The sequence below is a fragment of the Diabrotica virgifera genome, chromosome 7 (genome assembly GCF_917563875.1).
Source record: "Diabrotica virgifera virgifera chromosome 7, PGI_DIABVI_V3a".
Taxonomy (NCBI): Eukaryota; Metazoa; Arthropoda; class Insecta; order Coleoptera; family Chrysomelidae; genus Diabrotica; species Diabrotica virgifera.
The window spans coordinates 166223174-166367352 of NC_065449.1; the positions used below are offsets into that span (position 1 = coordinate 166223174).

A 144179-nucleotide genomic window follows, 5' to 3' on the forward strand; every position below is an offset into this window, starting at 1 on the left:
ACCATTTTAAAGATAATTCACTTTTCTTCCTATTAAATGTAACAATTTATATACCTAAAGCTGCGTAGAAAAAAGTTACAGAACAATGTTGGTGAAGTAACAAGGAAAATGGCCCAAAATCGCTGTGAGTGGCGAAGTTTGAAAAATCATGTTTTGAAAACTATAAACGACAGAGACTTTTACTAGACGTCATTTTAAATAGAAATGATGGAAGTTTTTTTCCGCTAAAGCAATGCCTATACCTATATCCCCGTGGAAAGAAGTTATGGGGCAAAAAACAAAATTGATATTTTTCGTGTTTTTATCTTGCTTTTCTTTTGAATATAATTTTGTTAAAAGAAAATATTTTTTACTTTGAATGTGATTTTTCGAGATTAAATTTAACCTGGAACAATTTTCCTGTAGACGTGTTTGTACCAAAAGTGCAGAGAACTCACCCTAATTCACCCTGTGCCTAGGGACTAATTCACCCCTTTCTCAAAAACGCATCCCTTTAAATGGTAGCACTTCGCGGTTTTTTCATATCTAGAGGTTTATTGAATATATGAAATAATAAAACCCCGTTAACGTTGTAGTTCCTTTCTAAAATACACAATCAATAGCATACAGGGTGAGTCATGAGGAACTGTACATACTCCTACCTCGTATAGAGGCCCCTATGGGGAATAACAAATGTCCATTAAAAAGTGTCTGCTCCCATTGTTTAATAATATACAGGGCGAGTTTCGCATTTTGACAGAAAATTTTATTCGTCATAATTTTTGAACGGTCAGATCGATGTGTCTCTTATTTGGATCAATCGTTACACTATTGCCACCTAATCAACTGATTTATTCAAACTAGAAAAAATCAGGTCCGGCTTTAAAAAAATTAGTTCGTTTTGGTCTTAGAAAAAATTTCACCCTGTATAAGCTTTTTGAAAACTCTAATATGAATTTTACAAATTAGACAAATAGGCAATTAAAATAACATATTTATTTTTTTCCGCACACGATTGCTTAATTTTTTATAAAAAAATTTAATTTGATTATGAATTAAAAGTTTGGTAAAGTGAACCATAGATTTAACAAAATTAACTTTTATTACCAAAGTTAATTTTTTTTGAACAAATATTTAATTTATGTTATCACCAATCAACTGATTTATTCAAACAAGAAAAAAATCAGGCCCGGATTTAAAAAAAAGTTCGTTTTGGTCTTAGAAAAAATTTCACCCTGTATACGCTTTTTGAAAACTCTAATATGATTTTTACAAATTAGACAAATAGGCAATGAAAACGGCATATTTATTTTTTTCCCTACACGATTACTTAATTTTTTATAAAAATAAATCAAATTTGACTAAAGTTTGATAAAGTGAACCATATATTAAAATAAAAACAACTTTTATTACAAAAATGAATTTTGTTTGAACAAATATTTAAATTATGTTATCACCCAATCAACTGATTTATTCAAACTAGAAAAAAATCAGGCCCGGATTTAAAAAATTAGTGTGTTTGGGTCTTAGGAAAAATTTCACCTTGTATACGTTTTTTGAAAACTCTAATATGAATTTTACAAATAAGACAAATAGGCAATTAAAATGGCATATTTATTTTTTCCCCACACGATTACTTATTTTTTTATTAAAAAATCAAATTTGACTATGCATAAAAAGTTTGGCAAAGTTTTTGCATAGATTTAAAAAAATTAACTTTTTTTACAAAAATTAATTTACAAAAACAACGTTTTCCTTAAAATTAAAAGTTTTACCATTTTTTTTTTCTATAACACGTCTACATCTAAAACTTCCCATAACGCTTCTTTTGGACTCTATAGTTTAACATAGACGTGATCAAATTGATAAATTTTAAATTTTTCCACCTAATTTTTGCGATTTACAAGTTTGCAACTTTTACAAGAAGACTGAAAGTCTACTTACAACAATTTTCATAGTCTTCACAATGGTAAGAGGTATGTGCTGTAAAAATTTCAGAAAAAAAAATATTAAAATGGAACAGAGTCGTAGCGAGTTAAACCGTGAGTTCATTTTTTTTTCATTTTTAGGTTAAAATTACGATTTTGACAAATTTATTTTTTAATAAAAAATTAAGTAATCGTGTGGGGAAAAAATAAATATGCCATTTTAATTGCCTATTTGTCTTATTTGTAAAATTCATATTAGAGTTTTCAAAAAGCGTATACAGGGTGAAATTTTTTTTAAGACCATGTAACGTTACAAACGTCACATCTTTGATATTTCATTTTTAAATAATTATTTTACCTTATTTTCTTTAATATTTCATTAATAATTATCTTCTTCTATTTGGTTTACCCATTTCCCCCTTTAAAAATTGGTTGGCGCTCTTTTATTAACCTCTTTTATTATCCTCTTTGATTATCATTTTATTATCCTTTTTTATTATCTTTTATTTACTATATCTCTTTTCATTTAAATCAACATACTGAACGTACCCTGTATACATTCTTACTCCGTAAGTATCTGTCTCAATTCGGAACATGCCCGCCACCTATATCGCACTGTCATGAAAGTGTCACTTCATACTTCATCCCCACAGCAGAACCCCACATAGCAATGTAACAGGTATATTCAAGGTCAACGCACGTTTGCTAGTTCGCTCCCTGTCACGGGATGGCGATACTAGTCTCATTTCTGCAGATTTCTGCACGTTGTTCGTTCGCTCGTTCTGTCACCACTGTCACTTTCGTTTCGTTGTGTTTTCATTTCCTTGAGAAAAATACGACGCCATATTTATTTGTTTTATTTTTTAATAAATAGCGTTTAAATAGTGCATCCAACAACAAAAAGTGTAGTGAATTACATCAGTTGTGTTTTATTCCAAATGTATACCATTTTGGTGTGGTTTAAACTGATGAATAAATAATATTGTGTAAATATATATTATGTGTAATAAGGTAGTTTTGTTTTAAGTTTTTACATTGATAATTGATAACAAACATATTTTATGAACATACCTACATATAAACATTTTTATAAATAAAGATTGTATTCTATGTTGTATTCTTTAATTTTTTAACCACTTTGGCATTTTAATGTAATGGAAAATAAATGTAACCTCAAAATAACACAAGAAAATCCAAATAGTATACGAATTATAAACGGTGATTGATACATACAGGTATATTTTTATCAATCAACGATATAAATATTATCGTATAGGATAAGGATTTTGTTTTCTTTTGTTATTTTAAGGTTATATTGATTATCCTTTACATTAAAATGAGTTCTCAATCCCAGTTAATTTTACAGGTCTTTTGAATATACCGCCATATGGCATATAGTTACGCTCCCGACCACTGCCTGATGCGACAATCGTCGTTTCACTCATTAACACGGAACTTGCATTGCTATGTGGAGGGTGTGCTCTGTTCTCTGTTCATCCCTACCAGAAGACACAAACTGGAAGGGAAAAATTAATCCTTAAAAAGGCATGTAATTCCAAAATTAAATCATTTTCGTTTCATCAAATCATCTCTTGGGGTAAGAATAACATTATATTATAATTATATTTCTCCATCTAACAGTTTTTATATTGTTTTTTTTATCTAACCTTCAAATGTTCAACAATGTGTTTAATTTCTATATTTCTTTTCATCTATTAATATGCACGTTTAGTAATCAAAATTTTAACTATTCTCCTCATCTTAATTCTATGTAATTTAACCTTGCCAATTACTATTTCTGAATACTATTTGGCAAAGGTACAATTTGGTTTTCTTCTTGATTGTTGATATGTGTTTTACTGTTACAGTTTTTGGAATAAAATCTACTTTCTCCTTTCGGGAGCATGAAGCCCATCGCCGGCGATGCATCAGATGGCTGACAACCTAACATCTTTAGACAGACAACAGCACCCAACATCATAGACATCACCAAGCCCCTAGCTGCAGCGACCTAGGGCCATAACACCTGCCCAGGTCTACAAGTCGACAGCAGTACCATACGACATCAAGAAGATACCATCAGCTACCAAAAGCCATAAGTATAATCCAGAATTGTTAGTTTTTGGCAAGAATTTGAATACATTTGTTAATGCAATTTACTAAGTCATTTTATTTATTATATCTTTATGAACAATAAACATGATTGGTTAAAATATATTGTTTTGTTTGCTACCATTCTAAATTTTCAGAGTTCATATCTAAGGTTAGGACAAGACGAACACACACCTGAGTGACTGAGCTAAGCTGAGGGTGTAACGATGGCTATCTTAGTTGATTGGGGTAATATTTTCGAATATTGTTTCAATTAGCTGGGTAGTTCATCGCTTACTCGTTTCAACCAAAACGAACTAATTTTTTAAATCCGGACCTGATTTTTCTCTAGTTTGAATAAAGCAGTTGATTGGATGGTAACATAAATAGCTTATTTGTGCAAAAACAATTAATTTTTGTAATAAAAGTTATTTTTTTTTAAATACATGGTTCACTTTACCAAACTTTTAATTCATAGTGAAATTTGATTTTTTTATAAAAAATTAAGTAATCGTGTGCGGAAAAAAATAAATATGCCAGTTTAATTACCTATTTGTCTAATTTGTAAAATTCATATTAGAGTTTTCAAAAAGCGTATACAGGGTGAAATTTTTTCTAAGGCCCAAAACGAACTAATTTTTTTAAAGCCGGACCTGCTTTTTTTCTAGTTTGAATAAATTAGTTGATTAGGTGGTAATAGTGTAACGATTGGCCAAAATAAGAGACACATCGATCTGACCGTTCAAAAATTATGACGAATACAAATTTCTGTCAAAATGCGAAACTCGCCCTGTATATTATTAAACAATGGGAGCAGACACTTTTTAATGGTCATTTCTTATTCCCCATAGGATCCTCTATACGAGGTAGGAGTATGTACAGTTCCTCATGACTCACCCTGTATAATTCAAAATACAATTTACTACTCTTAGAACTCAGAAAAACATGTTTATTTCACAAATGAACACAAGATATACCTCTAATATAAGTATAACTCTAGCTCTGAATTATAAGAAAGTTTATCTCGTAATAATTAAAGTATGATTCTGAAACCGTTTTCGGAGTTAACAATTTTTACACCATCGTCATGGATATATTAATCTATAAAAGTCCATTCTACAGTGATGATCAATATAATGAATACTTTTATTAGTATGTCGCGGAAAGATACCAACAGTTTGTTATTACTTAATAAATTTAAAGCATTGTGCTTAAACATTTAACAGACTGTAAAATACATTATATAAATTTCTTTAAAATAATTCCTGCCATATTGAGAACAAAAATTCATACACACTGAATGACTGACTAAAAAAAATTACTCTATAATAAGTCTTCTCATAGGAGAAAGCCTCTTCCATATTTATAAACTTCATCGTAAAATGGTGTAAGGTTTATTTCCATTTTATAGATAATAGAAAATTAAACTTACAGAGACTTGATACATGATCAATTTAGTTACAAAGTTAGGTACTTTATTATACCTTAGTAATACCTTACAAACTTTTCTAATAAAGAAACTATACGTATGCATTAAAGCAAGTTGGGTTTAAAGTAGCTTATCAGTATATGGAAGAAGAAAAAGTATCGAAAAGCTAATAAAAGAGCTTTTGCGATTAAGACCCTGGGAAACGTTAAAGAAATTGATTCTTGGTGCAGGGAGAAGTGGACCACAATGGGACTAAGTTGCTCAATAATACGAGAAAATTGTTCCTTTCTTACAAAAATGATGTCAATGTTGTAAACCGGTTTTACTAGAGTGAGAATATTCTGACAATAACTACAATAATTTTATTCTCTCAGAAGACGTGTATTGCCATTAATGAAAAATAAACATGTCAATTAATTAATTAAGATTAACGTTTTAATTAATTATAACTAATACACGTTAATTACAAATATCCAGAATCAAACAGATTAAATCCACGCTAATTAATTGAAATTATATTGCTTACCTCAGAAATCAGTAAACATTATAATAAATAATAAGATCCCTACTAAATCTCTATAGGCCTGGATCCCGCATACCAAAAAAAAGTTGATTAATAGCAAGCTTAAAATTTGTGAACAGCTTAACGGTGTCTAGTCGGACAAACTTTGATGCACGGGAATACTCCAAAAGGGAAATTTTACCTATGAAACAGGTTACAGGTTTTGAACGTCAAACTACGCAAACGTCCCATGTATTTTGTCGGACAGAACATCATCATTCTCTTTGCCTTATCCCTATGCGGGGTAGGCTTCCCAAATTGCATTTATCCACACAATTCTGTCTTGGGTCATATCAACGTTAATCCCCTTTACCAACATGTCCTGCCTGATCGTCTCCCCCAGGTCTTCTTTGCTCTTCCTCCCCTACTCCTTCCAGGAATCTGCACTTCAGCTATTCTTCGTATTGGGTGATTAACCTCTCGACGTTGAACATGACCAAACCATCTTAACCTATGCTCTCTCATTTTGGCATCAATTGGTGCCACACCTAGACTTCCCCTAATATACTCATTTCTAATTTTATCCTTCTTTGTCACTCCACTCATCCATCTAAGCATTCTCATTTCCGCCACATGCATTCGTTGTTCCTCTTTCTTTTTCACTGCCCAACATTCAGTTCCGTACATCATAGCCGGTCTTATGGCTGTTTTATAGAATTTTCCCTTCAGCTTCATTGGAATTTTTCTGTCACACAACACACCACTCGCTTCTTTCCACTTCATCCATCCAGCCCTAATTCTACTGCATGCATCTTTATCTATTTCTCCATTACTCTGTAATACCGAACCTAGGTACTTAAAACTATTGCTTTCCATAATAATTTCACCATCCAAAAATACCATTTTATTTGTAGTAACTCCATCTTTAAATGAACATTCCAAATACTCTGTTTTTGTCTTAATAAGTTTTAAACCTTTTTCCTCCAGAGCTTGTCTCCACTGTTCCAGTCTTTGCTCTAAGTCTCTTTCACTATTTCCTACTAACACGACATCATCAGCATACATTAAGCACCATGGAATGTTACCCTGTAGTTTCGCTGTTATATGGTCCAAAACTAATGAGAATAAATACGGACTAAGCACTAAGACAGAACACTTTGGACTAAGCACTTTGTCGGACAGAACATCCAATTGATTTGTTACCCTTTCATTAAACTCTCATGCAAAAATCAGACTGCTATTACTAACTAACATGATTACTGTCATTTGACATGGTCTTCGTGTTGCACTCATTAAAATGCCCAGTTATTGATAAACACCAGCCTTATTTTTGCATGAGTGTTTAATGAAATGGTAACAAATCAATTGGAAGTTCTGTCCGACAAAATACATGAAACGTTTTTGTAGTCTGACGTTCCAAATTTTTAACGTGTTCCACAATTAAAACTTCCCCTGTTCCAGTTTTCCCCTACATCAAAGTTTGTTCGACTAGACACCGTTAAGCTATTAACAAATTTTCAGCTTGCTATTAATCAACTTTTTTTGTACGCGGGATCCAGGTCTACTAGTGTATGCGCCAAATAGAAGTCACCGTGGTCTATTCAATTCTAATGGGTAAACTATACCATTTATTATGGATTTTTGGCTGTTGATTACGAATTTCGAGCATCCGAGTGACCAAAAAATTGGTATAACCAATTTAATTGTTTATAAATTGTTTATAAGGCTCTGGCTCATAAACTAAAAGAGATACAAAAAAAATGTCTTATAAAATTTGTTCCTTAATATAATGTACTATTAGACTTTAGAATAAGCATTTTTCCAAGATTTTTTTTTCTCAGAACCTTTATTAAAAATTAACATAAAACTTTTAACATATTAATATCTATCTCTTAGAGAACACAAAAAAATATATCTTTTTTCATTTGTGCATGTACACTTATATTGAAGAGGGCGCCAAAGTCCAGGTCTCGAAAAAAAGTAGTTCCGATGGCGGACAGTTAATCTCAGGATTGGGATCTATGAAGCAAAAGAATCGTACGTCATTTGAATAAGGAAGGCATCTTGCGTGACAATTTACCACCGTTAGTGAAAAATTCCTCAAAAAAATTTGATTTTATGGAAATTTGAAAAAATTTTGTGAAAAAATCGCCCGTTTTCCTTCAGTTTTTTATGGTTAAAATTATTTATTTTTTATTTTTTGGTCAAATTGTGGTAAATTGTCACGATTATTTTTTTCACCGGTCAAATTCTGACGTTTTTGCTTTTTCAGCCAATCACCACGCGTCGTTCTAGCCAATAATTGAGTGTAATACTGATAAAACAGCCTCTTCCTTGATAAAACAGTCTCTTCCCTGATAAAACTTAAGGTACCCTAAATTTCACATAATACGTACATACCTGTGTTTACTAACTTAATTTATGAACAGCCCTGGTACATAGATATTTTAAAAACACTAACCACGATATACTCAGATTTTCTACATAAAATAAATAAATAAATAAATACATAAACAGTTTTTTATATATTAACAATATAATAAATAAATTGGTTCATTTTTAAATCATAAAATAATTTATCTATAACCTACTTAAGACATTGATCCTAGTTGTCTTAGAAATATTTCACAGATGCCCGTATTTACTAATAATACATATTGGTTCACAAAATAATCTTTTCAAATACCACTCGTCCTCTAAATTTTGGTTGATAAATTTTTTCGTTTTCATACTTAAACTTCTTTATTTAGGGTAAAATCACTCAAACAAACTGAAATGGATAAAATCACTCGTCCTTCGGACTCGTGATTTTATCATTCGGTTTGTTTTCGTAATTTTACCAAATAATGAAGTTTTCGTGATAACAAAAAAATTTATCGATAAAAGTTAGGGGACTCGTGGTATTACCTTTGATAAAACCTTCCTTTTTCAAATGCTGTATGATTTTTTTGTTTCAGATATCCCAATCCTGAGATTAACTGTCCGCCATCGTTTTTCGACGCCCCGAGGTTTGCGCCCTCTACAATATTAGTGTGCGTGCATAAATGAAGAAAAATATATTTTTTTGTACTCTCTAAGAGTTATATATTAATATGTAAAAAGTTTCATGTCCATTTTAATAAAGGTTCTAAGAAAAAAATTTTTGAAATCATTATTTTTGGTCTTCTAAAGTGTACTAGTACCTTAATAAAAAACAAAGAAGATAGCGTTTACTATACTTAAATCCAACGCTTATAACTCAAGATATTGTAAAATTAGTGCATAGTGCATATTGCAAATTGAAAAATAAGTATTTTTGAAACGTTTCGATCGCAACTCGGCTTCTACGCAAGAAAATCAGCTATGCAAGGTCTTTTTTTAAAGCTAAATTTAGGGACTTCCACACAAAGTTCGTTAGTGGACTATATCTTTCTTTGTGGTTAAGTTATACCCGTTTGAAGTTATAATTTTCTTAAAAAAATGTACGTTAATTGGTTTATAAAGGTTTTAAGCAAATTTAAACAATAAACATTTATACTTTAATTAATATTAATGATAGAAAACCTCAAAGAGAACATATTGAGCTTAGTTAAATATTGCAAAAGGTTTATTTTTGGCCACGATATCGATATTATAATAGCACGCTCTGAGGCGCAAGATCGGGTCATAGCGTAGAGGTTCACGTGCTAACCTCTCGATACAAAGAATCCTAATATTTAGTATATATATAAGTTATCTTCATTTTTCATTTCTGAAGATCCTAATACAGTTTTTTTCCTATAATTCTCATTAACTAAATCATCATGCAGTACATCGTATCGCCTTTCATTTTATTTACTTTTTCGTCGATTTTTTGTACTAAATGAAAAAAAAACACATGAAAAACTAACATTTCAGGAATATGATTAAAAGAAAGTTGATCTTATTTATAAATGCTATTTTTACTAATATTTTCTTTTATGCATGTGCATCGAGGTGTACAGGGAATCTCAGCTTTTTTACATATCCATAAGATTTTAGAGCAATTTTTACAGTTATATTGTGGTACTAAGTTTGTTCCTGTGAAGGCATTAAAATTAAAACTTTTGGGGCTTCAAAGTCTCATTATCTATATTATGATATCCATATATAAGTGGATCGAGTGATTTTGCAGCATCATTATTGCATATAAAACGAGCATTTTATGTGGCGGCGTACACGGAATTGACGTGCCTTGATAATGCTGATGCCCCAAAAAGTTTTAATTTTAATGCTTCCAAGAACCGACTTAGTACAACCATGTAACTGTAAAAATTTCTCTAAAATATTGTGTACATAGATGTCAATTAGCTGATATTTCCTATATATATCGATGCAGATGCATGAAAGAAAAAGTATATAAAAATAATACCAATAAATAAGAACAACTTCCTTTTTACTTATATTTCTGAAATCTTAGTTTTACATGTTTTTTACAAGAAAGTAAAGAAAGAAAGATAATAGAATGAACGATGATACGAGGTCCTGTATGATGATTTAAATAAAAGAACTATATGATGAAATTGTATTAGAATCTTCAAAAATAAAGAATAAAGATAAGGTATACATAATATATTATAAATAATTATAATTTGTATCGAGAGGCTAGCGCGAGAATATTTTCCCTGTAAGCCGATTTAGCTCCTCAGAGCGCGCTCTTAAAATATCGATATCTTGGTCAAAAATAAACCTACCAACATTTTTTTAAGCTCCCAATATTCTCTTTGAGCTATTCTATCATTAATGTTAATTAAAGTATAAATGTTGAATGCCTAAATTTGCTATAAATGCTTATAAACAAATTAATGTACATTTTTTTAAGAAAATTATAATATCAAACAGGTATATAAAATAATTTTTCTACAACCGTGTTAAAAATGCATTATTGGAGTGCTACTTAACTCCATACGAGCGTTAAAAATGCTACTTTAAGGCACTAGCGCTTTAAAATTTTTAAGGCACTGCAGTTCGTATTAACCGTATAGGCAATTTTGATGTAATGTCAAAAAAATATAAAAATGGGATGTCAGTCAAGTTCAAGTAAAAGTTTTTGTAGATATTGTCCTGTAATTACGTTTGTAGAAAAAATATTGTATGATATGCGTGTTGAAAAGTACAATTTTAAGGCACTCATGTGAATTGCAGAACTCGCTTCGCTCATTCTGCAAACTTTCACATGCGTGCCTTAAACGTGTACTTTTAACACTTGTATCATAAATAACTATTAACAAAATTTATTTGAATCTCTGTGAATTAGGCTTTAAAACAAGGTATCGCATGCTCATTCGCATGCGTCGAGTGACGATCGAAAAAACTTCGAATAATACTTATTTTGCAATTTGCAATTTACACTATGAATTAATTTCACAATATCTTGAGTTTTATTCGTTGGATTCAAATATATTAAACGGTATTTTCCTTATTTTTTATAAAGTAAAAAAAATTATTAAAAAAATTTTTGTTATCTCTTTTAGTTTATGAGCCAGAGCCTTCTAAACAATTTACAAGGTAAATAAACAATTTTAATTGTATAAACAATTTAATTTAATTGTATAAACAATTAAATTGTTTATAACAATTTTTTTACCAATTGGATCGAAATCTACCCTCGAGATTAGTAATTAGCAGCCAACAATTCATAAGAAATCGTTGAGTTTGCCCATCAGAATTAAAAAGACCCGGTGACCTAACTGGCCTAATGGACCTAATGGACCTAATGGACCTAACTGACCTAATGATCGGTCATATTACCCGTATGCGCGCCAATGGTGAATATAAAATTGGTATGATAGGGGTACATTTACAGGGTACAAGGTTTCTCCCCATGTGATTTTCTGACGCGCTCGTGTAACCCGCAAAATTTCTGCGTGGGTGTCTCTACCATAACGGAATATTCATTGCTGTTGCTGTTACCTAATAAACTACTTTTAGGCTTAATAATGGGCCCTCGCAATGAGTGCTTGTTTATTGAGAACGCAGCTTATTAATTAAAAATACAAACTTAATTCACAATGAACAAACAGATATTGGAAGGCCTCCATTATTAAGCCTAATGGTAATTTAGTAGGTGAGAGCGACAACAATAAATATTCCCCTTGGAGATAGTTGTAAATTATTTGCACAAGTAAATATGTAGTTTGTTTATTGCTTGTCTGTGGGGAAACTGTTATACAGAAAAACACATCAAGTTGACGATATTCTGTGAAACTTAAAAAAACAGTATTGTGTTTTTTGACTTGTTTTAATAATAATTGTTAAATACGTCAAAATAATTGTCAAAGTTAATTTAAATTTGGAAATCTCTCCGAAAAATATTAATTTTTGGCGGATTATTTGATTTATACCGTTCTAATTTAGTTTGTTTAGTTTTGTTAAACTTTTCCTTATTTAGTTTACATTTTGAAAGTGTTCATAAGTTAAACGTTACTTGAAAACTCCTCTATGGAGTCATCTAGTGGAGGCGAACCGCCTGATATTGAGAATTCGATGGATAGTAGCTGTGATTTACAAGATTTAAATGGATTTCTACCCAACCAGCCTCAAAATAAGATAAGTAGTAGTATTAATCTTAACAATATTAATGAAAAACAAAATACTTTAGTAAACTCAGATCAACCAGAAAAAACCAGGCCTGTTTATTTATACGAAAAAATTGATTTAGGACCTTTTTACATTTTCATTGAAAACTCCAGTTTAAATTTTACAGGAAAATTAAACGCTGTTAAAATAGGCGAGATCCTATTTACGTTACATCCAGAAATTGACAATTATATAAAAAAAATTGACTCAATCGGACGCAACCGAGTTAGGGTCTCATTTAAAAATTATAGTAGCGCAAATGCTTTAGTTACTTCCAAATTCCTTATTCAAAAAAATCTGACCGCATACATTCCAAAATTTCAATTGTTTAAACTAGGTGTAGTAAGGGATATAGATTCAGATATATCGGAAGAATATCTTAAAAATAGAATAAAGGAATTTGATCACCATTGCAAATTCTCGGTTGAGTATGTGAAACGAATAACAAGAAAAATAGTAGCAGATGACAAAGTATTATTTAATCCAACAAAATCAGTTATTGTGTCTTTTAAATGCCAGAATATACCAAAGTATGTAGTAATTAATCATGTCTTACACACTGTTGAAAAATACCAGCAAAAGGTAATTATCTGTTACCACTGCTATAGGTATGGGCACATGAGTAAGCAGTGTAAAAGTAATCCTCGCTGTTTTAAGTGTCATGAATCTCACCTTTCCGATTCTTGTTCTTTATCATCGTTTAACAAAAAATGTCTATCCTGTGAAGGTGAACACTTCACTAATGAATGGGAGATATGCCCAGAATTTGATCGCCAAAAGAAAATAAAACATTATATGTCTGAAAACAGCTTATCTTTTAAGGAAACAATTAAACTCTTTCCTAAGATAACTTATGCATCTATAGCAGCCAATAATTCCTCAATAAATTCTCATCAAACTCCAAATATGAATGCACCATCCTCTTCATATTCCTTTACTCAATTGTCCACGTCTCAAACATCTTCCAATCAGTTCGCTCTACCTTCAGTTTCAAATAGATATACAATAATAAAACCACCAAAATACAAACGACCTATCTCTTCCTCACCAGACCAAGTAACAATGGAACATCAAAAAATAATAAAGTTAAACCCCATGTCCAACAGACCTGGTGGTATTATCACCTCTTCTTCGTATCAATCTACATTTAATCCAGAACAAGGATCTAAAATACATGAACCATCAAAAGAATTAACAGAATTAATATCAAATATAGTTACAAGTATTATCTCTAATATAAATCACAAAAATTTTGAAATTCCAGAAAAATCAGTTCTAGTAAATTCAATTCAATCAGTTTTAAGTTCTCTCTTATATAATAATGAATAGATTGGTAATTTGTCAATGGAATTGTAGATCGGCTAACTCTAATAGAGAAAACCTTATCCACCTATTAGAAGACCAGAAAGTTGATATCGCATTATTATCAGAAACTAGATTTAAACCAGAAAAGTATTATAACTTTCACGGGTACAATATTGTCAGAGACGACCGCTTTTCAGTAACTGTTGGCGGTGGCTCAGCAATTTTAATAAATTCAAACCTATATTACGAGGAAGTCACCATGAAAGTAGATTTAATAAACGTCAATAAAGTAGCAATAAAAATAAAGTTTAAGTCATATACTGTCACATTTATATCTATGTATGTTCCCCCAGGAACCAAGTTATTGTTACAACAATGGAACAATTTCATAACATCTATAGAAAGACCATTTATAATAGGAGGTGACCTTAATGCTCACCACATTGCCTGGGGCCTAGACAACCAAACAGATATGAAAGGTAAAATCTTGATGGACTGTATAGACGATAATAATTTAATATTCAAAAATGATGGCTCTCCTACTTTCTTTAGGAACTTCTCGAAATCGGCAATAGACCTGACCATTTGTACTCCTGACTTAAACCACCTGATCACTTGGAAAACACTTCAAGACCTATTTGGTTCAGACCATACACCTATAAGAGTAGAGTTAGAGGATCAACCAACTCATACATATAATCCATATTCACAAAAGTGGAATTTAAAGAATGTCGACTGGAAATTATATGAACAGTATTCGGAAGATGTATTCTCTCAATTTAAAGATATAAATTCTTATGAACAAATTTTGCACAATATAAATACAACTGCATCCTACTGCATCCCCAAATTTAAAATAAAAAAACCGACTTCCAGAGGAAAATACTGGTGGGATTTAGAATGTGAAGAAGCAGTCAGAAGAAGACAGGAAAGTTTTTGTATATTCAAAGAAAATCCAAACCATGAAAACCTACTTAAGTATAAAAAAGATGATGCACATGTCAAGAAGATCACTAAACAAACTAAAAGAAATAGCTGGAGAGATTATGTCGGATCCCTAAATAGGTCAGTCCCTATTAAAGATGTATGGTCAAAAGTTAACCGAATAAAAAATAGAAAAACAAAGAACAAAGTCCCTGTTATTCTGTCGGAAGCTTCGTGGATAGAAGAGTTCCATCAAAATATCACACCGCCGTCTGCAGAATTAGTAATTCCTGATTTACAACTAAATGCTCTGTACGACTATCCAGAACCAATCCGTTTCCTAGTCAAACCATTTTCTGCCACTGAACTAAACTTTGCGTTGAAGAAAAACTCAAATTCAGCACCAGGTGCCGATAATATCCATTACTCGATGCTATCAAATCTTTCAAGAATTGGTAAGGCTGCACTACTAAATATATATAATGAAATTTGGATGCGCCGCATAAAGATTCCTGACGATTGGCACGTTTACACTATTATCCCGGTTTTAAAACCAGGAAAATCATCAAAGAATTGGGATTCTTACCGTCCAATCGGTCTGGCTTCCTGTATACTAAAAACATATGAGAGACTTATTAAAAACCGTCTGGAATTTTGGCTAGAAAAGAACGACCTATTACCAAGAAGTCAGTTTGGTTTTAGAAAAGGTAAATCCACACAAGATAGCCTCTGCCACTTTTTAATAGACATTTATAGTTCCTTTACTTATAAGAAAGCAGTTAGTGCTTTGTTCTTAGATATAAAAGGGGCTTACGACAACGTTAATCTTCACATACTATACGCGAAAATGTTGGAAATAGGAATACCCGAGATAGTAACATGGAACATCATTAACTTATACATTAATCGAGCAGTTCACGTTAGATTAAATGGAGATCAATCTAACTCCCGATACACATCTTTGGGACTACCTCAGGGTAGCATCCTAAGTCCTATATTATATATACTGTATACTGCTGACTTAGAAACTAAACTTCCTCAACACATAAAAATCCTACAGTACGCTGATGATGTTGCGATATATGCAGAAAATAAGTCAATAGATAGATGTAATAACTACCTTAAATCGACATTGAATATTATAAAAAAATGGGCTACCGATAATAACTTAACAATATCAGAGAGTAAATCAACCATTGTTACCTTCACTAAAAAACGATATGTTCCTCAAAGCCATCTACAATTTGATAATACCTTATAAAACTTCAATAAAATTTCTTGGCGTATTTTTAGACTCCAAATTAAATTGGAAAGAACACACAAATTACATATTACGAAGAATGGAAAATGCAATGAATATCATGAAGACTGTAAGTGTCAGTAACTGGGGAGCTGATCCAAACATATCAATATTACTATACAGAAATTTGATAAGATCAATCTTAGACTATGGATCTATTTTTTATGGCTCAGCATCAAACTCTATACTCCAAAAAATCGAGAGGATCAAAAATAAGGCACTTAGGTTATGCACTGGTTATCTTCGTAGCACACCTATATTGGTCATGGAATGTGAGCTTAATGAACCTCCACTTTCATTACGCAGGGAATACCTAAGTGAGAAATTTATAGTTAAAACAGCGGTTAACGATAAACTGCTATTAAATAAAATTGTTCATTTAACCACCTCATACCTAACTCATTATTACTGGGAAAAAAAGAAACTGCTTTTAGTTGTGGAAAGCTTCCTCAACGTTTCTAATTCCATTGGCGACATACACCAAATTGAACAAAGCTCGTCTCGAAAGCTAAATTATGAAGATTATTTATCTCCAGTTAACTGTCATTTAAGTAATATTCGTGCGACAGACTTCCTTACTAAAATAGACCACCTTCAGTGTGTACAAAAAAACTGGGGGAGTTATCAGAAATTATATACGGATGGTTCAAAAATGGAAGGAAAAGTTGGATATGCTATATATTACCCACAAAAAAGTATAAAAATAAACAACAGATTACCTGATAAAATGACAATTTTCACAGCTGAACTCATTGCAATCAAAGAAGCATACAAAATATGTATTAATCAAAAAGAACTCAATTATGTTATATTTACAGACTGCCAAAGCATTGTAAAGACATTGAAATACAATGTACATAATTTTGCAGAAAATTATATCATCAGTGACATCATAGCAATGAACAGTGAAGCTTTGAAATCGGGCAAAAATATAATATTGTGTTGGATAAAAGCACACATTGGTATAAAAAACAACGAAATAGTAGATGATCTGGCTAAAAAAGCAACAACGAAGGAATCCACTCTGCATACTTATCAACTTCCTATGGGAGACATAATTTCTATTATGAGATCTATCAAACGGACGAAATGGCAGGAACAATACAATAATTCAGACAAAGGAAATTATTACAAAAAAATCCAGCCTACACTTCCCATCAAGACATGGTTTAATCAAGTTTCCAACAAAGGCTTTATCAAAACTATTTGTCGAATAAGAAGTAATCACTGTCTGACTCCAGTCTACAAAAGAGAAATAGGACTTGTAGATAATGATGAATGTTTATGTGGAGAGCTAGCTGATCTACAACATATGCTATTAGAATGTCCTTTACATTTTATTGAAATATCAAACTTTTTTGCCAATCTAGTTCAAATTAATGTACAATTTCCTTTTAATCTTATATACCTTTTACAATCAAACAATCTAGATGTTTATAAAATTTTGTACAACCATGTTAATTGTTTAAAATTAAAGCTCTGAGAAAAAAAGAAAAAAAAATAAAAAAAAAAAAAAAAATAATTAAATAAAATAAAAAGTTACTAAGATCTAAACCTCCGCGAGGTTGAATCGGGTTTAGGTCTTAGCGCGATAAAAAAATATACAAAAAAAAAAAAAAAAACTAAAAAAAAAAAAACTAAAAAAAAAAATAAAAAAAAAAAAAAAAAAAAAAAAAAAAAAATAAAAAATGTAATAAAAAAAATGTTAAAAAATATAATAAAAAAAATAATAAAAAAAAACAGAGTAAAAAAAAACAGTAGTACTAATAGTTTTAAATTTAGATACTAAGCATATATTTTGTAAAAGAGAGAATTCAAAACACATTGACTGGCCAGTTGGTTGCTTAAACCAGTGCCAATAAAACATAAACACACACACAATAATAATTGTTAAGTAGCAAAGGACGGTTATTATTACGGGTGAATAGTCAGGTGATAAAAAGTAGTCAGTTGATAAAGATGTAAAATGCGAAGCAAATGAAAATAATATTTCACTGATTTACAGAAATCATTAAAATACAGAAGAGGTAAAAAGTACCTATAGTAATATCATCTGACACAGAAATTATATTACTTAGTTCTTTGAAAAATGGTTCATATAATAAGCTCTTTGAAATAAATACAGACTTTATTCGCTCAGATTAGGGATGATGAAACTATTCGCCCCTTCACTATAAAGGGAATAAGAAAGATGTCTTCAACTGCAGATGAATTATGACTTATTATGACTTAAACATATATCGTGGAAAGCGATTTCGTCTCTACTACTACTAGGCTCTAGATTATGTTCAAAATAAGAGACCTAAAAGCAACTACAACGTTAACGGGGTTTTATTGTTTCAAATTATGGTCAATGGACCCCTATATATGAAAAAACCGGGGACTGCTACCATTTAAAGGGGTGCGTTTTTGAGCAAGGGATAAATTAGTCCATGGGCACAGGGTGCGGTGGGGTGAGTTCTATGCACTTTTGGAACATACACGTCTCCAGAAAAATTGTTCCAGGTTAAATTTACCATAGAAATATCACCTTCTACAGTCAAAAATATTTTTTTTACAAAAGTATATTAAAAAAAAAATAAACAAAAAACACGAAAGAAAGCAATTTTGATTTTGGCCCCATAACTTTTTTCCACGGGGATATAGGTATACGCATTGCTTCACAGAAAAAAACTTCTATCCTTTCTTTTTAAAACGACGTTCGGTAGAAGAATTTAGAATTTATAATTTACGATTTTTTCGAAATGATTTCGATTTTCGATATGATTTTTCAAATTTCGTCATTCACAGCATTTTTACGTCATTTTGCCAATTACTTCGCAATCATTGTTCGGTAACATTTTTCTACGCGGGTTTGGGTATATGCAATGCTACATTTAGTAGGAAGAGATGTGAATTTCTTTTAAAATGGTCCATTATAGAAGGCTGTATGACAATTTTTAAGTAAGATATGGTTTTTCAAATTTTATACTTTTAATGATTTTTGATTTGTTTTACGATTATTTTGTAATTTCTCATTATATTTTTTTTCTTCTACATACCAGATATGCTTTTTTAGTGTGACATATACACATACAATCTGTATCACCCAGTTGCAACCATATGGAAAACTGTTTTATTATTAACTTTATGAAAAAAATTATTCTTCATAAAATGCTCTGCATAGCCTAAAACCTAATATGCAATCATCAGATATCAAATTTAATCAATAGTATACGAGAGATGTTAAAAAATATGAATTTCGCTCAAGATTAAAGTACCTTTATAATAAATATATTTCACAATATGGAAAAGTGTGCTTAAGAAAATATGTTCTAATATGCAATTATATTGTTCTCGTTAAAAAAAAATTCAAAATTTTTCTCAAATTACGGATACCTTTGGATATCCTACGTATATCTTGTTTAAAATAGTCCTAGAATTCTTGACAATAGGTACACCATTTTAAAGTAAAGGAAATATACTCTGGGCTAATTAGCAAAATACAAGGAAAAGTTATTTACCAGCAATTTTATTGCTGGAATCGAATCTTATTATTGTATGTATTAATAATATAGATATGCAAAGTCCGCAGATAATGTGCTACTTTTTTTATAAACAAAATGGCGCCCGACAATCGTGTTTTTTCAATTGTTGCTTTATAACTCCAAAGATTTTAACTTTAGACCATAAACACCCAAATAAAAATTCACCGCAATTAAATTCTGCATAGAGACGTGTTTTTTCCGATTTACTTCGACGAAAACTTTCCCCGGAAAAAGCGGGTTTTATCAACAAATTCTTTAATTTTCAACTAAACTTTTAGATAAGTAGTTAATCAATAATTAAATAAATTGGTAACTTAAAAGCCCTTTCCGTATATATTATAATTTCAGGAGTCTATGGAAATTGAATGAACAGTTTAGCAACAATTAAAATGTTAATTAAAAATTTACGGTCGCTATAATAACGACAATAATTATGATGTATAAGAATAACTATGATTTTTTCATAAAAAGACACTATACCTATCTAATATACTTTACCGAATTGAAATTGGACTATTTAAGCGGCCTCAGGAATATTTTAAAATTATAAACAATTTTTTGGTTTATAAACAAATAGAATATCTCGGGAAATATTAAACTAAATTAAATTGTGAAAACGGTATTCGAAAGGCAGAGGCAGGACGCTTCTTTTAAAAGGAAAAACGTTTAATTATGACGAGCGGTTCCTGAGATACAACTGGTCAAAGTTGACCGGAATTTACGGCAAAGATATAAATAACAGGATCAAAATTTTCAAACCATCACCTTGTTATTTTTGTCCTCTTTCTCCACACTAAATTTCATATCTTTAAAATCCTCATAACTATAATATTATAATAAAAACTATCGATAATACGTGTGAAAATTGCCAAAAATAGCAAAATTCCAATCAAAAATTAGGTTGGAGAAAATGTAACCCTCAAAGTTCAAAATCGGTATACGTTAACAAAATGCATTTTCTCGGCTTCCCATGGAGCAATTTCCTTCATTCTTTTTTTGTTCCCTAATAACTCGAGTAGAGCCATCGAACTACAGCATTATTAAATGTCAGACTTGCTTTTGTTTTGTTATAATAGATTAATTTATTTATAAGAACAGAAAATTACATATTTTTTCCAGTTGTAGGCTTTTTTTTAGATAAACTTACTACAAGTGTACCTTTTAAAGTTAAAAACATAAATATTCTTATTTGAAAGCTGTATAATTATTTAAACAATTTTTATTTAAACAAATTAAAATATTGTGTTATAATAAATAAATTTATTTATTATAACAAAACAAAAGCAAGTTTGACATTTAATAATGCGTTAGTTCGATGGCTCTACTCGAGTTACTTGGGAACAAAAAAAGACTGAAGGAAATTGCTCCATGGGAAGCCGAGGAAATGCATTTATTTTTAACGTATACCGATTTTGAACTTTGAGGGTTACATTTTCTCCAATCTAATTTTTGATTGGAATTTTGCTATTTTTGGCAATTTTCACACGTATTATCGATAGTTTTTATTATAAAAATATATGTTATGAGGATTTTAAAGATATGAAAATTGGTGTGGAGAAGGAGAACAAAAATAAAAAGGTGATGGTTTGAAAATTATGATCCTATTGTTTATATCTTTGCCGTAAATTTCGATCAAATTTGACCGGTTGTGTCTCAGGAATCACTCGTTATAATTAAACATTTTTTCTTTTAAAAGAAGCGTCCTGCCGCTGTTTTTCGAATACCGTTTTCAGAATTTAATTTAGTTTAATATTTCCACAGATATTCTATTTTTTTATAAGACAAAAAATTGTTTATAATTTTAAAATATTCCTGAGGCCGCTTAAATAGTCCAATTTCAATTCTGTAAAGTACACTAGATAGGTATAGTGTCTCTTTTTATGAAAAAATCATAGTTATTCTTATGCATCATAATTATTGTCGTTATTATAGCGACCGTAAATTTTTAATTAACATTTCAATTGTTGCTAAACTGTTTATTCAATTTCTATCGGCTTCTGGAATTATAATACATACGGAAAGGGCTTTTACATTACCAAGTTATTTAATTATTGATTAACAACTACTTATCTAAAAGTTTAGTTGAAAATTAAAGATTTTGTTGGAAAAACCCGCTTTTTCCGGGGAAAGTTTTCGTCGAAGTAAATCGGAAAAAACACATCTCTATGCAGAATTTAATTGCGGTGAATTTCTATTTGAGTGTTTTTGGTCTAAAGTTAAAATATTTGGAGCTATAGAGCAAAAATTGAAAAAAACACGATTTTCGGGCACCATTTTGTTTATAAAAAAAGTAGCACACTATCTGCGGACTTTGCATATCTATATTATTAATATATACAACCATAAGATTCGATTCCAGCAATAAAATTGCTGGTAAATAGCTTTTCCCAAAAATATCCTATTCTCCGATAATCAGCCCGGACTAATAAGCTTTCGTTTTTATGCGACAATTAAACAACCTAAATGTACAAAAAAAGTTATAATGAGAAATTTAAAAAATAATCGTAAAAAAATCAAAAATCGTTAAAAGTATAAAATTTTGAAAAACCGTAACTTGCTTAAAATGTTTGCGAAATAATGGGGAAATGGCCCAAAAATGCTGTGAGCGGCGAAATTTGAAAAATCATATTTCGGAAACTATAAACAATAGAGATTTCTACCAAACGTTATTTTAAAGAGGAAGGATTTAAGTTATTTTTCCGTATAACAGTATCTATACCCATGGTCCCGTAAAAAAGTTATGGGGTAAAAACCAAAATTGCTTTCTTTCGTGTTTTTTTTTTGTTTTTTTCTGAATATAATTTTGTAAAAAATACACTTTTGATTTTAAAAGGTAATACTTCGATAGAATTTAATCTAGAACAATTTTTCTGTAGACATTTTTTTTACCAAAAGTGCATTGAACTCACCCTAATGCACCCTGTGAATAGTGACTAATTCATCCCTTTTTTAAAAACGTACCCCTTTAAATGGGTACTCCGCGGTTTTTTCATATCTAGGGGTTCATTGACCATATGAAACAATAAAACCCCGTTAACGTTGTAGTTCCTTTCTAAAGTACATAATCAATAACCTATGCGCCCTTTCAGTAGGAAATCAATAATGACTACCATTGAGGATTTCGGGTAAAGCGATCTACCAATGATCACCTACTCATGCTGACGAAAGTATTAGAAAATAGATACAAATACAACATAGACATAAACAGTCTATTTATTGATTTCAAACAAGCCTTCCATACTATAAACAGGAAAAAAGTGTATGAAAGGATGATATTTACGGGTATAAAAAAAAAGAGTCAGATTGGTACAGTATGCTCTCACTAACACGAAAGCAGTTGTTGTACAAAATAGTACAAGTAATACAAAATATGAAAACTGACCACTTTGAAATCAGTAACGGCAAGGGGAAGTTCTCTCAGCGCCATTGCTTTTTCTATTGCTGCTGCAGAAATATCCAAAAGTTGACATCTTCGGAAACTTATAACCAAGACGCAAACAAAGAGCAGCTACGCGAGATGTAGGTTTCAGGATTAATCAAAATAAAACGAAATACATGAATAGCTTAAGAACAAGATGAAACAATTCCGAACAGTTCTCTGTGTTGAAAATAAAGCAGACAATAAGTTCACAAGGATACCTAGTAATCGAAAGTAATGATGTGGGTGCAGAAGTAAAGCAGAGGATAAGCTAAGGAAATAGGGCGTAATACGCAAATAAAAACTGGTAAACTCCTCTAAAATATTAAAGCAAAATTAGAAAATACTCTTGTAATAAAGACCCATTGTGACCTATGTTTGTAAAACATGGACCCTGTTCAAGAAAGTTTTGAAAGGTCAGTGATCGGGAAGATTTTTGGGTATATCCGGAAGAAGTATGAGGGCTACAGAATCCCCATGACCTTTGAACCTGACGAGTTAATTAAATATATAATAAAGTACGTTAAATCTTATAGAATTCGTTTATTGTATATAGGGTGAGGCAGATAACTGGCCTATTAGAAATATTTAGAGAACTAAAGACAACAGAATCATGAAAATTGAAATGATATAGTTTTGAAGGGTGATCTATTTAATGAAAATATTTTCATCAATTTGCCACTTCCAGTTATACAGGAAGTTGCTTAAAACTTCGTTTTTTTTTAAATGGAATACCCTGTATATTTTTATATTTTTAGATTCCACTCCATGTCATCTTTCTTAAAATATGCGGTTGAGTAATGTTATACAGGGTAGTTTAAAAGCTAACTACGTTTTTTTATTAATTTCGTAGCAATTTGCTACGAAATTAAGAATTGCTGTAGAATTGTAGTAGTTGGATATTAAAAATTCTATTTATGTTAAAATGATTTTTGTGTTATATTATTATAAATTATCAGTACAGCTAAATGTGAAATTTTAGTATACAGGGTTGGTCGAAACTCGGAATGAGAATTTTCTGAATTTTCTTAAATGGAATACCCTATATTTTAGTATTGCAATGAAAAGACATTTTATGGTACTTTTTTATTTCTTAAGCATTCCCTATACCTAAATGCTTTAATTTGTGCTTAATTGTTAATCGTGCCAAGAATGTTAACTACCTACGTAAGTATTTTGATAGCTCAACCATTATTGGCAATTTTAAAGGTCAGTCAAAATTAATATGTATTTATTTCCGAAAAATTATTTGTGATTGAATATTTTCACGGCCAACCTAATAAAATTTCACGTATCTTTTGTTGAAATTAATGTTTGGTTTGAATCACCAATAACTCACAAATTAAAGCAGTTAGGTATAGGAAATGCTTAAGAAATAAAAAAGTAGCATAAAATATCATTTCATTACGATAATAAAATATAGGGTGCTCCATTTAAGAAAACTAAGAAAATACTCTTTCCGAGTTTCGACCAACCCTGTATAGTACAATTCAATATTTAGCTATACTAACAATTTTTAACAATAGTAGACTATATTAAAAATCATTTGAACGTAAATAGAGTTTTTGATGTCAAATTACTACAATTCTACAGGGTATGAATATTGCTAGGAAATTAAGAAAAAAAACGTAATTATCTTTTAAGCTACCCTGTATAACATTGCAAAACCTCATATTTTAAGAAAGAACACATCCAGGAGAATCCAAAAATATAAAAATATACAGGATGTTCCTTTTAAAAAAACGAAGTTATAAACCACTTCCCGTATAAACGGAAGTAGCAAATCGATGAAAATATTTTCATTAAAGAGATCACTCTTCAAAACACCTTCATACCAATTTTCATGATTCTGGTTCCTTTAGTTCTCGAGATATTTCTAATAGGACTTTTATCTGCCTCACCCTGTATACTTGTTACTTGGTACCTACTTGTGGGCTGAACTTGCAGTTGGACGTTTCTTTCCTCGATTTGAACTCAAGGTAATTTTTATTTTATGGTTTCTACCGCGATTGTAGAACTTGACAGACTTGTTCTTATTTTTAGGAAATACAAAATACTTTTGTTTGTAATTTTCTTTTAGTAGAAAAAAAGAAATAAAGTATCTGAAATACACTCACTCATAACTCAACAGAATACTTGCATATTGCCGAGTTTTAATACTAAGCATATTATGAGAAACCGTGTCATTGTTATTGACTACAATGTTTTATGCTGTCATATTCTGAAATATAAAGCACTGACGGATCACTATATTAAAAACTGCGCCATTTATAGAAATATAACTGGTGTGCCATTTTTATAAAAATATAATTTCACTTGCTGATTTAATTGTGGCAGAACCTAAGGATCTTTCATTCTTCTTCAAGTACCATCTCCGTTAAGGGTGTTGTACAAGTAAATCATCACAGCCACTCTAAAATTTTCAGAACATTGTTTTGAGCTGCTACTGGTCTCTTTTTTTAGATTTTCTAGTTAAAATATTCATCTTCATAGCATACTCTATCTTTCTTGCAAGTGTGGATACTGATTTAAATAACCAAAAATATTTCTTCTTCTTCAAGTGCCGTCTCCTAGTCGGAGGTTGGATATCATCATCACTATCTTTACTCTATCCATCGCTGCTCTAAAGAGTTCTATAGAACTGCATCTAAACCAGTCCCTTAAATTCTTTAACCATGACACTCTCCTTCTTCCTATACTCCTTCCGCCTCTTATCTTTCCCTGTATTATCAGTCTTAGCATTTCATATCGCGGTCCCCTCATTATGTGTCCCAGATATTGTAACTTTCTTATTTTTATTGTGTTTATTATTTCGCATTCTTTACCCATTTCTCGCAGTACTTCCGTGTTCGTTTTCCTCTGTGTCCATGCTATTCTAAGCATTCTTCTGTAACACCACATTTCAAATGACTGTAGCTTATTTATGTGTTCTTGCTTTAATGTCCAGCTTTTAAGTCCATATTGTAGTATCGAGAACACGTAGCATCTCAAAGCTCTTGCTCTCAGTTCTAAGCTAAGGTCTTTGTTGCAGAGAACTGTTTTTATTTTTACAAACGCATTTCTTGCTATTTCTATCCTGGTCCTTATTTCTGTTGTTTGATCATTTTTCTCTGAAATCCACGTTCCTAGGTATTTGTATTTATCAACCCTTTCTATCGGCACATTTCCCAAATGTATGCTTGTTTGTATGTTTGTTTTCTTAGTTATTATCATGTATTTGGTCTTTTTTATATTCATTTTTAGTCCATATTCTTTACAGAAATTGTTTGTTTTGTTCAGTAGTAGTTGGAGTTGTTCAGCAGAGCTTGCTATAATCAGGGTGTCATCTGCATATCTTATGTTGTTAATAGATCTTCCGTTAATTATTATTCCTTCACTTTGAGATAGCAATGCTTCTTCAATATTTCAATATTTCAATATTTTGCTTCTTCAAAAATATTTACCTAATGCTTAAATTGATTCAAAAATATACACAGAACTACAAAATATTGTTCACGAAACGAAGAAGAGATACATTTTGACCAAGCTTTACTTCATTAAAACCCTGTTCTATAAATTTTATAGAATACATTTGGTTTTTTTTAGACCATATTATAATATTATGTTATCGTGAATTCATTTCTTTTGCTTATTTATCCTGTTCACTTTCTCACAAATCTGATATCCTGTAAGTGATATCAGATGAAAGGGACTTAATTCTCAAAAAAAAAAACAACACATAAAAATAAAAATACTAAGATGGTAGAACTTCTAGCAACATTAAAAGGAACAAGCCTATTAGACGAATCCTGATATCATAGCACAGGAGAATTGGAGATAGGGGTAGACAAAAATTTAGATGTAATTAACGCATTGGTGGGAATAACAGGGGAGTTAATATAATAATGTGGCAACTTTTGTCACCTTATAAGATAGGAAATATATTAGAATATAACGACTCTCATTGCCTCAAATAATAATTTGTAAAACACAAAATATGTTTATATACCTAGGGAGAGAAAGCTAAAATCTGAGACTAAATACTATGCTAAAGAAATTCTCGGACTATGCTTCGTCCCTTTTTAACACATTCCCTGCCAACCATATTTTCATATATGTGTCTCAACGCGCCACCATATACGTAGTTTTTTGTATAACAACAGGGTTATTTCGTCAAAATTAATGTATATTTAAGAAACCATACTTCATATAATATATCTTCTAGGCCATGCTGTTCTCTTAGTGTGCATTTAGAAATTCCATAAATTAACAAAAAAGTGTTGGTCCCATGGGAGGTATGAGGTCCCAGATATAGAGGTACCACTGTAATTTAAAAAAGTTCCTTCAACTGTGCCAAATGCAAGTTCCAAACTTTTTCAAGAAATTTTATAAAAGGTGAATAAACAATTGAAAATTGAGGACAAAAACAAAATTAAAAATCCGTCGTATGTGGATTTTTTACGCGTAATAAGAAATCTACAGCAAAAGAAACCAGCAGGCCCAGACGAAATCCCAAACAAGCTAATAAAACTAGCCGGAGAAGAACTGCAAAGGAAAATTTACGACCTAATAATAAGGATTTGGGAAGAAGAAATAATACCGGAGGAATGGAAACAGGGTAGTTATTTCAAAATCTAAAGAAAGGTGACACCACACAATGAGAAAACTACAGTGGAGTAACAGTTTTATATGGAGGCTACAAAATATTAACATCATTAATCAGACAAAATCAATGTAAGACACAAAAAACCCTGCTGAAACAAAATTCTTATAAATTGGAGACGGCGGGAATATAAACGAAGCAGAGAAGAGCCCCAAAGGAGATGTGCAGATGATATAAAGAAGCACGTAGGCTCTATGTAGGTGGATGACTGTAGCGACAGACAGAGAAGACTGGAAAATGATTGGGAAGGCCTATGGCCAAAGGTGGACCGAAGAAGACTAATTAGACAGAATCAGAGAAAGACTCTCAAAATACATTGAAACTAAAATAGGAGACTACCAGCAGGGGCTTAGGGAGGAAGGAGCAACAATAGACTCAATACACATAGAGAGAGGGAAGGTCAACAATACACTCAATACACATAGAGAGAGGGAAGGTCAAAAATAGACTCCATGCACCTAGTGACGCAGTTAATTAAGAAGTGTTACAAAAATAGTATCGACTTACACATCATTTTCATAGCTTTCAAGCGCGAATTTAACAGCTTAATAAGACCCGACCTAATAGAAGACATCAAAAACCTAGATATCCCAATGAAACTCATAAAGCTTACGAAAATACTATGGAAGGAAGGATTGACGGGCAGCAATCAGATGAAGGCACCTCCAAAAATATAGAAATATAAACTCGAGTACGACAGGGTGACTCTCTATCAACTTAACTATTTTTTAATGTCAATATAGAAGGAATAGTATGAGCTTGCGAAATAAAAGGTACAATTATAACATCGCCGTCTCATCTTGTGGCATACGCTGATGATATAGCATGGATTAGCAGAAATCGAAATAGTTTAACCTTTAACTACACCCGCTGGCATATTTTGTACACCAGATTTAAGAATTCTACTGCAAATATATTTAAAAATTTAATTTTTGACCTTGTTTACCTCTCTAACCTATCACTGGAATGTACTTTACAATTTGGTTTTAGTTTCGTTATAATCGGCTTTCTGGGAAGATCGTAATTTACAATTTATTATTTGTTGTTTCCGGTGGTGGATAATATACGCCACGATTATATTAGTATAAGTCGTAATATAAGTACATATTTCAATTGTTTTTCATTGTATTTTCATTATGGCACAAAATATATTTTGCTTTATAAACATACTTTTTCTCCTGTAAAAAATCACATTTTAAAAAATTTTTTATTAGTAATTTTATTTATCATGGAATCCAGTTATTCCATGATTCCAGTTATAAATCCCAATTGGTTTACTGAGAAGGAACTTCAAGTATTCACTGATGCCGAATAATGTTTATAACAAACAACTAAGTGTATTTTTTCAAAAAAAAAATAAACAAATCCGCTGTTTTTAAGTGTATTTTCTTGTGGCGTATAAAGTACGCCACGCGTGAAGTTATGTTATAACTTGGTGCGCGGGTAGTTAAAGGTTAAAGGAAGAATTTGAGAAGTTGTACAAGGAAGCATGCAGGAGGTGTTTGGCAATGAATCAAAATAAAACTAAAAGTACCAAATATGCTCAAGAAAAAAAAACAGTTAATGTGACAAGGTTAAATATTGGCCATTATGAGTTTGAAAAAGTAGAGCACTTTAAATATCTTGGGGTCTCAGTTAATGGAGCTAATGATAAAAGCATAGTAATCAATGAAAGGAGCCTGGCAGGAAACAGAACCTAGTGGAAATACAACAACTTCCTCAGAGATAAAAAGCTTACTCAGAATACTAAACTGAAAATTTACAAAGCAGCAATTAGACCATATGGTGCTAAATAAAATGTGCTTGACATGGAAAAATGAAGAAAGATTGAGGATCCTTAGGCTATTGATTATGTTGAACATAAGAGCTTAAAGGAACTACAACGTTAACGGTATTGTATTGTCTTATATGATCAATGGACCTCTAAGTTTAAAAAAGCCGCCGAGTGCTACCATTTAAATGGGTGCGTTTTTGAGCAAGATGTGAACTAGTCCCTAGGCACAGGGTGAATTAGGTTGAGTTCTATGAACTTTTGGTACAAAAACGTCTACAGGATAATTCAAGTATACTCAAATGGGAAATAAGCCACAATTTTACCTAAATATGATTTTATTGACGTTTCGACGCCCAAGTCGGGTGTCGTTATCAAAATACAAAATAATATTAAATAAACAAAAATGTTGTTGCTTAGTAAAAAATTCTTCTAATAATTTATTTAATCTGACTCATTTATATCGGCAATTCAGACACGTATTATACATTTTAAAGTAGACGACTGTAAAAATGATATTGCCAATATTAATGAGTTGCGTTCCTGGGACGACTTTACTAAAAGATAGTTCATTCGATTACATGAAATCAATCCCAACTCAAGAATAGCCGCCACAAAAAATCATAGCATGTGATCTGTCTTTAAAAAGACAACCAAATGCAACGGTGGTACTGAAATTCTCGCGTTAGAGATTTCATAGTAAATCACGAGGGAAAACCAGGAAAAACCTCGTGATACTATCCCGACATCGCAAGTATTTGGGTTTACATTTAGTTTACTCTCAAAACTAATACCAAATTCTGACTTGATATTTTAAATTTTAAATAATACTAAAATACTAAATATGTACTAACTCGATATGTTACTGATTTACTAATTGTGGTATTTTCTTTCTATTGACTTCCTCCTTTAGTATGGGTAACCATATCCTACTGCATTCTACCGAGGAATTTGCGACACAATTGGTTTCATTTAGCATAATTAGAGCCGCTTCTTTGATTTTTCTCTTTTTACTATCTGCTTCTTTTAGGACTATACTTGAATCTCTCCACTGAACTCTATGTTCATTATCCCATGCGTGTTGACTTATTTGAGATCTATCAAATTCTCTATTTTTTATATAAGACTGATGTTCATTTACTCTAACGTCTAATGGTCTTGACGTTTCACCTATATAAAATTGTTCGCATTCACAAGGTATTTTATAAATACAATTCTTTGTTCTTTCTTGTTCACTGTTAGGTTTAGTTTTAGATATAATAGATCTCAATGTGTTTGTTGTTTTGAATGTTGTTGATATGTTGAATTTATTTCCTATTGTTTTAAGTTTCTCGGATAGTCCTTTTACATATGGTATTGATATTTTCCTCGTATTATTTCTTGTGAATGTTGTAGGATCCCGTTCTAAGTTGTTCTGTTCCATTTGATCCAATCTTGACAACTCCTTATTTATAAACGATATGGGATAATCATTTTTTAATAAAACAGATGTTAACAATTGTTTTTCTTCTAAAAATGAATTTTCGTTAGAACAAGTAATTTTGGCTCTATCATATAAGAATTTAATGATTCCCTTTTTAACTTTGATGTTATGATTTGATTTGTAATTGAGATATCTGTTGGTGTGTGTTGGTTTTCTATACACTTGAGTCTCATATCCAGTATCCTTCTTTGAGACCAAAACATCGAGGAAAGGTAGGGTGTTATTGTATTCCTTTTCCATTGTAAACTTTATTGTCTCTTCTTGATCAAATAAAAGGAATAAATAACAAATAAAAGGAATAAATAAAAAATAAAAGGAATACAATAACACCCTACCTTTCCTCGATGTTTTGGTCTCAAAGAAGGATACTGGATATGAGACTCAAGTGTATAGAAAACCAACACACACCAACAGATATCTCAATTACAAATCAAATCATAACATCAAAGTTAAAAAGGGAATCATTAAATCCTTATATGATAGAGCCAAAATTACTTGTTCTAACGAAAATTCATTTTTAGAAGAAAAACAATTGTTAACATCTGTTTTATTAAAAAAATGATTATCCTATATCGTTTATAAATAAGGAATTGTCAAGATTGGATCGAATGGAACAGAACAACTTAGAACGGGATCCTACAACATTCACAAGAAATAATACGAGGAAAATATCAATACCATATGTAAAAGGACTATCCGAGAAACTTAAAACAATAGGAAATAAATTCAACATATCAACAACATTCAAAACAACAAACACATTGAGATCTATTCTATCTAAAACTAAACCTAACAGTGAACAAGAAAGAACAAAGAATTGTATTTATAAAATACCTTGTGAATGCGAACAATTTTATATAGGTGAAACGTCAAGACCATTAGACGTTAGAGTAAATGAACATCAGTCTTATATAAAAAATAGAGAATTTGATAGATCTCAAATATGTCAACACGCATGGGATAATAAACATAGAGTTCAGTGGAGAGATTCAAGTATAGTCCTAAAAGAAGCAGATAGTAAAAAGAGAAAAATCAAAGAAGCGGCTCTAATTATGCTAAATGAAACCAATTGTGTCGCAAATTCCTCGGTAGAATGCAGTAGGATATGGTTACCCATACTAAAGGAGGAAGTCAATAGAAAGAAAATACCACAATTAGTAAATCAGTAACATATCGAGTTAGTACATATTTAGTATTTTAGTATTATTTAAAATTTAAAATATCAAGTCAGAATTTGGTATTAGTTTTGAGAGTAAACTAAATGTAAACCCAAATACTTGCGATGTCGGGATTGTGTCACGAGGTTTTTCCTGGTTTTCCCTCGTGATTTACTATGAAATCTCTAACGCGAGAATTTCAGTACCACCGTTGCATTTGGTTGTCTTTTTAAAGACAGATCACATGCTATGATTTTTTGTGGCGGCTATTCTTGAGTTGGGATTGATTTCATGTAATCAAATGAACTATCTTTTAGTAAAGTCGTCCCAGGAACGCAACTCATTAATATTGGCAATATCATTTTTAAAGTCGTCTACTTTAAAATGTATAATACGTGTCTGAATTGCCGATATAAATGAGTCAGATTAAATAAATTATTAGAAGAATTTTTTACTAAGCAACAACATTTTTGTTTATTTAATATTATTTTGTATTTTAATAACGACACCCGACTTGGGCGTCGAAACGTTAATAAAATCATATTTAGGTAAAATTGTGGCTTATTTCCCATTTGAATATACTTGATTATAAAAATGCCACAAGAAAATAGCTTCAGAACAACATACAGGAGTATTGTTCCAGGTTAAATTTAGTATCGAAATATCACATTTTATAGCCAAAAATATTTTTTTTTTACAATAACATATTCAAAAGAAAAGCAAGAAAAAACACGAAAGAAAGCCACTTTAATTTTTGCCCCATAACTTTTTTTCGCAGGGATATAGGTATAGGCATTGCTTTAGCGAAAAATGATTTCCACTCTTCCTTTTTAAAATGACGTTTAGTAGAAGTCTCCCTGGGTTTACAGTTTCTGCAACAGTATTTTTCAAAGTTCGTCGCTCACAGCATTTTTGGGCAATTTTCCTCATTATTTCGCAAACATTGTTCTGTAACTTTTTTCTACACATTTCTAGTTATAGTAACCACATCTTGCTTAAAAAATAGTCATACAGCCTCCTGTAATAGACCATTTTAAAGGTAATTGATTTTTTTATATGAGGGGTCTAGATGCAAAACCGGACATTTCCATTTCTTGGTCAAAATTAGTTGAATACACCTCTGTATTCTGTGATTAAAGATCCATATATTAACAATTTAATAAAGAGCAAAATTGAACAGTTCCTAGTAGTAATTCAGTGTGAAAGAATTGGTTCAGATGCAAAAGTGGACTTTTCCTCCAATTTGAGATAGGAAAAAGTAAAGTTGTAAATTGGTTTTTTTTAGTTTACTCAGAATGACATAAAGTGGAAATGTCCGGTTTTGAATCTAGACCCCTCATATTAAATGTGACATTACATATTATACCTAACGCTGCGTAGAAAAGTTACAGAATAATGTTTGCGAAGTAACAAGGAAAATGGCCCAAAATCGCTGCTAGTGCCTAATTTTAAAAAATCATATTTTGGAAGCTATAAATCATCGAGACTTCTACTGAACGTCATTTTAAGACGAACGATAGAAGTTTTTTCCCTGTAAAGCAATGCCTATACCTATATTCCAGTGGAAACAAGTTATGGGGCAAAAAACAAAATTGCTCTTTTTCGTGGTTTTTTCTTGCTTTTCTTTTAAATATATTTATGTAAAAGAAAATATTTTTGACTTTAAAATGTGATATTTCGATAGTAAATTTAACTTAGAACTTAGAACTTAACGATAGAAGTTTTTTTCCTGTAGAGCAATGCCTATACCTATATTCCGGTGGAAACAAGTTATGGGGCAAAAAACAAAATTGCTCTTTTTCGGGTTTTTTCTTGCTTTTCTTTTAAATATATTTATGTTAAAGAAAATATTTTTGACTTTAAAATGTGATATTTCGATAGTAAATTTAACTTGGAACAATTTTCCTGTAGATATGTTTGTACCAAAAGTGCTTACAACTCACCCTAATTCGTCCTGTGCCTAGGGACTAATTCACCCCTTTCTCAAAAACGCACCCATTTAAATGGTAGCACTCCGAGGTTTTTTTATATTTAGACGTCCATTGACTATATGAAACAATAAAACCCCGTTAACGTTGTAGTTCCCTCCTAAAATATATAATCAATAGCCTACCTAGAGAGAAAAATTATTCGGAGAATAGCAGGCTTTTTAAATTTAGGTAATAATGAATTTAGAAAACTGATCAGCGACGAAGTAAGAGAGCTTTTGGAAAACTTTTAAAAGAAGAAGACATCGTCAGATTTATCAAGACACAGAGACTCAGATATATGGGACACACATAACGGAGAAAACCAACAGCAGTTATTAAGAAAATCACCGAATGGAGACCTGTATCAGGCAGACCACGAGGAAGACCAAAAATAAGATGGGAGAACCAGATAATTACGGACCTTAAGGAAATAGGAGTTAGAGAATAGACAAAAACTACCAAAAACAGGAACAAATGGAGAATAATTGTAGAAGACGCCAAGTCACACAACTAATTATTGTAAAAACAAAATGTTTATGCAGACTTCGATTCGTTTGACAAACGAATCGAAAAAACCCATAGTTGGCGCCAATCTTTCAGCTAGTAGTGAAGATGCCATGATGATGATGCTTATGATGATCAAAATATAAAAACTGCATACCTGGACTATTGAGAGGAAAAAGATCCCTCAACTAAATATTGAGATCAAAAGAGGAGTAAGTCGCAAACAAATGTCGAGGCGACGGAACATAAAGAACTGGACCGTGGACAGGCATAAATAACACTAACGAGCTCTGCCATGCCGCATAGGATAAACTCTTAAGATAATTCGCCAATACACTTTAATTATGTATCATTATCACGTAGAGCTACAACCCTGGGTGGGTTCTGGCTGACTGTACAACTTTCTTCCAATTTCTTCGGTCTTCCATCAACCTAGGGTCAAATGGAATGTTAATTTTTTGGAGATCTGATTAGATGTTATCTCTCCATCGCATTCTGGGACGTCCGAGTGGTCTTTTGCCTGTAGAAATCTTCTCCCTTACCAGTTTTACAAGTCTCTCGTTATGAAGTCTGTGCTCGTTGCCTGCCCATCTTAGTCGCTGTGATTTAATTTCTTGGACAAAATCGGTGTCATTGTAGAGTGCTTTTAATTCGATGTTGGTTCTGATCCTATATATTTTTCGTTCAAAACGTCTGAGCTTTCCTGGTTTGATTTGGTCATGGTCCACCTTTCGCATCCATACGTTAGTACAGGTGTGACGATGGATTTATAGATTTTGATCTTGGAACTTCTTGTAAGATTTTTTGATTTTATAAGCTGATCCAGTGCGAATAGACAGCGATTTGCTGATTGGATTCGGTGTTTTATTTCTTCAGTAACAGCGTCGTCACCTGTGATTACGGCCCCCAGATACTTAAAACGTTGTACTCTTTCGAAATTGAAGGTGTTAACCGTCACATTGTGTCCTATCCTGTCTCTTCGTGTCGTTCTATTTATACACATATATTTTGTCTTCTCTTCATTAATCCTCAGCCCTACTTCGCTTGTTGCTCCTTCTACGTTGTTGAACATGGCCTTTGTGGATAGGATGGAGTCTCCAACGAGATCAATGTCATCTGCGTAAGCTAGTAATAACTTGGGAACTTGAACCGGGATAGCAGTTCTGTTTTTATTTCGGACGACCTCATGGCTTTCTCTAATACAAGGTTAAAAAGTAATGGAGATAATGCATCACCCTGTTTGAGTCCACTGTTGATTTTAAAGCTGTCAAACAGTTTCTTATTTACACGTACTTTTAATATTCCACCCTCCATGCAGACTTTAGTTATCCGAATGAGTTTCTTTGGTATTGAGAACTCCGCCATGGCATTCCATACTTGGCTTCTTTCTACGCTATCATATGCCTGTCGAAAGTCTATCAAGACATTGTGTCTGGGTCTGTTATATTCCCATCCCTTTTCTAGATGCTGTCTCAGCGTGAATAGTTAATCTATTGTGCATCTGTTTCCCCTAAAACCGGCTTGATATTCTCCTAGGACATTTTCAGCATATGTAGAAATAAGAAGACTCAAGTAAGGTGTAGGTAATATCTACGTAGATTTCTATATCTTAAAAACAGTACTATAATAATACTGATACTGTATTTATAGTGAGTAACTGCATAATATGTAAAACTTGGACGACGACGAAAAGACCCAGATGCAAACTGGTTTACTGTAGGTTTACTGTAATAAAACAATTAAAATAATTGAAATAAAACATTACAAAATATATTAACTCCAAGATTTTTCGTCGAAAGAAACTGCTTTCTGGTTATATCCTGGATCCCCGGCTTTGAAGCACGGAGACGACGAATATAGAAGAAAGTAGAAAGGACAATGGTCACGTATCTACTCCCTTTTCGTCTAGGAAAAAGTGCCAAAAGACAATTTCAAGTACTCAAAAATCTGAGTAAAGAAGAACACGGGGGAAAGGCAGTTTTGTTTTAATTTGATTCAGAGTTGGACCACCATCTACAGATAGCTATTTCTGCATCTTATGCTTCATCAGTGTAGCTATGCTTTGTTTCAGAGTTGGGACTGCATAGCTACACTGATGAAGCATAATATGCAGAAATAGCTATCTGTAGATGGTGGTCCAACTCTGAATCAAATTAAAACAAAACTGCTTTTGTTTACGCAACGCGTTTGGTGTCTGTTATGATCCGCAGTTTAACAAAACAGTGGTAATGTGCGGAACATATTGTATGCACATATGGGAGTACTACTGTAATTTAAAATAGTTCCTTCAACTACGCCAAATGCAGTTTCCACACCTTTTCAAGAAATTTTTTGCAAGGTGAATAAACAATATGAATTTAATGACTGTAATATTGAGAACATTTTTTGTCTTTCGTTGGTGTGATTTGTGTTTAGAAACAGAAAGGCAATAAATTGTTTTAGCTGAGCGCCGCACGTTAGCAGAAAACAACAACAAAAACGAACGGCAACAAACAACACACATTCAACTTCGAAGTGTAGCAAAAAGCAATTAAAATATCAAAGGCCGCTGCAATGTAAACTGAGAGACGGACAATTCAAACCTTTAAACAAGAATTGTATTATGCTCGCTGTGGACAGAATAACGATTTTCACATAGAAGCCATGATGTGAGATTGAAAACCGAATGTTAACTTTAATTTCAGAAACAATATTTGTGATGATTCGAAATAAAAATGAAAGAATAATAATTATGTTTTTCAAATATACTACATAACAGAAATACTCGTACGAGGTTTGTGTTTGAAATGTAAAAGGAAAACTTCATAATATTAAATTACCAGGAGTAAGTTATAAATAAACAAATTCATAGCATCGGTAATAGAGTATATTTTAGAAATATAATAATTGAAGTATCAACATTTTCTTTACCATTTCGCATCTATATTTGTTGTGTTTATAAGATAGGGTAAGATAGATTGTTAAATAAAAGCATACATAAACAGCAAGGCGGCTGTGGTAAGAACAACCGGTATGAATATAAAAAAACACGAAACTAGAGCAAATTCAGAAGGAACTGCTATCCCGGTGAGAACACTAATAAATCATACATTAAAACATACGCCAGCACTAAACACTATGGAAGCAACAACAATAAAAGTCCAGATGAGACAAGGTGAAATAAGGATCACTTCAGCATGTGTAAGGCCAACAGATCCTTTAAATGATGACTACCTGAATGCGTTCCTGAACATCGAAGAACCGTCTATAATAATAATAGGAGACCTAAACGTCCGATCCACTGATTGGAACGATAGAGCTACAAACGGAAGCGTAAGAATAAAAATATCTCGTGAACAACGAAGACACCGTAGCAATTGGGCCCATCAAACCAACCTACTTTCCAAGAAATGATCTAACAATTCATTTGGACATAGTAATGGCAAAAACATAGGACTACAAACCGACATTCGAATCTCAAACGAAGGATCAGGAGACCACAATTCCATTGTCATAGAAATAGGTATATGGGAAGAAGAAAACAAAACAGCAAATCAAATAAAGAAAACAAAATGGTCTAACTGTAAACAACTAGTGAGCGTAGGAATTGGGCACGGTCCTACAATCCACAATCCACAAGAAATAGAGAAAAAGTCTAGAGCTCAAGAACATCATAAAATAGGCACTAAGAAATAGCACTACTGAAGAAGAATATTAAATTCACATGGGAATATTTAGAGACACAAATCAGCAAATACAAGAAATTATAAGACAAAATAACAGAGCCAAAAAGAGAGCCAGAAGAACAAGAAACCAGGAAGACAAAAATAGAAAAAACTGACTGAATCGACAAGTCAAATAGACAATAGTTATTATTAGACCATAGACCATAGACGACAAAAGTGGGACAATTGCTTAAAAGAAGTAGAGGAAAGGAGCCAAAATATGCAAAAAATATGAAGGCTCCAAAGAACGTTAAGACACGATAGAAAACCTATTCCCCCACTACACGGAGAAAACGAAATCGTCTACACAGAAACCGGGGTGATGAGAAGGACCCCTGAAAGAGAGAGCACAGTGAATTATCACCAAGATGAAGACATAGACTTTGTCGAAGAAGTCGGACGCATAAATAGAAACGCCCGAAGAACAAGAAGAAATAATAAATTCAACATAACCAAGAGAAATAAGTAAACTGGTCCGAAAAAATTTACCAAACAAAGCGCCTGACCCAGGAGAAATCACTAACAGAGCTCTGAAGTATCTTTGTTAGAAAGTAGTTGTGTATTTCACAAACATAACAAACGCAAGACTAAGATACAGGCTCTTCCCAAACCGATGAAAGGAAGCCCATGTAATCATGCTTCCATGATACCCAAGCCAGGAAAGAAGCACATATTTCCGCAAAATTACAAACCGATTAGCCTACTTCCAGCAGTCAGAAGATAGTAAAGTGAGTCACCCAAACCAAGAGACTCCAATCAGAGAAAGACAGGAGCAATCCCAGAAGCACAATAATTTAGATTCAGAGCTCAACATTCCAGCGAACTTCAACTATTTGGACGTACAGAATACATAGCAGGTGGATTCAACGACCAACAATACACAGAAGTCGCCTTTCTAGATGTAAGCAAAGCATTTGATAGAGTGTGGCATAAATGACTGACATACAAAATGAGAGATTATGGATACAGCGGGGCCGTGACGAAACTCAGCTCCTCGTACCTAAGCGACTGGAGGTCCAGGATCCGGATTGGACCAGTTATATCTGAACACGGAATTACGGAAGCTGGAGTACCACAAAGGACAGGCTTATCATTTCTTCTGTACAGCATATGCTGTATAGATGTATTATAAAGAAGACGTTCCATGAACACCCGGTAGGGATGGGAAAAACCTACCGGTTTAAACCTAAAACCGGTTTCTTTACTTCGCAGTAACCGGTTTTACCGGTTGTTTTTTGTCCCGGTTATAACCGGTTTTTTCTTTTTAAAGTAAAAACCGGTTATTAGGTTTTTACGGTGATTAGGATTAGGTTAGGTATTATTTTGGGTCCCAATCATAATTATTATTCTCAAGTAATTATTCCAAACAAAACCATAATTCAAATTTTATTTTATTTTATAAAATACAGAAGCAAACTGAAAGCGTAATCTCACATCAGCCAGAAACAATTATTGTTTTATTATAATATTTCCTTGAAAAGGTATTTGTAATGATAATATTTACATAAGAAGTGATCTGGTTGAATTAGACGCAAACATCATCTATTTTTCACACTTAACTCTTGACATTGAAAGTTGATGAATGACTTTTTCTAATTACCAAAAATAATGCTCTGACTATGAATATCGAATTACTGATTACGAATACGAATCTCCAAGGATTTCGCTACGTTTTCAAAACGATACACTCATACAGGAAGTATTAAATGAGTTAAAATGCACCTATTCTACAAATATACAAACGTGTTAAAAGTAATATATGTTCTTTCGATAGTAAACACTAATTTTGATCATATTGATATCGAGTCGAATGGAGTATCGCAAACTAAAGTGTATTGTAAATGTAACTTTGTAACCTATTGGATTAAAAAAACCGAAAACCGGTTTTTCCAAAAACCGTTTTTTTTTGGCCGGTTATAACCGCCAGGTTAAACCGTAAGCAAAAAAACCGGTATAACCGAAAACCGGTGTTTTGTCAAAAACCGCCATCCCTAACACCCGGAACATTAATCAGCCTTTATACAGACGACAGTGCAATTGCGATAAAACAGGAACCTGGATATAGCCGCAAGAAATTTATAGGCAGCACTGGATATGATAGAAAAATACAGTATTCAATGCAGAGTAGCAATAAACGTAGAAAAGATCCAAGCGGTTATCTTCAAAAAGAGAATAGATAACCCAGAAGAACAGCTAACAGTGCAAGACAGGCACATCAAATGGCAAAACGAAACTAAATATCTAGGACTCACAATGGACCAAGGTATAACATTCACACTACATGTTAACTCAACAGTACAGAAAACAGCAGTGGCCAGAGTCGCAATAAGAGGATTCATAGGAAGAAGAAAAGGAAGATAGAGGACAAGAGAGGTCTAGAAAAAAGAAGTAGGTAAAAAGAAGTCCTAGCTGAGTACTACGCTACAACTCACAGGAATCCACAACTATGAAATGATTTTCAATGTTGTTAGAAAGGTAATAGTTTAATCTTGACTATCTAACATCTCATCTGACAAGACAATATACGGTGGACCCCTACGCAGAAATTCACGGCACCTTCAGAAGAAGTACAATAGCACAATAGTAAAAAATAATACAGGTACAAATTACAAAAACTGTTAGCAATTAGAAACAGGTTAAAAGCAGCACAGAGTGAAGTACGGATAATGTGGAAATACTATGGTGGATTTAGGTCAGGAAGAAGAACAATTGATCAAATAGAATTTTAAATATTTACAAAAAAAAGGTAAATATATTACTTGGTGTAAAGGCCTATCACAGAACATGCATGATGACATAAGATCTACTTCTTCTTTTTTAGATACCGTCTTCTCTAAGGAAGTTGGTAATCATCACAGCTATTTTCACCTTTGAGATTGCAACTCTGAGTGCAGTCGATGGAACTGCAATTATACCACTTTCTAAGATTGTTAAGCCAGGAGATGCGTCTTCTTCCAGTACTTCGTTTTCCCTGTATATTCCTGCACTATGTTTTGTTGCAACATAAGATCTTACAGAAGATTAAACAGGGTGATTCCTATTTTCCACAGACTTATTTACTCGAGTACTAAAAAAAAATAATTGTAGATACCGAAACTGAAATTTATGGAATTATTTTAAACAATATAGAACAATGGAAAACCTCCCACGTCATGTAATGTTTTGAAAATGATGTTGTATTATAAAGAAGACGTTCCATGAACACCCGGCCGGAACATTAATCAGCCTTTATGCAGACGACAGTGCAATTGCGATAAAACAGGAACCTGGATATAGCCGCAAGAAATCTACAGGCAGCACTGGATATGATAGAAAAATACAGTATTCAATGCAGAGTAGCAATAAACGTAGAAAAGATCCAAGCGGTTATCTTCAAAAAGAGAATAGATAACCCAGAAGAACAGCTAACAGTGCAAGACAGGCACATCAAATGGCAAAACGAAACTAAATATCTAGGACTCACAATGGACCAAGGTATAACATTCACACTACATGTTAACTCAACAGTACAGAAAACAGCAGTGGCCAGAGTCGCAATAAGAGGATTCATAGGAAGAAGAAAAGGAAGATAGAGGACAAGAGAGGTCTAGAAAAAAGAAGTAGGTAAAAAGAAGTCCTAGCTGAGTACTACGCTACAACTCACAGGAATCCACAACTATGAAATGATTTTCAATGTTGTTAGAAAGGTAATAGTTTAATCTTGACTATCTAACATCTCATCTGACAAGACAATATACGGTGGACCCCTACGCAGAAATTCACGGCACCTTCAGAAGAAGTACAATAGCACAATAGTAATAAATAATACAGGTACAAATTACAAAAACTGTTAGCAATTAGAAACAGGTTAAAAGCAGCACAGAGTGAAGTACGGATAATGTGGAAATACTATGGTGGATTTAGGTCAGGAAGAAGAACAATTGATCAAATAGAATTTTAAATATTTACAAAAAAAAGGTAAATATATTACTTGGTGTAAAGGCCTATCACAGAACATGCATGATGACATAAGATCTACTTCTTCTTCTTTAGATACCGTCTTCTCTAAGGAAGTTGGTAATCATCACAGCTATTTTCACCTTTGAGATTGCAACTCTGAGTGCAGTCGATGGAACTGCAATTATACCACTTTCTAAGATTGTTAAGCCAGGAGATGCGTCTTCTTCCAGTACTTCGTTTTCCCTGTATATTCCTGCACTATGTTTTGTTGCAACATAAGATCTTACAGAAGATTAAACAGGGTGATTCCTATTTTCCACAGACTTATTTACTCGAGTACTAGAAAAAAATAATTGTAGATACCGAAATTGAAATTTATGGAATTATTTTAAACAATATAGAACAATGGAAAACCTCCCACGTCATGTAATGTTTTGAAAATGATCAATAATATGATCAAGATTATTTGACTTTTCAACAAGACGTTGTATGCTAATAAACGAAGGAAATATTCCCATACGTGGGGTTGGTTCATGGCAATACACTGGTTAATAATATAAATAAAAAGGCTCCTGAGAGCAGATTAAATATAGAAAATATGGAAAATAGACACCGAACTTTAACAAGAGCTGGAGTACCTTATGCTCAAGTAACACAACCAGAAACAGAAAATAATACAGACACAGTAACTGAAATGCTGCAAAAAATAATGGAGAAAATGAGCAAACAAGAAGAATTTAACAAAATGTACTTGAAAGGCTGGACTGACTTAAAAATGTCAGAAGCCGATCATAATCAGACTTAAATGTCCCTGGACCTTAGGATACTCCAATGGAATACAAATGGACTCTTACAGCACCAGAAAGAGTTATTAGTAACCCTACAAACACAAAAAATAGACATAATATACCTAATTGCAGAAACACATCTAACTAGACAATCATTTATTAAGCTGCAAGGTTATCAAATCTATCATGCCCTACATCCACAAAATTCAGCCAGAGGCGGAGCTGCTGTCGCTGTTAAAAATAGTATTCTCCACTCGGAACGTGAAAAAATTGAAACTGAAGAAATACAATGTGCCTTTATCAGTGTTAAAACTAAGAAATACACACCTAACATTGCAGCTGCATATTTCCCTCCTAGATATAACCTCAAAAGAGAAGACTATGCTAACTTCTTGTCAACCTTGGGTGAAAAATACATAATTGGCGCAGATTTTAATGCAAAAAATACCTGTTGGGGCACCAGACTCTCAACATCTAGAGGTAAAGAATTGCAGCATGTTGTGACTGGACACAATTGTAGATGGCACTCTACTGGGAAACCCACTTACTGGCCAAGTGATGCAAACATAATCCCGGACCTCCTAGATTTTTTCATATCCAGAGGTGTAGCAACAAATTTTTTAAAAGTAGGGGATGTAGAGGAGCTTATATCTGACCACTCTCCAATTCTACTAACAATTAGTAAGCAAATTGTTACCACTGAAATGAAACCCGCGTCGACCAAAAAGTTTACAGACTGAGTAAACTTCCAATCAGAAATGAATGAGAAAATTAAGTTCAGTGGATTTATTCAAACGATAGAACAATTGGAACAAGAAACCGAGCTATTTATGATAAACATCCAGCAGGCAGCGTGGAACAACACATCTATAATCCAAAGAAAAACAGTAGGAAACAATTACCCCAAAGAAATTAGAGACTTGATACAGGAAAAAAGAAAGGCTTGGAAGGTATGGCAAAGAACTCGAATTACAGAAAATAAAACTAAGCTAAATAGGCTCACACAACAGCTGCAAAGAGAAATCTCGAAAATTAAAAACGAATCAATCAATAATAGCCCAGTAAATGAACGGGAAATTCGGCGATACCGTGTAATTTCCAGGGGCAACTCCGAATTGCATGAAAATTTGGATTTAGGCTCTACGTACCCTCCACTTCAAAGTTGAAATTGTGCCGTTGGTTGCTTTTACTTGGGGGGTGACAGTCACCCCTTCTCGGGGGTGAAAAAACATACGTTCAAGATAAGACCGGAAATGCATAAATTGACTGATTTTAAGCAACTTTTGTTCTAAAAAGTTTTTTACGTAAGTCAATACTTTTCGAGTTATCTGCCATTGAAAATGTTGATTTTTCGACAAAAAAACTACGTTTTCAGACGATTTTTCGCAAATAACTCAAAAAGTAAATATTTTTTGAAAAAATATTCTTAGCAAAAGTGTAGCTTATAAAAAACCCATAAAATGGTGTATCAGTAAAGTCTATCAATCAAATAAAAACAAAGTTGTAGCTCATGAAAAATACGTTCTTATTCGTCTAATTCCAAATCGAATATTTCAAGGTGAAATCACCTAAAAATTCAGCACTTTTCGGGAAAAACCCATTTAAACTTTTTAAAGTGTTTATAAAAGCTTTGTTTTGCTTTGCAGAACAAAGTACTAATTTACCAACAGATATTGAAACCGGTGTGGCCCTATGGCCTAAAATTATGGGGCTGTACCAAAAAAGCAATTACCGAAATTTAAAAACGCTCCAGAACCGAATATTAAGGAATATTGTATGTGCTCCTTGTTATGTTCGGAATGACGATTTGCGTAAAGATCTTAAAATCGAATCTATTCCAAATGAAATTAAGAAAGTTGCCACGAGACATGAAGAGAGGCTCAAGAGGACTAAACCGTTAGAGCTCGTGTAATGTGTGAAGTTGTGCCGGGCAAAGTTAGTGTTGTGCATTGTATTGTAGCCACAACAAAGAGGTGAGCAATTAGTGAAAAGCAAAGTCAGTGCTGTGCTGTGTAGCCACAACAAAGAAGTGGGCATTTCATGTAAAAAAAGCTAGGATGGACCAGGTGACATCTAGTTTAAAAACATGTTTAGGGAAATTAGGTTAAAGAAAAAATACTGATTAATCTTGCAGATTAGGTGTATTTATATTGTTTAAATAAAAAAAACTTCTGAAACGTAAGTAGTCGCACGATAGAGAAAAAATCGCATAATATTTTATAATATATTTATCAAATATCAAATCAAATTTCTATTTTATAATATTTTTATTTACTTGTTATGTTAAAAATATCTATTTCTAACAATTTTAAAGCTAATTAGTTCTCACCACAGCCATAAATTCCTCAAAAAAAAAATAAAAACTTAAAAAAATTAAAAAAAATTTTTTTCGCATTACTACGATCTTCCTCGAGGCACTTACGAGCGGAAAGCAGTATTGAAAAAATTTTCATCAAGTTATCACGGAAAAGGATAAAATGTGAGATTTTTTCTCACGGCGCGACTACCCCCGGCTTAATACTTAATTGAAGCATATGAATACTCTAAATTGTACCCAGCTGATGACGACACTAACTACATTCTATTACAAACAATAGAAAACGATATACTTATTTGAAACTCTTCCCGTGATGTGACTGACTAAATTAGAATTAATAATCTCGAGTTATTTTGTATATTTATTTTTATATATGCGTGTTTTTTTATATTTTCCTTCCAATTTAGTTTTGCAAATATGAAATCATAATACGACTCTTTGCTGAATCAGCTTCTTTGTGTCACCGACGTGCGTGTAATACCTTGATAGTATGTTATTATTATTTTGTAACCTAAACAATATCGTACTAAATAATGTCTTTATTAAAAACATGTAAAAAGGGTTTTCAAGAAGTTTCGGAATACTAAATTAAATCCCGTTACAGTTGCTCTTTCACATTATGGTTTACTTGCTCGTTTAGGTCAAAATTGTTCACGGCATTGGAGTAGGAGAAAAAGCAGCTTCGAATGGCCCTCTCGGATACCCAATTTATCTCCCTTGGATTTCTTATTTTGGAAACAACTAAAAAGTAAAATCTATAAAACACAAAAAACCGACGCGTCGCTGGATTTTTCAAAAATGTTTTAGCAGTTCCTCACATTGCCTTGGTCCGGTCACCCTGTATTAAATACATAAAACTACAAATAGTAGTATTCACAGGCCCAAGGAAATTATAAAAAATGAAGAAACTGTGAAAATCTGTGGTATTATGTGAACTAATAATTAGGTATTAGGTGACGGTATAATTTTGAACTTAACCACTTTATAGTGAGCTTATAGTCTTCTAAAAGCTCTGGAGGGATTAGGAAATGCCTAAGGGGCTTAATCTCGATGAAGGAAAATCCGAATCTGCACCTCCACGTGGTAGAAGACGGGCAACATCAATTTTGATGGCTAACGTAGATAGGGACCGAGTAGTGATTGCTGGTATAAGCAATCCCCCACTTACTGACCAACGGCTTCTGGCGGACAAGTTGATAGGTGGTAGGGCACTCTTTAGTCCTGGGGCTGAGAAACCGGTCCCAAAGGCGGAAGAATCAATGGTTTGGCCAACGACATAAGAATATAGAAGGCAACGAGAAACCACTATATTAAAGATCCTTATGGATATCTCTAGTACAACCATAATGGCTGTACAACTCAATATAAATTAGCTTACTGATCATGGACATCGCATCGGAGACCAAGATCCGGCAAGAGAGGTCATTCCCATGGCCACAGGGCCTCCCAAGTAGTTAATATGCAAAATCTCTGTGAAATACAAAATAACACACCTTTAAAAAAATCCACACGAATTGTCTAAAGAAGATATCCACTTGGAACATTAGGATGATGGCTCAATCAGGAAAAGTTCAATGCGCAATCAAAGAAAAGGAACTAATGAAAATAGCAATAATGGGCACAAGCGAAATGAGGTAGCCTGAGTCAAGTTATTGTGACATAGAAGACTACAGAGTATACTATTCAGGATCAGAAAATGGTAAATATGAAAATGCATTATCACACATAAAAGTATAGCCAAACATGTCAACAACTTCATACCAGTAAACGATAGAATCCTCCTGTTACAAATAAATACGTCGCCGGTGAATACAAACATCATACCACTGTTTATGCACCCACAGCAGACCACAGTGATGAAGAAATATCAGAATTCTACAAACAAATAAGCAACCTTATAAGAGATATATTGAAACACGAACTCCTTATCGTCATGGGAGATTTCAATGCGAAAATAAGTAACGGAAAAGAAAGGCAACATATTGGTCCACATGGATTAGGAGAGAGAAATCAACGCGGAGAAACAATGAGTATTTTTTCAGCTGAGCATGACTTAATCGTGCTAAACACATTTTACAAACTATCACCTAGACGCCTGTATACGTGGAAATCACCTAGAGACAACGGAAAATACGTTATTATAAGAAATTAAATAGACTATAATGTAGATGTTTGAATACTCAGTCTATAAAATGATTTAAATTTGGGAATATGATTACTTAGTTCGTTTGCAACCAAATACGTACTATGGTTATGATGTTGGGCAGTAATAAAAAGTTGCCACAAGAGTAACAACTTCGTCATCATTACTTTCCATTGTTGGCTATACAAATTTTCATTTTGTTTCTTTGATTAGTATATAATATGAAACGGTTTCGTCCTTCACAATTCATTTTGTTTCATGTTTTACGTTTTATGTTTTTATTTCACGTTTCTTTGATCTGCGGCCTCCCTTAGACAGTAATAATGGTTTGCCATGACAGCAACGACCTCGTCATAACTTTCCATTGTCGACTATACAAATTTTATTTTTGTTTATTCGATTAGTATATCACATGAAATCAAATGTTTTTTCACAATTTATTTGTTTCTTATTTTAAGTTTCATGTTTCACGTTTTATGTTATTTTAATCTGCCTTAGGAAGCATTTTCAGATTAGGTGAATTGTGTTAAATTGCCTTAAAATTATCTGAGGAATCTCCGGTCGTCATTTGTTAGAGTTTCTGGACACCCTGTATGTTGTTAGTGGTAGAGATTATCCTGATATTGTAGATATTATCCTGATATTGTTTCCTATATTTGATAGCAAAATGTACTAACACTAACAACACCAGAATAAATCGATTTTTAAATACAGCATCTATCTACTTGCAACTTTTTGCATTGTGTTCAGGATAACATCAGGAAAATGTGTGTAATATAAAAATGGGTGGAAATTGCATTTTAGTGCATAACATGCATCCAAAAGTCCATAAACCTGTCAAAATCAGTGTATGAAGGGCAAAATTTTGTTATTTGGGAGGTTTATGGAGTTACGAATACGCAAGCAGAACCGACCTCAGAATCATCTAGTGCCCAGAGTTGCTGCTAAGGCACGTCATCTGGAGTTTCGTGGGATATCGGCAATAAATTTTAAAAAACAGAATATTCGATGGTTTTTGGGATGGCCGAACACGAATATGACATTACAACCGACACTCGGAGCACCTGGTGCCCAGGGTGACTGATCTCGAATTTAAGAGAGTTTTTCGGGGTCGATTCTGATGGCGTATTCAGTTCAGCAACCACAAAACTCTTCGAGTAATCTACTTGCATCACTTTAGTGTCTGAAAGCCTCGAAATTTAAGAATACGGCGTGTATATCAGTCACCTCGAGCACTAGGTAAAGATCTGTTCTAATGTGACATTCTTGTTCAGAAACCCCAAAAACCACCTGAGTAATCTGTCTGTATCAATTTACTGCCGAAATTAATATATAAATATGGTATATAAAATGCTTAGCAAATAAAAAGGTGCCATAAAATATCATTTTATTATAATACTAAAATACAGTTTCCTATTATATTTCTATATATATATTTCCTATATATATATTATAATACTAAAATCCCATTTAAGAAAACTCAGAAAATAGTCATTCCGAGTTTCAAGTTTCAACCAACCCCGTATACTAAAATTAAACATTTTGGTATACTATTATTAACTGACAATAGTAGACTATATTAAAAATCGTTTAAACATAAATTAATAGAAGTTTGGATATCAAATCACTAACAATATGTATAGGGTGTGAATGTTCCTACAAAATTAAAAAAAAGCGTAATTATATTTTAAACTACCTCGTATAATATTTCGAAACACTATATTTTAGTAAAGAGAACATCGAGTAGAATCCAAAAATGTAAAAATATACAGGGTATTCCATTTAAAAAAACATAAATTTTTGTCACCCTGTGAAAACGGGTAGCCCTGTATATTAGAAAATACTGTTAAATTATAATCCTATCTGTGGCACATGTTTTACCTAAATAACTTTTTTCGTATATCTTACGACAAACGAGTAATTGGACTAGCCCACACTAATGCCCCACCCTGTATACAAAATAACCATAAAACCATCCTGCCTCTTTGTATATAGACTTATATTAAGATTCTTGAAACATGTGCAAAATGGCATGACTTAGAAAATCGTTGACTTTTTCACGAATTTTCTTACAAATCTAGGACTCCTGCCGTCTTACAAGAACCGTTTAACCGTCCTGCCGAGTACCGAAAAGGTATTGATTGTATTTTGAGTATTATAACTTTTTAAAGGCAGGACTTAAAAAATCACGGAATCAGGGTGAAAATTTTCCGCAGAATTTTCCAACGGACAACTATTACTTAAACATTAGGAGACGTCATGCCAATATTTTTTTTGATCATTTTGAAATAAATATGTTTAGTTTATTAAGTTGGGAGGACTTAGAAAATCATGAAAATTTCATTATTTTCCTTACATGTTTGTATACATATATACTCCGTTACCCCGTTTGCAACCCTCCTGCCCAAAAAATTTTCTTCATAAAATCGATAGTATCCTGTCTATCTACGGATATGGCAGGACTGAGAAATTCATCGCAAAACCCTATTTTTATTTTTTGGGAAAATCTAATTTTTACAGGAAAATGTCACAGGAAATTTGTGGATGTTTCCACAGATTGTAAGTACATCGTCTACCCTTCCAGTATTGCAAAAGGCAGGACTTAGAAAATCGTGGCTGAACTTCTGTATAATATCTCCCAGTCTAATATGACTTGCGATATTTACACCTGCTTTGTGGACTACCAAAAAGCATTTGATAAAGTTCAACACCGAAAAATATTGGATGTTATAACAAAATCCCAAATGGATGATAAAGACCAACGTATAATACAAAATTTATACTGGAACCAATCAGTCAGCCACAATAAAAACGAATGGTGAACCAACGGAAGCGATCTAGATTCTACGAGGCTTTAGACAAGGTTCTATACTTTCACCTATATTATTTTAACCTATATTCAGAGGAAATATTTAGTAAAGCCTTGGAAAATTGCGAACATGGAATACTTCTAAATGGAGAACGCCTAAGCAACATCCCCTATGCAGACGACACTGTTATTTTTGAACAGTTGAACAGCTTGAACAGTTTACAGCAACTAATAAACAAAGTAAATGAAGTAAGTGAAAAATTTGGACTTCAAGTAAATATATCAAAAACTAAATTTATGATCATCAGCAAAAATAAAATTAGAGACGCCCAGCTACTTATCAATAATACACTAGTGGACTGATTAAAACAGTATAGGTAACTATCTTGGAACAATAGTAAACGAACAATGGGATCACTCACAAGAAATAAAATAATGTAGAATAGAGAAGGCTAGGAGTGTATTCAATAACATGGCCAAACTCTTTTAAAGCCACAACCTTAATCTGGAGATAAAAATAAGGCTCCTACGATGTTAAATCTTTTCAATATTGTATTACGGAGTTGAGTTCTGGACACTCACTGAAGCAATGGAGAAAAAACTTGAAGCCTTCGAGATGTGGCTATACAGGCGAATCCTAAGGATATCATAGACGGACAAGATAACCAACGAGACCGTATTACGAAGAGTGGGCAAAAGAAAGAGAGGTGATGTATACCATTAAAAGGAGAAAGTTAGAATATCTCGGACATATAATGAGAAACGGCTCTAAATACAGACTACTGAAGGTAATACTTCAAGATAAAGTATTCGGAAATCGAGGAACTGGGAGTAGCAGAATATCATGGTCAAAAAACCTGAGGAAATGGTTCTCAACAACAACAACTAATCTATTTAAAGCATCAGTTAATAAAATAATTATAGCAAGAATGATCGCCAATATTCGAAACGAATAGCCACTAAAAGAAGAAGATATTGAGCCTAGTATTGGCAGATCTATCAAAATGAACAGGCTGAGGTGGCTAGGCCACTTAGCGAGAATAAATGAGGCGAAGCCGTCGAAAGACATTTGTAGACAGAAACCGGATGAAGTGAGCAGAAGAGGCAGGCCCAGAACACGATTTTTAGGACCAGTGGAAGACGATTGCTAGTGTTAGGAGTGCGTAATTGGAAAACCAAAGCAAGGGATAGGAAGGAATGGAAGCTGATTCTGAAACAGGCCATGACACATCATGGGTTTTAGAGCCAATGATGATGATGATTAGATATTAGTTAGAATTTGGTGATACACAGATTTTGCATTTTATAAGCCAAATATATTTTAATCGTACAGCTAATAATATTAGAAGTAAGATGCTCGTATTTGAAACCTTCACAAAAATATGGATGTAAGTTGCAAAATAGTTTTCTTTAACTACCTAGAATAAAAATATCTAGAGTTTAACTGCACTATCAAAACGTCAATATGATTAGTTGGTCCCCAAGGAGCGACTACAGTTTGGAACTTTAGCTCTAGATCACGGTTTATATTTCTTTTTCTTACTCTACTCGAATGGCCAAAAAACACGCAAGGGAAATTATCTATAAACTTTCTCATATTTTCCCAAAACGATTTCGATTACTTTTGAATAGCTTGGACGAGTAATATAAAATTTAGGAAATTTAACGAATCACAGGAAGAAATATTATTCTTTGTATAAACGTCCATTTCCTACATTCCTGAATATTTTTGTTATAATGTTAGCAATAACTTCGTTCAAAGTTCTTTTTTTTACAAAACTAGATCCTGAATGTGTCAATCGTGTACACCTGCTCATTTAGATGTTTCTTTTGACTTTATACATTTCCGTATTAATTCACTTTACTACATATCGATAGGAGTGGTAACAAATACTCAAAATTATTATGTATGACAAAAGTTCAATTGTTGAAGTTTAGTTGTAGATATTATACAGTGATGACAGTTTTCCGACGCGCAAATAATTGTCCATGCGCGAAAAATTGTCCATACGCGAAAGCCAAACACACGGCCAATTGTAGCCTGTAGTTGCGATATAGCCATTTTTGCAGAAAATTTACGAGATCTCCAAACATTAGTAAATCTAGTCACTGAAGCAAGTTATCGGAGAGGCCTTAAAATCAATATTTCAAAGACAAAGTGGATGGAAGTTAGAAAGGCTAATGTAGATCAGGGTGTGCTTTCTCTTGATGGAGAGGAGATAGGATAGAACGGGTAAACCATTTTAAATACCTTGGCAGTTGGTTAAATGTAAATTGCGACTCTGGTGAAAAGATAACAACTAGGATCGAAATATCACATACAGAGCTAGGCAATACCCGGGTACAAGTACCCGAAATTTGTACTCTGAGTACATTTTTGGTACTCGGTACCCGGTACCCGAGTACATTTTCAATAAAGTACTCGGTAGTCGTACCCGTAACATATGGGTAAAATACCCGGTACCCGCGTTTATTATACGAGTATATTTTCCGAGTACTTTTTGCAGGTCTAAACTTGTCACTGCATGTGGAAGAGCAAAAATAGCAACACGCAAAAACGATACTGATACGCAATTAGTATCAGTCCATTGTAATTACTACAATAATTAGTAGCCCTCGAAAAAATGCTCTAACTGATGCTAAGCTTTGAAAAATTAGTTATCTTAAAAGTCAATAAAATTTATCAGTGAATGTGAGTAGTGTTATACTGATTATTTTTTTCACCTGTCAAATTCTGACGTTTTTGCTTTTTCAGCCAATCACCACGCGTCGTTCTAGCCAATCATTGAGTGTAATACTGATAAAACAGCCTCTTCCTTAATAAAACAGTCTCTTCCCTGATAAAACTTAAGGTACCCTAAATTTCACATAATACGTTACGAACGACATTGGAAAATCTCATATTAGTTATAAAAATTGTGTTTTTAATAGTTGTTCATTTTCGATTTAAAGAGTTTTTTATGTATTAACAATATAATAAATAAATTGGTTCATTTTTAAATCATAAAATAATTTATCTATAACCTACTTAAGACATTGATCCTAGTTGTCTTAAAAATATTTCACAGATGCCCGTATTTACTAATAATACATATTGGTTCACAAAATAATCTTTTCAAATACCACTCATCCTCTAAATTTTGCTTGATAAATTTTAGAGGACTCGTGGTATTACCTTTGATTATTAATCGATGATTAATTTGTAAAATTCTAAAATTCTTATTTTTTTATTTTAGTTGGAATTGTACGGTATTGTATGTTTTCGTATTTTCTACAATCACTTGATAAAGAAGACTTTTTCGCTTGTCAATGGCAATACAAAGTTGACGTTTACTGAGTACCGTCACTTTATCACTCTAGCGCGTAAAGTTTGATTTTACGCGCGTTGTCCGTAGCAACCGTACAACCATACAATACAAACACATTGAACATTCAAACTGATAGATATAAAAGTTAATGTTATGACATTATAATGACAGATATAAAATAGCTACAATAAAGTTAATGATTTAAAAATACTTTTTCGTACTTCCGGGCCTAAAGTGACAACTTCACTCCCTTGTGACAGGTACTAAAGTGTCACATTTAATCCCTCCGGGATTAAATATTGACGAAACTCCCGGAACGATTAAATCACAAACAAACGAATTTAAGGGATATTTTATTGAAAAATATAATTAATTAGAATGGTAATTAACGTTAATATTCAAATTAATATTGTGACAGTTCGTCATATTGACCAGTCTTTCCTGGGTTAATGCAGCAGGTAACTGACGAGTAACAGATAGGTCCTTTTCATATTGAACTGGTGTTTGTTTCGAAGATCCTGCGGAAACAGGAAGCGAGAATGAGGACTGTGGCATAACTATAGTGGACGAATCGGCGACTTGACCAAATATTTTATCTGAAATTTTTTGTTTATTTTTAATAGACGATTCAATATATCCCTCGGCCACGTTGGAGGATTTCCATCCTCCATGTCTCTTCAGCACGTCTATTGTTGCTCCCGAATCAGCTAACAAAGACGCAGATGTGCGTCTAAAACAATGTCCCGTATAAGACGTCGCATTTTCTAATTTCAAGAAAGCTGCTATTTGCCGTGGAATTGTACCAAACATGTTTTTTCCTACTACTCGCGTAGTACATTCTTTGTTGATGTATTGAACAAAAAATTTTGAATGAGTTGTCCCTGTCTTTCGCAATGCCACATATTTCCGAAATATCGCCACAAAACTGATGGCACTGTTTTCTGAATTTTTGATCACAAAATTTCGGTCAATTTTATTTTTGGTGTTTCTAATCGCAATTAGGAAGGAATCGCCCAAATCTCTCACATCGTCGATTTCTAAATCAACCAACTCTTTTCCACGACAAGCTCCCGCAACGCCCAAAATAAGTGCAACCTACAAAAAAATTGATTTCTTAAAATTTCTGAATATAAACAAATTTCCAAATTTACCTTAAGCATTAAATATTTATCATCCGGAGCCTCCCGTAAGAACTGATCTACCTGCTCAGACGTGAGAATTCTTGACTTCTTTGGCTTAAATCCCTCATTTCTTCTCTTCAAAAAAGCTAATAATTTTGGAAATTTACTTATATCAATATCTTCTCTAATGTTAATAACCGATTTCAGCATTGAGTAATGTGCCCAGAGAGTTGAGGCACAAACCGCTTTTGATTTATCATCGAAGTAGACTAACAGCGCATTTTCAGTAGGTTGTCTCACATTTTTTAAGCGGCACCACTTTTTAAAAGCATCGTACTGCTGCTCGTATAGTTTTCTAGATTTCGGTGGTAACAATTCTTCACCTACTTCGGCTGCTCTTTTATCAATATCAGATACACCTTCTTCACTCATGATACCAATAATTATCAATAACAATGTTTCTTTACAATGACACTAGTAATGACAATGTTTCTAAATTATAACTGTCACAACGCAATGTTACTATGGTAACTTATTTTAAAGACAGTTTATTAAATGAGTTGAAGAGAGAAAAAACTGATTGAAATTATTGAAATAATTAATAAAATCATACCGGAAGTACGAAAAGTATCGTATATACCTTGCGACTGAAGTACATTTAATCCTTCAGGTAAATTATGGCCCTCCCTGCGGTCGGGCCATAAACTTTACCTTCAGGATTAAATGTACTACTTCAGTCCCGCGGTATATAATGTACTATTATTAAGTGATTATAAAAAGAATGTTGTATGTATTACAAGCGCAAAGTGGCATTATTACTTTCGAGTAATTACCGCTCTCCGCTACGCGTCGAGCGGTAACTTTTACTCTCAAGCAATAATGTATCACTTTTCGCTCTTAATACATAAATAACTATTACTAGGCAGCAAATTTTATGCTAAAAGCAGATTGCTTGCATACGTATATCTCCTATTTGAGAACTTTACCAAATTTTGCATATTTTTAAAGAAACATGCATATATTATGTGTCTATTTAAAAACATTTCTGTCCATACAAAAAAAATATTAAAATTTTTTAATTCAACACAAAATATTCCCTTGCACATATCGTCGGTCTAATGCGCAAATTGCCTAAGTCACAAATTGAAAATTTTACAGGAGAGACAAAAAAGTGGAGTTTGCCTATGTCCTATGAGGAAAATAACTTTCGTTTAGCGAAATTTCCGCGAAATAAAATGATAATTGTGCTTGTGGGAATTGTCAGGCGGTAGCTTTTACCGTCTACTACTAGATGACACCAAAAAACAATTTTCGCAAAAAATGGACTTAAGTAATTTGCTCATTCGACCGACGATATGCTGTCGTATCTTTTCGGGAACGGCTAATTCACCGCCTTATCGGTTTTTCTTAGAAAACACCTGATCTTTGCCCACAAACACCGCATAGTACGCCGTCATAAAATTATTGTAAGGATCCGGAAATTCGGATATTTTTAAATTTTATTACACTTTTTATTACACTAGTAGGTATAATTTTGGCGATGCTTTTAAATAGGTACCCTATTGTTAAGAGAATATTTACACCTCTAACCATCCTTTTACGATCCTTTGACGGAAATTTAAATATGATTTAAATCAGGTCCCGTTTTGTTCGTCGAATAAATAGTATTGACCACCCATTGAGAGTAGGTATCTATTGACCACCCGATTAACTGCAAAGTCTTTCAAGCCGATAAGAGGGGATGTTATTATACAGGATATTATTAAATGTATGAAAACACCTGTTGGTTTTGCTAATAATGGGCATAATGATGGGTAATAATTTGCTAAATGGGAAAGTAAATCAGCCAGTAAAATTAGCCACTTTTAGTCGGTCAATCCGAATGCTTAGTTTTTGTGTAAAAGTACTTCTGTTTGTGAATAGTGCATTATGCGGAAAGACTCTAGCCTGGGTTATTCTTTACACCAACGTGGGTTTTAACATTGCTTTTTTCCTCTTCTTTCTGTAATAAATAATATTTGACTGCATTCTCAACTTTCAAAGTTTAAACAGTTTGAAAAATTATGTGTTATTGTCGTAGATACCATCTCAGCGAAAATTTTCGGTCACACAATACGTCAGGAGGTCAGGACAGAAATATGTTAGGACAGAAAGTCAAAATTCAATAAGATGAGCGAATCGAAAGTTGTTCAGTTATCCATTGACAGTAGAAAATCGTTGGAAACAAATTTTTATATGTTAGTCATATTGTCTTTTATTCTAAATAGGTATGTACTTTCAAGATTCTACCTGTTGCGCACCTATATTAGGTATATAAACCATTTATTTGAAAGATAATATTTTTATAACACTCACTGAATAGAACAGAAAATATGTGGTTTCAAGAAATGTGCAATCTTTGACCTGTTCTAGGTCAGTCAGCTGTTTCTACTAGGCCAACAATGGATGGGTCATACCTATACCATGAAAAAAGTTTTTTTTGTGTTTGTGTAACGTGTAATGTGGCCGTTTTTCTGTTTTTACTGTTTGGGGTTGTACGGAGGACATAGCATATCCAACCAAAATTTATTTTCACAAGATGCAAATGTTAACACCTCAATTTTGTAGCGGTACTTTTTTAACAAATTGTCCATTAGCTCCGATGATGACATTTATGTCGAAAGCGCTCAGCTAAAGAAATAAATGATTTACACACTTTGATATACTACATTTTTTATTTCCTCTATTCATTCAAGTGTGTACAAACTTATCAGTCTTTCAACTATTTTTTTGTATTATAAGAGCCGAGTTCCCGTCAATGTGGAAAGTTGCAAACATTATACCGACACCGAAAACAACAAATCCGACAGAATATAATGAAATCCGACCAATTAGTATACTGCCCACTTTCTCAAAGATACTAGAGAAAATTCTAAATCAGCAACTATAGGTTCACTTGAGTCAACATAAAGTTCTACCAGAAAATCAGTCTGGTTTTAGAAAGGATCACAGCTGTACTAGTGCCCTGTTAGAGATAACTGATGACATATTTGATGCCTGCGATAATGGTTTAATCACAGTGCTGATACTTCTGGATTACTCGAAAGCATTTTATTCGCTTGATCATTCACTATTAACTTCAATGTTTAAGTATATTGGTATGTCTCAGCGGGCATCGGATATGATATCTAGTTATCTCAGTAATAGAAGTCAAGCTTTTCATTACAACAGCAGGACATCAAACTATCTTAATACAAATAAAGGGGTGCCATAAGGCTCTATTTTGGGTCCCAAATTGTTTAGTATTTACACTTCAAACTTTCCTGCAAACTTTTTCTCTTGTAACCAGCACCATTTTGCTGATGATACTCAGATATATTTATCTTTTAAGCCTGATGAGCCTGAACAGGCAGTGACAGCAACCAACTATGATTTAGAAAGAGTTTCTCAGTTTTCGACTAGCCATTGTCTTCGACTTAATAACAACAAGTCGGTAGGTATAGTCGTATAGTGTTTGGTTCAGCGGCGCAGAGAGAAATCTTTCTGAGAGACTTTGCTCACATGATCACCATCGATAATTCTTCAATAGAGTTTAAGGAAACTGTGAAAAACTTTACATATAGATCAAAACCTAAGATTTGGTGGCCATGTAGCCAAGTGTTTGCAGAAAAGTTATTTAAACCTGAAGTTTTTATTCCAATCTCGTCATATATTTACTAAAACATTAAAAAAATTACTCTGTGACACCTTCGTGTTATCACACTTTAATTACTGTGATACCATTAATAATTCCTGTGTTACAGAATGTGACAGTTATCGGATACAAAAAAATGCAAAATTCTTGTCTGCGTTTGATACATGGTATTCGTAGAAATCAAGCAATTAGTTACAAACTCAAAGAAACAGGGTGGTTATGTATGAAACATAGAAGACATGTACATTCAGCTTGTCAATTCCAAAAAATTATAATTTTGAAAACCCCCCCTATCTCTATAATAATAAAATAAAATTCCGTACTGATGTACACAATATTAACATAAGATATAAAATCACCATTTCTATTCTATGAATAAATATACTACTGGTACTAATTTTACTCAAAACAAATTTAAAAGATTCGTTATTGAAAAATTAGGAAATATTGCATAGGTAGAGTTGGCTGACATGGTATGAGTAGAACTTACATTCAAAGCGCATATTGGTAAACTAAATTTATTTATTTAATGTTACATTTTGATTTATTTTTATATAAATGGTAGTAGGTAACCCCTTATTATTGTCCTAGATATCTTTTTATTATTTGTTTTTCCCAGGTTAGCTGAACAGACAGGACATGTATTGTGCCCCGCATTGTACATCTCCTGAACTGAAACTCGCATGGAGTTTTTTTTTCTAATATTCATTATTAGGGCAGTAAATGAGGTTATAATTTGGCTTCGAATTCCATCCTACTACATCGATTTACTTGATATTTTCACAATAAGTAGAGAATAGCTCAAGAAACAAAGTCTACCCTATATCGATGTGCACTTTTATCTTAGGGGTGGTTCCCACCCCTTCTCGGGGGTGTAAAATTTTTTGGTTAAAATAACCACGGAAGTGGCCAGAGAACCTAATTCTAAGCAAAAACAATATTTTTTTTTGAAAACTGAATAATTGAGTTATTCGTGGTTGAAAATTGGCCGTTTTCATTGAAAAATTACACCTTTTCGGGCGGTTTTTTGCAAATACTTTAAAATCTATGCATCTAACGAGAAAAACTATATAAAACATTTTTGTAGCTTATAAAAAACAAAGAGATTCGTTCCTTTATATTTTCTAGTTATATTACAAAAAGAGATATTATGGTAGGTGAGAAGAGTTTGTTTATTTGGTGCATGCTAAAATCGGTGTATTCAACTTGAAATAATAGAGAAACGGTCGATTTTAGTTCTATAATGCTACCAATACCAGTTGTAGTGATTGAAGGACCTTTAGAATGAGCTACATTAAATGTCGATTATATTCAAAATAAGCGAGTTATGCTGCAAAAAAATTGATGAGTAATGGAATTTAAAAAAATGTGAAGTACATTTAACTCCTCATCCATCAGAATTTAAATGCAACGTTTTCCTTCTACAATACTTTTTATTATAGTGTTATTTATATGTTCAAAAAGTTGGACGGGTTTAAAATGAATAGTTTTTGAAAAAAATAAGATCAAATTATAGAGCGCATTTTTAAATTTTCTTAAGAATCTTAAGAGATGCGAAAAAAGGTACAACACAAAAATATAAGATTTTGTTTAGTAAAAATTATGTTTTATGTTTCATTATTGTATCTCTTATCACTTATCATTTTCAAGTTACATGTAGAAAAAGAAGATTTTTAAGGAAATCTAAAAATGCGCTCTATAAATTGATATTATTTTTTTTTAAACCATTCAATTTAAACCCGTCCAACTTTTCGAACCCGTCCATAATACTATAATAAAAGGCATTGTAGAAGTAAAATGATGCATTAAAATTCTGGTGGATGAGAGGTTAAATATACTTGTCATTTTTTCTTAAAATACATTAATCATTAATTTTGAATGCAATATACCTTTAATATTGCTCATTTTAAAGATCTTTTTAAGCACTACAAAAGGTGTTGGTAACATTATACACCTAAAATCGACCGTTTGTCTGTTATTTCAAGTTGAATACAACGATTTGAGCATGCACAAAAAAAAACAAACTATTTTCACCTACCATATCTCTTGTTATATTATTACTAGAAGATTTATTAAGGAACTAGTCTCTTTGGTATTTTATAAGCTACATAAATGTTTTAAAGCTTTTATAGTTTATAGTTTTTTTAACTAGATGCATAGTTTTTAAGATATTTGCAAAAAACCGTTCGAAAAGGTGTTATGTTTCAATAAAAATGGCCAATTTTCAACCACGAATAACTCAAAAAATATTAAGTTTAAAAAAAAATTATAGACCCGTTTTTGCTTACAATTAAGTTCTCTAGCCACTTCCGCGGTTATTTTAACCAAGAAAATTTCTACCCCCGAGAAGGGGTGGGAACCACCCCCAAGATAAAAGGACACATCGGCATAGGGTAGACTTTGAATTAGGAGATAAGTAGAGGCTATTCCCAAAATTTCAATCAAAGCCATGCAGAAGGATAAAATTCGGAGGTAATATCCTATTTTAGCTCCCATTGACTGGCGTATATGTAAATAATATTATAGAATGAATAAAGGCATTTATTATTATTATTAGATAATTAGAGGACCTGAATACCGTCTACTTCGCCTTTGATTACAAGGAAAGGTGGAGGGAAAGAGATGGATTAGTCGAAAGAAGCTTTCATGGTTGCGTAATATTAGACAATGGTGTGATTCCACAGTAGAAGAATTATTTCTCGCAGCAGCCAATAGAGATAAGTTTCAGGAAACGGCACGTAAAGACGAAGAAAGTGCTAAAAATCAAATGGCAATTCCATTACAATCATCGGTATTGTATGCGGGATTCTTTCCTTTGTGTTTTTGATGACATAATATTCATTTTCTTTTTCACTCAATGTCAGGCCCGTTTCATTGCACAGTCGAGGATGATTTATGTTACGCAGAATAATGAGAACTGATCCTACTTGTAAATGTCCAGGCAATTCCAATAAATTTAAAAACTTTGTAGGATAGTTTAAAAAGTCATCCTGGTTTATAACTCTGTGAACTGGTTTAAACAAAAACATCTTTCCTAGAAGAAAAATCTGAATAGTCGTATTAAGATTATCGATATCTGTTTTTTTGTCGCCAATATTTCTTGTTCACCCACGTAATTACATATGTTTAACTGACGAGCTATTTTATGAAACGCTGAATAAGCTACTTTTTCGAGTGTGTGAAGTAAGAAAAATCTGTGGGTAATAATATAATCGATCCATTCGAGCTGTCAACAGTGATTTTACCGTGTCCAATGTCCAATGTCTAACAACAGCATCGAAAACACAATTGTACTTTGATCTTGTTGTACACACACACACACACACACACACACACACACACACACACACACACGCATGTTGGTTATTCAATTAAAGACTCCTTACGGGTCACCACAAATTGGATAATTTTGAGCATGCGTTTATTTCGTCCGCAGTAATTAATGAAGGTCGGACGGGAAAATAATTGGATAATAGTCTGACGAAAATCACCTTTTTTTTTCATTTTTAAAGAGGGAGGGTTTGTAATCTTCAAAAGACATCTCAGTCCAGAACGCCGTCTGACAGGTACCTTAAAACACCTTCTGGTCGTCGAGGCTACGCCGAATTCATATCTGCTAAACCAGATCCTCCTCTGTCATCCAGAGCTCCGAAATCAGAATGGCGGCTGTAAGGCCGATGCCGCAGTGCAGGAAGTTTGCTAGGATGGTGGATGGTAGATACCCACCTGGCGACCATCCAGCTACTTATACCACGAATAATAGCTTCGTTCGCGGTAACGATCCTGGACAAGTCCAGGACTAGTTACGAATTCTCTTAGTACTCGGGTTGTACGCAAGCGCAGTTCAGAATCAGTCCAGGATTGATTTAGACCGCGATCGAATTTAGAACTAGTCCATAACACTATTATAACCTAGTTTTTATGTATCAATCTTATTTTGATGAATTTGTTATTTTAATTCAGATTTGCATGAACATTTTACTAGATATCAGATCAACCAAATATATGTTTATAGTATGAATAGGCATGGTTTAATGAAATCTTTTATTGTTATAAGTTATAGTCGCTTTAATAAGCTTCGAGACCATATTAAAATATTCTCCAAATATTTTTTCTAAGAAAAAAATTGTTCTCTTATACTGGTTACTGGTATTGCATAATTGTCATTAATTACAAGGAGTATTTTTAATATTTCTAATACCTACTTACCTATTTTAATATTAACGTCCATATTATGTATTGTTTATCAACATTATATTAAAGGGTATCCTCGTCTAATAGAGATTTCATAGATATACCTATGTTATTTTATTTATTTTTTCAAGTAGTACATTTTACATTACATTGGATATTTTTGTATCACAAATAAAATAAATATTTAACTTTAAAGAGACACACAGTATTTAGTACCTTCACATTAAAAAATGTTTTATGTGTTTGTGATCATATTAAACTGTAAAAAATATATATTAAAGTATGTAAAAAATATTTTATTGACAATCACAATCAATAAATTTCTAAACATTTGAGTTAAACCACAGTATTAAATACAAAATATTACACAGTATTAAAAACAAATGAAAATGAAATAAACACAGAATGAAAAGCAAACACCGCTACAAATCAGCTGTTTAGCACAAAACAATTATAGAAATGTTTGTAAGTATTTTGAAATTCCTACTGCGCATATTCGGACTCCGAGTTCGCTTCAGATCCCAAGGATCGGTTGGACTGGTTCCTAACTCGTAGTTCGGTTACCGCGAACGACAAATCTGACAAAATCCCGGACTAGCAGTTCAGAACTCGATTACCGCGAACGCTCTTTTTTAAAGTGCGCATGCGAAGTAATCCTGGACTAGAGTAATACAACGACGGTAGCCGCAGTGGCCTCCCACTACCATCTACCCACCCGGTGGTCCGCCAGGCGTCTATCCACCCATATCATATGGGCCATATCAGTCGTGTTTGATAATCCATCAGGGTAGCCTCGCTATGGAGGGAAGCGTAATAAGTGCTGTGTATAAAAGGGCAATTTGGGACCCAGCAGACCCACTATGTGACGAAACATGGCTTAAAATATCTGTTTTATTTATTCTTTGCAGTTGCATTAAAAAATCCAATATTCAAGTCAGGTAAATTTAAAAAACAATTTTTGCCTTTAAGTCGATTTTTCTCTACTTTCTAAAAACTCTAGTGAGTGAGTTTTACCTCTAATATGACGATATGCTAAAAAAACAAACCAAATGTAACGTAACAAATGAAACAAACGATTCCTCAGCAGTCAGTTGGATACTGACTTCTGACTTCATTTCACTCTTTCACTGCGTCCAGGATGCAGCGACCCTCCACCATTCACCTTTAAAATCCACCCTCCAAGCCACCATCTAGCATCCTGCAGTGCAGCATCGGCTTAAGGTCAACATCGCTTCCGAAGCACTTTACCTTCATTCATCGACAGACTGTCAGCAACGAGGCTCTTGCCTTTTCCCGGTTTCCCCTTCTTTTGGTCCCAATTTGGGTTTTTATTAGAGCTCTTTTCCCACAGTCTCACACAATCTAGCTCACCAATTCGCCTTTTATTAAAACTTATTCCCTCTACCCTCTACTTACAATATATTTTCCTCTTATCTTTGTTCTTGGCACAGCTGTTTTTCCTCCTCTTCTTTCTTCTTGATCACCGCACGGATATGGTTGTGTAAACTAGTCAAACCAGATATACTTTCAATAATTCTCTCATTTTGTTTCTTTCTACTATCCATCTGTTGCACTCTAGCTTCGTACGTATAACAGTGTCAATGTGTCTGCAGTATAGGCATTCACCAGTGTCAGCCTTTCCGAACCTAGAGAGGTAGGCTCTAAATCACCCGTGTCCTGTGAGCACCAGCGTTAGGAAATAATCCAGTCCCTGTGACCACAGTCCACCCAATCTTTTAGGTTTGGGAGCAGAATTTTTGCCCACTGTGCCACATCCTCCATGTTGGTCAATTATTCTTGCCATCTTTCAATTGACCTTTCGTTTTGCTATCTTCTCTCGGCCCTAGGTCGCTTGTCTCATATACATAGTTCTTTTCTTTCCACTACCACCACATGCAGTGGAACACATCCAGTGATGGTCCACAAGGCTACCGCAAACACAGTCCTGTAAGCGCATGCTACTCACAGCAGACTTGTTCTGTCCACACGTCCATGAATCCCTTGTAGGCCTGTATCTCTACAGCCCCATTCCAGACTGGTGCCGCGTAGAGGATGATCGACTGCACAGCACCGTGCAAAGCCCTTTTCCTTTCGGATTTGGGTCCCCCAATGTTTGGCATCACATTGTCCAGCGCAACCTTCCAATTTCAACTTTTCTTGTTTGCAGCCTTCCAGGTCACCACCCACACGTGATCCACCACTTTCCGTACCACGAAAATCACCTGACAATAGAATAATGGCTTCACCAGAAATGCAGTGTCTGTCACGAATATATTTCAAAGTTCTATCTAGTACCTCCAATGGTCCCTTGTTAATTAGTATACCTGTAAAATCTTCGCTATTGCGCTATTTATGGTGATGTTACAAACTAGTGTTTGATTTACTCGCATGTTTAGTGGTATATAATTTAAATACAGTATGTGCAGTTAGTTTGTTTTTTAATATAGTTCCAGCTATTCCAGATGAAGCCGACGCTAGGGCTATTTCATTTTACGATTTATTTCTTGCCAATAATAATAAAATTAAATATGTTTTTCTGTCTCTCCCGTAGAATTAAGGAAATAAATTCCACCAGATCGAATGTTCCATTGGACCTATATGGATTCTTGGACCTATCGTTACTATTTCGGTAAATGTTTCAGTGTCGAAATGTTTTTCTCCTTGTAACTGTTATTCTCTTTTATAGAGTCACAAAGGAAATGAATAATATTATATTTCTTTATTGTCAAATATTAATGGAGCGTTCATAAATTTTCTTACAAAGATATATCAAGCTAGATAAAAACTATGTCTTGATATTAATCTAAAAAAAATAATTAAACGAGCAAATGACAGACCAAACAATTGAATGCGCGTACTACAGCTCTTTTAATATTCCATTGTCCACGCTATATTTCTTACTTAATAATTCATCATATTTAACGGGTATGAACTGTTTGTACGGGAAAAGACAATTTATGTTATACTATTCTTCTTATAATTTCATCATATTATTTTCTCGAGTTTTAGTGATACGGTAAATAGATGTGTTGGTTTATTCTACATTAAATAAATAAATAATTGTATTGATAAACTTCCTATTTTCCATGCAGGAAAGTTTAAAGGTAATACTTAATAGCACTCTCTATTATCATGATTGTATAACGTTAATAAATTACCTCTGGATCCAAAACCAATAGTGAATGTGTGGACGAAGAAACTAAGGTTAAAAAACAAACTTCAAGCCAATCAATTGCTGCTACAAAAAAAAGCAAATGAGGTTCATTCAATAAAAAAAATATAGCAAAAAAGATCAGAAAATGTGGAAAGAAATTTGACTCCACAACTAGAGGAATAGTGAACAAAACCAGCATGAAGCCAACTTTTGATAACTGTAAACTCAAGTTCAATGATAAAATTGATGAGAACTGTCGGAAAAACTGTTTGAAATGTTTTGAGAAATGGGATACTTGGAATGACAGAGGGAGTTAACACAATCGGTTGTTCCAAAGTCTTGTGAAAATCAAACATTCTCGTTAATGAAAGAAGCGAAAAATATCAGAACGCGTAAAAAATTGTTTAAAAAAACTTTTGAGCTCTCCGAAAGAGCAATTCATACAACTTGCGAAAGAACCGAAATAAACACAGGTGTTGGAAGTTGGATGGAAAACTCGTAAAAAGTGTCAAGATTTATATAGAAAAAAATTCAACGACTAAAAGTGATTTTCGTATGTCAAAAAGTTATTTTTCTTCTTCTTCTTCTTCTTCTTCTTCTTCTTCTTCTTCTTCTTCTTCTTCTTCTTCTTATATTAGGCCTGTTGGTCTGTTCTTAACCGATTTTGAGCTTGTATTTCCAGCTGTGGTGTTGACTGCCAGCTATCTCACCAGCTTTTAAAGGGCCTTACTATTGGCTTCTTGCCTATTGGCTTCGAATCCCTGGCTATACGGACTATTCTCTCGCTGTCCATTCTCGTCACATGCTGCATGATTCCACTCTCGTCGTCTCTGTTTTCCCCACCGTACTATATCCTGTATGTTACAGAGATCTCTTATTCTGTCGTTCGGTATTCTGTCTCTTTATGTTTTCCCAGTTATTGACCTCAACGTTCTCATTTCTGATGTTCCCAGTATCTTTTTGGTTTCTGCTGCTGTGTCACATCTTGTTTCTATTGCGTACGTCATGATCGGTCTTACACATGAGTCGTATAAGTGTACTTTCCCTTCCAGCCTCATATCATGTCAAAAAGTTCACGGGAGTATTATATTGATGGTGAGAAATGCATTCCCGAATTTCATAGAGATTACGTGAAAGAAAGGTGAAATCAAATCTCTCAGAAGTCCGTTAATGAGAAAAAAGATCTATGATTTAATCACACATTCTAATTTTCTACAATGTATAGGTATATATGTTTGGTACAGTATAAATTCCGTTACACGTCATCCGCGGTGACGTCACATATAATATCAACACAAAATATTTAACTCGTAGGTCTGTTACTTTTTAGAATTTTTTAGTTAAGTTCACTGAAATTACAGCCACTAGACATATTTTATTACATAGACGTAAGAGTTTTTGTAATTTGGCAACAATGTCAACTTAGATCTATGACGTAGATAATGACGTGCAACGGTATTTATAGTGTACCATACATGTATATAAAATTATATTAAAGTATGGGATTATAAATATTTTTTTAATAAAATTTAAATGGACTATGCAGCAAAGCATGTGTAACGATTGTAAAAAAGCATTTATGAAATATTTAACAAAATAATCACTACATAGAGGTATTTTTATAGTACAAATTATTTAAAATATGCTGAACTAAAATATGCGCGGGTATAGGGATATAATGAATGCAATTTCCTCACTATCCTCATTTTCAAATAATCCTGAAGCGGGCCTATGTTCAATTGCAATAATAAAAAATCTTGTTAAAAAACTTCGATCCGTTTAAACCGACCATAATTTTTGGTGCAAATCCCCCTGTGGGGAATTTGCATATTTTTCGCGTTGTGTACATAAAAATTCGGGCAGAAAAAGCCCAAAATGAATGGCGGGCTTGGATAAAGTTTGTGAACTCCAGTCAGGCAAAAACTTTGCTCAAATAAAATAGTATGATCCCATTTAGGTCTCTTATTTCTACACGAGAAAAAAAGTGTCGCCTTATTGAATAAAGATTATGTGCATATTTAAGTAGATTATTCGGAATGGAAAATTAGAGAGAGTGAGTGACATAATAGATTTATGGAATAGAATAGAAGAATATTGGGAAAGTTGGAATAACAAAGTAATAATAGACGCTATTAAATGGGCTAAATATGTCTTTATGACTACTCATTATTTGTGCTAAAAATATATAACAATAAAAAAATATACTGGCGGTTTCGAGTTGTTTAATGTATCGTTTGTGAATTTTGTAGGAGAAAATATGTAATTTGTACTTTTACTTTTACCTACAGGGTGATTGATTAGTGGAATAAAGCTCAATAACTCCGCTATAGTAATAGATAGCAATAAAAGTTAATAACAAAAATTTTAGCCGCCTGTGAGCTTTACATTACAAAATAAGTTAGAATGTTACAGGTTGTTTGATAACACATTGGCAGACCAAACTTAAGTTTTTTTTTTCAAATGGAACACCCTTTTTTATTTTATATTCGAAATCCTGCTTACTTCTCCATTACAAAAATATAACGGTTTGTAATGTTATACAGGGTATTTACAAAGTTATAACCAATTTTGTATGAAAATCGTAACAAGTTCAACTCCCTGTATAAATAAAAATAATCACAACAGCAATGATTTATTAATGCTATATTTTTTTATTTATTGTCAAAATTTTCAAGAATTATTGATATTGCTAAATTTTTTTAAATCAAATACAGGGTGAATCAAAACGCAAGTAAATAATTTTCTCAGTAATGTTAAATGGAACACCATGTCCTTTATATCATTATTGAAAAGTAACATTACCGTACATTTCCGAGATATTTTCATTTTTCAGAGCAAATTATTTTAGGTGTTCAAATTTATCTAAATTTTAAGTAAGCCATGACTCAATTGAAAATTGACGATTACCGATTATCAATCCGCTAATCAAGGTAACAATGTAGCAAATATAGAAATAAAAAAAATTTATTAGTAATACATTTTACAAACAAAAACACAACCACAACATGCAACATTTTTGGAACAATTAAAAACTATCTTTTTATGTAAATGCAAGAAATAAACAGAAAATTAGTAATAAATTTTACAAAAAAACACACAGACAAAAATACATTTTATGAAGACAATAAACATTACTTTTGTATACAGGGTGTTAGTAAATAAGTATGAAAAATTTTAAGGGCTAATTCTACATGAAAAATTAATACCAGCTTGCTCCATAAACATATGTCCGCAAATGCTTAGTTTCGGAGATACGGGGTGTTGAAATTTTTATTTTAAACTGCCAATTTATTTATTGATCTAAGACCAGTTGAGCTATGAAAATGAAATTTGGTGAGTTTTAGGAGGTAGTTATTACGAATTTTTTGACATACAATTTAGAATTTTGTATTCATCATTGGCGCGCCTACGGGAAATGGTCTGAATTATTTTAAAGAAAAAAATAGTGCGCCACTGAGATATTGCGAACTAGAAATTATTTTTAAATTTCACGTCTAATTTATGATAAAAAACCTTTCTTGCCTTTTTTTCATATGATGCACCGTTTTTATGCAGAAAAATAAAACATCTGGCGCGTATTTTTGATTTCTTAATACATCATCAAGAACTATCCAATATAATAATACTAAACTAGAACAATAACAAAAAATATTACCAATAAGATTTTAACTAGGTGCAAAGCTGCAAGAAATGTTTAAATTGATCTCCTTTACAGATAACAGAAAAAATTTTATATTCATCATCGGCGCGCATACGGGTAATGGTCTGAATTTTTTGAAGAAAAAAATAGTACGCCACTGAGATATGTCAAACTAAAAATCATTTTTGAATTCCTCGTTCAATTTACGATAAAAAATATTTCTTTCCTTTTTTTCATACAAGGCGCCGTTTTTATACAAAAAAATAAAACATCTTAACGCTTACCAAGTATTTGAGGTAGTTTCCATATGCATAGAAACTAAGTTCAAATACTTTGTAAACGTTAAGATGTTTAATTTTTTTGCATAAAAACGGCGCCGCATATGAAAAAAAGGCAAGAAAGATTTTTTGTCATCAATTGAACGAGGAACTCAAAAATGATTTTTAGTTTGACATATCTCAGTGGCGTACCATTTTTTTCTTCAAAAAATTCGAACCATTACTCGTACGCGCGCCAATGATGAATATAAATTTCTTCTGTTACCTGTAAAGGAGATCATTTCAAACATTTCTTGCAGCTTTGCACCTAGTTGAACTGGTATTAGTAACATTTTCTGTTATTGTTCTAGTTTAGTATTATTATATTGGATAGTTCTTGATGATGTATTAAGAAATGAAAAATGTGCGCCAAGATGTTTTATTTTTCTGCATAAAAACGGTGCATCATATGAAAAAAAGGCAAAGAGCTTTTTTATCATAAATTAGACGTGGAATATAAAAGTAATTTCTAATTCGAAATATCTCAGTGGTGTACTATTTTTTTCTTTAAAATAATTCAGACCATTGCCCGTAGGCGCGCCAATGATGAATACAAAATTCTTAATTGTATGTCATAAAATTCGTAATAACCACCTCCAAAAACTCACCAAATTTCATTTTCATAGCTCAACTGGTCTTAGAGCAATAAATAAATTGGCAGTTTGAAATAAAAATTTCAACACCCCGTATCTCCGAAACTAAGCATTTGCGGACATATGCTTATAGAGCAAACTGGAATTAATTTTTCATGTAGAAATTAGTCATTAAAATTTTTCATACTTATTTACTAACACCCTGTATAAATGTAACAATGTAACAAATATAGAACGAAACATAATTTATCAGTAATACATTTTGAAAAAAAACATGTTTGAAAAAATTAGAAGCTACTTTTAATAAAATACTTTTAATATTTATGTGTTCAAAATTATCTCCTAACACATTTATGCACGCCTAAAAACGATCATTGAATGAGCTACTTACTCTACGAAGCATTTGTAAATTAACACATCGAAATACACTTTGTACTGTATTTTTCATCTCATCCCTTGTTGTTGGAGGTATTTTATAAACTTCATTATTAACGTAGTCCCAAAAAAATCAGTACAGTTTATTAAATTCTGGTGATTTGGGTGGCCACGCTACTGGTCCATTGAAAAATGAAAATATCCCGAAAACTAATAAATTTAGGCATAGGGAATGTTATCTAAAAATTAAAGTACGGCAATGGTACTTTTCAATAGTGATATAAAATACAGGATGTTCCATTTAAAATTACTGAGAAAATAATGTACTTGCGTTTTGACTCACCCTGTATTTGATATAAAGAAAATTAGCAATATCAACCATTCTTGAAAATTTTGACAATACGTCAGAAAATATGGCATTAATAAACCATTGCTGTTTTGCTTATTTTTATTTATACAGGGAGTTAAACTTGTTACGATTTTCATATAAAACTGCTTATAACTGTAAATACCCTGTGTAACATAACAAACCTTTATATTTTTAAGATGGAGAAGTTAACAGGATTAAAAAAAAAACATAAGTTTGGTCTGCCACTGTGTTATCGAACACCCTGTAACATTCTAACCAATTTTGTAATGTGAAGCTCAAAGGTCGCTAAAATTTTTGTTATCACCTTTTATTGCTATCTATTACTATAGCGGATCTATTGAGCTTTACCCCACTAATCAATCACCCTGTATTTGTAAACGCTTTTCTTTACTTCAATACTTTGCATCAAATCTTTAGACGTTAATTTGTCTGACTTTTCTTCAATGCAAATGAATGAAATTTTGCAGACATATGCATTCGCGGGAACAATACACGAATAGTCAATAAAAAAGTTGTTTATGTTTATTAATTGTTTAAATAACAAAACCGATTTTAATGGAAAATCCTAAAATTCTCTTATTTTATACAATGTAGAAACATGAAACTTTTACGGATTGTAGCTAATGATATGAACTATACCTAATTTCACTTTTTACGTTAATTGTTTACGTTATGCTTCATAAATAAACAATAAAGTTTCAAATTTTAAACGCTCATATATTTGTTTATATATAAATCGGCGTTTATTCGTATCAAATTTCAATACGATACGAAACAAAACTTCAACCAAAACTCAAATTTAAAAAATTTGTGATTTTATCATAGTCTTAGACAAGCCACCGGTAGAGACGTTTTGTGCTACAACTAACATTAGAATTCGTTTTGTCGTATTAATTAATTAAACGCTTTTCTTTAGTTCAATCGTTTGGGTCAAATTTTTGGACGTTAATTTGACTGTCCTTTCTTCAACACAAATGACTAAAAATTTGCAGACATATGCATTCGTGGGAACAATACACGAATAGTCAATAAAAATTTTTTTTGTTTATTAATAATTGTTTAAATAAAAAAATGATTTTAACGGAAAATGCTTAAATTTTCTTGTTTTTTACAATGAACAAACTTGCAACTTTTACAGGTTGTAGCTAATTATATGAACTATACCTGCATAATTTTACTTTTTACGTTAATTGTTTACGTTACGCTTCATAAATAAACAATAAATTTTCAAATTTTTTGCCGGTTCCGACTACTTTTCATGTTTGTACATCATATGTTTTATACATATTTTAATAAACATGACGATATAATATTTTAATGTTTGAAAAGTCAGTGTAAGACTAAAAAGTAAAAAATAAAAAAATATGAAAAAATATTTTTAAGAAACGCTTTTCTTTAGTTACTAGTGACTAAAATTAAACATATTATAAAAAATCAACTAAAAGCGAAAAAATAAAAAAAAAATGAAAAAATCTAACACATTCGTTAAAGAAAAGCATGGTGCGAAAAAAGTTTATTCGATGAAGACGCGCCACGTTATTCTTTGACAAATGTGTTTGATTTATTCAATTTTTTTTATTTTTTACTTTTCAGTTGATTTTTTTATAATATGTTTAAATTTAGTAACAGGTAACTAAAGAAAAGCGTCTCTTAAAAATATTTTTTTCATATTTTTTTATTTTTATTTTTATGCATTTTTTTTTAGTTAATTATGGTAGGGGAGCAGAGTATGCTAAATGTGCAGTCACTCGAGCGTTATGGTGATCTATTGGCATGTGCAGAGTAGGTCCTAAAACCAAAAAAATTTAAGTAAAGTTTTCCATTTTAGTGGGGACTTTCAATTTTTAATTAAATTTTCCATTTCCAACCATCGTTTTTTAGATTATAGCGCCATAATTCGAAAAAATGTCTCGAATAAAAGTTACTTATTTTTACGTAAGGAATCCAAATCACCCAAGTCGAGTTTGGTGCTATTTGATAGATTTTTCAAAAATATTAAATAAGTGTATTTTTCAATTTTTCGATCTGATGTTCATTTAGAGCAATATCGCGGGATTAGTATTTAAAATATTAAATTTACCCACCACCCCTCTTCGTGGAAAGTCCTGTTCGGTATCTTTGAAGAGGTTTTTCAAAAATGTTAAGCACGTATTTTTTAGTTTTTTGATTTGTCATTTATTTCGCGAGATATTCGCTTTTTTCTTGTGAAATTTTTGGACTCGCCCATTTCCTCACGCCTCGCTCAAATCATCAGATTTTTGAAAAATACACTGTTTTGAATGTATTTAACTTGCCTTATCTTAATCTGACGATTTCGAGTTTTTCTAAGGATAGATTTTTTTTCGCCCTCCCCCCCTTAACGAACTCCCCTGCATTAAGAGCCAATATATGGTAGAAATATATTTTCAGGGTACAAGGTTTTTACCCCATGTAATAATCTGACGCGCTTGAGTAACTGCAAAAATCCCCGCTTGGGCTTCCCTACCATTATAATATAAAATCAAATCCGTCAAGGTCTATTTTGCGAGGCTACTTCCTTAAGAAAAAAATTCTGATTCGGTTTCTTTGCGGATTCTTAGTCAAAAATGTCCACTTTAAATTTGAAGGATTCCGGGCGAAATTTTTAGGCGGAAATTGTAAACTTTTTTTAGTAAATTTAAAATATTACCTTTTTTGCTCCGTAAAATATTTTTTATATGGTTTTTTGGGTCATTCAAAGTTCTCATTTTCATTTTTCTCAACAGTTAATAGCGTTTGAGTTATAAGCAATTTAAAATCTGAAAAATGCGAAAATACGCATTCTAGATGCAGGGATAGAACACTCATGTAAATTATTATTTTTGAGGTTGCAAGCGAATAAATTGTGGTTTAATTATTCTACTTCAAGATTATGAAGAGTAATCAGGGCTTATATCAGTTAAGATCGTTGTTTTTTAATTGTTAATTATGCGTGTCCACTAGTCATTTAGACCGCCGCCGCCCTTCGCAAAAATTGCCAAACTGAATTTGGGCTAATTAACAAATTCTTCTTTTAATATCAAGTTTTAACGAAAATTTAACAAGTTTGGTGCCCATCTAGAACTTGCGTCGCTTGGCTGGTCCTCCCTCTCTGGTCGTTTCTCCATTACTGAGGATCGTAAATTCTTCCAATATTCCTAATAATGTTTCTCAATTGGTCTCTATTTTCAGCTGCTCTAAGAGCTTCACAGAATGAATTTTCAGCTGAATTATTTATTTGGTCGGACCATCTAGTTGGTGATCGTCCTCTTGATCTTCTCCCCGGAACGTTTGCAGAAACAATTAATCTCTCCAAATTGTCGTCACCTCTGTGATCCGTGTGACAAAAGAATTGCAGAATTTGTTTCAGACATTTTGTGGACAGCCTTTTTTTAATATTGGGTTGGTTTAGAATGGAAACGTTTGTCCTATGAGTTGTCCAAGGTATGCGCAGCATTCTTCTCCAGCACCAAATTTAAAAGGCATCAATTTTTTGGCGCTCGCATGCGCGAAGTGTCTAAGTCTCTGTTCCGTATAGAAATATTGAGAATACAAGGGCATTCACTAGTCTCATCTTGTTATTTTGAGAGATATATTTGTCTTTCCAAACTTTAGTTAGGCGACTCATCGCATTTTTTGTCATACCAATACATTTCCGAACTTTTGCTTCAAGTTACCATCGTTAGCTATACCAGACCTAAGATAGACAACGGTGTTTACTATCTGTTATTCCTGTAACATGTTAGTCAGTTGAATAGTGTCGAATCTGTCGACCACCATTATTTTTGTCTTAGCTTTATTGATTTTCAGACCAACTTTATTGCTTTCGTACCCAACTCTTCGCAGAAGATCAAATATTTCTTGCTCATTTGCTGCTATAAGTGTAGTGTCATCAGCAAATCTTAAATTGGAGATTTTCCTACCAGATACTCTTACTCCACCGACCCATCTTTCTAAAACCATCCTCATGACATGTTCACCATAAATGTTAAATAAGTCAGATGACAACACGCATCTTTGTCTTACACCTTTCTCGGTCTTGAATTGGTTTGAGAACATCTGATCTAGTCGTACTGTCGCTATATTGGACTGGTACAGATTTTAAGTAAGTGTCGCCAGGTGCATTAGTGCGCCCATTTCTATTAAAATTGATCACAGATTTATCCAGCTTACACAATCAAATGCCTTTTGGTAGTCAACGAAGCATATAATCATAGGTACTTGAAATTCTCCAGACTTTTCAATGAGTTGTCTCAGGTTCAGGATTTGTTCCCTTGTACCTTTACCCTTTACAAACCCCGCTTGTTCCTGAGGTATTTGGTAATGTAGATAGGTTTTTAATCAGTTTTTGATGATATGCAACAAGGTTATACTAGCATGTGTTATTAGTGACAGTGTGCGGTAGTTTTCACATCTGGTAGTAGTTCCTTTTTTGTGTAGCGGGATAAAAAATTGAGGTACACCAATCAGATGGCCATTTTCCTGAATTCCAAACAGCGACACAGATAGAATGGATGATATGTATATGTCACCTAGTAACTGTAGTATTTCACATGGTGCCTGGGGATTTATTTCTCTTTAGTTATTTAATTGCATCTTTGACTTCAGATAGTAAGACAGTAGGTTTTCTAGGGTTGTCAGAGGGCCACTGATTTTCTGCTGATACCTCGTTATTTTATATAGCTCGCCACAATAATTTCGCCATGTTTTCAATATTTTGTCAGTATCGGTCTTTAGATTACTTTCCTTATCTATTACAGACTACGTTTGAGGTTTAAATTCTCTGGTAAGGAGTTTGATTTTCTGGAATAAATCTCTCGGTTCATTTCGACAGCCATGTTCCTTTATCCCTCTGCATATTTGAGAGATTTAATCAGCTTTGTCTTTGCGGCACTGTTTTCTGATTTCTCTCGATAGCGCTCTGTATTCATCGTTTGTTCCGTATCTAGATTCATGTTCCTTCCTGCGTTGAATCACAGTCCATGTATTATCGGATATTCATGGCTTACGGCCAGTGGAAACCGCTGCCTCACAGTCTTTTGCAGCCTCGATTACCTTATCTTTGAGATAGATCCATGTGCGCTCTGGGTCACTATCTATTTGGTCTAAAGATAGAGGTTCTTCTAGCTTGTGTTGGAAGTCATTGATTTTTGATGGATTTAGAGACATGACTTTTCTCTGGGGTCTCCTTTTGGGGACCTTAAAACGAAGTCGAACGTTCAATATGAGGAGTTGATGATCGCTTCCACAGTCTGCGCCAGGATGTGTTTTAAAGCTGATAGACGACGACTTCCATCTTGATCTTATTAGGATGTAGTATATTTGCTTCCTTGCTCGTCCAACTGGGCTACGCCATGTGTATAATCTCCGTGGATGATGTTGATATAACGTGTTTGTAATTGTAAGATGTTATTCTACACAGAACTCCACTAGACTGTCGCCATTCTCATTTCTCTGTCCCAGTCCATATTTGCCAGCACTCCCTCAATATTTTCATTAGATGACCCCACTTTGGTGTTACAATCTCTTAAAATTATGATGAGTTCACGATTCGGAATAGCGCGAACAGTTTCTTCTAGACGACCATAGAACCTGTTGACGTCTTCTCCTTGTGCAGCTGTTGTTGGTACATTGGTACTTGGCTGGTACCAGCTATTTAAACAATTCATTTAGTAACACTGTACTATTGATGCTACTTATGCGTCAGCGGTAACTTTATAAGACCTTAGTGACGCTACACGTGCTTCATGGGCACCGAACGTGTTACCAAAAAATTAACTGTATGAGTAGGAAAATAAATGTTTAATAAATACATACCAATAGTTCCTGATAATACAGTCATTACTCACCTGAAACAACAAAATAAAAATTACTATCATTAATACTAGGATAATAATTATCTAAGCCTTAATTATTAAGGCCACATCAGCGTGTCATCAAGATGGAAAATGCGTTCCAAGGTTGCAGCGCTAATTTTTATTTTGAATATTTTTTCGAGTTATTGGGCACACAATACGTAATATAGTAAAGAATATCGATACAGAGCCCAATTTGAAAAAGGTGTTAGTATGTGGAAATTACTATAAAATTAAATAAAATATTATAAAAACGAACCTGTACCGCCATTAAGAAGAATAAGAAAATACACTTTCTTCAAATAAACTTTTTTATCCCTTGCCTATATTTTGTTTTACATTCGAACTACTAAAATCGATCAAATCCATAACAATAAATCGAACTTTACTCACTGATTTGGCAACATTCAGCGCGCCTACGAATATACCGTCGTCGTCATGGCAAAACTCACTAAGACCACTTTTGTCTTAATTGAGTTAAATGTCTTGATCGATTCACAATATCAATTTTCATAGTCTGGCAAAAACAACGAAATCCTAGAAAGTACCTAAAGATGGTTGCCTAAGTCACTGAATATGCATAAGTCCAAAATTACCATTGTGTTTTCAGGCAGAAATCACTAAAAATGCTGGTTTGGTCAGATCTGTTATTTTGGACTTAGTGACTTTTGCCGCGACGACGACGATACTATGTATTATCGCAATAAGACGAAGGCACAGTCTTTGATAATGCCCCGTACAGCCGATGTACTGCTGCCAAAAGTTCACATAACTTTCGAAACACTGTGCGGCTACTATGTCTTGAATTAATATTGAAAACGCGCTGATATAGTCTCTTAATATACAGTACAAACGGTAAAGGGACTCTATTTTCTTCTCAAACCATTGCTAAGATGTAGCATCTATTCAAGAAACTAACCTAAGTCCAAATAAAAATGAGCGAAAGTCATACAACACCGCATCCGAGTAGGACATACAAGGTTAACAAACTGAGACCCAATGAAGAGAGAGCATAAAAAAACTAGGCAATAACGACAATTGTCTTATAAACAAGTGTTCTGGAAAGGCCAGATGGAAGAAGGTCTGTATGACGGCCTAGAAAAAGGTGGAAAGATGCAGTCAAAGAGGATCTAGAGAAAATGTGAGTACGACAATGGGAATTAGTGGCATAGGGCCGACAAACATGGATGGCAATAGTAAACGCGACAAAGACTCGCGAAGAGTTTTAGCGCCATTGATGATGATGATAAGAAACTATACTGTGTATAGAATGTCCCTCCGAGAGTCAAACGTTATTATTAGTTGTCCACTCTACCATCTGGAATGACTTCAAAGTGATTGACAATGTGGTCTTAAAACTGCGATAGATTATAGTAATATGTAGTTAAGCAAGAAATCTTTAATTTATAATCAACTAACAGGTCATTTTATGTATATGTATGCCATCTCCGTCAATGAACTTTAATGTTTGACGCAGTTCCTTCTTCTTCTTCTTCTTCTTCTTCTTCTTTATGCCTATCCGTGACGAATGTTGACGATCATCCTGGCAATATTTATTTATTTATTTATTTAAGAAACAAACAGGCAAAGCCTAATTACATGTTTCTATACATTATTACAACGATTATATTGAAATCAAATAACAAAAAAAAAGAAAAAACGTAAAGAACTTAAATATTATAAATATTATAAGGTGTAAACGTATACATATAAAAAAAAAAACAAAAAAAGAAAAGCGTTTAATAATAAAAAAAAAAGAAAAAAAAAAGTGTATTTATATCAAGAACAGAAATAACCTACGTATACCTATTCGTGCATAGGGAGCTCACCAAGACAGCAAGTATTTACCTACATATTTGGTTGGTTTTTGATGTTTTGTTTTAGAAAGTATATATAGATGTTAACACAAACTTAACCCTTAACTACAGACATCCCAATATTATCACGTAACTACAGACTCCCGGTATTTTTTACCGGTCATTATAAAATAGAGTCAAAATATAAAGTTAATAATAAAAAACAAAAACTTTTTGCATTATGTGTTTTTATGGAGTCTCTAGATATGGGAAAAATGGTAAAATGGGTGATTTTAATAATATAATGACAAGATTTTTGAAGAATAATCTATTAAACCAGAATTTTGGTAACATTTTTGGTCTATTGAAACAAACGGCCATAAATGCTATGGACAAAAATTTAAACTTTTTTTTAACAAATAAACGTAACATAGAATCACAAAGGAAATATAAAATAGCATCCACGAAAATTTTTACATCCATGAAAAAAAATCTGCAAGGGGTAAAATTATAATAAAATTAAATGGCAATTCCATTTTTGCAAAGTGGCCTCAAAATTTTTATCTTCAAATTTAACCTTCATTGAAGGTCCAGGATGTCTTCCACAGTCCATTTCTTTACTTTTTCCCCAAAAACACAAAAAAATAATGTAAACATTTCAGATTTACAAATATAGTACTCATATAAAAATACTCCCTTAACACAGACATCCGGTAATTTTTACCGGTTAAGATTTTTGATGTGTACCAGAAAAGAAAATATTGACAATACACAATACACGCTTTGACTAGCATTGTTATACAAACTGCCCGAGAGGTACAGAGACACATGAACTTGTAAGTTGTGAGGTTACCACGAAATCCACATTTTGGGAATGCCCACCGGTAAAAAATACCGGATGTCTGTAGTTAAGGGTTAAAATAAAATATCCCACATAAGTATGTGATAATATTAAGAGTGAGGTACTAATGTGACAACATTTAATCATTAGTGTATATCCCTTTGATTTCACGCTTAAATTTTGGTAGATTTGTGTCAAATATATTTACAGAAAAAAAGAAGTCATTGTGTATATGACATAGTCGAGTTATCGGTCTATCATCATTTACCAAAAAAGTCTGTTGACGAGGGCGTATACTACGTGGTTTTACATAAAGGTTTATTTGAGACATAAGATAGGAGCTATCGATTAAATAATTCAATATTTTAAAAAGAAACGTAATGGCAAAAACTCTTCTTCTATACTCAAGTTTTATTATACCAAATTCTTTTCTGATAGGATCATATGAAGCATATTCGGGATTGGTTCTGTTTTTTAAAGTACAAATATTTAAAAAATTTGTTTTGGACTACTTCTATAGAACGGTTTAAATTTAGCTGTGTAGGATTCCATATTACATTAGCAAATTCAAGTTTACTACGCACTAGAGAAAAATATAAATATTGTATTATTTCAGTGTTTGTTAATGCATATGTTGTCCTCTTGAAAAAACTTAGTAACTGGTGCGATTTTTTAGCAATATTATTTATGTGCTGATTAAATTTCAAATCATTTTGAAAACAAATGCCGAGGTCACATACAGAAGTCACTCTTTCTAACTGTGAATTTTGCATAAAATATATATATATATATAATGATAAGGGTTTTTATTTGTGTTAAATTTTAATACTTTACATTTTGATAAGTTAAATAACAACTTATTCCGTAAGGACCACTCACAAATATTATCTATATCATTTTGAAGCTCTAAGTAATCATTTATGTTTTCAATTTTACGAAATAGTTTGAAGTCGTCTGCGTATAACAAGCAATCGGATGTTACTTGTGAAGGTAAATCGTTTATAAATATTGAAAAAAGGAGTGGTCCCAAATTAGATCCCTGAGGAACTCCTGATTCACTTAAAAATATGTGTGACAATTCACTTTTATATGATACTAGGTACCTTAGTTCGTAATCTTAGATACGAGATAAAAAAATTTAATAAATGTTCGCTAATTCCATAGTACTTTAGTTTACATAACAAACTGCCGTGACTTACTTTTTCAAAAGCTTTTGTAAAGTCTGTATATATACAATCTACCTGTATTTTATTGTCTATATTCTCCCTTACTTTATTAACGAATGTCAAGAGATTTGTTTCAACTGATCTCCTCTTACAGAAGCCGTGTTGTTCAGCTGAGATCAAATGTTTAAAAGTGTTGTACAACTTATCATGTAAAATGAATTCAAAAATTTTCGCTATACAATTTAGGACCGCAATTGGTCTATAATTTTTGACATATTTTTTATCACCATTTTTAAATATTGGCGCAATCTTGGTTTGTTTAAATTCGTTTGAATAAACACCGGAGCTTAATGATTTATTAAATATTACCATCAATGGGTACATCAAACAATCCCTGTATCCTTTAAAAATATAACAAGGAGTATTGTCAGGGCCAGAAGCCCTTTTCGGTTTCAATTTATAAAACGCTTTTGCTAAATCAGTACATAGTGCTAATCGTCTCAAAATGAATATTATCAAAAAATTGTAGGGGTAATTCACGCATTTTTTCGGTAATTACATCTTTATTATACGAGGAATCATTATCATAGACCGAAGAAAAGTAATCAGCGAACTCGCCTGTTATAATTTTAGGATCGGATACGTCCCTATTCTCAACCTGAAAAGTACCATCGGAATTGCTGGTTTGCCTATTATTTTTTACAAAATTCCAAAAAAGTGTCGGGCTTCGTTTTATATTACCCTGTATATCTCCAAGATAAGCATTATATGCATTTTTAATTTTTAATTTAATTTCCTTTCTTTTTTCACTGTATTTTACCTGAAAATCTTCTGATTGATTCCTTCTGCGCCTATAAAACTCTTTTACTTGTAAATCACTTATAATATCACTATTAAACCAAGGCGGAAATATTTTGCAGTTTTTTGGTTTTGTATTAAATTTTGGTACCGTTATATCTAGAATATTATATAATATTTGATAAAAATACGACACACAATCATTAACATTTTCAAACTGACCTAATAATTCCCAATTAAAGTCCCTTGACAATTCATAAATAAGCTTAAAATTTGCTTTATTGAAATTATATCTACTTTCTAAATTATTACATTTGTTAAAACTACTTTTCTTCATACTAAATTCTATTTTCAATGAAGGATGTCTTATATCTATTTTTACTAATGGTAATATGCTTTCTTCGACCTTGATACAAAAATTACTCATGATCAAATCTAGTGTCCTATTATCAATGTTTACGACATTATTATATGATTTTAAATTATACGACAACATTAAATTTTGAATTATATTTTCTACTTCATTTCGATCATTAAACTGGTAGTTTATACCATTTATTTGTGGTATATTATAATCACCCGCCAATAAAATATATGTACTGTTGTCAACCAACTGATCCACTCGTTCAAATAAATTAGCATACTCGTGGTACACAACTAATTTAGATGCTGGAGGAATATATGTAGAGTTTAATATAGTGGTATTTCCAAACACCTTAACGTTTACAAATAAGGTTTCTAGAGGAGTGTCTACCTGAATTTCCGAAGAACTAAATTTTCTACTTACTGCTATAACAACCCCGCCTCCTCTTGTTTTACTTGTAATTTTTAAATTTCTGTCCTTTCTGTATATAATATAATTTTTATTAAATAACTCTCCATCCTGTATATCATTAGCTAACCATGTCTCTGTTAATATAATAAAATCGTAATCGTAAAATGTAATAATTTATCCTATCTGCAGCAGTGCGGAAAAGCTGCACAGATGTTATGCTAAACCAGGTTCTGAGTTTCTTTAACTAGGATGTTCTTCTTCTTCCTGGAACTCGCTATCCAAATATTTTTTCTTGCAGGATGGCATATAACAGGTGTCTAATCTTTGGGCTCAGTCGGATTTATCGTCTGTTATTGAAACACCAAAGCACTTTGACAATTTATTGATATAGATTGACACTATGGTAAATCAACAACCCCGGTAGAATGTAGATGTACCGATATGTGGCTCGTACGCTAATTAACTTGAGTCTCTTATGATGCTACATATTGACTCGCTGAAGTTACTCGAAGGAATGAAGTTAAAGGCATATCTGGCCTGGTTAAGTTGATTCTAATTAATGAATTTAAATGTACCTATGTTCTCTCTTGCTGGCAACATGAATTGGGTCATAGCCCACACGACCGAAAGAACAAAGGTTTTTACTTAGTCAGCTAAATTAATGTCAATTGCCAAAATATTGTTTATGAATTGCAACAACTAAACAAATGGAATAGCACGCACATGGTTAAGTATAATAACAAATTGGTTCATGTGATATATGGGATGATAAAAATATACTGTTTAATATCGGATATGAATTATGAATATTTGGTATTGAACACAGGGCATATCTGGATTCATTTTGCATTATGTGTCCGAAGTATTTCAACTTTCGAGATTTGATGGTGATCAGTACCTCTAGGTTCTTCTTCATTCTTATGAGGACCTCCTCATATGTGACACGGTTAGTCCACAGGATTTTAAGATTTCTTCGATATAACTTATATCCTTACTTTTATGCCAAGAGAAAGGTTGTGGGGTCTTCTTGAAGAAGACCCCCATCCGGTTTAATGTAGATCTATATTTGATGATATGCACTCTTATCTCTTGGATGTTGGTCTATTCTTCATTTATTAAGGCGGGTTGACATTACTAGTGAATAACGAACGTGGCTCACGCTTACGTATTTTGCCCGTGCTATTGTTAGATATTTTATTATCTATTTTCAAACTCGAGCAGTACATTTGTATTTATGCAATTCATAGATACAAATGTACTGCTCGAGTTTGAAAATAGATAATCAAATATCTAACAATAGCACGGCCAAAATACGTAAGCGTGAGCCACGTTCGTTATTCACTAGTAATGTCAACCCGCCTTTATGGTGCCGAGGTAGTTGACGTGCGTCACTCTTTCTACAGAGGTTTCGTTGTTATTCTCCTTTTCATCAACATTTTTCAGTGCGTCACAAATTATAGAAAAAAAGGTAAGTCCGTGATAATACATATTTATGACATTTATTCTAACGTGACATTTTAGTTAAATCTGACAGTTGTCAAATTTTATTTTCAATTTGGAATAAAACCAAATCAATTGTGTCTATTGCATTTATAAAATGGTATTTTCTTTCATTTGTATAGTCTTATAAATAATTGTACAGATTATATTGATAATATTATTATTTTATTTAATAAATAATTCTTTTTTGATTATGGCGCCATCTATTGACAACTAGAATAATCACCGAACTAGAATAATTACCGAAGTATTCCCAGACGTGCCTTTTTTTCTGTCACATACAATTTAATGCGTTAGAGAGAAATCGAAAAACTGTGACGCACTGAAAGATGATCATGAGAAAAAGAATATAGAGTTGACCATTTGTGATTTTTTTCAGCTAAATCTCCTCTTAATAAAGGGAAATATAAAAACAAAAGAGGCATCATTTAAACTACTGAAAACAGGTGCATTGTTTTTAAAAGAAAGACTCTCCTAGTATATTGTAACATAAAAATAAAACAAATTCGCTCACTGAGTTCTATAGTGGCACAACCGCAAAAACGAATTCCTGAGATAATTGACCATGAAGTTTCATGACATCATAAAATACCATTCAAAATTACAATTTATGGATAAGACGTCGACATAAGAAACCAAATACTTGTCAATGAATGGTTAGATATGTATTACATTTTTTTCCATTGTATGAATTTCGAGAACTCTGATATAAAAATATGCCAGTATTGAATTCAAGTTTTATAGTGCTTTGGCAAAGATGGTTGGTCGTAAGTGGTGGCATAAAGAATTCATAACATAAACTTTTTTATTTTTTAATTTTTTAATCACGTTTTTATTGGCACTAAAGATATATAGACCGGACAGTATCGTCGCCCCCGCTAGCGAAATTATTCCGATTCGATTTTTTTGCACAAACTTACTCAAAAAGAGGTCCTTATAACATATCCACAGGGTGCCGGGCGGTGCCGTGGTCGAAAAATTGTTTAAACAATTTTTTTTAAACAAATTCACAAAAATAATTTTTTCGTTTCGAACAAAATTTATTTAGATAAATTGGCTTATTCTGAGCAAAAAAAGGTATCTTTTCATTTTTTTCTAAAATTGATTGGTGTCGAGTTATATGCGATTAAATATTTGAAAAATGCGAAAATGGCCATAATAACTCGATTAAACATTATTATTATGAAATTCAAAAAGTCACCAAATCAAGGTTCAAATCCATTCAAGGTCCTGAAGAGATTTTTGTGATTATTTTATTAGAAAGCTGTTAGTTTTAATTATTAACAATTAGCGCTATAGTCCAGGATTTATCGTCGCCCCCGTTAGTGAAATTATTCCGATTCCATTTTTTTGCAGAAACTTACTCAAAACGAGGTCCTTATAACATATCCACAGGGTGTCGGGCGGTGACGTGGTCGAAAAATTGTTTAAACAATTTTTTTTAACTAATTCACAAAAATATTTTTTTCACTTCGAACAAATTTTTTTTAGATAATATGGGACATTCTGAGCAAAAAATATCTCTTGTGATTTTTTTCTAAAATTGATTGGTGTCGAATTATACGCGATTTATAATATGAAAAATGCGAAAATGGCCATATAACTCGACAACAATCAATTTTAGAGCAAAATCACAAGAGACCTTTTTTGCTCAGAATAACCCAAATTATCTAAAAAAAAAACGTTGGCAATAAAAAAATACTTTTGTGAATTTGTTTAAAAAAAAATTTTAAACAATTTTTTGACCACGGCACCGCCCGGCACCCTGTGGATATTTTATAAGGACCTTGTTTTGAGTAAGTTTCTGCAAAAAAATGGAATCGGAATAATTTCACTAACAGGGGCGACGGATACATCCTGGACTATAGCGCTAATTGTTAATAATTAAAAATAACAACTTTGTAATAAAATAATCACAAAGATCTGTTCAGGACATTGAAGAAGAGGTTTGAAACTTGTGGTCACTTTTTGAATTTTATAATAATAATATTTACTCGAGTTATTAAGCCTTGAAAATGTCGATTTTCGCATTTTTCAAATTTTTAATCGCATATAACTCGACAACAATCAATTTTAGAAAAAAATGACAAGAGACCTTTTTTGCTCAGAATAAGCCAATTTATCTAAAAAAAATTTGTTCGAAATAAAAAAATTATTTTTGTGAATTTGTTTAAAAAAATTTATTTAAACAATTTTTCGACCACGGCACCGGCCGGCACCCTGTGGATATGTTATAAGGACCTCTTTTTGAGTAAGTTTGTGCAAAAAAATCGAATCGGAATAATTTTGCTAGCAGGGGCGACGATACTGCCCGGTCTATTACTATATGAACACAACAATATTTTTCTTACTAATAACTGAAAAAGAATTTTAAAATGATTATCAGTTATAGAAAAACCTTGTTTATAGAAACAAGAATGAAAACGTGGAATGTAAGTTGACTGTGACTTTTATTAATTGCAAAGGATCAAATAAGATATATTAGATCTTCATACTTTTTTTCTGGAAATTGTAATTTTATTGTGATAGATCCTATTAATTTCAATGTCATTTATTTGAATATGTTGACCATTTTAAAATAAAATTTGTTAAACGAAGTTTTATACAGGACAATGCTATGATTATCCTTTTCGACTTTCAGTATTGAAACATCACTTAACAGAGACTTCTCCTAAAAGACCTAAAGTACTACATAAAGTCGAAGTGAAAAAAACTTTTCACACCCTTACTTTTGTACCTTGTTTAACAAAATAAAAAGCATTGTTATTGGTTCTTCCACCACTCTTTGCTACATTAACCTATTCCATCAATGCCATTATAATGTAGTTTAGCTGCTTGGAAATGTCTCCCAAATCCCAGTATAACTTAAAAACGCTCGTCTCTCTTCTTCTGTGCATTTCCGGTACATGTTTGCCTGCATTTTGTGATGGCACACGGATCTTTAACTGATCTGGCTGGAACGTCTATCTTCTTGTTGTACATTTGATAAGATTGTCCAGAGGACAATTGCCCCCTGTTCGGAGGCGTTTAATTCGGTTTTTTATCCACTTCTTACATTCTTCTTCTTCTTACATTCTAAGTGAAATATAAGAAAAAGTAAACCTATACTGACATAACTTTGTTATTTCATGGCATAAAGTGAAGTATTTGAATTAAAGTAAATTCTATACCGACACAACCTTATATTTTGGTGACACATAGTATGTTTTTGCCAAATAATTCATTCCGTACTGGCACAACTTTTAATGTGCCGGTATTGACTAAAAAATAAGATATTTTTATTAAGGGGTTATAAAAATTATAAAGGGGCATAACATTAGTTTTATTAAAATGTGCCGATATTCCACGTAGAAGCAACACAAACACACCTAAAGTAAACAGCATATTAAATATTATGTGACGGTATAGTGCTGCCGCTCGAGCGAAATGGAGGGAAATATGCGCGTAGTACAACTCTATCTAGGGGATTCTATGCAAGCTACCTTTATGCCGGTTTAGTTCAATAATAAAGTGAAATCTCGTGATTTTTAAGTAGTTGTTATCACAAAACACCATTTTCTGAAAATGTGCCAGTATAGAACTCAGTGAGAGAAATTATTTTTGCACGTGTTGGTGTTCTAATAATGGTTTGCTGGTAGTGGGAATATTAACTTTTTCAAAACATATGGATATTGATGATGAAGCAATGATTTTACTCTCCGCCAAGTACGTAGGCTTTAGTTTAAAAAAATAAACAAGGTCAACGTGTTAAAAACACCGCTTACATCTTATGGAAAATAATATGTCACTCAAATACAATAACATTTACATGAATAGATTCGTCTCGTAATTACAATTATTTCATATCATTACGCCAGCTCTGAATTTTAATTATAAAGGTGGTAAATTGTAATTAAAATTTATGGAAATCACATTTTTGAATGCTATAAAACTGTCATTCATAAAGACTGTTAGTCTAGTCGCAATTAAAAACAGCTTAACCCAGCGTGAGCTAAGCCGATTAGACAAATTTTATACCTTGGTACCACTTACAAAGGATATAGCGGGATAAGATGGCAAAATCTGCACTCGGCTGGATTCTTACTTGGTAATGGGCAATCGAAAGTACATATTTAAAAACGGCCCTAACAAAATTTTTTGCTCCCCATGTGACCCCAGGTGTCCCCTATCGTCAAAAAGGTGTTTTTTTGAAACACATCTTTTTGAGCTATTGTTGCTTTAAAAAATGTGAAAAAATTTGTGAATATATATTGTTTTGCGCTAAAACGTACTGATTTTTTTCAGATTTCTTGGATCAAAATTGAGCTAAGAAAAGAATTTTTAATTTGTCAGAAATTTTTTAAGTTATGTAGGTAATTTTTGGCTAGCTGAGAAATAATTATTTTTATTGTATTTTTTCCATTCTTTTAAATGGCTAAGGTAGATTTGCCAATTTCTCGCCGGAAATTCCTCGAAATTCGAAAAACCTATTTTTTTTTTGGTGTTCTCTCTCATATTTTCAGCGTTTACTGAGCCATCCTTTGCTTTAAAAAATCTGAAAAAATAATGAACATACAATGTTATGCCATACTGATTTTTTCAGATTTTTTAAACTAAAATTGAGACAAGGAAAATTATTTGAATTGAAAAAAAAAATTTTGTTATGTAAGTCATTTTTGGCAAACTTCGAAATAATTACATTTTCGTGTATTTTTTTCCATTCTTTTGAATGGCTGGATTAGATTTGCCTGAACTGATCGCCTGAACTTCCTCACAATTCGATAAATAAAACCCTTTTTTAATGTTTCCACCTCCCCCAAAAAGGGTTTTTTCGAATTTTGAGGAATTTTGAGAAAATGGCAAATCTGTCCCAGCCATTCAAAGGAATGGAAAAATATATACTAAAAATTATTATTTCGTAGCTAGCCAAAAATTACCTACATAACCTAAAATTTTTTGAAAAATTCAAAAATTTTTCCTGAACTCAATTTTGATCCAACAAATCTGAAAAAAATCAGTATCTTTTTGGGCATAACAGCAACGGATCGCTCAAATTTTTTTTTTTTTTCGAAATAACACTTTTTTGCGATAGGGGACACTTGGATCCACATAGGATGCTAAAAATTTAGTTAGGGGGTTTTTAAATATGTACTTTCGATTGCCAAATCCCAAGTAAAAATCCAGCCCAGTGCAGATTTTACCATCTATTCCCGCTATAACCTTTTACCTACTTCATTAACTATAAGATACGAGTAAGTCTTTGCCTTAATACCTGCAGGAAGATTTATAAACTGGCGATTTACAAAATATCTTTTCTCTCTCTAGCTTACGTATATACCCATTTGATTTTATATTTATTTAGATCAATTTACGCCGTTATTAATCACAGTGCAGAGTTGACGCAATGCTATGAAATGATTGTAATCTCGAGATCATTCTATTCATGTAAATTTTATTGAATTTGAGTAAAATTACATTTTCCATTAGATGCGTCCGGTGTCCTTTACTGCCGTGCTAGGCCCAAAGGCGGTAACTAACATTTCACAAAATGGTGGCAAAATTGAGTGCTAAAATTTTGGCCCGTAAGGGATTTATGGACTAGCTAATAGTTTTTATGCATGGATATATGCCCCAGTTTATTACGGGAACCATTAATTATATTTTAAAACAAAGTTTTATATAAAAAGAGGTAGATACCGCTAAAACGTTTTATCAAAACTTACTATAAAACTAAGCCTATTAGCGGTATGTGGTTTACAGTTGTGATTGATATGAAATAAAAAGCTTTTCTGTGTATTACAGTTTATTAAATTGAAAGAATTAAAGTACTATTAAATGATATTATTTTGTTGAGCTACAATATGACAACAACAAATTGACAATATTTAGTTGTAGTTATATCTGTTTCTTTCAAGAATCAATAAATACATATTGGTTCATTAATATTAATGTTATATTTGTGATTCAATATAGACAATTTAATAGACCACCAAACAACATAATTTGTGTCTGGTACATATACAAAACCTATTTAGTATTACAATACAATGGTATTACCTCATAATTAACATTTTTTATAAAATCTTTTATAGTGCGTCTAATAATTTGGGCAGAACTGTACTTATACTAAACAGAATTCGTTCAGATTGTTATAGATGTTTAAACATCTGCTGAAGCGTTTTAAAGAATTATTCAACTGTGAATGTGATTGTAAACCATACTTTTGACTTTCTCAGCTATTTTTATTTTGTTTCTTAGCGACAAAGGTTTGCTATTTTACGACAGGCCTGAGTTATTATAGAGTTTCAAGATTTTTATGATCGCCGACACCTGCCCTAATATTATTATGTATTGTTATATTATTGGTTATTTCACAATATTATATTTGGGAAAATACCATAATTTACAGTAATTAGGGCAAATTTTAACATTTTATTAGTTGTAATGTACAAACCAGTTATATGTTATGATTAAAATATTATGACCATTGTCTTTTAAACCGAAAAATACCTAATTATGGGATATATATATATAAGATTTTTAAAATATGCAAACAAATTTTTGGATTATTATCCAGGTACCTGACGCATTCTTAGAAAATTTATAAAGGAATTAAACCAGCATTTTTGTATAAAACTTACGTAAAGCATTCTCAAAAGATTAAATAAAGATATCCCAAATCTACAATCCCGTATCTATAATAGCATTGTAGAACTAGACTACTAGACATTATCTAGTTAAACAATGATATTAGCTTGTATTTAAACAAAAAAAAAATGCAATCAATGGGACTGCTAATTCTAATCCCATGTACGACCAACAAAGGGTTTAAACATACAGAAAACTGAAACAAACCTTGAAACAAAGTATAAAACAAACCTTGCGCCTGTATAGGCTGAACATAGTTTTTTTTTCACCTCTTGTAATTGCTTTACAATAAATTTTTCTCTTTCTACAATATTGTCTTCAGTGGTATCACCTCGTGGTTCACTACTCTTACTCGACTCTACTTGATTTTCTAAAAAAACATAATACCTATTTTAAGTCTCTTTTTCTAAAAATGTTTGTGGACAGCGTGTGGATATATTATTAAGTTTTTAAAACCTAATTAAAAAAAAAGTCATATTTTTTAAATATGAAAATCTCTTACTGCCTAATTCAAGATATAAAAAATCATCCACTTGGGGCAGATTCATATTGTTTAGGACAACATAATTTGGTTAATTCTTGAAATATTAAAAACAAAAATGAAAATACATTTCCATAGATATAATAAACTCGAAAATCTCTTACCATCCTCGCTAATTATTTCTTTTACTAACTATCTAATGCCATCCCCTCTTTGTAAACACACACACATAACTCTTTTAACTAACACAATAATTTATTTTAAAGTTAGGCCGAATTTACTTTGTAATACTAAGGCGATTTGGCGGTTTCTAAATGTAGGCGTAGCATTCTTGAAAGTAGATTAGCGGTAAGTGCAATATGCTAAGGTATATGGACGGCAACTGTAGCAGATACCGTCAAAACGCCATAGTATTTAACATTTGCCGCCAAATGGCTTAGTATTTTAACTGAAAAGTGTAGATACCGCTAACAAAATTGCAATTTTATTTAAAATATAATGCTTCTACAACTCCAAAAACTTTATAAATATATACTAAATACCCTATTGTACCTAAAAATACAAAATCTCATTTTCGATAAAAAATCAGTTCCCGCCTTTGGGCTTAGCACGGCAGTTTACGTCTGTATCTGATAAGTTTTAACCCGGTGTATATAGACATTTGAAATAACAAAAATTGCCGGAGAGCCAAATTTTGGTGGAGAGCTAGGGTATACCATAACAAATAAAGTTTAAAAAGTCCCCATCGATCCCATGTGTGCGTCAAAAGTTATTCGGGGTCAAAGGTCAAAATTTGAGATTTTTTGGATTTTTTTCGAAAACGGTAAGTTTTATCAAAAAAAAAACCTTAAACCAAAGTTGTAGATCTTAAAATTCTCTACAAAAATAGTCCTTCCTATTTTTTTCCTAAGAGTTGCCATTCCTGAGATATCGCGATTCAAAGAGTCACATTATACATGATATGCACACGTTTCCACACCACCTGTGAGGTAGTGTACTCGGCGCGTTTTTTTTTACCGTGCTTTCCCCTGTAGGTCTACTCAACTAACTGTTTTGACAATTTTAGGATAATTTAAGGAAATAATACGGGTCAAGTTCTAGATATTACCTTATTATTGATATTGATTATTGATATTGCTATTGATTATTAGGTTAACTATTGTTTTGATTTCTTTAGATATTTTAATCAGATTCATATTCTTGAAAGTCTACTTCAACAGTCAAGTCTTCTTCGATTTCATCTTCTTCCTCGTCCTCTTGCTGGATGTTCAAAAATTGTTCAAATGTGACTGAGTCATTGGTCTCTTCATTAAAATCACAGGAGTTAAGGAGTTTTTCTGGAGCAGGTGGGAGTAAGGTTTTAATCGGTTCCAGAGTATTATCTATTAATTTCCAACCCCAGTCTTCTGGATTCAGTTCATTGCCTAGCCATGTTTGAACTTGATAATATACTCGATACAAATGTTGAAAAGCAGATGCTGATGTTGGAGGAAGACATGATAGTTGTACTTGTTTCTTGTTTCGCGTATTTTTTACAAAAGTTAAGTATCGGTATTTATCAAGACAAATAATTTTTTTTGGAGCTCCATACACCGCAAGGAGAAAGCGAATTCTTTCCGTAATTATTGTTTGCGGTGTAGAATCAAGTTCTGTAAAAACTTTACAGCAGTCAGTCAAATCTTTTTTTTCGAATAATTTAAGTACTGACGTTTTGTCCCTTCTGTACATTGCGGCCGTAGTGTCGCAGCCGGTTATCGTATGTAAAAATAAAATGTACTTTTGGCATTTGGGATAAGCCGATAAACTATTCGAAGAATATATCTCTGTTCGCTGTTGAGCCCTTCCAGGTTTCAGAAAATAAATAACTTTATCTACTGGAGTACTTGCAGTAATCAGTACCAACAAATCAACATCTTCACCAACTACAATTGTTGTGTTTGTTGCCTTAAATTTTTCAATTGCTGTCTCAATTATAAGGACATCTGCGTCATTTTTAGCTTGTTTCACTTCAATATTCGCAGCTGTTAATTTATCAGTTAACATGGAAATGAAACGAGATTTATTATTAATGTTGGCAAAAAATTGTTGTTGATTCGCTAAAACTGTTATATTTTCATCAAAGATAATCTCAAGAAACAAGTACAACTATCATGTCTTCCTCCAATATCAGCATATGCTTTTCAACATTTGTATCGAGTATATTATCAAGTTCAAACATGGCTAGGCAATGAACTGAATCCAGAAGACTGGGGTTGGAAATTAATAGATAATACTCTGGAACCGATTAAAACCTTACTCCCACCTGCTCCAAAAAAACTCCTTAACACTATTTTTTGCAATTGCAAAAAAGGTTGTAGTGCCAAATGTGGATGTAAAAAAGTCGGGTTGCTGTGTTCTCTAGTGTGTACCAACTGCCAAGGTCAGTCTTGCTCAAATGTCCAGTTTAGTACAAGAGAGGAAGACTCCTGTGATTTTAATGAGGAGACCAATGACTCAGTCACATTTTAACAATTTTTGAACATCCAACAAGAGGAAGAGGAAGAAGATGAAATCGAAGAAGACTTGACTGTTGAAGTAGACTTTCAAGAATATGAATCTGATTAAAATATCTAAAGAAATCAAAACAATAGTTAACCTAATAATCAATAGCAATATCAATAATCAATATCAATAATAAGGTAATATCTAGAACTTGACCCGTATTATTTCCTTAAATTATCCTAAGATTGTCAAAACAGTAAGTGGAGTAGGCCTACAGGGGAAACCATGGTAAAAAAAACGCGCCCAGTACACTACCTCACAGGTGGTGTGGAAACGTGTGCATATCATGTATAATGTGACTCTTTGAATCGCGATATCTCAGGAATGGCAACTCTTAGGAAAAAAATTGTAAGGACTATTTTTGTAGAGAATTTTAAGATCTACAACTTTGGTTTAAGGTATTTTTTTGATAAAACTTACCGTTTTCGAAAAAATCCAAAAAATCTCAAATTTTGACCTTTGACCCCGAATAACTTTTGACGCACACATGGGATCGATGGGGACTTTTTAAACTTTATTTGTTATGGTATACCCTAGCTCTCCACCAAAATTTGGCTCTCCGGCAATTTTTGTTATTTGCCAAGCATTTTGATGTCTAAGTTGACCGGATTATTTCCATAAAAGTAAAAAAAAAATATTGTATCCAATATTGTATTATCTGTCTGTATTATTATTGTAGAACCTAAGAACAATAATACTAGATATTTTTCAGTGTACAATAAAATGAAATTGTCGTAAGAAAACAATGAACCATACAGACAAAACTGAGTAATTTAATATAACGATACGAACATGACGCGCCATATTTTTTGCCATTCCAATACAGTTCCATTATTTTTCTGTCTACTCATGAGAAATATAACAGTTGCAGCTATCTTTTCCAGGATGTTTTATCACTTCTAGCTCTCCGGGGGTTTGTTCAGGTGAAAATAAATTTGAAAACACATGAAAACAACACATTCCATTACTTTTGACGCACAAAAATTTATTAAATGACATAAAAATAAGTCTCGACGGATGCAGAAACAGGGGACGGGGATAAAACGTCTTATTCCGTACTTTGGGCCGATTCGTTGTGTATTTAACATGACAAGGAAACAAAAGAAGATCCACTTGGGGTTTGAGTTCATTTAGTAGAAATATGCGATATGAATTTTTTTACAAAAATTATCATACCGTTTACTGGAAAATCTTAAAATAGAAATCTAATCGTATAAAAGCGACAAGTTACGCAGGCTGTCTCGAACATTTGTTGATATATAAACATTAAATTTAATGACGTCTAATAAACGTAATTTTATTATGTTATATCTTTTTTATAACAGCTCCAGAATGACAACTGACTGACTGAAAATCCAAGGAAGATTTAAAAGGTGAGAAGTTGTGATGAAATTGTATAGAAAATACTAAAAACAAGTTATGGTAGTGGAATCCAAGCGGGGATTTTTGCAGTTACTCGAGCGCGTCCGATAATTTATGGGGAGAAACCTGGTACCCTGCAGATGTACATCTACCATATATTGGCTCTTAACACAGGGAAGTTCGTTAAGGGCGGCCCGAAAAAATAATCTATCCTTAAAAATATTCGAAATTGTCAGATTAAGATAAGGTAAGTACAAGAGTGTATAGGAGAAAATCTGACGATTTTAGCGGGTCGTAAGGAAATGGATGAGTCAAAAATTTCACAAAAAAAACGAATATTTCACGTAATGAACGTCATATCGAAAAACGAAAAAATAAGTCTTCAATATTTTTCAAAAATCTATCGATTGGTACTAAACATGACCCCCACGGAGAGAGGTGTGGGGGGTAGATTTAAAATTTTAAATACGAACCCCGCGATATTTCGGAAAATGAACATCAGATCGAAAAACTGCAAACACTTTCAAAATGTTTTTGAAAAATCTATCGAATGGTACCAAACACGACCCCCCACGAAGGTGGGGTGGGGGTTACTTTAAAATCTTAAGAGGGACCCTTACATTTTTATTGCAGTTTTGGATTCTTCACGTAAAAATAAGCAACTTTTATTCAAGATACTTTTTCGAATTATGGATAGATGGCGCTATAATCGGAAAAAACGATTGTTGAAAATGGAAAATTAAGTTAAAAAATGGAAAGTCCCCACTAAAATGGAAAATTTTAATTAACTTTTTTCTGATTTTAGTACCTAATAATCACAACCCAATAGGTCCCCAGAACGCTTGAGTGACTGCAAATTTAGCATACTTTGCTCCCTTACCATTAGTGACGTCACTGAAAACTGCAGCTATCTTCGCAAGTATTTATTTTTTACGTTGGTCGCGGATGATTTCAAATCCCTACCAGTGCGAAAATGTTTTTATTTTCTAAATCCTTAGCTTTTTATCTTTTGTTATTTTAAATCTAATAAATGATGAAAAAATCGATTAAATTAAAACTAAATAAGTAACTAGTGTATAAATACCTTCCACATTAACTTTATATTTAAAAAAGCCTGTAATTTTAAAGAGAATACTTCTAATTTAATACTAAAGATAATACTGCCGTGATAAGGTAAAAAGCAGTAAGTGCCAAAATATTGGTTTTGAGTTATTTGAAATCTAAGATTTTTTCTTTCAGACAATTTATTATTCCTTTAATTTTAAGCAGAAAATCGTTACAAAACATTAAAAAATATGTCTTAATTTTTGACAGAACAAACAATTGTGTTACTTGGTTTTTGGCTGAAAATTCAGCAGTTACTGCTTTTTGCCCTATTCATAAAGTTGTTTTCTTAAGCAGAAATGTAGAATTGTCAGTTGTAAGTAAATATCGGTTTCAGAAATAAAACAAAAATGCAGAATAAAGCGGTAGTGTAATCAAATAAAAAATCAAATGTAATTCCCATTAGAAAAAGAAAAAAGTCATAATTAATTACATAATATTGAAAAAACTATTCGAAATTTATTAAGTCTTCTACGTTATCTTTTAACGAAAGCCAAAAATGCCGTCTGTTTTCAGGTATGAGAGGGCACAGTTGCGAAATTATATCTTGTTTCTTTTGCTTAGGGACACCTCTAAAATTATCGCGTAATTCACTAGGAAGTTCTAGTTTAAAATTTGCTTTAAGAAAATTATATTCTTTGAAATTTTCGTCGTTAATATTATTTTTATAAAAAGTAATCGACTGCCTCGTCTGAACTGTACCAGTTAAACATATATATCGCAAAGCAAAGGTCTATCCGTTTTTTTTATTTGGCTTTTGAATCTCCGGATTGCCAATTTAAATCATCTTCGTTTTTTAAACAAATTACGTTCATTTCTTTTTTTTTTCATTTGAATTTTCTAGAGCCTTGATAAAATCGTTGAAGTCGTAAATATTTCCTTCGATTGTGATCTTTATGCTCTTTTCCACACCGGCACCGTGATGAACAGAATCCGCACTCACGAATTTGTGGCCAGTCCCAAAATATTTAAGGGTAATTTCAGAGGTGGCAATCATTTTTTAATTTACCATTGGGACAAAAATGGTAAATAAGCACCAATTTTTATTTTGGGCTGAGCAATTGTCTGTAAAATACAATACTTTAACTCTCTTTCTTCAACTAAAGCTCTACAATATGAAGATGTAATTTCTTCTGCCTTTCTTTCAGCCACTCCTTCATGCCACAAAACTGATATGTTTGTTTAGTCCTTCTACTCCTATTGTTTGCCATTGATGCAAAGGTTAGATGAAAAGCCACAAGTCATCTTGTAAAAAATGTCTTTTGGCTTCCGGGAATCCTTAGTAGCATTATAACTTTCTGTAAGTCTACACTCCTTACTACTTCGGTTTCCAATTTTTCCTGTGCTACATCCTGTCTCTATTCAAATCTTCCTTTTTTGGCATTTTCAGAGTGCTGTAGCCATTTAAAGCAAGATGTACAAGTTGCTTCAAACTTAATGCTTACAGACCCAAGAGAGATTATTCTCGTTTATTTATAACAAAAAAGCGTTAATTTTAAAAACATCAATATACCTACCATCTTGAGCTGATGCTTGTGTTATTAAGGACACTATATATTTACCCCGTGAGGTGAACATTTATTTGAATATTTTGGTGCACTCCACAAAATGCAATACCTTACATACACTTCAAAAAGTAGACGAAATAAATCTATGTACGAGCAGGAACTGCAAATTACACTTTCTGCGCGATGCCATGTGCTTATTTTAACGGATGTTAAATCAGGTGATCTTTACGCAAATGGTAGTATCTGAGAAGATACTGCCTTATGCCAAGATATAATACAGACTTTGAATACAAACGTGAAGGAAAATAGCAGTAACTACTTTACTAAGTAGTATTGTGTTTTAATTTGTCAATCAAAGATAGAATAACAATTCTAATTTTTTTAATATAACGCGGGCACATAAATTTTATCCACCCTGTACTTTGATTTGTAACTATTTATTATAAGTAGTTTTTAAGAAGTGATTTATCGTTAGTAAGTTTTTTCCCTGAAAAATAAAACATTAGGAAAGAAAGTGATATGAATAGACCATAATTGTTCAGGGTATTTGGAGATTATAACGGTGTTTTGTTATGCATGCCACAGTAATTAGTTCTTAGGAAATTGAGGTAAAGAAAGTTTGGAATTTTAAATATGTTTGTTTAATGATAGGAATATTTAGATAATTATAATTTCCGGAAAGTCATAAGTTTGAGTAGGAATATTTTTGAAAGAATGACTGTTTTGTTTTCGAATGTAAAGAGAGGAAGGTGGGGAGATAAATGTTTCTGATTGGCTAGGCACTTTGGAATGGGGAAAGGTTTGTTTGAATGTGAGATAGTTTTGGAAAGAGGAACTCATTATGTGATTGGCATCGCTGAAGAGCAGTCAATGTTTTCGTGGATAATTAGATAGCAAGTACCAGTGGGTGATTTGATAGTGGAGAATAGAGCTGAAAAGTGGAACGAGAGACAGATCAAATTGAGACGAAATACCTTTTTGATTCTGTATTATTGTGAGAAGGAGAGGAGAGAATTTTTGGAGTTTGTGTTTTGTTGGAGAATTGGTGCTCGTATGCTGATAGATTTGAAGCTTGAGAACGGAGAGGGCTTTGATGGGTAGCCTAACATAGTCAACGAGGGAGAGCTGTTTTGGGTCAAGAGAAGACATCAGAGTGAGTGAAGTAAAAGGTCAGTCAATTTATGTGAAAGATATTTTTATGTTCGGAAACTAAAATTTTGAGTAAAACATATGATTTAAGATTCCAATATTTCAAAAAGTAAATAGGAAGTATAGGTAATTTGCGAATACCTAAATTTGTTTGTTTAGCTTGTTTTATTAAAATCATCGGGAACAAACGGATAAATTGTTTTTTTAACTAGAATAAATTTAAGTGGTAAAAATTTCATTCGGACAGCTGTGTCCACAGGTTTTAAATTTGATCGATTTTTAGAGTATTGATTTTGATAATAAAATTCTGTATGCTTATTTTATATTTCTATTTAATTCCTTTTCCAAATATTCTTTCCCGATTAGAACCAACTAAGAGATACTGAAACCATGAGAGAAGATAAGTATAACATAAGATAATTTAGATATTTTTTGTATTATAAAAAGGCACCCTGAGATTTTTACTAATTTTTTTGTATGATTTGCGATAATTGGATAAGTGATTAAATAATTAATTGGAGTAATCAAATAAAGATTAAGTGATATTAAAGTAATAAAAAGTAGATCATAACAGTAGATACTGCCGTTTACATTCACAATAAAAATTATGTTCCAGATCTCTGTGCAGACAAACAGCAGTAATTAGTTATTACGTTGGATACTGCCTGTTACCATCACATTGAGAGTTTCTTTGTTAGTAACTGCTTTTTGCCATTGGTAGTTCTGGTATAAGTTGACCATAAATGTGCACCAAACTGTTTGTAAAAGTAAGAGCAGTTACAACCTAGATAGGATAAATTAATATATCATTTTTGTCAAAAATGTCACCTACTGCTTTTTACCTTAACACGGCAGAATAACGCTAATGCATTAACAGAATTCACACATTCTTTTATTCGCCACTAACCAGTAGTTTTATTTTTACAATATAATAATAATAAAAATTAGTAACTAAACTTAAATATAAGATGATAATTAAAATGTAAATAATGAATAAATTCTGTATTATATTTAACATATTCTATTCTATTAGCCTTGTGACATCCAATATTGGACATGCCATATATACGGGTATTTGGTATTCATTTATTTTCTTAATAAGTAACTTCATTGTCAGTAGGTGATCACATGCACTGTAGCCTTTTCTGAATCCTGCCTGTTCTTTGGTCTGATAATTGTCGAATTTAGGGGTTAGTCTGTTGGTTAATATTTTAGTTAACAATTTATACATAACATTAAGCAAGGTAATCGGTCTATAATTTTTCAGATTTTTTTGTCTACTTTTTTAAACAATAATAGGGTGATTGCTTCATTCCAATTACTGGGTATGTTTCGTGTACTTAGTATTTTGTTCAGTAATATATATAAGACTTCCCTTGTAATTTTTCCGCCATTTTTAATCATCTCCACTGTAATGCCGTCTCTTCCTGGTGATTTATTATTTTTCATTTCTCTCAGGGCTTTCTTTATTTCTGATTTGTTAATCTCTGGTTGTAGGTCAGAGTTAGCATTTTTTATTTTAGTTTTCAATTTTTCAAGAGTTTCTTGTGTCGGTGGTTGCTTTTCTTGATATAAGTCTAAGTAATACTGTTGTGTTATTGCTAATATTTTATGTATATCGTTAGTATCTTCTCCCCGAATATTTCTGATGGCGTTTATTTCTGTTTTTCCCAGTTTTGGTCGTAAGCACTTCATATTTTTGTTTTGTTGAATAACTTTTTCAACTTGTTCTTCTTGTTTCTTTCTTTTTTCTTCTTTTATCCTTTTCTTGATGCTTTTGTTTATCTTCGAATACTCTGCTGTTGATCTCTTGTTTTGTTGAGCAAGGGTTCTCCGTTTTTCCATTAATGTTTTTATTTCATGTGAGATCCATTCTTGTCTTTTCTTTCTCATGGGTGCCACTTCTTTCCCGGCTTTCAGTAATGTTTGTGATAGAATGTTATTGATTTCGTCGACTCCTTTATTTACGAGTTCATTTTTAATGGGCATGATGTTTTTTATTTTCTCTTTATACTCTTGTTTATTTTCCCTTAATTTTTCCATATCTAAATTTTGTAAATTTTGTGTTCTCTTTTTCATTTCAAGTTGCCCATTAATACTTAGGTTCGCTCTAACTAATCTATGGTCACTACCAGTTGTAAAATGGTTAAGAACGGTTACATCTTGTACAACAGACTTTTCCGATAAAAGTATGTAGTCTATTTCATTTTTTACTTGACCATTAGGACTGATCCATGTCCATTTTCGTTGCGGTTTCTTATTGAAGAACGAGTTCATAGCATATAGTCTCCTCTCTTCCAGGTAGTTCATTAAGGTATCTCCTCTATTATTTTTCGACCCATATCCGAAATTTCCTATCCTCGTTTCTTCTTCACCCTGCTTTATTCCTGATTTTGCATTAAAATCTCCGATAATTAGTGTTATTCTCGTTTTACTTTCTTTCATGGCTATTGTCACGTCTTCAAAAATGCTTCAATATCTTCTTCTGGATAGGTTGAGGTAGATGCATATATCTGTACTATCTTTAGTGACCTTCTTTTCATTTTCATTATCATGTATGTTACGCGGTCTGAAATTCCTCTAAATGTGCTTACATATTTGCCAAATCCTTTTGTTCACCATGGAACCAACTCCGTTATTGTTGTTGTCTTCGTTACCTTTGTAATAGAGTATGTTTCCTGATTTCAGCTGTATTCTCTCTTCACCTTTTCTTCTTACTTCTGCAAGGCCCAGTATATCCCATTTTATTTTCGATCGTTCTTCTTGTAGCTCAAAAATTTTTTCGTCTCTATTTAGAGATCTTGCATTGTATGTGCAGACGTTTAGTTTTAGAGTTTTGTTTCGTTGAGTTTTCATAAGCGAGTCCTTGTCTCCCCCAGACTCCGTGAGACTGACCTTTTTCGAGGTGTGGGATTTGGCATTAGATGCTCTACCCACCTGGGGACCATATTCGTGTGTTTTAGTGCTCGCCATTATGGTTTGAAAGGGGGTTATTGGCAGTTAAAACACCACGTTCGCCATGCGGGTTGGTGAGCTTGTTATCAGCCACCCACTCTGGGTTAGACTCTGTTTTCAGCCGCCTACTCTGGATCAGACGCTACATTTAATTGTATACTAACCCTAAAATTAGGGGTCGCCACTTCCGCCATACACGCCGTATCAAAGATCTTCTTTTTCGCCATGCCTACCGTTGTGGTCTTTATCTGTAACCCTAGACAAGGGACCCTAAGCAGGTTCTAGTTCCCCGGGCCAGGGAACCCCTGGAATCTACGGAGGGCAGGGATTGATTCAGTTTCCCTGATAGGACTGTCTAAAAGAGTTCCTACCCGCACCCGTTTTAACATATTAGATTTAACATATTAGATAAAACAAAGGGCAAAAATTGGCTAATTAGAAATAGTTCATGTACCTACCACAATGTTGGAAACTTATCTCTGTCTACCAACGATTTACCATGAATATGGTTTATTGTTTAATAAATGTCATATATCCAGTCGCACAAGGGATTCGTCAGACATATATCTGCAGCAAAATTAGCCAAAATGATTTCGGATATCTAAAGAAAGATTATACTAAGCTGGTTTTGTTGAATATAGCATGATGGCATGACGATAATTCAGTGATAAGCAGACATAAAATTTCAATAGTATTTAACGTGCTATAAGAGGTAGTCACTTCTGTCGCAAGTGCCAAGCGCCGTTATTTGTTGTTTTTCTTTTTGAAATCTATATCTATTATGTGTAATAAAAATAAATTAGAAGAAGTCAGTAAAAATTAGAGAGTGTAAGAAAAAATTTAAGCGGGTCTGAAACAATTTTAAGGAGTGATAAAAAATTGAAGGGTGTCAGAATAAATTCGAGGGTGTCAGCAATAATATGAAGTAGCCAGAAAAAAATAGGAGGCTTCAGAAAAAAATTAATAATTTCAGAATAAATTGGGTGGATATATAATATAATAAGAAGAAGTAAGAAAATTGACTGCAGTAACTGTCGGGTAGCAGAAGTTATGTAGTCTATGGAGAATTGATCTGATTATTCAACTGGCTCGACCCAAAGAATTGATCTGGCAAGAATCAACTGGCCACCAGAAATTGCCTGGAGGCCAATCGGTCTTTAACGTATTGAGTTACAGCCGAATATTGTAGCGATTTAGAATTGATAAATCGCTGGCGGCCCATTACTCTCTGAACCCTCAATTTAATGGTCACTTCCATCTTCATCCTTATGCCTTATACCAATTGCCTATCCTTTGTCGATATGTGTGAATGTACTAAGCGCCGTATTTTTCACGTCTAGTAATGACTTCATTAATTTTTTTTATATTTACATTTACGTGCCGGCAACTAAGACCACTCGCACGGGGGCGATTACAAACAATATTACAGAGGTATACCCTGTTCCACGAATATACGTCTGTGTTGGATTATTTCGACAACGAATATTTTATTGTGCAAAATATGAAGAATGAAAATAAATTGCAAATTACATTGCTGTTTATTGGAATAATTATTAGAGCCATAGAAGTACTTTCGTACTTCTTGTGTTGCACACTGAAATATTCGTTGTCGCGATAATCCAAAACAGTCGTATGTTGGTGGAATGAACCATATAATAGAATCAATAAGTAGTGATACTAATATAGTAGCATTAAGTTGTCAAAATATTATCATATAAAAATGTGCAGTCACTGAGTATTTCACATAGCTGCTTGAGGTCTAGCTGTCTGTCGTCTTACTGTACTGAATTTATGACATTCGGTAAGAATGTGTTTGACTGTTAGGTAGCACTGGCATGTTTAACTGTTAGGTACCACTGGCATGTTTGACAGTTAGGCCGGACATCTGATGTCATTAGGAAGCTCTGTGTTAGTTTGGTATGGCCTATACGGATTCTTCTTATAATTGTAAGGTCTTGTCTAGAACGTTCCGTGGGTCCAGTGAATAGAGGCTTATTCGCGGTGTGCAAGTACTTGGAAGGGAAACGAGAAACGACCGTGCGCGAGTCGCGTAGAAATATTGCAACTATCTTAAATAATTCATATTGTCAATTGAAATTGTCAAATTGACGTATATTTCATACCTTCTGTCATTGAAGCAGACAAATTATATATTGCTCCACAATATTGATATGATATGCAATTATTATATAAAGGTAAATTTAATTAATTGTATTTTGCTTGCAGTACTGCATTTTAATAACTAATTTTATTTACTACATACAATTGTTTACGTTTGCATAACATAACCTGCATCTTATTTTTTCTTCTTATTATTTTTTTGGACTATGGCCTTGACAATTATCCAGCAACCAGGACTAATATAATTGGCCAATATAATTAAAAGTGCGAATAAAAGTACAGAGCGTAGAAATAGAGGTCGCTTTGCCGAACTTGCACGGTCCCAATACAATGACCGCTGGATTGCACGTAATGAAGTATTTAAAGAGCTCCAGTGGGTTCGCCATAATCTCCAGATGAATCTCTACGCTTCTGTTTTTAAGTCTTTGGTAATCTGGATATGCGTTGTTGACACGGTATTTGTTGAAGCAGTTTTAGCATGTTGATTTGCTAGTTCATTGCCAGGCATACCAATGTGAGACGGAATCCATATGAAGGTGAGCTTAGTGTTTAGGAAGGTGGTGGTAACAGTGATGGATATTTTGGATAAGCGGATGATCGGTAAATAATTCCTGAATGCATAATAAGGAAGCTAGAGGGTCTGTACAAATGGCACCATTTATGTTCGGAAGGTTAATGTGCTTAACAGCCTCTAAGATACTATATAATTCTCCAGTATGTACGCTACACAAAAGAGGAATAAGAGAAGCACAAATGAGATTGTTTTTAGAGGTGCCTGTACAGCCAACGCCCAAGTCACTTTTGGAAGCATCGGTGTAAAAAACTTGATCAAATTGGTCCTTATATAGTGGTATCCCTCGAAGTGTTTTAAATGAAGTAGTTTGGAATTTGTTGTGTTGGTTTCTTGAAGGCATATAATGTTTGGATTAAACTGTGATATTAAGTGTTGGATTCTATCCAGCCGAGGGAAGAACCCATTGCAATTCCACTGAATTAACTTGAATATAAAAAAGAGCATGTTAATCGCCAACGTCATGGGGACATGTTTCGCCATGTTAATCGCCAACGTCAAGGGGACTTGATAGGGCACGTTAAGAAGAAGATAAAAAAGAGACAATATACGAAGATAACTATTCATTATGTGTGCTATGATTAGATTCGGCATCAGAGGGGTTATCGGAGGAGGCACTTAATTTTTTTTCGAGATTCTGGTGATACGGTTTTTTAGTGACCTTTCCTTATAGGTCTGGATCCCGCGTATGAGAAAAAAGTTGATTAATAGCAAGCTGAAAATTTGTTAATAGCTTAAGGGTATCTAGTCGGATAAACTTTGATATATGGGAACACTGGAACAGGGGCAGTTTTAATTGTGGAACAGGTTAAAAATTTGGAATGGTCACACCACGAAAACGGCACATTTATTTTGTCCGACAGAACAGACTTAAACTCTCCGAACAGAGATTAAACTCTCATGCAAAAATCAGACGGCTATTTATCACCTGTCATAATTCCTGTCATTTGACATATTCCACATGTTCCACTCATTAAAACGCCCATTTGGTGATAAATGGCGGTCTGATTTTTGCATGAGAGTTTAATCTCTGTTCGGAGAGTTTAAGTCTGTTTTGTCGGACAAAATAAATGTGCCGTTTTCGTGGTGTGACCGTTCCAAATTTTTAACCTGTTCCACAATAAAAACTGCCCCTGTTCCAGTGTTCCCATATATCAAAGTTTATCCGACTGGACACTCTTAAGCTATTAACAAATTTTCAGCTTGCTATTAATCAACTTTTTTTTCATACGCGGGATCTAGACCTATTAGTACCTGTGTGAATCTGTGATAAGTCCTTCAGGATACCATCTATGTCGGAGGAGAATTTTTGGGAATCTAGTAGAGGGTTGGGGCATCCAAAAGAGTTCTCAAGAAAAGCAATGAGTTGAGTAGAATTGAGTGTAAAATTATCCGGATTTTCTTTGTAAGCCGATTCTATATCGGAGGTACCATTAGACCCCATTGAATAATTCGGTTGAGGATTAGATTTGGCCTTTTTTGGCCTGTTTTGGTGGCATCATGAATATCGAAGGGTCTTGAGAAATTGATTGCTCCGGAGTAATGGAAGGAGAGAGCATGGTAGGAGTATCAAGTAGACTGTCAGTAGGGTGTCCTCTTTTTTGTCCTACTGTCAAAATGGGCTCAGTATTAGTTGAAGGAGGGATAGTTAGATCCGTAATGGTAGCCGAGGTAGGTGTGTCGTTAGCGGAGATGGACTCAGTTTCTGAAGATGGTAGTTCTTTTGCTGAAGTTAGGAAGTCAGCTGAAAGTAAATAATTGGTAGGAGCATTAGCTGAAATAATTTTATGGTCTATTTCACTGGGGACTTCAGGGCAAGACTCCGCAGTATGTCCCGTAAGTTTACAAAGAAAACACTTCAACCTGTCGGTGGATAAAAATATTCTTGATGAAGCATTTTCATGGTTTATTAGCAGTGAAGATTGCACTTCAAAGTCCTCCTTGTCGGGAAGAACAAATGTAACCCTACGAAAACTCATGATATGTGCATATTGATCATCCGTTGTTCCACATTTTACAAAAGTAACAGGTACGATTAGCTGTAAGCCAATATATTTTAAGTGCTGTTCGATTAGTGAATGCTGGATGTAAGGACATACATTTGAAATGAGAATTCTTTTGGCCGGAGAAATAAGCCTGCGGATAAGTACGACGCGCGACGGTGGAATTAATTGTGACGTGGAAAGTACTTTTCAGAAGTTGATCAACGATTTCTGTCGATGTGAGGAAAATGCATATTCGATTATTCGATATTCGAGACGCAAAAAAAATATTTTTTGATTGGACTATTTCACCAATCGCTTTAATGAATTCAAATAAAATAGTAATTGGAATGGAGTGCATCACAATTGCTTGTTCCCGTTTCGGGAATGAAGGGGGAAGAGGCCTGGAGAGTGCGGCAGCGACATAAGATTTTCGGTTGGAAGTGGAGTTGTTTGCTGTAGATATGGTTGGTTGAGAGTTGTTCATGATGTGTGTAGTCTTGAATACCAAAACTACAACACAATATCAAGAGTACTTACAGACCCTTTCGCAGATTGGAAAGGGGGAAAGATAAAGGAGCTCACCTGATTTCCTTGGATTTTCATTAATTTATTCGAAATTAAACCAATATAATTAGATTTAACTTGGACTTTTATAATAATAAACACGTTAAAACCTCGTTTCCTTATCACATTGTGACTGAGAACAAAAAGACGATAAGGAAATTCGAAATTAATTAGCACTTCGCTTCATGTTGTTAGCTTGTCGATGGTCAACACGTGAATGTTAATTAATTTGATCATCAACGGATGTTGATTGTTGAACATAGTTATATGTATTTTTATATGTTGCTACTTTTCATCTGAGTTTTACACAACAACTACTTACGAGCACCAATACTGAGATATTTCAGTATTTGACACACAAAAAATCGGATTAGTTTCTTTCTCTACCTGTTTCATACAGACTGCAGATAATTAATCAGGAAGTAATATTTTAGTTGTGTCTTCTTCTTCACGTGCCATGTAAGAATTATTCGACATTGGCGATCACCATTGCGAAGGCTTCTCGATTCTTCTGCAACATGGAATACAATTATTGTCCAGAATTTGACATCTGAGTCATTTCACGAATGGTTTTTAACCAAAAAATTTATTTTCTTCATAAACTGCCCGCTATTTTGCTTTTAAGGATCAGTTGTAGTATTTATTCAATTTCAATTTCTTCTCACTATATGACCCAGATAAGACATTTTTCACTACTTAACAGTCCTTAGTATTTATAATTTAGTAGAGTACTTTTATTTTATTATATTTCAGTTTAATAATGTACTTTTATTAATTCGGAAGGATAAAAAAATATTCTAAGAGCGAGTTTGGAACTGAATTGAATTCTTTAAAGAAAAATAAAAATGCGTTTGACCCAATATTCCTCCATTTGTTCGCAGAATAATCAATGCTTAAAACGCCCTTTAAAAACTTTCCATAAAGTTCCAAATGAGAGTGTCAGCTTTTTGCTGAAAATACGAAAACCGCCACATGCGAATTCCAAATGCTCCACTTATTTTATATCCACATTATATTCCCGTAGCTGACTACAGAACGGACAGCTAAGGGTTGTTTTTCCCTTAAAGAGACACCCCGAGTTCATTTCATTTGCACTTCATGCATTTTTATCCGATTTCTTTTTGTCGTTAAATGGTTTCCCTTGTTTCCGTGGGAAGTGGTATACTTATGGTAACTGGAGTTTTGTAGGTATAATTGTTTAACCCGGGAGTAGTCGCGCTCACTTCGGTAACGTGAATAGTCGCGTGTTAGATTTCATCTCACAATACGAATTTAAATAAGAATTTACAACAAATTATTATTTTATAGTATTTTTATTTCCTTGCTATGTTAGAAATATCATTTCTAACAATTATTAAAGCTAATTGGCTCTCCCCAAAGCCATACATTCCACAAAAAGAAGAAGAAAAAAAATACCTACGCATCACTACACCCTTCCTCGAAGCACTTACCAAATTTGTTTAAAACTGCAAAATTTTTCATCAAGTTATCGCGAAAAAAGGTAAAATGTGAGATTATATCTAACGGCGCGACTACTCGTGGGTTAAACAAACCAGTATGACTTTTCAGCAAGTACCTATAGTTTTAAAAAGGATGGTATTTTAATGATAGTATGTGATTTTATATTCAGAAATAATAAATATTAGATGAAGTTGGGTCGTGAAGGGGTCGTGAATTGTAAGTTTTTTGAATTCCCTCTTGTCTTCTTCGCTTCAGCATCCATTTGGCTTGCAAATTTTAGAAGCCTTGGAGGTGTTACCAAGGAAATGGACCAATAAGTTTTCGATTTAAAAATCTTTTAGTAATATTTTAATATTTTCTAAATATTATTAATAATGCTATTAGGATCGAAAACTTCATCTTTTAATTGCCAGATGACGCTAGTCACCTAATATTTTCACTTCAGTTGCAATGGGTGGGAAAACCTCTCAGTACGGATCAATTGGGATATGGAGAACAAGCCTACGTTCTTTCCGATGAGGCTCCAATAAGAGCCGAAAATCGCGATTCAAGGGACTGGACTGCGCTTCGTATTCTAATTAAAAAGTAAGATTGTTTTGCCTTCGCATTGCAACTGAATTAAAAATAAAATTTTTATTTTATTTTTATATTGGTCTTTACTCCTTCGAGTAACTATGTCCATTTTCTGTTGGAATTTACCAGCTGAACAGACGGGGTCGTGAATTGTAAGTTTTTTAAATTCCCTCTTGTCTTCTTCGCTTCAGAATCCATTTGGCTTGCAAATTTTAGAAGCCTTGGAGGTGTTACCAAAGAAATGGACCAATAAGTTTTCGATTTAAAAATTTTTTAGTAATAATTTAATATTTTCTAAATATTATTAATAATGCTATTAGGATCGAAAACTTCATCTTTTAATTGCCAGACGACGCTAGTCACCTAATATTTTCACTTCAGTTGCAATGGGTAGGAAAACCTCTCAGTACGGATCAATTGGGATATGGAGAACAAGCCTACGTTTTTTCCGATGAGACTCCAATAAGAGCCGAAAATCGCGATTCAAGGGACTGGACTGCGCTCCGTATTCTAATTGAAAAGTAAGATTGTTTTGCCTTGCATTGCAACTGAATTAAAAATAAAATTTTTATTTTATTTTTAATAAATATTAGTCTTATGTACGAAAACGACATAACTGCACGAAATTCATATCACCTCTATTATTTAACGCTTATTCTAAAGAGGTAATGCGAGAAACTCTGGAAGATGAAACAGTCGGCATAAGAGTAAATGGAGTCTTAGTTAACAACATCATATATGCAGATGATACAGTAATAATAGCCGATAATTTACAAGACCTGCAAAGACTCATGAGTAGGGAGCGGATTTATATGCGATCAATTTTGATGAAATATGCGCATATATATGCGGTAAAAAATTACGATATATGCGCAAGATATGCACAAAAATTCAAAAAATGCGCATTTCAAAAAACCACAAATTTTCTGTTCTATTCTATTCTAAGAGGTTTTTATAGGAGGGCGGCAATCTTATTTATTATCTTTCAAATAAAAGCATTTTTTTATAATATATGCAATTTATTCACAGTTTTTACAAAAACTGCTACCAATATTTACCTATTTAAAATAAAACAACAATATCACTATAAATATATTATTATCTTCGATTATAATTCACTACAATGTGTTTTTCCAAATTCTTTACGACGAAACATATTCTTTGATTAGATACAATATTTTTATAACTTGAAAAACTCCTTTCAACATCAATAGAAGTAATTGGAGCGTATTTAAAATAACTTGTTAATTTCCGTTAGAAAATCGTAAAACTATGGTTAAAGGTGTAAATTCTCTTAACATTAGAGGATTTAAAAGAATCACCAGAAATATAGGTACCTACTAAATATAATAAAAGTAACTAAAATTCAGATTTCCGGGTAAACCATCCTTCATCACTTTAACATCCTACAATCATTTTATGACGGGTTACTATAAGCACCATAAGTACATTGTGTAAAGATCGGGTATTTTCTAAGAACAATGAAAGGCAGTGAATGAGCCATCCTCTTCAGGTAGTTCTCGAATTAATAGATACGATATCCTGTGCGGGGAAATATTTTGTGTCGAATTAAAAAATCTTTTTGGACTTAAATGTTTTTAAATAGGCACAAAATATGCATGTTTCTTTAAAAATATGCGAAATTTAGTAAAGTTCTCAAATATGCGAAATATGCATGCAATATGCATTTAGCATAAAATCCGCTCCCTACTCATCAGTAAAATAGTAAGGTGTAGTAGGGAGTACGGACTCTCTCTCAATATCAAAAAGACGAAATTTATGAAAATTAGTAAAAACAACCATAATACTAACGAAATCTTGATAGTAGAGGGCCAGCAGATCGAAAGAGTAACAAAGTACACTTACCTAGGGACACTTATAACCGAAAATAATGACTACACTGCAGAAATCAAAGTCAGAATCGAGAAAGCACGTTCTAATTTTATGAAAATAAAAAACGTCCTATGTAGCAAAGATTTAACATTAGCTCGTAAAGTACGCCTAACAAAATGTTACGTATATAGTGTACTATACTATGGACTGGAATCATGGACGTTAAATGTAGAGACAATGAGACGACTTAACGCCTTTGAAATGTGGACGTATAGAAGAATTATGACGGTTTCCTGGGTAGATAGAGTTATGAACAATGAAGTACTGAGAAGAATAGGTAAAGAGAAGGAAGTTGAACTTACAATTAAAGAAAGAAAACTACAGTACCTCGGACATGTAATGCGGGGCGAGAAGTTTGGCATCCTGCGACTCATAATGCAGGGAAAGATAGATGGCAGAAGAAGCATCGGTAGAAGACGAATTTCATGGCTGAAGAACCTGAGAGAATTGTTTGGATGCAGCTCAAAACAACTATCTAGAGCTACTGCATCAAAAATTAAAATAGCTATGATGATTGCCAACCTCCGTAGCGGAGATGGCACCTGAAGAAGAAGAAGTTTGGTTGCTGTGGTCTGGATTAACGATAATGTTTCGACGCTGTAAGTCATGATAGGAAGCACACATTGGTCGAACGTGTTCTTTTCAAATAATTGTTCCAAATTCTTTGAAAAATTATTTGTATAATAATATCCACGTATAATATAATTCGTTATAAGATTTCCTATTTTACGATGTGTTAACTGTCCGATCAGTATTGAACGTATGGAATAAATTACAACTTTTCCTAAATTCGAATCGTCAAATTATGCAAAGAAATCTCACTTGAAAACAAGCGAAGATCCAAAATTGCATTTCGTTCGCCTTGGCCTCGAATTGGATAACACGCCGGTGGGAATCCAATTGAGGCTGCCGTGACTTATGCACAATCAAACTTATATGGCATCATCATGTATTTGAAATCTGCAGCATTTGGAAGCTATAGTTGTAAATATTTCAGTTGAAACCATAAGAAGAAGAGTTCGTGTACCCAAGGACCTATATAGCAGAAGATAGTTACACAGGATTTTGAGTTATCCTGGCAGCACAAGATTAAGATTGATGATGTAAATTGGTGACTTTAACACTAAAACTGAAACGTTGGAAATTGGCAAAGTGTACTATTTTTAAACGAAAGCATCGTTTATGTTAAATCAAACGCTTAACGAATTCGTGTACTAGTGCTTTTTAGAGGGCGAGCAAGACAAGAAAGAATGGAAACTGCCAGATCTGTTCACAAATATAAAAGAAATGTTGTTGGGACACTAGAATCTAATATATACACTAGATATGATACGTTGTTGTGGGAAACCATATATAGTTTAGTTTTACGATTAGTATATTGTTTTAAGAAGTTGTCAAATAAATTAATAAGAAAAGTCACACTTTCACGTTTCTCTCTCGGCATAAAATATAAATAAAACACACAAGAAATTACATTATTGGCATCCCTGGTTAATTGTAAAACATGCAGAACCTTAGTTCCGCAAGGTATTCTTTCCTAAATCTGTCGCGTAACATTTGCCTTAAATTTTGAATATGACGAAACCTACCTTTAAAAAATTCTGAATCCACGATGTCTAAATCAACAACCTCATCGGAATTACCCTGTAATGGCCTTAAAAAACTTGATGGGGTTAAAACCTCAAACTCATCGACTTCAGAAACATAGGTAAGTGGTCTTTGATTTATCACCGACTCTATGTCGCATAACACTGTGTACAGCTCTACATAATGCAACGATGCTTTCCCCAGTTGTGGGAGAGGTTAGTAAGAGTAGTAAAAGAACTTTTGCGCCGACAACTGGGGAAAGCATCGTTGCATTATGTAGAGCTGTACACAGTGTTATGCGACATAGAGTCGGTGATAAATCAAAGACCACTTACCTATGTTTCTGAAGTCGATGAGTTTGAGGTTTTAACTCCATCAAGTTTTTTAAAGCCATTACAGGGTAATTCCGATGAGGTTGTTGATTTAGACATCGTGGATTCAGAATTTTTTAAAGGTAGGTTTCGTCATATTAAAAATTTAAGGCAAATGTTACGCGACAGATTTAGGAAAGAATACCTTGCGGAACTAGTAAATTATGGTCAAAGAAGAGGAGATTCAGTGAAGGTTGGTGATGTAGTAATGGTTGGTTCCGACAACGTCAAAAGAATAAACTGGCCCATGGGCAAAATCATTGAAGTATATTCTGGGCAAGATGGCATCCAAAGGGTCGCAAAAGTTAAGACAAAAAATGGTGTATTGGTTCGTCCATGTCTACGACTATATAGAGTTGAACTACCTATCAATGATATTCAAGAAAATTTAAGAAAAGACAAAGAAGAATCAACAGAACAAGATAAGTCAGAAAAGGGTAAAAAGTCAAGGTATGGAAGAACATTGAAGACTCCACATAAATTCACTGCCGCCTGATTCCTGGGTCTGGAGAATGTTGGGACACTAGAATCTAATATATACACTAGATATGATACGTTGTTGTGGGAAACCATATATAGTTTAGTTTTACGATTAGTATATTGTTTTAAGAAGTTGTCAAATAAATTAATAAGAAAAGTCACACTTTCACGTTTCTCTCTCGGCATAAAATATAAATAAAACACACAAGAAATTACAAATGTCATAGTCTGGGCAGGCACTATGATCGGTAAAAAAATATTTTTTCATACAACAAATAGTCCAATCAACGGCCATTTTCTCGTAGAATTTTGAGAACCGAGGTCGATGTCCTTGAAAATTTGAATTTAGGTAGTAATTTGTAACCTTTATAATTGAAGACACAAGTGCATGAGAAGGGTCTATGTAACAATTTTTTCAAAATATTTTATTTATGTTAAAAGTAAGTTGTTCGAACCTATAAATCTCTCCAACAAGTCAAACACGTTTTAAAATTAATATTTTCTAAGATACTAGAGCGTAAAGGATCTATGTACACAGTAAATTTTAAAATGTACCTGCATAAAAGATCTATGTACACTTTTTATATATAAAAAATATATAATAAATGTTTTTTTTTGTTTTTTTTTTAATATTGTTAATAAATATATTAGTTTTAGGACTACCTATCCTATAAATTTAGTCTATTTAGATCTTATAGTAAAAAAGTTCTAGTATAAAAACTTTAACTTCATTTTTCTCAATAACTTGAAAATGTCACATATAGACTAAGAGCCGCTATAGGTGAAATTTCTTAATCATTTTAGGCACGATGGGACCCTATAACTTAAATAGTAGAACCTAAAAGAAAACGTTTGAACACTGTGCCGTCACTTTTCAGTGGCACATGCGTCGACAGTGGCGCATCAAACTTTCCACTTATGGACGGGATAAATAAATTAAAAGTTACCCTCTCTTACTAACAGAATTAAATTGTTTTTATTTTTTTAATTTCTATGTGACCATCACATAGAATTCAGCGTAATTTGAACCTACCACCCCCTTCTCCCTGCCCCCACCATCAAAAACTTCATTTTTCGTTTTTATTTTTTTTGGTGGGATGTAATCAATTTTAAAATTTCAAAAAATTCACACGCATAGCTCAGGCTTTTATAAAACATGCCTATTTTTTATAGACCCATAGGTAGAGTGTACATAACCTCAAAAAATTAAAAGGAATTTTTTTTTTCCAAAAAGCGTATAACTTTTTTTGAGGAACAGCTGCAGGTCTAATTTTTTCTTAGTCTTGTGTGTTTTAACAAACACTATATTTTTATTTTTTTTCAGATTTTTCCGTAAGGCCGTAACACCGTAACACCTTCAAAAATCCGCAAAACTGTTTTTTGGGGGGTTTTGGGGGATTTTCCCTATTTTATAGACTTCATAATATATCAAATCAATTTTGTTTTTTTAGGTTAAATGTAACTTGAAGTAACTGAGTCCTTTAGAATATTTAAAAATAAGAAAAACACCTTCAAACCCCCAAAATCCCCTTAAAAAACAGTTTTTTGGATTTTTGAAGGTGACCGGCATTACAGAAAAATCTGAAAAAAATTAGGAATATAGTGTTTGATAAAATACACAAGACTAAGAAAAAATTAGATATGCAGCTATCCCCAAAAAAAAGTTATATACTTTTTTCCAAAGAAAAAATTTAAAAAAATTTTTTGAGGTTATGTACACTCAACCTACAGGTCTATAAAAATAGATGTGTTTTATAAAAGCCTTAACTATGCTTGTGAATTTTTTGGAATTTTAAAATTGATTGCATACTACCAAAAAAAAAATAAAATCGAAAAATAAAGTTTTTGATGGTGGGGGTAGGGAGAAGGGGGTGGTGGGTTAAAATTACGATTAATCTTATGTCTTAATCACATAGAACTTAAAAAAATGAAAAAAAATTAAATTCTGATAATTAGGGAGGGTATTTTTTAATTTATGTATCCCGTCCATAAGTGGAAAGTTTGATGCGCCACTGTAGACGCATGTGCCACTGAAAAGTGACGGCACAATGCTCAAACGTTTTCTTTTAGGTTCTACTATTTAAGTTATAGGGTCCCGTCGTGCCTAAAATGATTAAGAAATTTCACCTATAGCGGCTCTTAGTCTAATAGACCCTTCATGCACTTGTGTCTTCAATTACTACCGATTACGATAGAGTTTATCGTTTTTTATTTCTCTACAATTTCAGTGAAATAGTACTTTTAGAAGATCTGCATTGACGAGCCAATCTTCTAGTTTCCATTCCAAGCTGATTTTTTTCTCCTCTCGCCAATCTCTCTGACCTCTGTGTAGTAAATGCACGTGGTTTTCCACATTTTGGTAGATTCAGCATTGGTATTCCCTGCACGCGCACCGTTATTATTTTATAAATGGTTCTGAGTGAATTGTTTTCATTCTGAAATATTCGATAGATTTCAGCTTTGAGCATCTGCCCAACCAACATGTGAATATTCTTTCTTAATTCTAGTTTATACTACATCTTAATAGTCCAGGAACCGAAGCTTTTCACCTCGCAATTTTTACAGAATGGATCGATTTGCTTGAAAATTTGAGAATAAGTAGTGGATAGTCCAAGGATAAAAATCTATATGATTCCGAATGGCGCTTTTACCATGGGGGTGGTTGCCACCCCATCTCGGGGGTGAAATTTTTTTATTAAATTTTGACCACAAAATTTGATAAAAACATTCATTCTAAGCAAAAACCGTTCTATACATTTTTTTGATAAAATTAATAGTTTTCGATTTATTTATTTTTTTATTTACATAAAGTACCTCGACAACTATGGCCATTGGTACAAGAACACTAGCATTAAATACATAATTAAATAAGAAAAACATATTTATAATAATTATATAATTTTAACTAATGACTATGGTACTAAATCTTCTTGTATAGCTGAGTGGTTTTTAAAAACGATATAGTTTTCATGATCTCTGTAGGGCTGTTGAGCATTTCGTTAAGAATAGGTTTCATATCAAGTGATGTAATATAGGTTGGTGAAAGAGTTAAATTCGGTGAGGAGGTGTTTCACAGTCAGGAAAACATTGCAATGGAGGCAATTTGGACGAGTTTCTGAGGACATCAAGAAACCATGGGTAAGTTTGGTGTGGTTAATTCGGAGTCTTCTAATAATCGATGCTTCTCTTCTAGTTAGAAAGTCCAAGGTTTTCGATTTAGTCGCTATCGGAAGTGTTAGTTTTGTATAGAAAAAATCAATGATTTTCGATATTACGATTCACTCAATTTTTGCAGTAGAATTTTTTTTTCAAACCAAGTTCTTGGGAAAAATAACCTATAATTTTATATCGAAACATTTTTTCGTATCTCTGACGCTAATCTTTCTATTCTGAAGAAAATAGCGTTTTTTACCAAACTACAAAAATTCGTTTTTCGCTTTTAACTCCAGTTTTTTAAAAACTAATCATTCTAAGCCAGTCAAACTTCTAGAATCTATTTATAATACATAAATAAATAAAAATTAATAATACCAATGATCAATAACACCGTTAACTTACATTATTATGCTTCCAATTGGATTTCTCCTTTTTTAAAGTTATACTTCTTTACGATCGAGGGTGAAATTTTATAATTCCCTGGCGCATGCGCAGACAGACAGTATGTAGTTCGTTGCTAATCTTTCAAATGATGTATGTATCAGCGCAAATAAGTCATTAAAAGGATATATTAGCGTTCTTAGTAAATGTATTATTTATTATAATTTTGTGTCTTTGGATTTGTCTTCCTCGGGCGTAAGATAATAAAATATCTAATTTTATACTTCACTTTGATCTATTTGTCACCGTGATGAGTAATTATATCCGACACGTCAATAGCACGTGGCTTGATAGCACGGTTGGTATAGCATTGGACCAGAGATCGACAGATCGCGGGTTCAAATCCCGGACGATTCATATTCATTTTTTTTGGTATTGTTAAGTTTTGGTTAATTATTGTTAATTTTTGGTATTGTAACTGTTAAGTTTCGTTGAAGTTATATAATAGAAGTATAACTTCTTACGTCCGTACAAATTACTCACACATTTTTTTTTTCAAAAAAATATATTGATTTTTTAACAGTAACTTTTTATTTTTATCTGAGAAAGTTTAATAAAAATATGATTTTGTAGGCTTTTACAAGGTCTATAAGCCTATTTATATTAAATCTTTTTAAAATCCTCAGTCCCAAAAAGAGGTGAAAAGAGGTGAAAGGGTTGATAAAGGTGGTTTTTGTACGTTATTACAAGATTTAATTGTCAATAGCTCACTCAATTTTTGCCGCAGAAAAAATCTTTGCATACCAGGTTCTTGGTAATTAAATAAGCTACAATTTTATATTTAAACATTTTTTCGTATCTCTAATGTTAATCTTGCTATTCTGAAGAAAAAGCCATTTTTTCCAAACTACAAAAAATCCATATTCGCTTTTAACACAATTTTTTTAAAAACTAATCATTCTAAGCCGGTCAAACTTCTAGAACCTATTAATAATACATAAGTAAAAAAGACCAAATAAAGCTAATGACTAATTTTAATTAGGGTAGTGATTAGAGGGTTGCTTGCGATCACTTTTCCTCTGAAATAAATGGGGACTGACATTATTTTCAGTATACATAAGTCACTTAATTTTTGAGCTAGAGACTTTTTTTTATTTCTGGTGATAGATAGTTTTAAGTGCTTTAAATTAGTTTGAACCAGTTTTCCTCGAAAAATGCATAGTTTTCCCGTCTTTTGACTTTGGAACTACAATATTTAGCATTTAACGAAGAAGAGCCAACATAATATGTTGGCTCTTGGCTATTATATTATAATAAAGTATAGCTCAATAACTATTGGTTCTAAAGAAAATTTAAAAATTGGTTTCGTTTATTTTTTCAAAAGGTACATTTCTGTTAAGTCAAGTTGTTCTGATAAAACGAAAACTTTTTGAGTTATTAGCACAAAACTTATTAAAAACATTGATTTTTTCGATATAAAACTAACACTTTCGATAGCGAATAAATCAAAAACTATCAATTTTATCAAAAAATGTACAAAACAATTTTTGCTTATAATAAACGTTTTTACTAACTTTTGCGATTAAAGTATAACAAAAAATTTGCACCCCCGAGATGCGGTGGCAACCACCCCCATGGTAAAAGCGACTCTCGGCTTGATATAGATCTTGATCCTTGGACTATCCACTACTTATTCTCAAATTTTCAAGCAAATCGATCCATTCTGTAAAAATTGCGAGGTTTTGCCCTATTTTAAGCTTCATTACTTGGACTGTAAAGCAAAACTTCAAAATAAATAAACCTTAACTTACAGTAGAAAATGTAAACATGGTTTTGTTTCCAAAGGCAATTTGATATTATTTTGTTTTTGTTAAAATTAAAGCCAATGAATTTTGTGCCAAAACTTATGGAACATACGTTATTATTAAATGTGTAAATTTAAACAAAGTCACTAAATTTGTTTAAAGTTTATAATAGACCAAAAATTATAATTCAGTTTATTAGAGCCTAAAATGTAATGGTCTAATGAAAAATATACAATTTTCAATGATTCATAAATAAAAGCGACGCTTGGTCTGTAATGCATTAATATAGTTTACAAGTTTATTAAGTTTTTTTATTTAACGATCTGTTTCCAATCAATATTGAACGTATGGAGTAAATTAGAACTTTCTCTACATTCGAATCGTCAAATTATGCAAAGAAATCTCACTTGAAAACAAGCAAAAATCCAAAATTGCATTTCGCTTGCCTTTGCCTCGAATTGGATAACGCGACGGTAGGAATCCAATTGTGGCTGCCGAGAAGCTCCCGCAGGTGCATCTCAAGAAAATGCATATTTCATTCTATAAATGATGTGACTCTTAGATCACTCTTATCAACCATTCGCCTTTGTGATGGCCCAAATTGCATTTTTCTACGAATCCTTTTAAGACTGGCTCTGTGTTTTTCCAGCGAAATGTTCTAAGAAACGACAATCAAGTGGGAAAGAATTTCCGTTTCCGGAAATATAAAATGTACCTAAGTGCGAATTCACATTATGCATTTTTTAAATCTAAAGTAACATGCTGACATGATTTTAGCAGAATGTTATATATTCCATTTAAGAAACAAAAAAAGACCCTGTTCCTCTTCGGGGCTTATAATCCAAGTATCTGACAACTTTATTAAGAGGGTGACAGACGCGGCAGTAAGTACGCGGATTTGTGGCTTGATGATATTTTTCGCTCGTGTGTCACCTTAATACGTTGGTAATAATATCGACAGAAAATAATGAAAATTGGGCAATTCTACGGGTGCCAAATGAAGATAGACGACTTATAGGTATTATTAACATACAGTCGGAAAAATTAAGATTACCCATGAACGATCACATCAATCACTTATTTCGTATTTGCTCTCTTTTCCTATAACAAACGTTTGTTATTTATAGAAAAAGACAGCAAATACAAAATAAGTGATTTATGTGATCATTCATGGGTATTCTTTGATGTTTCCGACGTAAATATATTAAAAAAAAAATGACAAAACATCATTTATTTTAGTCGAAAATTCTAATGCAAATTTATTGGTATTTTTAGTTTATAAACAGTTAGAAATTACTTTAAAACTATTGGCCGTAGAAAACAGTTATTCTCCTAACTAGTGCAAAAAGTTTTACTTTCCCGCATGAGACTACCGTTGACACAAACTAGGCAATAGCCGAGTTCGGGCAAGCAGTGAGTGCGGGAAAGAATGCGGAAAAAAAGCCACAATAATAGAGTCATATCAATTTTTATTTTAGAACTGAAAATACACAAATTAATACGTTTTTTGACAAGGTTGTCAAAACCAAACTTTTAGGGCCGGTTGTTCGAACGCTAATCAACAATGATCATTATCAAATAATTAATTACTGTCGATGTCAACTTTGTTTGGGTTGTTAAAAAGTCTGTGGAGTCTATAATCAATTAATATAACAATAATTATTAACATAATTAATAATAAATCTCATAATTGTGATTAATTATGTTTTCAGCAACCCAAACAAAGTTGACATTGACAGTTTTGGTGACAGTAATTAAATATTTGATAATGATCATTGTTGATTAGCGTTCGAACAACCGGCCCTTAATAAAATTGGTTACCATGACGACGATATTGGTTTCCATGACAACGATTCAAAACCATTGTTATTAGGTTTGTTCCAACCAGTGATGTGGGAGAGAGGGGATATGACATAAGAGATGCTTTTGTGTTTACTAAATGGGACCACTTTATTTGACACTTGCGGGGAAGACAATATGGCGGCGGGCAGTAATATCTTATTAATTAATTATTAAAGTTATTAATTATATATATATTTTTATAATATAATACAATTTTATAATTATATACTTTACATAGAACAGAATATACTACCAAAGAGTTGTTCCGCCATATTGAGTTCCCCATTTAGTCTGCGATCTGCGTTTAGTGTTGCCCAAAATCGGTCTTGGTCTTGCAGTCTTGGTCTTGTTCTTGCAGTCTTGGTCTTGTTCTTGCGTTTTAGCAAGACCAAGACCAAGACCAAGACCGCCTTATTTTAGCAAGACCAAGACCAAGACTGACCGTGCAAGACTTGAGCAAGAACAAGACTAAGCCTGCTAGACTCTTGCGTCTTGCAGTTTGAGTGTCGTTTTATGGAATAATACAGGGTGTAACAAAAATACAGGTCATAAATTCAATCACATATTCTGGGACCAAAAATAGTTTGATTGAACCTAACTTACCTTAGTACAAATGTGCACATAAAAAAAGTTACAGCCCTTTGAATTTACAAAATGAAAATCGATTTTTTCCAATATATCGAAAACTATTGGAGATTTTTTATTGAAAATGAACATGTGGCATTCTTATGGCAGTAGTATCTTTAAAAAAAATTATAGTAAAATTTAGACACCCCATAAAAATTTTATGGGGGTTTGGTTCCTTTAAACCCCCCAAACTTTTGTGTACGTTTCAATTTGATTATTATTGTAGTACCATTAGTTAAACACAATGCTTTAAAAACTTCTTTGCCTCTTGGTACTTTTTCGAGAAGTTAACATTTGTCGAGATATTTTGCATATTATTTGTCAAATCCACCACATATTTTTGTATATGGCTAAGTACGATTATGGAGATATATGGAGATTATTATTGTAGTACCGTTACTTAAACACAATGCTTTAAAAACTTCTTTGCCTCTTGGTACTTTTTCGAGAAGTTAGTATTTGTCGAGATATTTTGCATATTATTTGTGAAATCCACCACATACTTTTGTATATGGCTAAGTACGATTATGGAGACTTGATAATAATAGGAAAATTTATTTATGATTTACATTTTTAGGTAAATTTTGAACCATATTAAAAAAGAAGTCACATCTCGATAAAATGTGCCTTATCGAAAAAAAAAACAAAGAAGCAAACAAGTTTTAAAAACACTGTGTTTAACTAATGGTATCGCAGTAATAGTTTAATTGGAACGTACACAACCATTTGGGAGGTTTAAAGGAACAAAAATCTCTACGTAAACATATTAGAAAAGAAGCCCCAACTCGATAAAAACGGCCTTGTCGAAAAAATACTAAGAACCAAAAAAGTTTTAAAAATATTGAATTTAACTAATAGTACCACAATAATAATTTAATTGGAACGTACACAAAAGTTTGGCAAAAAAGGGAACAAAACCACCATAACATTTTTATGGGGTGCACAAATTTCACTATAATTTTTCTTTAAGATATTTCTGCCATAAAAATGCCACATGTCCATTTTCAATAAAAAATATCTAATAGTTTTCGATATATGTATTGGAAAAAATCGATTTTCATTTTGTAACTTCAAAGGGCTGCAACTTTTTTTGTGTGCATATTTGTACCAAGGTAAGTTAGGTTCATTCGAACTATTTTTGGTCCTAGAATAGGTGATTTAATTTATGACCTGTATTTTTGTTACACCCTGTATATTAGTTCGGATATATGCTTAGAGACTATGAGATACAAAAAAAATGTAACAAAAATTTGGAAAATTGGATTTATCCGCATTATGAACAATACGATGAACATACATACCGAATTAAAAGTATAAATACTTATTTATTGGATACGTACTCAGAGGTCATAATAAATTATTATACAATGTACCTAGAAATAAAATATTTCATTCTTTCCTAATATCAGACGACGCCTTCGCTCCGAAATTAATTACAATTGAGCAATTGTCTAGATTTTGAGAATAGCAACCTTTCATAAAATAATCGTCTTGTGTTGTGTGACGCCGACACAACAGTATAATAATAAGGCATTGAAACTTTTAAAGAAGTATGTCGCCTAAAGTGATAGAATTATAATACGAATAGCATATCGAGTGTTACGCACAACCACTCAATTGTTTTTCCTTATCCATATCGTAAAGACTAAACGTTCTACTTATAAACTGTTTGCAAGGTGTGCAATTAGATATTAGATCAATCGGCCAAACAAAGGTTTTTGCTGAAAAGGCACTATAAGATAATGCCTGGCTACCCTGTATAGTCCATTCACGCACGGTAAAATGTTAAATACAAAACCTTCAAATTTCAAAAAGAGATATTATTATATAAAAGAGATATTGGCCGATGTGTGATTTTGCCATTGTTTTTTATTGTTAATGAAGAACTTATGAGAGGATGGGCGATCGCATTAAAGTTTTTTTTTTTTAATGAAATAAACAAATTACTTATCGACAACTGATAAATAAAGTTTAAACTTCAGTTTAGACACTTCTAGATTTCGAAAATGATATTTTTACTTGTGTTTTTGAGCCTTGAAAATCGTCATTTTTCGATTTTTTCAGTTTTAAATTGTTTATAACTCGGAAACGAATAACTTTAGACAAAAACTACAACAGACCTTTTTTGTTCCATATGATTCAAAGAACCTAAAATAAGTCCGCCAGGGCTGAAACAATTGATTTTTATAATTTGTTTAAATTATTTTTTAAATAAATATAGAAATAACTATTATGGTTGAAAGTTTAAAAATATACAGGGTGTTCTATTCCAAATACGAAAGTTCATTATATTTTCAAAAAAACGAAAGATCTGACAACAATGTGTAATTACCACTATAATATCGGCCGCATTAGAAGACCTTTACCCACCATATTCTATAAAAATCGTTCAAGTCGTTTCCGAGATCTTTGAGGCGTTTCCTACATAAAACTCACTCTGTACATATAAATGTTATTTAACCCTTAACTGGTCCGGCGTCGTCTGACAGACGATTCAATAATTTTGATTATTTTTTATTGGAAATTGGCACCGCCCACAGGCAAGTCGTTCTATCTAATCCTTAAACTATTGGAGCTTGACAAGTGGGTGTATTTGAGACAAGCTTCTCTCAGGTTCCTAAAAAGTTATCGCAACAGTTAGGTTGAGAGTAGTTCCTCAGACGACGCCGGACCGTTTGTGTCACTTTTTTGTGTTCATACTTGGAGTTCAAGAAGAGCAAGAGGATGTTCTTATCTTAGAAAAAGCGCAAGATTTGCAGTTTATGTCCTTGTAGAAAGCGCAGGATGACAAAATACCTGTGCTTGAGTTGCAAAAAGCCTGTTTGTTTGGAATGTATAAAACCACTACCTATGTAAAAATTGCATATAAAATAGGTAAAGTTTGACTGATGCTGGAAACAAACATTTTTGATCGATTTTTATTTTACCTAGTTCTTTGTTTAGTGTGCAGTTTGAACATCTATCCTAGCAATATATTTTTTTTCATGTTGTTTTTTATATTTTTTTTATTTACTTTACAAAACTATGTACTTTTTCACAAATATTTGTGCGGATTTCAGTTTTATTTTAATATTTTTTCTTAACAAAAATAATGCCCAAATCTAATACGTTCACTTTTATATAAACATATCAAGGTATGTTTGCAACATTTATTCTTAATAAAAAAATTATTTTCGAGTGTTATTTTGCTTTCTTGAAAAGAGTAGTTTCGCAGACGACGCCGGACCAGTTACGCTACTGCTACAGTACCGGACCAGTTAAGGGTTAATTAAACTGCGTGTATTACTTTGTATTAACTCTTATTAAAAAAGTCAATCTTAAAATTTTCAACTAATAGCAAACAAAAATTATCAACTAATAATAGTGTCAAAGCTATTGCGTACTGTGCTGTAATTTAATTTGTATTTTTTTAATTTTTTATTTGAATAAATGGCAAATTGTAGAACTCTTTTATTCCATTTCATTTCATATACCTAATGTGAGAGTCCATCAATCCCTTTCTAGATAGATAATGTTCTTTAAAATACAGTCAATTTTATGTCATTTATTTGTTTTTTTGTGTTTTCACCATGTTTTAGCACATGTCAGGTTATTAAATGCAAACGTTTATTAAGAAACAGACTAACTCCCGTGGGACATGGTAGATAGCCCAGTTAGTTAGAGTATAGGCAGGGATAGTTTAGATCGTGGGTTCAAACCCACCTAATGTGAGTTGTTTATTAAGAAATAGCAATATGCTAGTGGGTAACTGCGAGACTTGCAAGACTCTTGCTGCAAGACCAAGACCAAGACCAAGACTGAGAGTGCAATACCAAGACCAAGACCAAGACCAGGTGTACTGGTGCAAGAACAAGACCAAGACTGTCCAAGTATCGTCTTGGTCTTGCATTTGGGCAACACTATCTGCGTTAGTGAAAGCGATCCCATCTACTTCACCTCATGTCACATCCCCTCCCTCCCACATCACTGGTTCCAACTAGATACAAAATCGTTCTTGAACGGATACGAGTATGCTAAATAGCGAAAAATGTGTAATTCCGCATAATTATTCGTTATTGCGCATGCGCGTAACGATAAGAGAACGGTTTTGTATCGCGTTGGAACAAACCTTATGTCTACTGATTTGACTCTTCAATATTATGTCAATATATTTCTATTTCACCGAGTTATCGCGTTAATTTCATTAAAACGTGAACACAATAAGAAAATTTGAAATAAATTAGTAAATAATATCTAAATATTAGTTTATTGGATGTATTATGATATAAAATGATGAGAGCCGGAAAACCGGAAAATAACGTAAAAGATGGAAAACATAATACATTCCGAAACAAAAAGAGATGCAACTAGTGGAGGTGGAAATTATCGTTATAAACGTATAAATATAACATAACATTACATAGTTTTTCACCTTTAGACGTCTGTGACACGAGTATTTTATAAAATTCTACTGCCACAGTGACAGATTACACCTCTGATAGGTACGTCTAAAGGTAGGAAACTATGGAATGTAATGTTAATTTATACCTTTATAACGATAATTTCCACCTCCACTAGTTTCCTCTTTTTTTTTCGCTATGTATTATGTTTTCCCTCTTTTGCGTTATTTTGCCGGTTATTAGCGTGCTCATCACTGTATCATAATGCCATATTACAAAGTGTTCTACTTTCCCCCATGCCGTGCGGGAAAGTGCAACTTTCGGAAATCAGATGTGTGTGGAAAAGTGTGTGTGAAAAAAAAATCAATGAACATATTCGAAAGCTGATAATTTTACACATATTTTCAATTTTATGATCAATATTTAAAGTTTTATAATACAGTAGACCACAGGTCGGCAACGCGGCGCCGCGGGCGCCATTTCGCCCTTCAATAAATTTTAATGCGCCCTTAAACTATTGTTAATTTAGACAAGAAATTCAAAACGTATATTTTTTATACGTTAATATTTATATATTTGTTAGGTCAAAAAATATTTGGCGCCCGCCATGAATTTTTAATTTAGTATTTCACTCTTTACATTAAAAACGTTGCCGACCTCTGCAGTAGACGATTAGTTGAATTGAATCCAAAATTAGAATGTTTTAAAAAATTATATTTTTTTAACTCATAAAACTGTTTGTTAATTAATAATATTATTAAAACATTACATGTTTCTCTTGTACGCAAAAAGTGCATATTGCAATGATATTACCTACTTAAAAACAAAAATCAAAATGTATCAACTACAACACGAAGGAAACTTACATTATTTTGAAGTTTATTAACATTTTTTTGAACGCTTAAGTTTTTGGTTCCCCCTTAACATATTCCAAATAATTTTCAGTTCAGCCACATGGCTCTGTGTTTTTCTAGCGAAATGTTCTAAGGAACGCCAATCAAGTGGGAAAGAATTTCCTTTACGGGAAATGAGAAATGTAAGTGCAAATTCACAGTATGCATTTTTTAAATCTATAGTAACATGCTGAGACGATTTTAGCAGTACGTTGTATGTGAATTTTCCACTGTACCGACCATTTATTGACTATATTAATATTACATGAGAGCAAAGCAATGCAGGAAGTGCACCACAAGGAATTAAAGCGAGTTCATAGATACTTGAATATGGAGACGTGTAATAAGTATTATAGAATACTATTAAGTTTTATTGGAAATAAATACAAGACTTGATAATAGCAAACAAAATGAAGCACATCGAGTTTTGTATATAGTATTTTTACTACAAAAGCGTTATTACGTAGGTCAAAATTTTTGACGTAAGAGAACTGTCAAAATATTAGAATGTGACTTTTCATTATTGCCATGTTTATTATAATTATTATAAACATGGCAATAATGAAAAGTCACATTCTAATGTTTTGACAGTTCTCTTACGTCAAAAATTTTGACCTACGTAATATCGCTTTTGTAGTAAAAATACTATAGAAGTGTTTTTAGACCAGGGCGCATCTGTAAAAATATTAGTACATTTGGACGTTGAGAGGTGACTCAAATTTTTTTGCAGAAATTGCTTGAAAATAACTCAAATAATAATATTTGAGTTATCCTCCCTCTCAAAAAGGTCCGAAACATTGTTTAAATAATCAAAATGTCAAAAAATGAAGGAAAAATTCGATTTTTTTATTGTTTTTTGATTATAACTTTAAAACTATTCATTTCTAAGAAAAGCTGTACTGACATACAAGTTGCGTGATTAAATTTCCTACAATATAGGATTGGTTAAAAATTAAAAAAATAGTCACCCTTGTTGCAAAATAGCAATAATTTCGAAAAAAACCATACAGAAACAGGTATTCGTATTTTACGTTTTTCAACCATTTATGCTACATTTAGGACCTTCATATTTTACCCAGAAAAACTTTATGATATAGTAAAACAAAACTGTAAATTTCGTTAAGATCGGTTTAATAGATTTTGCAAAATAAATTTTGCAATCCAGCTTTCGCAAAAAAAATTCATTTTTTTTAAATGTTGCAGGAATGAAAATAAAGCAGATAGCAAATTGAATGTTTTTTTGCTTATAGAAGTGTACTGTACCTTTGATTTGCAATTTAAAAAATTAAAATCGATTAATTACCACGGTGCCAGGAAATTCTTTAAATAAACATTAATTTTTGGTGCTACACGCAGGACAGCGGATAGGTTTGCTCTGATTGGGCATTCCAATGACCTTTGATAATGATTGATACATTTTAATTTTTATTACATTTCGATATAAATAAATGAATTTATTTATTGCAAAGTGAAAACACATACTCTATCCTTTGAAATAACACTTTTTTAGCAAAAACTTTATTTGTTCATATATTTTAACTTGGAGAACAAAGTTTTATTATTTTTAAAGATATGCAATGGTTTAAACAATATTTTACAAACAATAATAGAATTAGTTTGATATTTGTGGAATTAAAATATTAAAATACAACAAAATATAGAGTAAGAAAATAATATATTAGATAAAGATTGGAAGAAATTTTGGTGGAAATCAACTTGTGTGAATCGAACACCGCTGTCCTGCGCGTAGCACCAAAATTAATGTTTATTTAAAAAATTTCCTGGCGCCGTTGTAAGTAATCGATTTTAATTTTGCAAATTGCCAATGAAAGGTACAGCACACTTCTATAAGCAAAAAAAATTCAACTTGCTATCTGCTTTATTTTCATTCCTGCAACATTTTAAAAAAATGATTTTTTTTTGCGAAAGCTGGATTGCAAAATTTATTTTGCAAAATCTATTGAACCGACCTTAATGAAATTTGAAGTGTTGTTTTACTATATCATAAAGTTTTTATGGGTAAAATATGAAGGTCCTAAATGTAGCATAAATGGTTGAAAAACGTAAAATACGAATACTTTTTTCTGTGTGGTTTTTTTAGAAATTATTGCTATTTTTCAACAAGGGTAACTATTTTTTAAATTTTTAACCAATCCTATGTTGTAGAAAATTTAGTCACGCAACTTTTATGTCAGAAAAACTTTTCTCAGAAATGAATAGTTTTAAAGTTATAATCAAAAAACCAATAAAAAAATTGAATTTTTCCTTCATATTTTGACATTTTGATTATTTAAACAATGTTCCGGGCCATTTTGAGTGGGAGGATAACTCAAATATTATTATATGAGTTATTTTCAAGAAATTTCTCCAAAAAAATTTGAGTCACCTCTCAACGTCCATCTCAAAACAGATGCGTCCTGGACTATTTATACAAGTGTAGAGGTACAAGGCCATCGGTACAGAATTCGCAAATATTTTACGGCTACTCCTATTTTTTCTGTCTTTACACAGCAAATTACGTGTAGTAAAATTCTCACTGGTATGAATGGATATGTAAATTTTACTTGACAATGTCATCATTAACTTTAAAGATGGCTTTTGAATGTTCTTGAATAACTGTTACTTCTATAATTAATTTCCTTAATTATTAATTCAGTTAATTAATATGATAATTTTTTCACTAACTATGTATTCAGTGATTGTAATAATTTATCTAGTGTACAACGAAAACTAATAATCAATCGAGAGAAGAGGAAAAAAGTGATAAAGTGATTTTTCAATAATATATTGTTACTGTGAAACGCTTACAATTTTGAACATTTTTAACAACAAAATACTTGGATCACTGAATATATCCTGGTGTATTCTCTGCTTGAATCTTCCATAAAATAATAAACAATAAATAACTATTTATTGAGTTCACGTCTTAAATCAATTATTTATCAAATACATGAGTATCAATATTATTTATTCAAAAACTCAAAGTATTCCCGATGCCATGTCAAATATTTAAAATTGTCACTGTCTGACTGACAATATGCTGTCAATATTCTATTCGACTGAGTGCGTTGTATGACAAAGATAGATTTGGAAAATATTACCACCGAAATTGTGTTAACTTTTTTCAAATCCTGAAAAAGCCAATAAATATTTTTGAAAAATTTAAACGCAGAATAAAAGACTAAATTATTACCGAGGGCCGAAAGTCCCTTAGAATAAATAAAAATTTTATTTTGAAATTAAAAATCACACTAAAATTTCTCTTAGTTTTTCACCCCTGTAACTTATTAAAATAAACATTCTAGAAGTTCTCAGAGGCTTTCGGCCCTAGCTAATAGCGTAATCTTATATTTTGCGTTTAAATTAAAAAAAAATACTTATTAATTTTCCCATAACTCAAAAAAAAATGAATCCCATTTGAATAGCATTGGAACAGAAATTACGTACCCATCCCTTTAAACATGTCACAAGCAGATACTTTTAAAATACAAAGCGAAGCTCTTTGCCAAGACAAAAAAATGAAAAAGCCAAAAAGTTTCATAAAAGTAAATACTCGGAGTTTACGCGGAACATAAAAAAAGAAAATAATGTAAACAAGAATAAAAAACCGATAAACGCCGTAGAAATGATTGGTGCATATAATATTCCAGCTACAAAAGATCTGATATTATGTATATTACGTGGCGCAAAAACGTATTTTCACTTTGATGCAAAATAAAACTCTAGTTTTATTTTAAAAGATTTTTTCATAACATTTGCTAAATTTGAAGTAAAACGCGCCACAAAAGAGTAACTTCGATACAGTTTGAAGTTTGTATCTCTTTTGTGGCGCGTTTATTTCAAATTTAGCAAATTTTATGAAAAAATATTTTAAAATAAAACTAGAATTTTATTTTGCATCTAAATGAAAATACATTTAAATGTAGTAATGAAACACAGACTTACTCACAATCATTTAATTATACTTTGACGACCGGTTTCGATCTCTACATTATACAGATCATCTTCAGGTCGGCGTTACAAGTAGTTAAATTCTACAATAAAGAAAACCAGAGTTAGAACATTATCTGGTTGCACAAGTGTTAACAGAAAGCCAAATTCGAAAAATTTTTTTGCAATAAAGGTTTTCAACTGTTGACATTTCAGAATATTGATACCTACAAATGCACACCTATGAGTTAAAATGCTCATAAGCATATATGAGCAAATGGGTGCATGTAGTTTGTGAGTATGTGTTGAAATTTAAATTATTAACAATTAAAAACAAATTAAACCATTAAGCAAACTTAAATATGCATCCAAACTCAAAATAGTAATAACAAATAGATAGTAATATTGTTCAAACCTACTTACATGCCGATACAAGGGATGCGTTGCCACTTAGTTGTTATCATATTAATTCGTCCAACTTATGCTGATTGGTTTGCTGGTAGGTTTATACGGCAAACAGACATGTTACGCAGGTCAAAACAAAGTAAATTTTTGAATTTGGAAAGGATCCTGAAGGAAATTCCTTTCCAAATTCAAAAATTTACTTTGTTTTGACCTGCGTAACATGTCTGTTTGCCGTATAACCCTACCAGCAAACCAATCAGCATAAGTTGGACGAATTAATATGATAACAACTAAGTGGCAACGCATCCCTTGTAACGGCATGTAAGTAGGTTTGAACAATATTACTATCTATTTGTTATTACTATTTTGAGTTTGGATGCATATTTAAGTTTGCTTAATGGTTTAATTTGTTTTTAATTGTTAATAATTTAAATTTCAACACATACTCAAAAACTACATGCACCCATTTGCTCATATATGCTTATGAGCATTTTAACTCATAGGTGTGCATTGGTAGGTATCAATATTCTGAAATGTCAACAGTTGAAAACCTTTATTGCAAAAATTTTTTTCAAATTTGGCTTTCTGTTAACACTTGTGCAACCAGATAATGTTCTAACTCTGGTTTTCTTTATTGTAGCATTTAACTACTTGTAACGCCGACCTGAAGATGATCTGTATAATGTAGAGATCGAAACCGGTCGTCAAAGTATAATTAAATGATTGTGAGTAAGTCTGTGTTTCATTACTACATTTAATATGGACTCACATATGCAACCCATTCAATATTTGAAAATACATTTCTCTATTCGAGAAAGCAAGAACAAACTTCAATAAAATGAGAAAGCTTCACTCTATTTTTTTAATTGCTCTGTATTCATTCAGAAAGTAAATGCGTTAAACTGTAAAATCAAGTTTGACTAATTTTTAAGTACGTATGCGTAATAACCAAAGCAAAAAGTTTTCCTATATCATACACAAATAAAGATTTAACCCGGCATTGGTCACTATATGAGATTTTCTCTCACGGCTTCAGAATATTGCACATAACGTTTCCCCTGATAAATTACACATGCTGTAGTTCCTTCTAGTCTCCTAATTATCCTTCCTCTACAATCTAAAACACTCGTCTATGCAACTAGTGCTTCAGTTGACTTAGGCCGCGTTCAGAGTGGACGAGCAAAGAGCAAAGAGCAAAGAGCAAAGCGCAAAGAGCAAAGAGCAAAGAGCAAAAAGTGCACGTTCAGAGTGGACGAGCAAAGAGCAAAGAAGTGCTAATAGCGGGTAGTTACGCTAGACGAGAGTTTAGTTCTTTTCCACTCGGCAGTATGAATAGGAGCGGTAGGATATTTGCTCTTTACTCTCACAGTAGTCCATGTAGTGAGACCGCTCCCGTCTGAAAAAATTTCCGATTCGGTCTTTTTGTGGATTCCTATTTAAAAATATTTTAAAATTTCCTTTAAACAAATCTGAAGGGTGCCGGGATACTCCAGGGAAATAAGGTTTTTGTCGGGACACTTGAGCAGCCAGGTTGCAAATAGATTTTTTGGGTACTATATACCTAATACATTATAAATACAAAAATGCCCGTCACAGTTCGGACGAGAAACTTAGTTATTAACAAATAAGGGTCAAAAATGGCAGTTTTTTCGTTTAAATCGCTACAGGTAAAAATGGGATAATTAAATATCTTATTTATAGTATTCTTCTTTTAGTAGATGAGCCAATGTTTAAAACGGAGGTTTTGTAATTTTGATCCGATCATTTGTTGCTTCGAAAATTGCAAAATAAAACTAAAATTTCGAAAATAAAAAATTTGCTATAACTTTCGCGAAAGTGACCTTACGACTTTTATATTTCACAAAAAGTTGAGTCAAAGAGTCCAGATACTACACAAAAAATTATAAGACGATTCGTCAATTAGTTTAAATTTTATTCAATTTGTTTATCCCAAGGAGCTTTTTTTTGTAATGTTATTGTTCAGAAAATAATAATTATATAGAAATTCTGTGAAAACCACATAAAAGAAAAATAGTCTTGTTTTCAAATTATTGAAGAAAATTATTAAAAAGTAATTTTTGTCACTACGAAAACATTTTACTAAAGGTAGAGTCATTTTTGGCTTGAAAACAATTTGAATAGCTTTGTTAATATTGACTGTAGAGTAAATTTACCTTGGAATTTCAACAGCTGGTATTTTTACACAAATTTTCAAACAAAAACTGTTCGCCTATGTTAATTACGGTCAAAGTTAGCCACTTTTTTTATTTAATTCACAGTTACTTCAATATACATAAAATTCTCCTGTAACAGTGTTAGTTACCATACTACTCCGAAACGGCTTGGCCGATTTTTATGAAATTTTACAAGTGTATCCTATGGGACTGAGAATAGGTTTTAATCTATTTTTCATATCCATAAGTTATAAGGGGGGTTGCCCCCCTGACATTTTTTTTATTTTTTTGGACAAATTGTCTATCTTAATTTTATATGATATAGGATTAAAAAATACATACAACCCTTAATTTACACTTTTCCATCACCAACCCCTATTTGTTAATACCCATCAATATATTTACATCTATAAAATTCTCCTGTCACAGTGTTAGTTGTCATACCCCTCCGAGACCGCTTGACCGATTTTTATGAAATTATATATTTATGTATATTCGGTAGGTCTTAGAATCGGTCGTAATCTATTTTTCATATCCCTGAGTGATAAGGGGAACTCCCCCTAACATTTTGAAATGTTAGGTGGGGATTTACGTACATAACGTACTCTACAAGACTAGTAGTACATACAATTTAAAAAAATTATGATCAAAATCCATCAACAAGCTCTGGAGATATTAATCGCAGCATATGTTTGAAGAATCAGTTTCATTTTTTGAGTGTACGGATTTTAATATTCATTTCCACCGACCACAAATCGATTTCGTTTGAACGTTATTTTAAAGCTTTCTTAACAACTCTGTTGAATTTTAAAGTTTACTCAAACTTTTACACATAAACTATATCGTCGCCTTAATACTATAACTTGATAACTCGAAATTAGTAGTTTTGAGATAAACGAGTTTAAAGATTTTAAAGATATTTGTGCTGCTACCATGATGTTGGTAAATACGGAATTCACTCTGCGGCTCTAAAATACTGTTCCTTAACTTTTTGGCAACTGATCTATTTAGAAATATGGTGTAAATTTGTTTTCCAATATGGAAAAAAACATGAAAAATTAAAGTTATCAACTTTTAGCACTACCATAATGTTAACATTTGGTAATGTCGCATGTTGTGCTAAGTCGCATATAAGTGAACTTTTTAACACAACTAATATTTTAAACATTATTTTGTTGAAAATTAGCCCTCTGCCATGGAGGTTGCCAGATCTGCTAACAATTCTCTAATTCTTGCATTAAAATGAACCGAATAAACACATAGCAATTATGTGGTAAGTTCAATGGTTTCAGAGAAACCCGTGCTAAAACTAGATAACTCGAGTTATCTAGTTATAGCATTCAGTGTATGTCGTATTCACGATTATTTCGATTAAATAATAGCTTGATAACTTATCTTGTCAAGTTTTAGCACTGAATATTAGTGGCATTTGAGTTTTATCAACTTTTGTCAATCATAAATAAATACTTAACCCGTTTGAAGTGAGCTATCAAGTTTTTACACAATATGGAGGCAAATAAAATACATCTTGTGAACTAGTTATCTCAAAAACGTCAATTTTGGAGTTATCAAGTTATAGTACTAAGGCGACGATATACCTTCAACTTCGAAATGGTGCTAGTTGGGTTGCTTAATTGTTATAAACAAAGTAGCTGTCAATTAAATAAAAAAAGTGGCTAACTTTGACTGTAATTAACCTAGGCAAAAAGTGTTTTTTTGAAAATTCTTATAAAACTACCAGTTTTTCAAATCCCAAATTAGTTTTAATCTATAGTTAATTTTAACAAAGGTATTCAAATTGTTTATGAACTAAAAATGACCCAACTTTAGTAAAGTGTTTTCGGAATGATAAAAATAGCTTTTTAATGATTTTTTTTAAATACTTTGAAATTATGACTTTTCTTCTTTCATGTAGTTTTCACAGAATTGCTATTACATTACTATTTTCTGAACAATATTATTGCGAAAAAAAAGCTCATTGGGATAAACAAATTCAATAAAATTTAAACTAATTGACGAATCATCTTGAAATTTTTTGTGCATTATATGGACTGTTTGTCTCAACTTTTCATGCAATATGAAAGTCTTAAGGTCATTTTCACAAAAGTTATAGCAATTTTTTTATTTTCGGAATTTTAGTTTTATTTTGCAATTTCTGAAGCAACAAATAATGGAACCGAAATTCAAAAACTGCCATTTTAAACCTTGGCTCATCTACTATGAGAAAAACAGTATAAATAAGATATTTAATTACCCTATTTTTACCCGTAGCGATTTAAACGAGAAAACTGCCATTTTTGACACTTATTTGTTAATAACTAAATTTCTCGTCCGATCTGTGACGGGCATTTTTGTATGTATAATGTATTAGGTATATAGTACCCAAAAAACCCATTTGCAACCTGGCTGATCAAGTGTCCCGAACATGGTATATTTTTGCCTTATTTCCCTGGAGTAGGAGGAATTTTTGGGCAGAAATTGTTTAAACAATTTTTTTTAAACAAATACAAAAGATCACGTTTTTTGCTCTGGAACATATATTTTTAAGTTTTGTGGGTCATTCTAAACAACAAAGGTATCTTGTAAATGTTCTCAAAATTGATAGTTTTCGAGTTATAGGCAATTTAAAATCTGCAAAATGCAAAAATACGCATTTTCGAGGCCTAAAAACTCATATTTAAATTAATATTTTTGAGGTTGCCAGATACTTAAATTGAAGTTTAAACATTGAGCTTCAAGACTCTGAAGAGTGATCGCGTCTAACCTTAATTTATACCGTTGTTTTTTAATTGTTAAATATGCGTGTTTATCCGATTTTTTTGCCGGTGCGGCGCGCTCTATTTCAAAAATCTCCTATTTTCCTCCGAAAATTATTTTTTCTAGATTTTTTGGGACTTTTTAAATAAAATAAGTTTCTTGACATTTTTCTCAAAAGTTAACAGTTTTAAAGTTATAAGCGATTTAAAATCCAAAAATGAGTTTTTTATTAACTTATAACTTTAAAAATATTAACTTTTGAGAAAAATGTCAAGAAACTTATTTTATTTAGAATGTCCCAAAAAATCTAGAAAAAATAATTTTCGGAGGAAATAGGAGATTTTTGAAATAGAGCGCGCCGCACCGGCAAAAAAATCGGATAAATATTTAACAATTAAAAAACAACGGTATAAATTAAGGTTAGACGCGATCACTCTTCAGAATCGAAGCTGAATGTTTAATCATCAATATAAGTATCTGGCAACCTCAAAAATACTAATTGAAATATGAATTTTTAAGCCTCGAAAATGCGTATTTTCGCATTTTTCAGATTTTAAATCGCCTATAACTTGAACACTATTAATTTTTGGGAAAAATTACAAGATACCTTTTTTGTTTAGAATAACCCAAAATACCTAAAAATGTATGTTCCGGAGCAAAAAAACGTGATCTTTTGTATTTGTTTAAAAATAGTTATTTATGAAACAATTCGTGAAGTATGCTTTTTGCGAACGCACGCGATATTTAGAGCACGAGCGACAGCGGGGCGAGTGCTATACATCGCGTAAGTTCGCAAAAAGTACTTCACGCACAGTTTCATACAATATTTATTGCTCATTATGTCATCACCACGACAACGCCAAAGTTAAGGATATTTGATTATATGAAAGTGTGTTAAAAACAGTGCGAAAAAGTAAGTCCCATTTAAAATACATTGTTACTTCACGCTCACTTTAAACACTTCACGCACGGCTATCTAGAATGACAGTTTTCACAAACTAAAAACTTACACATAATATAACATAGAGTAGATAAAATTGTTTAAACAATTTCTGCCCAAAAATTCCGCCCGGTGCTCTCCAGATTTGTTTAAAGGCGACATTTTTGAATAGGAATTGACAAAGAAACCGAATCAAAAATTTTTTCATACGGGAGCGGTCTCACCACATGGACCAAAGAGTGCGAGCGGAGAAATCAAACTTGTTTGGTTTCGCCGCTTTGCTCTTTGCTAGCACTCTGTGTACCTCCATTTACCAGTATAAGTTTGATTTCTCCGCTTTGCTCTTTGCTCTTTGCTCTTTGTTCGTCCACTCTGAACGCGGGCTTAGTATGGCCCGATGGTTAAGTCAGTGCGCTTCACGTGAGATATCTCTCATCGCGCGACTACTGCGTGTAATATTATTTAGCATTATTTTATAGCATTATTCTATATTTTAACATTATTTTATCTTGCATTTGAAATATTAAACGGGCCCAGATAATTTTAGAGCTTGCTGTGTTGGAGAACAATAAAATACAGGTATTTCTTTGAATTGGTTCCAATCCTACTTGAATAATAGGAAACAAATAGTTAGAGCAAATGATACTGACTCTAGTCTCAAAAACATTGCATGTGGAGTACCGCAAGGTTCAGTATTGGGTCCTCTTCTGTTCCTTATCTTTATAAATGACATCACTTTTTTAAAAATCTATGAGAAAATTTTTCTTTTTGTTGATGATACCAGTATCACTTGGAGCAACTCAACTATTGTATCTCTTCATGAAACTATAACTTTGGATCTACTGACGATAAAGACCTGGTCTGACTCTAATTTACTCTCTTTTAGTGTAGATAAAACAGTAGCATTAGCCTATAAAGGAGCTCTTTAACCTTTGCCTCTTAATAACAGCCAGATCAGTACCGTTGATTCTGTAAAATTTCTTGGTATTTTTTTAGACAGCAACCTCAAATGGTCCCTTCATATCGATTGGTTAAGTAAGAAACTCGCCTCAGCTTGCTATGCAATAAGATCTGCCTCCAGAGAACTCAATTTAGCATCTTCTAAAATAACATATTTTTCGTTGTTTGAGTCTCATCTTCGATATGGTCTTCCTTTTTGGAGTTCTAGTACAGCTGCTCTATTTGATGTTATTTTTGAAGTACAAAAAAGAGAAATAAGATATCTGTTTGGCCTCAGAAGATCTATGTACAAATTGCAGAAGTTACTTCAAAAATCACGCAATTTTAACACTTACATCTTTATATCCTAGAAACGGTTTGTTTATTTCGTAAACCCCTTCATGTCTTTCCAGCAAGGCCCAATCATATTTACTCCACCAAAAATTCAATATTTGATATTTATTTACCGATCCCATCCACTGAGTTAGTAAAGAAATCTATATTATATTCCGCAAAAAAACTTTACAACTATCTCCCTTTTCATCTTAAATCTGCAACATCTTTCCCAAAGTTACGTAAAATGACAAAAGCCTATCTGTCTAAAAGACCATATTATTCAATAGAAGAATTTCTTAATGAATAACTAAGAAAATTGGGTTTCATACGCAGTAGCTTAAACTGTCAATTCCTAATGTATTTTATTTGTTGTTGTAGGTATGTTCAATTTGCAATTTATATAAATTTTGCAATTAATTGTTTTTGTCTTTGGTTTTATCTCATATTTACTGTATATTGACGATTTATCTAATTTTAGTAAATTATAGTTGTTATTTATGTTATTTGTTGTTGATATTATTTTTCTTTTGACTGTATGTAAGCTTTGTCCATAAAATTGTAAAAATTTCCAGTGACAATAAAGCATATTTCTATTCTATTCTATTCTATTCTACTAGTACAAATTTGAAATGTACATATATTTAAAATCTACAAGCGGTTTAACAGTCACATTGTGTAAGCCTAATATGTAATAACTTCATTAAGTTTAAAATCTATTCTGAAAATTTTATCTCATAAAAAAAGGCAAAAGTTGGATATGTGAGACAAAATCTCACGCGTGACCACTACTGACCGTAGTAGCCAACCTAGCGACCAATGCCGGGTTAATAAAAATTTACCTATATGTATTATTTTAAATACATAAACCTACTAATAGGTCTGGATACCGCGTATGAAAAAAAAGTTGATTAATAGCAAGCTGAAAATTTGTTAATAGCTTAAGGGTGTCTAGTCGGACCAACTTTGATATATAGGAACACTAGAAGAGGGGAAGTTTTAATTGTGGAACCGGTTAAAAATTTGGAACGGTCAGACCACGAAAGCGTCACACGTATTTTGAGCGACAGAACTTCCAATTGATTTGTTACACTTCCATTAACCTCTCATGCAAAAATCAGGCTGCTATTTATCACCAAATGGGAATTATAATGAGTGGAACACGTAGAATATGTCAAATGACAGGAATTATGACAGGTGATAAATAGCAGTCTGATTTTTGCATGAGAGTTTAAGGAAAGGGTAACAAATCAATTGGATGTTCTGTCGGACAAAATACATGTGACGTTTTCGTGGTCTGACCGTTCCAAATTTTTAACTTGTTCCACAATTAAAATTTCCCCTGTTCCAGTGTTCCCATATATCAAAGTTTGTCCGACTAGACACCCTTAAGCTATTAACAAATTTTCAGCTTGTTATTAATCAACTTTTTTTTCATAGGCGGTATCCAGACCTATATTAGTAGAAACTGATTTTATATTTCATGATATACTGCTAAAACGTAAACAAATAAACCTTTCGTATTTCCAATAAATACCCTTAAAAATGTGCGAAAACAGATTTTCGATTAAAAAACAGCTCGACAGAATGGTAAACATTCTGACCTAAATTTTTTGTACGGCTTTTGCCACGAGGTATGATTATTAAATGTAGCTATAGGTTTTCCACCGTATTCCAAATATAAAGTTTCGATTAAATCGACTGGTTAGATTACACAGACGATATCGAGTAGAGAGAAATTCAAATAAATATATAAAAAAAATATATATTATAATCCATGTTGTTCGGACGCTCCCGTATGAAAAAAAATTCTGATTCGGTTTCTTTGTGGATTCCTCTTTAATGTCCCCTTTAAACAAATCATAATGATACTTGTCAAAATATATTAGAGAGGAAATTGTTTAAAAAAATTCAAAAAATCATTTTTTTTTGCCCGGAAAAATATTTTTAACATTTTCATTTTAAGACCTAGGTGAGTTCTAGGAGACTTGAGGCGCATTTTGTTACTCGCATTTTGTACTAATAACATAAAACTCTCCATATATGGCAACAGTTAACTTATATTTTTATTATTACCGATATCTGACAACTTCTAAATAATGCCATCTGTCACCTGATGCATTTTCGAGAAGGTTCTCCACTCTTTTTAAAAGCGTCAAATTTTTTATAAAAAATAGTGTGTTTTTTATTATTTTGGTGATTGTTTTATATTGTTCAATTATCCTGTAAATAGAGCGTGTACGTTTTAGTTGTTTTTTGTTTATTGAACTATCAAAAAACGTCGTCAAACATTTGTAACAAATTTGTTACATTGCCAAGATACGGATATATTTTTTTCTTAATGTAGATTTTTAATCTCTGCAATATTTTTATGCAATTTTATTTGTTTTGCAGATAGATAGGTATAAAAAAAGGGTAGACAAAATTATTTCTATGGTTTGTAAGTCAGGCACTCCTTCCTTTCAGTGCACAAAATGTGAAGGGATAGGCGACTTTGTCTGAATGGCGAAGCAAACTTTTTTTACGCATATCATCACAAATAAGGAGTTACCTAAATTAAAAGGATTTTATTTAGAATATAATAATTATACTTTAAAAATAAATAATTATATTTTAAAATTAAAAACCTTTTTTTTTATTTTTAAAAAATTTTATTTTCTAAAATTTAATGGGGCAGAGGGGTGTTGTAACGCGAGATCACTCCCATATCTCAGATAATAGTTATTTTCCTAACTAGTGCGGAAAGTCATACTTTTCCGCACGCGATTGCAGTTTGCCGAACGACGCGAAGCGGAGTTCGGCAAACAGTCGAGTGCGGAAAAGAGACTGTCCGCAAGAATTAGGAACAATATTTTTTCTACGAGCGTTTAAAAAATGACCAAATCTTAATCAATTAGTTGAATTAAAAAATAACGCTAATAAGTTATAATAATTCCGAGTTTAAGTCAATGCGGTGCCTAAATATCTGTTATGCAGTAATGAATAGGGTATATCAATACAGGTTTCAATATTTTAAAGTCATACCAACGATTTCAAACAAAGCACTTATTGTCAAAAAGCACGTCACACATTTTAAATTTCCACGTATCTTTACTTACGAATTTTAATATAATTCAGTGATTTAGATGGCATCAAGTGACGAAGAACTACTCCCATCTATTCTCGACGTTGTCAGTAATCTTGATCTGTTACCAGAAAAATCAGAAAACAGATATTTGGAAGAATCCACGGAATTAAGAAAGAACATGTCGAACCAAATATTATTATCCTGTCAAAAATCAGCGGCCGCTTTAACAAGCAAATATTTACCGATGCCGATGACCGAACAATCCTACTACGGAGGATGAAGAGGTAGAACTACCGGGTGCTTTCACCACCTCAAAAAATCTGTTATCATCCGCCATTAATTTGCACAATGCAACCAGTTGTACGTTCAATAGATATAATTAATACTACATTATTATTTTGTAGTTGATGATAACAAAATTGTTAAAAAGTTGTTTTTATATTAAACTTACCTAATATTTAGTAATTGTGAGTTATACGATATCTTCGAACTAAGACATACGAAGCAATGGGTATTAAAAGCACAATATAATGTATGTAAATTCAGTGCGGAAATTTAAAACTTTCCAAATTATAACGCGTGCGGAAAAGTAGAATTTTTGCACGCTCATAGAAAGAAGAAATTTCAACTTTGTTCTGAGAAATCGGTTCAAACCTTAGAAAATGCATGGACCATCAGTGCTAATAAGGGGTATGGTGTTCTTGGCAATGTAACAAATTTGTAACTTAGTTGGCTACTGCTAGTGCCGTTACACTACCGTCAGCCAAGATGTCCATTTTTACAATCTTCTCAGTCTCCGTCTTCGCATCTTTTCCTTTAGATTAGTGATGAGAAAAACAAGAACAAGACTAAGACCAGGCTAGTATTGGTCTTGTTCTTGCAATCTTGGTCTTGGTCTTGCAGCTAAAAGGCAGTCTTGTTTTTGGTCTTGGTCTTGCTGCAAGAGTCTTGCTGGTCTTGCTTTTTTGGTAGTACTAATTCGAACCGAACAATTTCAAATAAAATGTACATTGAAATAAATAAAAATGTGAAGAATGAAACTATATTTTTTGCTTTCAAATTTTAAAAGAATGTAGAATGTAGTTTCAAACGGACACCAATTTTAACATTACACATTCACCTAATTATTTCATTAGTATGTTTCAAATATAAAGGTTTATTTTCAAATTTCAATTTTAATTTGAATTGAGACACAACCTGCTTTTTATACATTCAATAGCATATGGTATAAAAGAAAAAAAAGTGAAAAATTATTTTATTTGGAGGAAATACGCGCTTTATTTAATTATACATACTTATATACAAGGCAAAATCAAAACTCTGTTTTTTATGTGGAGCAAAAATTAAAAAACCCTTCAATTTTAACCAGATCTAAAATTCCTATTGAAATGATGTATCGAACAGTAACACTGATTTCTCATTAAAAAAATTATTTTCAGTTCATATGAACGTTTAACATATAAAGTTTGTACACATATTTAGTAAACATTCTGCATATACTGTAAAGTGTGACAAAGCTCGATATCTAGGAAACTGTTCATAATAGAGAATAACTGAAAATAGAAAAACTAAAGAATTCCGAAGAATCCAGTATCACTCAACAAAATTTCAATATTTTTAGCTTTTAAGTTCCAATTAGAAACAAATACGGCTTTCACTCGAACACTGTAGTATTTATTCTACGAGAATCAAATTTAAGAACATAAGAAATTAAATTTTTTTAAGAGAACATAAAAATCAAAAATTTTTTACTTGATTTAATATAATTAACTTTTTTTATAAACTAACTAAAATATAATTTTTAGTAAATACATACATATTTACCATACCTATTTGTAGACCTAATACTATAACATAATAACTAAACCTAATGGGAAGTTATAAAGTCTTAATTCTGTAATTTGTTATCTTGCAGTTTTTTAATTTTATTTAAATTATATTGCTCTCGTAGCATGAGGTACTCGCACTTTTTATTTTCACATATTTTTGAATTGAATACCCATTATGACATTTAAAAAGTTGAAAATATTCGGATGTGGGTAGTAAAAACTAGAATTTAAAACACACTGAAATGATTCGCATGCATTTCAAGTGCGGCACATACTATTTGCAGTACTGGTCCTTTCTGAGGAAAACCTAGATTCTTCCAAATAGTTTTCAACTATGAAATCAGTAAAATTTTTTACGCGTTTGTCATCCGGGATTTTCACAAATAATTCAACTTCCAACTTTCGTTGATGGTAAAAATTAATCCAAAAAATAATTTTAAAAATTTCCCAGTTCGGAATTTTTGTCATTATATTCAGAAACTGAACCTAAGCTTTGGATTTTGCGATACCAAGCTTGACACATTACAATCGACAACCAGTTATTTTTTATTCAATCCACAATGGTTTCACAGCATTGTGAATTCCTTTTTAAAATCTATTATGATATTTTTCGGTATTCATTTTAAATTTAACGACTTACATTTTTCCTCGATTATGCGAAAAGAATTGAAATAAGTGTCAGTATTTTTATTAGACAAAAAAGCGAAAACTACTGTTACATAAAAACCTTCTTTAATGGCATTTTTTAAATGGATTACCCTATCTATAATTACATTTTTTAGTGTTACAAGTAATTTCAATTGTCCTTGAACTGTCACCGTTTGAAAACTTGCCTTCTGGACACTTCGAAGGTTGAGAAAATGCAAACCGTTTGACTTAATCAAAACGACTTAAAAGTATAACCAAAATATTATGTATTTTAAAAATTCGATATTGTTTAAAGTTTATTACAATGTCAGTATATATTATTAAACTTAAAAAATAAAGCTAAATAATGAAAAACCAATTTCGCAAAAAAGTGCAAGAGTCTTGCAGGTTGGTCTTGGTCTTGCGTAGTCTTGCAAGGTTCGGTCTTGGTTTTGGTCTTGGTCTTGAATACCTGCTCTTGGTCTTGGTCTTGCAAACCAAAAGGCAGTCATTGTCTTAGTCTTGGTCTTGGTCTTGCTGCAAGACCAAGACCAAGACCCTGCAAGACCAAGACCAAGACCGCAAGACCAAGACCAGTCTCGCTCATCACTATTTTAGATGCCTTTGTCGATTTTACTTTTCCATGACCTTCTTGGTCGTCCCCTCCTTCTTGTTCCTCTTGGGCCACATTCTGCAATATTTTTTATCCATCTGCTTTCTGTTCTGCCTACGTAGCCTTACCATTTTATTCTCCTCTCCTCTATATACTGCAAGACATCCTTTTCCATTTTCGTTTTTCTCTGTATCTCTTCGCGAATAATATATCGCTTGTACTATTTCGGTGATTTTAAACAAATACTATAGACTGTAATACATACAACTCTTGACATTTCCCATTAAATTTGAGAAAGCAAAAAAATAACTCCATCTAGCGGTATGAGTAGGATAACCAGAGCAATCTAACCTTACATTTCTCTGGCGAGCGTGAATAAGCAGATATGTCACGATAAGTAAATTTTTCAGGAGAGCAGATAATAGGTTTTCGGACTTCTAGTAAATCCGGTGATAGATATATTTATTTTT

General features: G+C 32.5%; 2 protein-coding genes across 2 annotated transcripts; one reads left to right on the plus strand and one right to left on the minus strand.

The window, feature by feature from the left end:
- Positions 1–3371: 3371 nt before the first annotated feature.
- On the minus strand, positions 3372–105542 carry LOC126888662 (uncharacterized). Its single transcript, XM_050657024.1, has 4 exons — positions 105353–105542; positions 81427–81563; positions 6357–6808; positions 3372–3423 (listed from the first exon to the last, which is right to left on the minus strand). The coding sequence occupies exons 1-4, from the start codon at positions 105540–105542 to the stop codon at positions 3372–3374; spliced, it is 831 nt and encodes a 276-aa protein (XP_050512981.1).
- Positions 105543–112344: 6802 nt separating this feature from the next.
- On the plus strand, positions 112345–113028 carry LOC126888663 (uncharacterized). The gene has a single exon (XM_050657025.1). It carries the CDS (start codon positions 112345–112347, stop codon positions 113026–113028), a length of 684 nt encoding a protein of 227 aa, XP_050512982.1.
- The last annotated feature ends 31151 nt before the right edge of the window (positions 113029–144179 follow it).

Excerpts from the sequence above, each read along its gene's own strand:
- LOC126888662 (XM_050657024.1), bottom strand. The coding sequence starts at position 105,542 with ATGGGGTCTAATGGTACCTCCGATATAGAATCGGCTTACAAAGAAAAT. Across the intron at positions 81,564-105,352 it reads CTTATCACAGATTCACACAG|ATATAACGGTACCAAAATTT; the intron begins GTACTAATAGGT and ends ATAATATTCTAG. Across the intron at positions 6,809-81,426 it reads ATCAATCAGAAGATTTTCAG|ATTATGGAAAGCAATAGTTT; the intron begins GTAAAATACAGT and ends GATGGTGAAATT.
- LOC126888663 (XM_050657025.1), top strand. The coding sequence starts at position 112,345 with ATGCAACGATGCTTTCCCCAGTTGTGGGAGAGGTTAGTAAGAGTAGTA.